The sequence below is a fragment of the Tachypleus tridentatus genome, chromosome 8, assembly GCF_004210375.1.
Source record: "Tachypleus tridentatus isolate NWPU-2018 chromosome 8, ASM421037v1, whole genome shotgun sequence".
Classification (NCBI taxonomy): Eukaryota; Metazoa; Arthropoda; class Merostomata; order Xiphosura; family Limulidae; genus Tachypleus; species Tachypleus tridentatus.
In genome coordinates this window covers 41745893-41890071 of record NC_134832.1, presented here as the reverse complement: position 1 = coordinate 41890071, position 144179 = coordinate 41745893, and the positions used below count along the sequence as shown (strand labels likewise).

The 144179-nt window shown below is 34.4% G+C and overlaps 3 protein-coding genes across 20 annotated transcripts; all 3 read right to left on the bottom strand.

Annotated features, from left to right (window-relative positions):
- Positions 1 to 16454: 16454 nt before the first annotated feature.
- On the bottom strand, positions 16455 to 48328 carry LOC143222266 (beta-hexosaminidase subunit alpha-like). Of its 5 annotated transcripts, none has more exons than XM_076448527.1 (14): positions 47768 to 48328; positions 44125 to 44237; positions 43046 to 43373; positions 41096 to 41220; positions 37936 to 38046; positions 36271 to 36372; positions 35286 to 35394; positions 28126 to 28330; positions 27788 to 27874; positions 25013 to 25085; positions 22749 to 22920; positions 21726 to 21816; positions 21189 to 21293; positions 16455 to 16872 (listed from the first exon to the last, which is right to left on the bottom strand). In XM_076448527.1, the coding sequence occupies exons 2-14, from the start codon at positions 44221 to 44223 to the stop codon at positions 16806 to 16808; spliced, it is 1674 nt and encodes a 557-aa protein (XP_076304642.1). In that variant the 5' UTR covers positions 44224 to 44237; positions 47768 to 48328; the 3' UTR covers positions 16455 to 16805. The 5 variants fall into 5 exon arrangements, with proteins under 5 accessions (XP_076304642.1, XP_076304641.1, XP_076304644.1 ...); XM_076448526.1 differs by lacking the exon at positions 47768 to 48328 and adding an exon at positions 47654 to 47702; XM_076448529.1 differs by lacking the exon at positions 47768 to 48328 and adding an exon at positions 47369 to 47439.
- Positions 48329 to 66725: 18397 nt separating this feature from the next.
- On the bottom strand, positions 66726 to 96092 carry LOC143222261 (protein trapped in endoderm-1-like). 14 transcript variants are annotated; one of them, XM_076448518.1, is made up of 7 exons: positions 95888 to 96040; positions 81541 to 81647; positions 79230 to 80031; positions 76498 to 76768; positions 75968 to 76161; positions 75100 to 75236; positions 66726 to 69063 (listed from the first exon to the last, which is right to left on the bottom strand). In XM_076448518.1, the coding sequence occupies exons 3-7, from the start codon at positions 79628 to 79630 to the stop codon at positions 69029 to 69031; spliced, it is 1038 nt and encodes a 345-aa protein (XP_076304633.1). In that variant the 5' UTR covers positions 79631 to 80031; positions 81541 to 81647; positions 95888 to 96040; the 3' UTR covers positions 66726 to 69028. The 14 variants fall into 14 exon arrangements, with proteins under 14 accessions (XP_076304633.1, XP_076304635.1, XP_076304634.1 ...); XM_076448520.1 differs by lacking the exon at positions 95888 to 96040 and adding an exon at positions 94253 to 95104; XM_076448519.1 differs by lacking the exon at positions 95888 to 96040 and adding an exon at positions 92825 to 92875.
- A 7905-nt stretch (positions 96093 to 103997) lies between these two features.
- On the bottom strand, positions 103998 to 142193 carry LOC143222260 (histidine ammonia-lyase-like). Its single transcript, XM_076448509.1, is given in 20 exon segments — positions 103998 to 106104; positions 107215 to 107458; positions 110023 to 110109; positions 111387 to 111465; positions 112700 to 112765; positions 115985 to 116124; positions 116558 to 116653; positions 118000 to 118095; positions 118419 to 118470; positions 119494 to 119541; positions 120840 to 120979; positions 123011 to 123136; positions 123836 to 123873; positions 126919 to 126985; positions 128460 to 128532; positions 128914 to 128925; positions 128927 to 128989; positions 130038 to 130065; positions 131001 to 131067; positions 141748 to 142193. Coding segments are annotated over 20 exon segments (1971 nt in total). The 5' UTR covers positions 141992 to 142193; the 3' UTR covers positions 103998 to 105899.
- Between the last annotated feature and the right edge of the window lie 1986 nt (positions 142194 to 144179).

Below are 144179 nucleotides of genomic sequence, written 5' to 3'. Positions count from 1 at the left end.
AGCCAGGTGATTACGGCGCTCAACTCGCAATCTGTGGGTTACGGGTTTGAATCCCCGTCACACCAAACATGCTCGCTCTTTCAGCCGTGGAAGTGTTATAATGTTACGATCAATCGCTTGTAAAAGAGTAGCCCAAGAGTTGCCGGTAGGTGGTGATGACTAGCTGCCTTCCCACTGGTCGTACACTACAAAATTAGGGACGACTATCGCAAATACCCCTTGTGCAGCTTTGCGCGATATTCAAAACAAACAACCAATACAAAAAATACTGCATTATTGTCCGCATGGTTTGTCATATTTTAAAAGAACGTATCGGTCAATTACACTATTTATTGGCAAAAGAGTAGCACAAGAGTTAGTGGTGGGTGGTATTAATTAGATGCCTATTATTACTAAGTTAGGGACGTCTAGTGCGAATAACTCTCGTGTAGTTTGTGCGAAATTCAAAATAAACCAAACATATTAACATTTACCAAGAGCCTTTGATACTCAAAAGGTCTTTGATGTATGAAGTAGTAATGTGTTGTGATAGGCTTATATATAAAAGTATTTAATGTAGCGAGAAAACATTACAATTTTCCCACAGTACGGAATAATCTCTCAAGTTGTTATAAGGAAGGCTGAAGACTTAGTTTACAATAGTCAACAGAAACATAGAAAATTAATATAAGATGATGATCCTTAAGACAAACGAGATTGTCCAATACACGTTATTACATAAACAATTATAAGATTAACATATAGAAAGCGTATGGGGAAAGGATAGTTTTCAAGACACTCTAATCACATTATTGTAACAATAAAAAAAATAAAATTTACAGTTTTTGGGGAACTAAGACTATCAGGTATATTTAGAATGCCGGGTATGTGTAGAATATTAGGTATACATAGAAGATAGGATATTAGGTACATGTAAAAAATCAGGCAGATGGTTTCTTGAGCATGTGGCTTGTTACTTGCACGAGCTGTGATTATACACTTACATTGTGAGTCACGCGAATTTTAGTTTTGTTGATAAACAAAAAGCTACGTAATGGAATCTTCGTGGTGTGAGAGTATCGAAACTCGAAACTGAACCACTGAACTACTCATGTGAGAAAGAGATACAAAATTAAAGTAATTGTTGCCTTCTTAATTAAGATCTGCGTGGTTTGTTTTCAGTTACTCGGATAGCATAAAAACTTCAGAACGGTTATTAATTTTGTATTTTATATATGTACTTCACAAAGGTTATTAATTTTGTATTTGTCATCGGCACCTCAGAATGGTTGTTAATCTTGTTCTTGATACTGGTGAGCTAAGAGTTACATTGTACACCGTAATCAATTTCTGAGAGTTGGAAATATAGGGTAGAAAGAAGAATAGAACACCCTTAGAAACTTTAGCTACAAGAATAAATTAAATAGATTTTTGTTGTTTTGTTTTTGAATTTCGCACAAAGCTACTCGAGGGCTATCTGTGCTAGCCGTCCCTAATTTTGCAGTGTAAGACTAGAGGGAAGGCAGCTAGTCATCACCACCCACCGCCAACTCCTGGGCCACTCTTTTACCAAGGAATAGTGGGATTGATCGTAACATTATAACGCCCCCACGGCGGAAAGGGCGAGCACGTTTGGCGCGACGGGGATGCGAACCCGTGACCCTCAGATTACGAGTCGCACGCCTTAACACGCTTGGCCATGCCGGGCCTAATGAAATAGAACACAGACTGATGCTTCTTTGGTAATCACATAAATTATATTTGAAACATTATGAATCATAATTACAAGAAGAAACAAAACAGAGAACATCTGAAGTAGATGCACATTTAAATATTAGAAGTTACGTAAGCCTGAGTTTGAATCTTATTTTGTTTGTAATTAAGTATAAAGCTACACAATGGGCTGTCTGTGCGCTGCCCACCACGGGTATCGAAACCTAGATTTTAGCGACATAAGTGTTCAGATTTAACATTGAACCACAAGGGGACAATAATTTCGAAACCATCTAAATACCCAAAATCGCAGTTGGAGTCAAAAGACAAAACATTTGACATTTTAATAAATGGCACCAATAATTGAAAGTCCAGTTTGTTAGGAAAACGCACATAATAATAAATAATTAAAATTAAGTCTTCCAGTAAAAGAGTCAGACAACTAATAGCTGTAGACCACGCTAAAATTTGTGTTAACACGTACTGTGAGAATTACCTTAAACTGAGTTGTCTGAATGTTAAAGCAATATGCATTTAAAGCTCAATTCAGAATCTTCAATATTTCAGTAGGCTTACCGCTGTAGTAGCGCGGGACACATCAGTCACAGAAAAACAATTAAAAAAATTAATAACTATAATACAGATCATTCAACTAGTTATTTTTGATATTTTGTCTTATCATAGCCGTTTTTAAACGTCATGTCAATTTTTTAAACATAAGAATCGGCCTGTAAAAAATCCGAAAGAATTACATGGTACCAAGTGAATGTAAAAAAACAAAAAAACAAAACTGACATTCTGTGAAAAAACGATTATTCTTTATATTAGTCTAAAGCCCGGCGTGGCCGGATGGTTAAGGCACTCGACTCCTAATCTGATGATCGCGGGTTCGAATCCCTCTTACACCAAATATGCTCGCCTTTTCAGCCGTGGGGGCGTTACAAATTTACGGTCAATCCCACTATTTGATGGTAAAAAAGTAGCCCAAGAGTTGGCGGTGAGTGGTGATGACTAGCTGCCTTGCCTCTAGTCTTACACTACTAAATTAGAGACGATTAGCGAAGATAGCCCTCAAGTAGTTTGCCTCGAATTTCAAAACAAACCAAACCATTTATCTTTACATACTTTTATATATAACGACATTTGAAAACTTTCCATCTGGAAGAAGCATGGCATGATCACGTGGATAGGACGATCGATTCATCATCTTCACCCGACCATACATGCTCGCCCTTTCTGCCGTAGAGGCGTTATTATGTGACGTTCGATCCCACTATTTGTTAGTGAAAGAGTAAACATAGAGTTGGCAGTGGATGATAATGATTACCTGACTTTCCTTTAGTCTTTCACTGATAAATTACGGACGACTAGCGCAGACAGCCTTCGTTTGGCTTTGAATGAAAATCAAATCAGACTAAACCGAACCGAGGAAAGTCATACAAATAACCGATGTTTAAGAAGATTACACTAATGCCGTGTTTCGAAAACTTGTGGTTAATCAAATTTGCGCACGTAACTCGACGAGACCGTACTTTTTCATTGATTGTGTGTGCGCGCGCGCGAGGAGTAAGGTACACTACCTATCAGATAAATTTCACATCTAATTGCTAGTATCTCATGTGAAATTAAAGTTGATCCTAAACAGTATTTAAAATTAAGCAGGTGTTTTTCTTATAGTAAAGCCACAAAGGGCTATCTGCTCAGCCCACCGAGGGGAATCGAACCCCTGAATTTAGCGTTGTAAATGCGGAGACATACCGCTATACTAGCGGGGGGCAAAATTAAGCGGGAATAAGGGTGCATGAATTCAAATCAAACTTATGGAGAGGAAGGGGGGGGCATTGAGGGCACTCGCTTCCTGAAAAATAATTAAAACATATTTCGCTATTTAATCAGATAATGTATGAATTTGATTTTTAAATTCACTTCACAATTCTAATTCTAATAAAAGTCACCAGGTTTGCCAAAAGCTTTACTTACTTACAATCTCTAGATGTTTACCTTGTAGCTAAGTGAATGCCCCCCCAGTGGCTCAGCGGTATGTCTGCGGACTTACAACGCTAAAAACGGGTTTCGATACCAGTGGTGAGCAGAGCACAGATAGCCCATTGAGTAGCTTTGTGCTTAATTCAAAACAACAACAACAGCTAAGTGAATAATGATGCCGCTACCACGATAGATTCTTGGCTATTGGACATGGCAATTCTCACTTACGTCATCAAAGGAACCAACGCGGTCTTACCAACACCCTCCTGAGCCCTGACACAGTATGATAAGGTCAACTTTTTGCCACCTGTTGGTAGTACCAACAGTAGTTTATCAAAGCGACTGACGCAGTCTTGAAAACATTCTATGAAACAGCATGGTCAGAGTCAACTAAAATTTACTATTATGGAGTATATATGACCGAAAGTCTTGCGTATGGCTTAAACCAGGGGTGTACAACAGGCGGCCCGCGGGCCACAACCCGGCCCGCCAAGCCATTTAGTGTGGCCCTAGTTGTTGTAATCTAACCATGTGGCCTGATCTGTAATCCAACGCAAATGGAATATTTTAAAAAAGTATCGATCCTACGGGATTCCCAGGCTTCGACTCGACAAACTTCTAAAATTATCTTTGCTAGAGAGGAGCAGGCCGAATTCGATTGGTCGGCCTCCTTAGGGCATGAATAGGTGACGTGCACTAGCACTATTGTCTACGACTCAACGTCATGTCCTGAACCTCGCCTTCGCCCGCTGGCGACAATTTTCCCTAACCTCTGCTGTCCGTCATTCATTATTGGTGAAAATTTTATTACCTTTTACAGTTACTACAAGAGATTGAAGGTAAATTGATTATTATTTAGCATATTGTTGTGACTTTACTGAATTTATTAAAATTTTTGCTTTCAGATGCATCTGATTCTATGTACAGTGTGACCTCGTTATTCGCGGGGTTACGTTCTTTACCCTCCCGCGAATAGCGAAAACCGCGAATATTGGACGCAGTTTTAAAACGTATATGTATGCGATTATATACTATATGAAATGCTTCCCAAACACTAATGATACTTATACTCATTGATGCAGTAATAATGTAGCAATATTGCATACTGTTATGTATTTCACTAAATTGTACCGTGCGTTACCGGGCTGTGCTTTGCCGTTTGCGTTGTTCGGGAAGCTGAGGCAGTCAGCCAATAGCAGTCCAATCTTGTTTGGTGAAGACGACAATTGATAAAACGGCTTGATTGAGTAAATACAACAGAAATCTCCTCGAAAAGCCCTTTCAGTCTCTGTGACCTACAAAACGCAGTTCGCGCATAACCCGCGAATATGCGGGGTCGCGAATGGCGAACCGCGAATAGGCGAGGTCACACTGTATTTTGCTATTCTCAATTAATTTAAGTACCGGAAGGCAATGATCGGATGCCAATTTAGAAACATGTGTTTCTGTCCATAAGAGGTTCCATGTGTAAATAAATTCTATGTTTTTTCTACTTTTATTTTCGAGAATAATTTTTGTTTTGATTTCAGGGCTAGTAAAATGTCAGCAGTTAAGAAACGAAAAATTGATGATGAGGGAAGGTTATTCAACAGTGAATGGTGCACAAAATATCTTGTTGTCCCACATAATCAAGGTGTTGTCTGCCTCGTCTGTCAAACTACAATTGCAGTCATGAAAGAGTACAATATTAAGCGACATTACGCAACTAAGAACTCCTCCCAGTTTGATGAAATTGTTGGTCAGGCACGAAAGGACAAAATTGAACATTTAAAAACATCCATTGAAAAGCAACAAGGTGTTTTTACCACTTTCAAGAAAAATTCAGAACTGGTGACAAAACTGAGTTTTAAGCTTTGTGAATGTATGGCAGAAAAGGGAAAGCCTTTCAGTGATGGAGAATTTATTAAAATTGTTTAACAATATTCACAGAATATGCATGTCCAGAGAAAAAATATTTGGTGGAGCAAACTAGCCTTTCCCGCTTTACTGTCTCACGCAGGACAAAAGATCTTTCAGAGGACATCAAAGAAACTTTGAAAGAGAGATTGAATTCGTGTGAAGCTTTCAGTCTGGCTTTGGATGAAAGCACTGATATCAATGACACATCCCAACTTGTCATTTTCATCAGAGCTGTTACTGCAGGCTTTGATGTTTTCGAAGATTTTTTAGATATGGCAAGCCTTTCCTCCACAACCACAGGACAGGATATTTGTGAACAAGTGCTTAAGGTTGTAGAAAAGTTTGAACTGAATCCTTATAAATTATGTGGTGTTACAACAGATGGTGCTCCTTCCATGACAGGTAGGACAAATGGATTCACCAAGAAATTTCTAACTGCAATTGGAGCACAAGACGTAGTTGTAAGCCATTGCATTATTCACCAAGAGAGCTTGTGCACCAAAGTTCTGGATTTTGCAGAAGTCATGAAAAATGTCGTCCAATGCGTAAATTATATTCGAACACGAGGATTAAATCACCGACAATTTAAAACTTTTTTAGATGAGCTGGACAGTGAGTATTCAGATGTTTTGTACTTCTCTGCTGTACGTTGGCTTAGTAGAGCTGCTACTTTGAAGAGATTCTGGAATCTGCGAGAGGAGATTAAGTTCTTCATGGAGAGCAAACGTCAGAATGTGGACTTCTTGAGCAATGAGAACTGGCTGAATGACTTAGCATTCCTCACAGACATTACACAGCATCTGTCTGATTTAAACTTAAAACTACAAGGGAAAAGTCAACTTGTGAATAAGTTGTTTGAGCATATTTGTGCTTTTGAGAAGAAATTGGAACTTTTCCAGGTTCAGTTGAGAAGAGCCATATTGACCCATTTTACATGTCTTGCAACCAGGAAACTGGAATTTCCTAATCTGGATTGCACCAAATATGGAACCAGTGTACAAAAGCTGCGTGATGAGTTTGCAAACAGATTTCCAGATTTCAGACAAACTGAAATTAGATTGAAATTGTTCGCTCAACCTTTTGATTTGGCAGTGGAAGACAGTCCTGATGATTGCCAAATGGAACTCATTGAACTGCAGGCTGACATGGACACTAAAAGGAAATTCTCTGAAAACAGTTTGCTAGACTTTTACAAACTCTGTGTACGTGAAAAGTTTCCCAATTTGTCCCGTCATGCACAAAGAATTGCCTCCCTTTTTGGTAGCACCTACTGCTCTGAGCAATTTTTCTCCAAAATGAAGCTCATCAAAACCAAATGTAGAAGTCAGCTGACTGATGAACATTTGACCAGTCAGTTAAGAGTGGCAACCACTTCTGTCAAAGCTGATATTGACAAGCTCTGCAAGGACTCTAAATTTCAAGTGTCGCACTAAAATGATCACTCATGCAAAAATATAAAATATTATTGCTTGCATTTTGAGATTTTTTTTTAATTTATTGTGCATGTACACGAATAAGCTTGTTTTTTAAGTGGCTCCACTTGATTGATGAAGTTGGTTATATGGCCCACCGACGAAAAATGTTGCACACCCCTGGCTTAAACTAATCGTACAAGTATTAAACCAATCAAATCTGACTGTGGAAGCTTGTGTATTCTTTTGGCTGCAATGGCAAAATTTGAAAGGCGGGTCCATTGTTCGTTGATTTTGACTTTGCCCTCTCCCTTGAAAAAATATTTCTGTGGACACACATGCTTTCTAAAACTAAAACTACCATTCAACTAGTTAACACCACCCATCGTCAACTCTTGGGCTACTCATTTACCAACAAAAATGGGATTGACTGTGATATTATAATGCCCCAAAGGCTAAAAGAGCACACATATACAAGGGATTTGAGCCCTTGACCTACATATTGCAAACTGAGTGCCCAAACCATCATATCATGCAAGGCCTTTATAGAGAGGTGTCATCTTCTAAAAAGCATAAAACCAAAGAAAAAAAAATAGAATAAAATTATATTATTATTTATTTAAAGCATATCTTTTAAGGCTATCTGCTGCTGTTTTGAAGTTTGAATTGCTGACCAGAGGGAAGGCAACTGGCTAGTAAAATCCACTCCCAACCTTTTTACTTTTCGTTTCCAACAAATAATTGGATTGATCATCATATATAATACTCCCATAGCTAAAAGACAAGCATGGTCGACTCTTAGTTTCGATCAGTGACTTGAAAATCAGAACATCAGTATCCCAACTATCAAGCCTAATGTCAGATTAACATAGAAGGTCCCCAGGGCTGTTGATTGATTGATTTAGTGTTTTATGGCACAAAGCAGCTAGGCTATCTGCGCCAAACGTCCAGTAGATAGGTAAAAATAAATTAAATGTAGTAAAATACATAAAAGGGAATGAAGGTAAAACAAAACATAATTGAAAAACAGAAAAAGTATAAAACCAACGTTCACACCTAGTCTACAATGTTAAGAGAGAAAGCAGAGCAAGAGAAGTTGTAAAGAACTTTCTCTAGCATAATGGTAATGATCATAACCCGCCAGGAAGACAAACAGGTAAGTACAAGAACCACCGTCAGTCACCTGAAGATGGCCTTTCCAGTCCTGGTTCCGGGTTATGTTGTCATAACAGCCATTATCAAAAGGTGAAATAAAAAAAGTGTTAAAAGACATATAGCAAAATCGTAATAAAAATTAGCCAAATGTCCTGTAAAAAGGTAAAAGTAAAATAAATGTAGTAAAATTCGTAAAAGGAAACAAAGGTAAAAACAAAACAGCAATTAAAAACAGAAAATGGCATAAAACCAATGTTGACATCCAGTCTACAAAGTTGCAAAGAACTTCCTGTAGCAAAATGGTAATGATCATAACCCGCCAGGAAGACTAACAGGTAAGTACAAGAACCACCGTTAGTCACCTGAAGTTGGTCTTTCCAGTCCTGGTTCCGGGTTATATGTCATTATGGCCAATACCAAGAGGTAAAGTAATAAAAGTGTTAAACGACATGCAGCAAAAGTGTAATAACAACTCGCCAGGACGACTAACGGGTAGTTCGAACGGTGTCGAGTTATTTAATGTTCTGGCCATTTTACAATGTCAAATTGAACTGGAAAGATTGAGACTCTGAAAAGGGAACCACAATTAAAAATGTGTAATGAATAAATATCAAACACTTAAATGAGGTTAAAAAAATTTATGGCCATTAAAAAACTAAAAACTTTATCAAGGTGGACAGTGTCACCATCACCAATAACACTGTCCAATGTTACAGACAAACCCTGGGACAGAACATGTTTAAAATAGTGTCGTCGTTGAGAGTCGTAACGATGGCAGGAAAGCAAAATTTGGATTACAGTTATTTGAGTGTTACACAAACTACACACTGGTGCATCAGTTCCATATAAAAGAAAATGATAAGTTAAAAAACTGTGACCAATGCGTAGTCTAGTTAGAACAACTTCCTCCTTCCGAACCTTACGGAAGCTAGACGGCCAAAGTCAAATATAGGGTTTTATTAAGAAAAGCAAGTGGACTGCCAGCTGGCACGGAGCCGAGCCTTGAATACAGGACCATAGTCCATGTACGGAGTAAGAACAGTGGTGATAGTGCCAGAGCAGATAGATTTAGCTGCCATGTCTGCAAGCGCATTCCCAAAAATACCAACGTGGCCTGGCATCCAGAAAAACTGGATAGAAGTAGATGTTAATGAGAAATGGGCCAGTCGGTTTTGAATATCAGCGAGAACAGGGTGTGAGCCAACGTGAAGAGAGTCAGTATAAATAGTGCAGTCGGAGTACTGCTCAGCTTCAATATAATCCAGGGCAAGAGGTATGGCGTACAGTTCAGCAGTGAACACAGAAGCTGTAGAGGGGATTCTGCACACAACCACCGAACCGCAACAAACCATGGCAGAGCCCACAGAGTCACCTGATTTTGAACCATTCGTATAAATTGGAATAGAAAGGTTGTTCGAAAGATGTTCAGTAAATAAAAGACGGTACTTATCATCAGGAGTATCTGCCTTTTTCAGATGACTTAAAGAAAGGTCACATTTCGGAGCTGTAATAAGCCATGGGGGGATGGGCTGACCAGTGGATTCTGCAATGCTTTCCAAGGACAGACCTAATTCATCCAATTGTGCCTGGATGTGAAGGCCAAAAGAAGCAATGGCAGATCGTCTGTTTTGAAAAAGTAAGGCCCACTAAGGAAGGAAAACACATCCCCAAGTGGGATGCTTTGGTAAGGAGCGAAGTTTCGAGAAATACAGTAAAGACAGTTGCAAACGGCGAAGGTGCAGAGAAGGTTCGTAAGATTCCACATATAATCTCTGAACTGGGGAGGTGTGGAATGCCCCAGTGCAGAGTCGAAGTCCTTGATGATGAATGGGGTCCAGCATCTTTAAGGCTGAGGGTCTAGCAGAGCCATAGACCATTGATCCATAGTCGAGTTTTGAACGAATAAGAGCATGATATATCTTTAACATATAACATCGATCCGCTCCCCAACTGGCAGTAGAGAGGACACGGATAGTGTTCAGTGCTCTTGTGCATTTGACCCGTAGCTGCTTTAAGTGTGGTATAAAGGTCAGCTTATTGTCAAAGATAAGCCCCAAGAACTTGGTGTCAGGGACCACTGGCAGCGAAACTTCACCGATACGAAGTTCAGGATCAGGGTGGATACCCCGTTGGCGGCAAAAGTGCATGCAAACGGTTTTAGAGAGAGAAAAATTAAAGCCATTCGCCTCAGTCCACTTCAGTACACGATTGAGAGCAGTTTGTAGTTGCCGCTCAATATATCTCATGTTCGACGACCGACACGAGATGTGAAAGTTGTCAACATAGAGCCCATTTGCAACAGTGAGAGTAAGTTGTTCAGTAATGGCATTTATCTTTATACTGAAAATGGTGTGACTCAAAACACAGTCCTGAGAGACCCCAAGTTCCTGTAGAAAAGAACGGGAAAGTGTCGAACCCACACGTTCTTGGAATCGCCTGTCCATTAATTTTTTTAAATAAACATGGGTAAATGGCCACGTAACCCATATATATGGAGGTCTCGCAAAATTCCATACCTCCATGTTGTGTCATAAGCCTTCTCAATGTCAAAGAATATTGATACAAGATGTTGGAGTTTGAGAAAGGCTTCCCTGGGAGCAAACCGAGAGATCAATAGCGGTAAAGGACTGACCAGGTGCATGATAATAAGTGAAAGAACCAGTACTGAAAAGATAAAGATTGTGATCAGAGAGCATACGCTCTACAGAGCCACCCCTCCTATCAATAACAGCACTTTTACAGAGGGAATGATGTCCATTAAAGTCCCCCAGGATTAGAATTGGAGACGGTAACTGTTCAACGACAGCATCAAGGTCTGATTGATCATATGTCTCTCCAGGAGACAGGTAGAGAGAGCAAACAGTGATGATATGACCCAAGGAAACACGGATGGCCACGGCCTCCAAGGGTGTGTTAAGTGACAAGGACAGGGTGGGCACATGCTGATCAACCAATAGTACCACCCCTCCATGTACTTGTCCATCACACAGCCTGCCATTTCTGTACAGAGAAAACTGCCGAATGGTAAATGTATCAGCAGGTTTTAGAAACGTTTCTTGTGAGGAAAGACATACAGGATGGTAGGAAGCAATTAGTATTTTGATATCATCCAGATTAGAACGTAAACCTCGACATTTCCATTGCATCAAGGTGTCCATTTTTAACGACGGGTAGGAAAAGTGGCTGGAGAACCCTTCTGTTTACGACCACGTCTTTTTTCTTTACTGTCCTTAGTCAGAGGAGGTCTATGACCTCCATGGGTCCTGCCCAGGATCGATTGGACAGGTCTTTGTTATTGAAAGGGGATTCCAGTGACTGAGGACGCGAACGAATGATTGTTTTGCATCTTGGGGTGGGAGAAAAAGATGTTTCAGAAAAAATGCTTGTATTTGAAACCGAAGGATGTGGATCTTGAGATTTGTTGGAGTGGCGGGCAGCAATTTCCGAGCCTCAGGATAACTAATGTTATGAGTCGTTTTCAAACGTTGCACCTCTTTTTCCTCCAACCAGTTTGGGCAAGAACGAAAGTAGGAAGGGTGGGAACCATTGCAGTTGACACAAGTGGGTCCGTGTGACACTCATAGGCATCGTGGTCCTTGCCACCACAACGAGCACATGTCAGGGAACCACGACAGGACGTCTTTGAGTGGCCGAACCTATGACATTGGAAACATCGAAGAGGGTTTGGAATGTACGACCGTACTCTGCAAATTAGATAACCTGCCTTGATGGTGGCAAGTGCACGTGGTGATGTAAATGTCAAAACGACGATATTTATCGGCAGTGTAACTCCGTCTTTGCAAGTGGAGATGCGCCTCACTGCAGAAACTCCTTGAGTGGAAAGACCAGCGAGAATCTCTGACTCGGGGACCTTCTTCAAATCACTCTCAACAATAACTCCTCGTGATGAATTCAAGGTAGCATGAGGGGTAACCTCAATAGGTACATCCTCAATTGCCTTTGAATTCAAGAGGTGTTCACTGTGTTAGGATGTTTCAACCAATATGTCTCCAGATCGAAGCTTCTTTACTGATTTTGGAGAGCCAACAAGTCCCTCTAGTCCCTTCTGAATAAAAAAGGGGGACATTTGCCCTAAAGGTTTTTTTGAAAGAGAATGTAATATAAGAAAATGGGGTACACGTGTTACAGATGTTGAAGATTGCTGCTCAGAGTGTTCAAGACGTGGTCATTTACCTATTGACTGTTTTTTCACTATTTTATTTAAATTTTTTGTTGGAGGATCCATAGGAAAAAAGAAAAATTTCGGTACCCACTGACCCCACCTACCATGGAGCCCTACGAGGGGACGCACTACAAAGTCATGCAAGGACATTGCAGCAACGCCAGGGTTTCGTGAGCACTATACCCAAACACCAGCATCAGACACAATGTCCACAACACCCGTTGAGAACTTCCAACACTGGTACTTAATTGACTCTAGCCCAAAGGCCACCCATCTACAGGAATTCAAGGCCAAAGTGGTGTGTTAGGGTTGGGCCCCTCAACCACCAGGATCCTCTCCCCTTCACGGGTCCCCACGCACGGCAAACACGTGGGTGGATGTTTAGATCCCAGAGGAGGTAAACTGAAAGTACAGAACCTTCCCTGGGAGGTCCCCTCACCACGTACAGGAATCCACACCGAGGGGCTCAGGGCTGTTAAATAAAACTTTCTGAAGTTGAAATTTGAACCTCTATAATTGTCAGGTACCTTTATAAACAGCAAAAAGCAATAAAAAGGGCTATCTGTGTTCAGCCCACCAAGGGTATCAAAACAAGGTTTGTTTTTTTTTGCATTTAAGTCTTAAACTTTACTGCTCAGCTACTGAGGACTTCTTGGCTGTTGAATAAACATTACCATTAAAAGAGAAATAATTAACTCTCCCAATTTCACCTAATTTAGTATAAAACATTAAGATACTGATTTTTATTACAAGCTGAAAGTGAAAATTTAGTTGTTTTAGCTCTGACCCTCATTTTGCCACTTTTTATAATTTTTTCAGTATTTAACATGGCATACATCTTTCATTAAAAAAAATCTATTACTGGATATGATTTAGGTGTTTTTAGACATTTTGCCATTTCAAAAAAGTGTAAACTGTAAATTACAATTTCATTATTTAATGTTACTTTTACCATATCTTTAGATAATTGTCAAATACATTTCTAAATATTAGACTGAAGTATGATTGCAGGTCCTGATTCTAAGTGTTACAAAAACTAAAGATATTAAGCCTTTTTTCTTTTTCTGGGAAAAGTGTTATATTCAGTGACTTTAAAGTTTTGTTTTTCTTTGTAAATTTATAGTATTCATTTTTGCATCCTTGCTTTGACATATAATTTGTCAACAACAAATAATCCAATAACAAAAAACTACAGCAAATTCATTAACAACAAATTGCCTAACTACAGCAAGGCAGCCACTTGCAAGATAGTGAATTTTCTCTCTGTATTTATTTTTTTGTTATGGTTTTATCATTCATTTATTATTCCTTCTTTTATTTAGTTTATCTATAAAATTTTAGTTACATTAAAATCCTAAGTCACCTGCTAGCTGATTGTGAAACTGATACCAGCTCTCATAGTGGTGACATACAGGTATTATTAATGTATCAAAAAATTATGTAAATTTATGATCATACAAGATGTACTCTCATGACCTAACAGAGTGAACAAATACCCTGTTATAAGCTTCCTAAACTAAGTTGTAAGATAGTAGCTAACGATATAGTTAATGAAACACTTCTGTTTGTCCCTTGATATTAGTATTAATACAGAAAAGTGATTTTATTTTTTAATTAGGGTTTTTTCCATACAATTCTTTTTTCCGATTCCATTACTTGAAGTAACTAATATTGATACTTGTTTTATTGTTCATTGCTATCAAGCCATGGCAAGGCACATGTTCATTAATTGTGTTTTTGGCAAATGCTCAATTTTATTTCAAGTATTATCATAGTTTAATAAACTGTTCTTTGTTGAATCCTGGTTGTAGAAGCCTGCTTATTTTAGTTGGTTGCATGTATTTATGAATATATGCTAACAAGCCACAACAGCAACAAGTAACTTAGCAACTAACTTCAGGAAACCTATCAACAACAAAGCATAGCCTAACAAATACAGCAAGTCCATCAACAACTAAAACAGGTACACCAACCACAACAAAAAAAAACAGGTATAGTTTTGTTTTGAGTTGACTCACTTGTTATCAGTATTATTATATCACAAGTTACTGTTTTTACAGTAAGGAGGAATATCTTAATAACAGGTGCAAGTTTTAATGGTGAAGAACTTCCTTTAGTATTAAAACTTCCATACTTGAAAATGATCCTACTAGTGATTAAAACATCACATTTTTAAAATATTCTTCCTTGCTGTAAATGGTGCAACTTGTAATAGAAAATAACTACATTGAAACAATTCTTTCAACCACAGACAACCCAACAACTAAAGCAAGTCTCTGAACCACAACAACTAACAGAAATAACAACTACACTGCAGAAAGTTCTTTGACAACCTATCAACAACTGATAATAACCAATGTAAACTCCTCAAAAACAAACAAGACATAAATTAACAAGTCTTAATACTATCTACTATACATGTTGAAAGTTCCACTTAGGAACTCTAATCAAACACAAGATCATGCTTTACAGTTCATCCATATCTTAGTAGTGTAATATTTACAGAATGATAGCTTAGTAGTTCAACTTTTTACAGAATATGAATCGTAAGACGTTTCAACAAGCTGCATACAAACAGTGAAATTATGTTTGACATACTCAGCCAGAACTCCAGGAATACGTGCAATGATTGGGAAAAGTGAAAGTACACTAACAGGCTCAGACATAATACGGGTAAAACAATCACATTTCCAAAAAGCCTTCACTACATGATCTAGTAACTGACAGTTCAATTCAAGATATCAGATTTTGTGGTAATGCCTCTCAACTTTGTCTGGTATTACAGTAAACTGGACTCATCAACACAGTTGAATGTTTAACACAAAATTTAGCTATAATTTGTAAATGGATCATACAATATTCTACAGCCCAATATAAAAAAATTCTCTCCAAAACTAAATGCTATGAAACAAGAAACAGATATAGAACTATACTTACAAGTTACAAATTTTACTTTTGTGGAAAAAATAACATTTTTTTATGGATACAAAATACAATAATAGGTTACTTAATTGCTACAAGCCTCTGACTGTTTATTCACCTTCTTTTAAAACTTGAAAACTGAACAACATTGGGTAAAGATAGAATAAAAAGTAGAAACAGTCTTTAATAACAATCTTTGATGGCATGCTTTTTCAACCATTTGTATTGTGCACAGTCATGGTAACTTCTGAAAGATTTCCAGACATATGTAGGTTAATTGATCTCAATGTCATCATAACACATGACAAAAAAAACCAACAGAATTTATCATGTTGATACTGAGGAAATGTGGTATTTTTCACTCCCTTGTAGGGGATATGCAACTACTAAACTTCAATAGCTGAGCATTCATTCTACAATCTTTGTAATGGTTAGTAACTACTGTATTACAATATCTGAAACTTGACTGTGAAAAACTTTGTAGTGGTCTGTAACTAGTGTATCAGAATATCCAAACATTTACTGTTACAACGTTTAGTGGTCTGTAACTAGTATATTAGAATATCTGAACATTCACTGTTACAATCTTTATCGTGGTCTGTAACTAATGTATCAGAATATCCAAACATTTACTGTTACGTTTAGTGGTCTGTAACTAGTATATTAGAATATCTGAACATTCACTGTTACAGTCTTTAAAATGCTCTGCAGCTACCACACTACAATATCTAAAGATTCAATACCTATAATCTTTCTATGCTTCTTTAATATACTTCATTGCTTTATAGTCTTCTATAGCTATCACAAAAGATACACACTGTCTGTAGTTGTTGTTATACCATTGTATCTAAAACATTGTAGAATACTGTACTTACAGTTTCTGTTACACCATTGTATCTAAAACATTGTAGAATACTGTGTCTATAGTTTTTGTAAAGAACAAATGATATTCAACATTGTGCCCATTGATATTGTAAAAGTTAGTAATAAGCTGTGATATTGAATAATTTGTCTATAGTGGTTGTAAATTAATAAAATGTTGAATACTGTGTCTATACCCCTTATACTATTACTCTGAATTTTGTATCCATTATGTACTATAATTTAAAATATATATATTGAAAGATTCATATTCTAACAACATTAAAATCAATTATAAAAATAATCAGTATCTAGTTTCACGTTATTTAAATGTCTCTACACCCTTCCTTTTAAAGTTTTATTTATCACTCACACATATAAATACACTTATATGTATTACTCATATATTTCACTGATAATTCAACATCAGATTTTAAAACACTATTATGCCCGAGTATTAAATTTACATAATTTCAATTTGTTTTATATACTATTACATATACATGAATGAAGACAAACAAAAACAAAGTTAACTAAAAGAGAGAAGTCCACATTAATCATGACAAACTGTTTTAAATCCTCATATGACATAATTCACTTATTGAAATTGGTTATACACATAGACCAGAATTACATAAATCTTTAATTTCATCATATGCAGCTCTTAGATCTCGTCACAGTAGATTATGACATTGTTACAACACAGCAAAGTCGCACTCACAGAAACTTGGGCCATTTCCAGGCTGTACACGAAGTCCACGCCTGTTAAAGTAACACACTTTTATGTATTTTAGTTTTTAAAAAAGTTTGTTATAATTGTATAACAACTTATATAACTGAAGATGAGTTATAATGATATAAGTTATGACTGAGGAAAGCTTTCAGGTCATGAACAAACTGTAAAAATTGCTGTGATGTTTTATTATACATAGCTTGACTTAATCTAAAAACCTTTTGATAGCAACAGATGACTTTTGATAGGATGTAACTCGTTAAACAGGTTTTTGGGAACTTTCACAGAGTTGAAACATTTATTTATTAGATAATATAATAATTAGTACAGCAGTCTCCATCAGTAACAAGATGAGCACAAACCTAAGAAAAATACTGTTTACTGATGTTTTTTTTTAAAAATATGCAAGAATAGGCTTCTGTTTCCATCAAAATTTAAGCATATACAGTTTTCATATCTATGATTCAAATAAGTTATAGAAAAGAACATAGTACTTTAATAAATAAACCCACATGAGACAATGGAACATGATACAAAAATGTATGAAAGGAAAGAGATATTACAGGAGAAGAAATAACTTGAATGATAAATGGATATATTATTCTGAGAAATTATTGAAATTAAAGGTTATGTGAAAATGTTTATAATTAATAGTAAACTATAAACTAATACATTTATTTTAATATTAGAAAATTTTCAAAATTATTAAACAGCTGTATAAAAAGGCAAAATAAACAGCAAACAGTTAAGGCTTCAATGTCAATTGTATCACTTATTAATTCTTACCATGAAGCATTATATATATTTGGAAATATATAAAAAAAAAATGTATCCTCAATCCAAAGAGCTTCTATATATATAATATTTCTTTTCTCATATTCCATTAAAAATTTCAAGTTTCATACGGTTATCTTGTTGCTAATGCATCAGGTTGAATAAAATGTTCAGATGTTGATTCAATCTGCATAATATTTTTAATTTATTGAATATGTTTGGAAAATCCTTCAGGTAAGGAATAGCTAGTTTCTCCAATATATGTACACAAAAAGGCACTGTACACATTCTATCACTTTTATTATGGAACAAACTTCATCAAACCAGTCACTTTTGTATAATATTTGTTCCGAGTACAAATCAAGTGAGGTTTAACAGTAGAGCAAACAAGGAGCCATTATAAATTTTTTTCAGGGTTTTTAACTAGTTTTAGGCTTGATTTTCTAATAGCATTACAGTTCCAAGCAGATAGTATCATCTTAGTACAGTATGACCCCTAGTGGTACACTGTTTTCTTTAAAACCTTTGAGCAGTTGTTAGTAGAATAATACTGATTAATAAACTTTAAAATAGTTAAAAAGGTAACAAGTTTTTTAACAAATGTTCTCTGATAGCTACTTTTCCTTGTGTAGTGTGACAAGCTTTATTCAAATTGTCCAACAATAATTTCACATTTAACAGAAGGCTAACAAGTCTCAGCATGTAGGATAACAGGTTTTGTATAGGAGTTTCAGAATACATAAGGGTAAGTACGGATTTAATAAACTTAATATAAGAGGTGAAACTATTTAAGAAAAAAACAAAGATGTCACCAATAGAAAAAAATTCATATGGGTGTCTGGCTGGTTTCAAATTTACATTGCGTAACTGTACCTATTACCTCTAACAAGTGCCTAAAAATTATAGCTATGTTGTTTCCCATAGCAACACCTTCATTTTGTTTATTAAGTTTTTGTTTTTGAACTGAAAATAACTGTTAATCAGAATATCATAAGAAATGTCTTGAGATACCCTCTTGTAGTTTAATACATCCTTTTGGAATCACCTACCATTCTAAAAGCAAGCCACAAGTGCTAAAGCATGAATGACAATTAAAAAATAAAATTCTTATCTGTTTAATCAGATGAGTATGATTGTGCTCATGGATTTAAAAACTTAACAGCACAGTTTTCAGAACAGTTCAGATTTCCAGTGCAGAAACTGTGAAAATAAGACTTTACAAAAAATTAATCATTGAGAAATAATCAGTATGATTTTGTATTTTTAATAAGTATAAATACAATAAAAATCATGTAATATTATCTGCACAGCATACTAAAAAAATATTTAATTTTACCTGAACTGCTATTATAAATTACAAACATTGATTCTCACCCATAACTTGATATTTAAAAACACCATATTTAAGACACTTAACTTCATTAAATAATGACAAAATATTATTTTTAAAATATTTGCGAGTAAAAAAAATGCTCTAATACAGTCAGAATTATTACTTTTTATTTAAGTTTGAAACTTATCATTTTCCAATAATAAAAATGTATTTATATTAGGTTCTTACATCCTCTTACATTCTTGTTCAGTGCTGCCTTCTAAATACAATACTTTTATTTACATGACACAAACATTGAACTCCTATGTACTCCACAATCAGCATGGTTTGAGTGATTCTTGCATATAAATCACCATGCTGCAGCTCTTCACCAATTAGTGTGACATCTTTCCGACACATGTGATCTCTCTATTTGATTCTACCAAACTAGCACTTCAAATTTCGGCAGAAAATGTAAGTACCAGTTTTCAGTGATAAAAGAAAGAAAGAAAAGAGTGAGAAGAGGTCAGTACCAATCACAAATACACTTTCAATAGAGAAAAATCATAACTTCTGACATGGTACATTACTTCTGTTCACATAAATGGCTAGAATACCACAGTGAATAGGTGTAGAGACCAGTGCTAGAGAAGAAAAGAAATATTCTTTGAATGAATCCAAAGAATACCCTAAAAGGGGAGATCCTTGTAGTAGAGAATTATATGTGCAGAACTGTACAACTTCTGTACCAGGCATAATCAATGCCCAGTGTGGAAAAAGGGAACACAGACATAGGATTTTAAGGGAGAATGCCCAACACTGGTATTTGGTTGACAATAGCTCAACTGAACCAGCCGAATGACCCTGGGGCAGGAGCACCCCAAGGCCAAAGTAGTGTGTTGGGGTTGGACCCTTCAACCACCAGGATCTTCTTCTCCCCTTTACAGGTTGTCATGCACTGCTAATATATTATGGATGTTCATATTCCAGAGGAGGTAACCTGAAAAGGCAGAACCTTTTAAGGGAGGTCCTCTCATCACATACAGGAATCCACACTAAGGGGAATCAAGTGGAGAAAAAGAGCCAGAACAGATATTATCCCAAATGAGTTTGACAGTTTGAGTAGGAAAATGAACCATATCGAGTTGATCCCAGATCCAGGAGTCGTCACAAATTAATTGTAACAAGTATAAAGTATAATTAATTGAGAAAATAAAAAGTTATTGCATTTTAAAGATAATAAGTGTGTATTTACAAAAAAAAAATTCAGTTGATAGTATTTGTTGAAGAAACAATGTATTTAACCTAAATCATGATTTACTAGTAATTTAAATGGCAGGTGAATCTAAAGTTACAAAGATTCATGTTAAGCCTAATCTAACATTGTAGCACAAAGAATATCACTAAACATTAATAACCAAATGCTCTCCTTACAAGTATTACGTACAAATCGAACTAAATGTACTTTATTGAAACTAAATAGCTGCAAATAATTCCAAATGTGTGGCATCCCAAACTCTATGACCAACAAAAGTCAAGTCATATGATGATCAATCTCCCAATGCATTAACGTGGGCAATTCGTCAGTTGAGTACTGCGATATGAAGCCTGAGTAATTGTGCTAGAAGTAGATGATGACATATTTGCAGTGAAAACCCCACAAAATATGAATAACAATAGAGTTATCATGTAAACCCAGAAACATGAAGCAGAAAGAAAATAGAAAATATCTCCATTTTGCATGAAATGAAAAAGAAAAAAGATGAAGAGATAAACAAAACCCATCTTGATGATAGCATTGCCACATGAGAAGTGATAGTTTGGTATAATCAAATAGAGGGAAATATATTTATTAGGTGTCTCACATTCCTATTGGTGGAGGATTGTCATAAGATGATTTGCATGCAAGATGAAGTTGAATTAATACAATCATGGGGTATGTGGGAACTCAAACTTGTGACAAGCAAGAAGTTTTGCACACAGAGAACAGAATTGAATGAGAATAGCTCTTTATGTGAGAGGAGGTGTAAGATTAATGCACGAGGTACTCACCAGTCTAAGAAAGGATTAATTAAAGCATAGGACAGTAATACAATTTAAAATATTAATAAAAATTACACATACTTTAGTCAAAAAGTATAAATTAAATGTTTTTGATAAATTATTTCCTTTTGTTTTAAACACTCTGTAAACATAAAGAACCTATTTACAATTATATACACTATGTTGTAAAATATGCAATGATATTTGAATTCTTACTTCAACATTCGGCAACGATGTTCTTCAAAACGTGGTGTTGCTTTGTTTACATCTTTAAGATCTGCCACACTCCAAAGACGTTCTGCAACTGCTGCAGCTCTGGGCCTTTAAAAAACAAAAATGATCACAGTTTTTTATCTCAACATGTTTTAAGTTCAGTTTCTTTCAACTGGTTCTAGAAAATACTTTTATATTATATACTTGGAGCTACGAAGTTTTCCACTCACTTTATTTTTAATTTTTAACACTACACAAACAAAAACTAGTAATTACTTGAAGGTCAGGCAAGTTTGTTTTGAGAGTTCTAATTTTCACATAGGCAGGGTTTAAACACCTTTACATCATAATTCATTACAAATATAAGAGAATCATGGAAATCCTGTATTCTACCACATGTAATTTTCTACTCACTAACGTATATAGTGTTAAGAAATTAATCCTCTTCGATTGTTTGGTGCTATATTTAACAAAAAAAAAACAAACATAGAATAATGTAATCTTTGACAAGAGTTTAAGAACATGAATTCAGTGACCTACCAGGTACGAGATATTAGATTTGTTCCATCTACAAACTCTCCCCACATGCAGACTTCTCCTCCCATGATCAAACTCTTCTGATATTCAGTACCTTAAGGAGAAATGTACAGATTAAAAAAATAACTTTCACTTAAACAAGTCTTTTATATGTTACATATAAATGTAAGCATGCATTTTATTAACCAGTATTACGTAATGGTGTATCAGCATATATGTTACTAATAAGTATCATGTAATGATGTGTGAGAATTCATTTCATTAACAAGTATCACGTGTGTAAGCATACATTTTACTAACAAGTATTATGACAATGTAAACCTTTAATTGAGATTTCCTCTGTTTTTGTTTCTTCATTTGAAAAAAAAACCTTAATTTATCGATTCTTGATTTCATGAACTTCTTCGTTTTGAATAATTATTAAATTAAATTATTATTTCAACCAACTATAATGGATTTATTACATAACTATAAAAAAAATATTATATCAACCAACTATAATGGATTTATTACATAACTATAAAAAAGTATCTTATATCAACCAACAACTATAATGGATTTATTACATAACTATAAAAAAAGTATCTTATATCAACCAACAACTATAATGGATTTATTACATAACTATAAAAAAAGTATCTTATATCAACCAACAACTATAATGGAGTTATTACATAATTATAAAAAAAAGTATCTTATATCCACCAACAACTATAATGGTGTTATTATATAATTATAAAAAAAAGTATCTTATACCCACCAACAACTATAATGGTGTTATTACATAACTATAAAAAAGTATCTTATGTCAACCAACAACTATAATGGAGTTATTATAATTATACAAAAAAAAGGTATCTTTGTATCAATCAACAACTATAATGGAATTATTACATAGTTTTAATATTTTGTACTTCAAAAAATTTGACAACAGCATCCCACAAAAACCAATTTGATTTCTGCTCTCAATGACTGTATGAGTGTGATGTAATCTGTTCAGAAGTCATAAAACAGTTTTTAAAGTACCATTGAATTCCTGAGGATCACAAGTATAGTATTTTGGCCAGTCTTTTCCATAGCTGATGTAATTCAGATACCAACAGGTGGACAGAAGTGTCTTATAACCCATGGATGTGACTTTCTGCAACTCCTGCACCTGTGGATCTTTCCAGACATGGACAACAGTATTGGGATCAACCTGAAAGAAAGTCCATTTCTCTGAAGAAGGCCTTAATTTGAGGTCACAAAAACATCATTATCAGTAAAGATAACAATCAGACAAATTTATCAAATGCAGTCACTAAACTGGTTTATCATGTAACTGGCATTCCATCCTTCCATACCACCCCTTAGTAACTAATACCTTAGACTTCCAGTAAAAATCCTAGTAAGTAACATGAATGGTAAGTGTTTTATTTGATTCTAACATTAGTTGGACTATACAGTTTACTTATATATAGAAGATATTCATAATAATAAATCAGTTAATTATGTTCCATTAACATATTCTGCATGGAAAACAACATCTCATAGTTAGAACTAATTACTAAGACTACATTAGTCTAAACTGACCTAACATTTATATAACTGTACAAGTGTCTTAGCCATAAATGAAAGCTATTCAGAAAGGAGATGCATTAATTTGAAAAGCTAAAAAAATATATGAAAAAAAATGTTTCAAAGCAATTGACAGAGTAAACACTTATCAGTAGCAGCCTTTTTGCAATATATAGCAATTCATAATTATTTGGAATTAAGCATATTTTCATTACAAGTCTTTCTTTTATTCTTTCTCCCAGTTTCCACTTAGACACAGAACCAAATTAGATGTGGTCTAAAGTATGTCTCCTCCCAGCAAGATAAAAAAAAAAAAAGCAAGGAATAGTAAGACCAGAAGCCATAAGTTGTTGTTTTCATTGCAAAATCATATCCCTAAATCCATCTGTTCTCTCCTTATGAAAGAAAGTTTATTCATGCTGTCAACAAAACACGTAACAAAAGTTTAGACCCACATCATTTTATCAGTAGATAAACTACTGCCATATGAAAATCATTAGAAGAAATCTGACTTGTGCAAACTTGCCATTATAACTATGATTGCTATTAGAGAAAGTGAGATGACATTCATATCTGTATATAAAAATCAATAAAACATGGCCAACGATAGAGAGTTCAGCCTATAAAAGTGTGTGTGGAAATGACCAATTTGACTAAAACAGCAAAATTACAAATGCAATGACTAACTCTTAAGTGATCTATCCAGAAGATTTTGTTTAGTAATCTGAACTTTTAAATATAGAAACAGGACAAAATACAAAAATAACTTAAATTTCTTTGTTAATTTAACCATCCATCTAAGAATGTCTTACACTTTTAAGAACAATGACATGCATGATCCAGGAGCTATCACTGAAACAGGTGTTGCAGTAAACAAGTTCTTCCGTGTAACATTGGGCTATAATGTCACAACTCTCCCATAATAATCTAAAACAGTGGTTCCTAACCAGGGGTGCGAGATAACATTTTTCCTTTTTCAAATGATTTGTTTTTGTTTATATATCATTAAAAAATAATTATAAAAATTTGTTTTGGCCACCTTCACCTTTATTCTTAAATAAATAATTACTGTGAGGGGTGCAAGAACATTAACATTTTTTCAGGGTGCGGGGCATAAAAAAGGTTGGGAACCACTGAATTCTAAAACGTTAAAGTTCACATCCTCATAAATTTACTGTTATAGACATAGACAAACTGGCAGCTTCTTCTCTTATTATTATTATATCTTTTACTTAGAAAAAATCCCTAAAATGGTGAAGGTTTTTAGCAAACTGTAGAACATAACTACAAATGACCACCTTCCAAGAAATGTCTAAGTTCAAAAGTAGCACCTCTAAAAATCTGTCCAATTAAGTTTCACTATGAGATAAATTTTATTCATGTAGGTATCTATCCTTAATGAGATTGTTTTAAAAATGCTGTTGAAAGAACAGACTGTATAATGTCTATTTTTTCAACATTTTGGAATGACAAAAAAGCAAATGAAATATATGCAGTCTGACAAGTACAGCCCAATCACATCTGTCCATAACAGTTCTTACATATGGTATCACTACTATAAACTTAAAATAAAAAGAGCAAACATTTCTTTTTAAACTGATTTAATTAAGTTTAATCTTCATAAGGTAATGTTTCCAATTTTAATTTTCTTGTGGAGACACCTTATGCATTAAAAAGGTTAGTTTGAAAACAGATAATGTTTAGTACAGAAGACATAATGTTTGCTAACTTACCTTAACACCATTGTCTAAAACTTCCTGCCAAATAGTGTAGCTCTTTTTTAGAGACTGAAGAATATTAACCAGTCTGTTGCAAAAAATCAAGTAAAAAATTACTTAGTTTGTTACTTTCACTTTAGTTCACCATAATGCAAAGTGCATTTATTACAAATTATTTCAGTTTAATCCAAACAGTTGTAGTTCCTTGTCTCTTATGCAATGGTACAAATATGTTATCTCAAATTTATCTGAAATTAATAATATTAATTAAGTCCACTTATTGGCCCTCAAAAACTTAATTGTAGGATAAAGTGAAAGTACCATCAATACTTCAAATTCAATTTTTAACAAATTATCTATAAATATTTTTATCACATTATCAACCTCAATGTTACTCTTGATACTGTTGTCAAAAAAAACTTGTATTTCATTATAATCCAGGCTAACATCAAAATTTCAAATTATGAAATAGACAATACTTTGAAAAATTCAACAACTAAACAACTCACTCTTTAATGTTGTCCTTTATTAAAGAATTATAGTTTTGTATAGTATTTGATAGCAAGATCAAACTCTGACATTGACATTCTGATCAATATCACAAACAGCAAAAACTGATCACTATAATTTGGAATGTAAAAAAAACGTTTAACCTCTATCAGGAAAAGAAATATGTCAGGATATAAATAATCTATTCTAGCAAAAAAAAAAAACTCCAAACCATTGATTTGAGCATTGCAGGTCTTGAAAAAGAAGGTATGGCCTGTATAATATAATAGGTGGTTCTCCTGCTAAACCAAACATGGGCATCTAGAGGAACTTTTCTACAACGGGGGTGGGACAAAGTTGGAATCAAGGAACCATCAATGAACCCATCTTCAAACCTTTACCATTACAGTCAAGACAAACTCCTGTCGTCAGATTTGGTGAATTTAATATTTGTAAGGTTAGTTTATGCCATATTGAAGACTTTCAGCTATATATACTTCAAAATAGTAAATCTTGGTTTCTTCTATTAAGTTTTTACCATATATGGTAATTTCACCTTATACATAACAACTGCTCATATGAACATAGTAACTTGAGTTTGCATAAAGAACAATATTTCAATAAAATTTATTGTGTTCACATAGCTTAACACAAAAAATGCACCAGTAGTTTTGATAACCTATTGCTGGTACTATTGGCAGATGGCAACAGCTTGAGCAAGATCATGCCACATCAGGGCTCAGAGGATGCTGGTAAGACCACATTGGTTCCTTTGATGACTTGAGTGAGAATTGCCATGTCTAAAATCTAAAAATCTATTATGGTAGAGACATTATTATACATTTACCTTCAGAGTAGACATCTAAAGATTTCAAGTAAAACTTCTGACAAACCTGGTGATTTATTGGAGCTGAAAAATTAATTGCAATAAGTAGTGTGAAATTGAAAACTTTTCAATTCATATACATATGATAAATTAATAAAGAAATAATTATGTTTCTGATGATCAAGGAGAGACAGATGATCAGTTATTAAAGACATAATGAACAATTTCTGTCAGATTACAATGAATTAAAACCACTGAAAGATGCTCAAGAACTATGTGCAACAAGCCACCTGAAAAAGACTTGATTAATTATCACAGTATGGTTTTTTACCATAAATTTTGTGATTGGAGACAGCTTTTGTAATGTTATTTTTGACCATCATTCACAGCTGGTGTAAATATTCATAACTTTTTCTAGATTATCAACTAGTGAAAACTGCCAGTGATCTTTTTCAGCTACTAGCTGGCTAAACAGTAAAATACACTGGCTTCATGCCATTTAGCTATTGTTAATTTCAAACCCAAACCTTGCTCACTACTGAAAGAATATCACTGATCAGAATTAGGTGGGCATGATGAAAGAGCTGCATGATCCTAATAAATTGGTTTTTGAGGTCATTGTCATTGTCTGATCTGCTGATGACAGTTGAAGTGCCTCATAAATAACCCACACACTTCCTTTAATTAATGATCTTTAGAAAACTTGAATCCAATTTCTATTTTATATCAATTTCTTCCTGAACTAAGCTCACTCTGATGGACTCCTTAAATGACACTCTTGTATCATCATGAATCAAACAGCATCACTGATTCCATGAGTGTATAGCATTAGTATTTATTCTTGATGAGAAGTGAACTCATAACTCATGGAAATATTAACATATTCTACATATAACTTGATTAACCAGGTTTTACTGTCACAAAAAGGTGACATAATAGAGACTAAGATAATGAACAGAATCAGTAAAATCAATATTGCCTAAAACGTTTCAGTGAATTCATCTACAACATTTAAATTCTAGTATATGCACCTTAAACTAGACAAGTGAGCAAGCTAGGTTTACTAAGATTGATGATATCTAAAGCTAAAGAAATATTTTTATAGCAACTGACAACTATTTTACATAAATATGACAAGTCTTTAGTATGACATGTGATGTATTGGACATTCACAGCATTAACACTCTACCTGTACAAAATCAAACAACTAAAACATTGACAAATTTGGCTTGAAACTTTAGGCTTACCTCACGAACTGTTACTTTGACTAGACAACAAAAGCAAACCGTGTGTGTGTGTTTATGTGTGTGTGTGTGTGTGTGTGTGTGTGTGTGTGTGTGTGTGTGAGATAGGGTTTTATGTAACAGCAAATGATATATTAAGCATGTGTTCACAATGGGTGAAAATATACACATATTTTCAGGAAATTAAGCATCACGGTGAGAAAAAATTTTAGTTGCAAAACACATTCTTACTTTTGCTCATAGTATCCTTCCAACTTGGAATAATCACTACCAAATGCATGCTTCTTCATGAAGTCGGTTATATTGGGATTACTTTTCCTGAAAGTTATTCAAGTTTGCATTAGTCGTCACATGTACAACAACAACACAGCCACACTGTGGGCACAGTAAATATTTACCGACTGCATATGATATTTTCCTCATCCTAATCAATGAATCTAATGTAGTGGCTTAAAAGTAAATTCTGAACTAAAAACACACTTGTTATTTTGAAAAAAATCAATTTGTTCATATAAAGATCTGGGTTTGATACTTCAGAAAGGTTTTGTGAATATCAACGATATTCTTACCAACAGCTGAAATCAACCTCATCTCCCCCCAAGTGAACATAGTTGTCAGGAAATACTTTAGTTATTTCACCAAAAAATTCAGTCAAGAAGTCATAAGAGCTCTGCAAAATAGGGTTAATGGGTCCAAAATTTCCATTAGGCTTTCCTTCACTATAGCATGGTGTTAAGAGGCCAGGCTGTCCTTTACCCCAAGACTGGGTATGTCCTGTTAATGGAAGAAAAATGGAAAATATATTTTTTTCATCATCTAAAGTTGGTCTTATATACTTCTGTATCCATAACAGTTTCAGTTATTACAATAAAACTTTAAAAATGTTTAGGAGTTTCGGTGGATCTAGTAACCATAGCTTATAAAAATACAAACATATTGTTTGTATCCCTATGAATATTCTCCCAATTTTTTACTACCTTCCCTTTGAACCTTTATGAAAAATTCATCTCATTTAAATACTTCCATTGTAACTTCTGATAGTTACTAATGTAATGAATTTAATAAAAAGAATGTTAATAAATGGAAGTTGGAAATATCACAATTTATAATATTTACATATGCATTACTATGACACAAAATAAGACACGATTTAATTGAAATATTTTTGGTAAATGTCAGTACTTTTCTATCAAAATGTATGTACTTCCTTCAACTAACAGTAACATTCCTTCACCTTCATATAAAAGCTAGGAGAGTAACCAGTGTTACTCAGATGAAAATGGCTCCAACTGATTTAGTTCTTTATTTACATGTTAATATATTTATTTGCCTTAGGTCTTCTTTGTATACTATTTTTTATCAAAAGTGAAGAAAGAGAGATTGTTTTCATTTATAACAGCCCTCTTGATCACACATTACAAAAAAAAAAAAGCCAGTCTTTTCAAGTTCAGACCAATTTTTCATCTAATTTGCCAAAAATTACTAAATTGGTGTCTTTGGCCTGAATGTACAGCAGGAAAATAGTTGGTTGGTTGATTTAGTGTTTTATGACACAAGGCAGCTAGGCTATCTGCGACAAATGTCCGGAAAAAGGTAAAAATAAAGTAAATGTAGTAAAATTCATAAAAGGAAATGAAGGTAAAACAAAACAGCATTGAAAAACAGAAAAAGCATAAAACCAATGCTGACACCAAGTCTACAATGTTAAGAGAGAAAGCAGAGTAAGAGAAGTTGTAAAGGACTTTCTGTATCACAATGGTAATGATCAGAAACCACCAGGAAGACTAACAGGTAAGTACAAGAACCACTGTCAGTCACCTGAAGTTGGAAATTCCAGTCCTGGTTCCGGGTTATGTATCATCACAGCCATTATCAAAAGGAAAAGTAATAAAAGTTTTAACAGACATGCAGCAAAATTGTAATAATAACTCGCCAGGATGACTAACGGGTAGTTCAAACAGCAGCGTTAGTCACCTGAAGTTGGTCTTTTCAGTCCTGGTGTCGAGTTAATTAATGTCATGGCCGTTTTCCAATTTCAAATCGAAGAAGAGATTGAGACCCTTAAAAGGGAACCACAATTAAAAATGTGTAATGAATAAATATCAAACACTTAAATGACATTAAAAAGATTAATGGCCATTAAAAAACTAAAAACTTTATCAAGATGAACAGTGTCACCATCACCAATAACACTGTCCAATGTTACAGACAAACCCTGGGACAAAACATGTTTAAAATAGTGCCGTCATTGAGAGTTGTAACGATGGCAAGAAAGTAAAATGTGACTTAGTGATTTGAGTGTTACACAAACTACACACTAGTGCATCATTACCAGATAAAATAAAACAATGAGTTAAAAAACTGTGATCAATGCGTAGTCTAGTTAAAACAACTTCCTCCTTCCAAACCTTACGGAAGCTAGATGGCCAAAGTTCAATATAGGGTTTTGGAGTACTGCTTAGCTCAATATGATCCAGAGCAAGAGAAATGGCATACAGTTCAGCAGTGAACACAGAAGCTGTAGACGGGATTCTGCATGCAACCACCGAACCACTACAAACCATGGCAGAGCCCACAGAGTTACCTGATTTGGAACCATCCGTATAAATTGGAATGGAAAGATTGTTTGAAAGATATTCAGTAAAGAAAAGACGGTACTTCCCATCAGGAGTATCTGCCTTTCTCAAATGACTTAAAGAAAGGTCACTTTTGGAGACTGTAACAAGCCATGGGGGGGATGGGCTGACCAGTGGGTTCTACAATGTTATCCAAGGACAGACCCAATTCATTCAATTGCATCTGTACATGAATGCCAAAGGAGCAATGACAGATCGTTTCTTCTGAAAAAGTATGGCTCACTGAGGAAGGAAAGCACATCTCCAGGTTGGATGCTATGGTAAGGAACGAAGTTTCGAAGAATATAGTACAGACATTTGCAAACGGCGAAGGTGCAGAGAAGGTTCATGAGATTCTACATATAACCTCTGAACTGGGGAGGTGTGGAAAGCCCCAGTGCATAGTTGAAGTCCTTGATGATGAATGGGGTTCAGCATCTTTATGGCTGAGGGTCTGGCAGAGCCATAAACCATTGATCCATAGTTGAGTTTCAACTGAATAAGAGCACAATATATCTTTAACATAAAACATCAATCCGCTCCCCAACTGGTGGTAGAGATGTTCAGTGCTCTTGTGCATTTGACCCATAGCTGCTTTAAGTGTAGTATAAAGGTCAAAAAGATAAGCCCCAAGAACTTGGTCTCAGGGACCACTGGCAGTGAAACTTCATCAATACGAAGTTCAGGATCAGGGTGAATACCCCATTAGTGACAAAAGTGCATGCAAATGGTTTTAGAGACAGAAATTAAAGCCATTCACCATGGTCCACTTCAGTACACGATTGAGAGCAGTTTGTAGTTGCTACTCAATACATCTCATGTTCGATGATTGACACGAGATGTAAAAGTCATCAACATAAAGCCCGTTTGCAACAGTGAGAGGGAGTTGTTCAGTGATGGCATTAATCTTTATACTGAAAAGTGTGACACTCAAAACACAGCCCTAAGGGACCCCAAGTTCCTGTACAAAAGAACGGGAAAGTGTCAAACTCACACAAACTTGGAATCTCCTGTCCATTAAAAATTTTTATTAAAAATGGGTAAATGGCAACGTAACCTATATATATGGAGGTCTCACAAAATGCCATACTTCGATGTTGTGTCATAAGCCTTCTCAATGTCAAAAAATATTGATACAAGATGTTGTCGTTTGAGAAAGGCTTCTCTGATTGACATTTCAAGTCGAATTAGGTAGTGGACTGGTGGAGTGCTGTCGTCAGAACTCACGCTGGGTGGGTAAGAGGAGGTTGTTTAATTCGAGGAACCAAACAAGACGAGCATTAACCATCCTCTCTAAGGTCCTACAGATACAGCTCGTCAAAGCAACTGGATGGTAGTTTGAAGGAATCTTGGGATCTTTCCCAAGCTTAAAGAAATGTAAGATAATAGCCTGGCACCAGGCATTGGGAAAAACATTCTCCTGCCAGATCCGATTTAAAACAATGTGAAGAATATCAAGAGAAGCAGAAAACAGATGGCACAGCATGTCATAATGTAAACATCTGGTCCAGAAGATGTACTGCCAGACTGATGAAGGAACATTTTCAGTTCCACCAGAATAAAGAGACAATTATAGTCAAAGAGATAGTCAGTTCGAAAGGAAAGAGGTGTACGCTCTGCCCAAGTCTTAATGGCCAAGAAGGTGGAGGAACAAGTAGAAGTGCTAGATACCTGGTAAACGCTTTCACCTAGAGTATCAGTGATGCTCCGGCCTTCAGCTACCTCTTGGCCATCAGAGAGTAAGATTGAGAGGGAGACAAAATTGTAGTGCCCACTGACTTTTCAAATCCTGTCCCATATGACCTTGGAACTGGTGGTAGAAGATATGCTAGTTGTGAACTTAATCCAAGATTCTTTCTGGCTTTGACGTCTTACCCACCTAGCATGTGCACGGGCTCATTAGAAAGCGAAGCAGTTTGAAAGTGTGGAATATATACGAAAAGTATCCCAGGCTCGTTTTTGAGCCTTCCTTGCCAAGTGGCAAGCAGGATTCCACCATGGATGAGGATATCGTGAAAAACATATCGAGGTTTTAGGAATACACTGAGCAGCTGCTTGTATAATACAGTCAGTTACCGCTGCCACACAGTCGTCTATTGATGGCTGACTGAAGATAGCAGGATTAAATTCTGCGAGAGCAGTGAAAGTGGACCAGCCTGCCTGATGCAGCTTCCACTAGGTCACGTGGGTGGGGTGGCATCAACCACGGCCAGTCTCTTACAAAAGTATAGGAAAATGATCACTGCCTACTGGATTATTTTCAACCCTCCATGAAAAATGGGAGAATAATGAAGGGGAGCAAACTGAGAGATCAATAGCAGTAAAGGACTGACTAGGCAAGTGAAAATAAGTGGAAGAACCAGTATTGAAAAGAGAAAGGTTGTGATCAGAGCACATATGCTCTACAGAGCGACCCCTCCTATTAATAACAATACTTCCCCAGAGGGGTTGATGTCTATTAAAGTCCCACAGGATTAGAAAAAGGGATATGGCAACTGTTCAACGAGAGCATCAAGGTCTGATTGATCATATGTCTCTCCAGGTGACAGGTAGAGAAAACAAACAGTGATGGTATGACCCAACGAAACATGGATGGCTACAGCCTCCAAGTGTGTGTCGAGTGGCAAAGACAAGGGAGGCACATGCTAATCAACCAACAGTACAACCCCTCCATGTAATTGTCCATTAAACAGCCTGTCATTTCTGTACAGAGAAAACTGCCGAAAGGTGACTGTATCGGCAGGTTTCAGAAATGTTTCTTGTAAAGAAAGACATACAGGATGATAGGAAGCAATCAATGTTTTGATGTCATCCAGATTAGAACATAAACCTCAACAGTTCCATTGTTTTAAGGTGGCCATTTTTAGTGATGAGTAGGCCAAGTGGCTGGAGAACCCTTTTGTTTACAGCCATGTCTTTTTTTTCCTTACTGTCCTTATTTGAAGGAGGTCTATTGACCTCCATGGATCCTACCCTGGTCTTGATTGGGCAGGTCTTTGTTGTTGGAAGGAGATTCCAGTGACTGAGGATGCAAATGAATGATTGTTTTGCAACTTGGGATGGGAGAAAAAGATGTATCTAAAGAAATGCCTGTATTTGAAACCAAAGGATGTGGATCTTTGAGTTTGTTGGAATGTATTGGAGAAACAGAGATGGGTGTAGAAGTTGATTCATCAACCTTTTTAACTATGGAGGTCAAAAGGCTTTTCACTTGTTTTGAAAATGATTCTCTTGGAGGCACAGAGAGATCAGTCTGCACTTCCACTATAGTTGTGGAACGAAGTGCAGCAGCATGTCCGAGATGAAGTCGTGGACAGCAATTTCCGAGCCTCAGGATAACTGATGTTTTCAAATGCTGCACCTCTTTTTCCTCCAACCATTTAGGGCAAGAATGAAAGTAAGAAGAGTGAGAACCATTGCAGTTGATACAATGTGGGTCTGTGTCACACTCATAGCCATCATGATCCTTGCCACCACAATGAGCACATGTCAGGGAACCACGACATGACATCTTTGAGTGGCCAAACCTCTGACATTGGAAACATCGGAGAGGTTTTGGAAAGTACAGCCATACCATGTAATTTAGATAGCCTGTCTTGATGGTGGCAAGTGAACGTGGTGATGTAAATGACAAAACGAGGATATTTGTCGGCAGTGTAACTCCATTTTTTCGAGTGGAAATGCACCTCACTGCAGAAACTCCTTGAGTGGAGAAACCAGCAAGAATCTCTGACTCAAGGACCTTCTCCAAATCCCTCTCAACAATAACTCCTTGTGATGAATTTAAGGTAGCATGAGGGGTAACCTCAATAGGTACATCCTCAATTGCCTTTGAATTCAAGAGAAGTTCACTGTGTTGGGATGTGGATGTTTCAACCAATATGTCTCCAGATCGAAGCTTCTTTACTGACTTTGGAGAGCCAACAAGTCCCTCTAGTCCCTTCTGAATAAAAAAGGGGGACATTTGCCCTAAAGGTTTTTCTTAAATAAAATGTAATATAAGAAAATGAGGTACATGTGTTACAGATGTTGAAGATTACCGCACAGAGTCTTCAAAACGTGGTTGCTTACCTATTGACTGTTTTTTCACTATTTTACTTAAATTTTTCATAGGAGGATCCATAGGGAAAAAGAAAATTTTGATACCCACTGACCCCACCCACCATAGAGCCCTACGAGGGGATGCACTACAATGTCATGCAAGGACATTGCAGCAATGCCAGGGTTTTGTGAGCACTATACCCAAACACCAGCATCAGACACAATGTCCACAACACCCATTGAGAACTTCCAACACTGGTACTTGGTTTATTCTAGCCCAAGTGGACCAGCTGATTGACCTAAGGGGGGCCACCCAAAGGTCGCCCATCTACAGGAATTCAAGGCCAAAGTGGTGTGTTAGGGTTGGACCCCTCAACCACTAGGATCTTCTCCTCCCTTCATGGGTCACCACGCAGGCAAACACATGGGTGGATGTTTAGATCCCAGAGTAGGTAATCAGAAAGAACAGAACCTTCCCTGGGAGGTACCCTCACCATGTACAGGAATCCACACAGAGGGGCATGAAAATAGTCTCTGAGGCCACCACCACATAGTTTGTGTTACATCCCACACAGGGCTGTAGCTTTATCTTGCTTGGAAAAGTAATAATTTCATTTAGAACTTTTGTCCAGTTTTAGTTGAAAACAATTATGATATTTAAATAAGTTACATTATGAATTAATTATAAAAGAAATAAATGGAATTATTTCATTAACACATATCACTAAAATTTGTTTTTGATAAATCCAGAAGGTTATTTGCTATTAACAGAATGTTTTTCTTTTGAAAGTTATTTCTTGGCTACCATCAGTTCAGTAGTAGCCAAAGAGTACTCGTCTTCCCGGCAGAGGGATGTTCTTCTACACACATTTTCCATTAATTCCTGTTTTTTATTTAATCTTACTTATAAGTAAATAAAACATTAAAAGTCATCTTTTCAAAATAATAATAATTAAAAAAAAGTCTTTAGCTTCCAGTTAATCTATAGGTTGATTATGAATTAACATTACAAGATCTTACCCAGTATATAACCACCTGTAAGATTACCATGATTTAAGTTCCAAACAATTTACCTGGTGTGTCAAACTCAGCCATTACTCTGATTCCTCGATCTCTTGCATAATTAATAATATCAGCTACTATTTCCTGGGAATATGTGTGTGTTTTTGGGATAAATGCTCCCTATAGAAAAAGTAAAACTATTACATGTGCATATACTCTACCAATATAGCTTTTCTTTAATAACTATATAGAAAATTTTGGTGTTTGAACAGGCAAACCATTTAATTCATTTTTTCGTAGTTTATATTTTAGTCAATAGCTCGTTGAACAATGTGCTAAAGCCATATTCCATTTACATTTTTCACCAATTTATTTTAACAACAGGTTCTCCCATACAATCTATTTTATGAGGAAGACTGGGTTCCTTGTTACTGAAAAGTACTGATGGACTTGGAAAACATAAAAGATGAAGTTAATATCATCATAAAAATTAAATATCATATCAGTATAGTGGAATTGATATTGAAACATGCTATAAATTTGGGAAATGTATTTAAGCTGGAACTCCATTACACAGCACATACAGCAAAACCAGAAGTTAATTATCACTACAATAGTAAACCATAATAGACCTATAATTTCTTTACTACCTACAACTTCTTAAGTTCAAGTTAAAGAAGGCAGTGAATGTCCTCTTGGACCATATGTTTTTGCAACTATCCAATTCAGGACAAGATGTGTTTAAAACATTATTAACCTTTATATTAAGTGGATGATAAAAATTAAGCTATAGAATTAAGTGTAATGAAGTATGTTATCTTTTCCTTATTAAAAAACAAAACAAAACAATTTTCATTGGTGAATTTTAAAAATTAACTCTTTAATTTAATCATGTATGTAAGTTATAATTCCTGATTGCTCAGATAACAGGCTAATTTGACTGTCGTGCATGAAAAAAATATAAAACAGAATTTTTAATATGTACAAACACACAAAAAATAAGCCAGAGTTTATAACATACACAAAGAAGTAAATCACAGCTACAAATATCCTTACCATTCGACTGAGATTAGGAAATTTGAAGCTTTCATAAGGAAAAGATTGATCATCTACTATATGCCAGTGGAAAACATTCAGTTTGCTATACGCCATTGCATCCTGTTGAAAAATACCTATAAGTTAGGTGTGTATTAATCTCAGTCTAGGTAAGTAAAACTGATTTCAAGCTATTAAAATGAAAAGCTAATATATAAAGGTGCTTACATTCATTCCTCTAAAATGTGCACTTCAACTTTGTCATTTTAGTCTATGCATTACCAGAAATTTGTATTGTTGTTTAGCCAGAAGGGAGTTTAACATAATGTTATAAGTGTGGTCTTAATGACTGAAACCTACATGAAGGTTTAGAAAACAATTTGAATTAAATATAAAAAGTGAGTTAAGCTGGATTGGAAAGTTGAGTTTCTAAATAAATCAATAAATAACCAGTGGATGATTTAGTTTGTTTGTTACTGCTAGCCAGCAAAGTAGTACAGTTCTTTAAACAATGTGTTCACAAAGAAACAGATACAAATTTAGCAAGTGGTTATAATTAAGGTGAATATTTGAATTTCTATTGCTACTTCTTTAAAAACTGAAAGGAAAATACCATTTCCCTTTGTTTAATAGTTATAATTTAAAACTTTTGATATCTTCGATTTTATTATATTGTTCATACAGATATATATAACGATTATGTGGGCTGAACTGCTAACTTCAAGGGAAAGAGGGTTATTTACAATCATCAATGGACCAACCCAGTTCATTATTATAATTCTGTTTCAGTAATAATAACTACACTACAACAACAGGCTGCAAACAGTAAATGTGTTTTAGATGTAGAGTATTATGGATTTTAGCACCCATGTCTATGTATAGAATAACCTACTAAAATTTAGGCTTCAGCCATATGACAGAATTTGTCTAGGGGTGGAAGAAAGTGACGGGATTAATCCAAATATATCTTTTGTTATCGGAAAACTGAGGCGAAAGGTAATGCTTATAATTTTTAATTTCATTTTTTTTATTTTATTCCCTAGTATTTCAATACTCTGGAGTAATATGATGTTGCAAGTATCTCCAAGTTGGTTCTGGAAGAAGTATGTTTTGAAAGACTGTCTCAATAATGTTTTAAATTCTATTAGATTAGCATGATCATAAGTCAGAAACAACAGCATTATTGATCATAAGTCAGAAACAACAGCATTATGCACATGCAGCCATGTCAGCAATGTGTTCCAGCACTGTGGTATAGGAGTGTCTGAAGTGTATTGTGATGAAATGCTATTAGTTATCACAAGTGTACCTCATTGTGGTGACACAATCATGCTCTTGTAGTATCTTCCAATGTGTTGGTGCATTTAGAACTTTGAACATTTTGATATTACTGTATTGTGTTCTGCTTGACATTTCATACTGTATATGTCTGTACACAAAACAAACTTTAACTGTAAGTATATTGAATGTTACTCAAACTAAAAATAATAATGTAAATACAAATCATTGCAAGCTTTTAAGAGAATCATCTATTAAAAATATCTTAATGTTGTTTGCAAGCTTTTAAAGAGAATCATCTACTAAAAATATCTTAATGTTGTTTAGTTCTTAAGTGATAAATATGATATATCACACTGGTATTTATACATATATATAAGGTATGTTATAGTCCAATACAGTACTTGCCAAGTTTTGTTTCAGTACTGATACAGGAACAAAGTGGCGAGATGTGTCCAGAAGCAAACCACGATGAGAAAACCTTGGTGAGTCCAATATCATGGTGGAATTTACTGCAAACTACACATAGAGAAAATTGAAGTTAGATCTTCAAAATGGAATAATATGCTTGCCTGAAACATTCACTCACCCTGAAATTAGAGATACTTTACACTCACTGACCAAAATATTAGAGCCCTCAACCAATAGAGTAAACCATCCCTCACGTTGTGTTTTTACCAAGTATTTGCATGTTAGACAGAGTATACATTAGGGTTTTATAAATAGACACCATACATTGTAAGAACATCAGCAGTTGTTGTAATGGGAAAGACAACAGATTTATCAACTTAGACTAAAGAGTTATTGTTGGTTACATTTCTTAAGTGCCTTAACTGTGAAAATGGTTAAGCTGACTGCAAAGTTAAAGGCTTTTATATCTCATGTTTACACTGCATGGCCAACAAATCAAAAACCTGCATCTCGTAAGAGACAAAGTGGTCATAAGAGAGCTGTTAAACAGGGATAGGAGACAAATACTGAGGACTGTTTGGGATAACATACATTAAACTATGCATGAACAGTTTTAATAATGATCAATAAACATCCATTTTTACTAGAATAATAGGAAACTGCAAGAAAATAACTTTGATAAGCATGCTCCTTCATATAAACCATTTTCTTTCTGTCTCCAAATAACTGAAACAAGTGGCCCTAGATCACTGGAATTAAACAGTTGTCCAGTGAAAGTGTGTAACATGGTCGGCTGAATCAGCTTCACTTGGTTCTGCAACAGTGGTAGGGCAAGAACCCAATAAAGACGCAGACTCTTCCAGAATAGTCTTGATTGTACAAGGTTCTGTAGGCAGTTTAATGTTGTGGGGCTCACTTACAGTGCATGGGCTTGATTTCTGGTTCCTCTGAATGGTCATATGTTTGCTCATGAAAATTTGAACACCATGGTCAAGCATATGCAGCTGGTAATGTTCAACATCTGCCCAGATGGAGACAGTTACTTTCATGATGATAAAGCCATCAACCAGAAAACTAAAATCACTTGTGATGGGTTCACAGAGCATGATACAGATTTCCAACAACTTTCCTAGCTTGCATACTCTCCCTTCATATTAAGACCAATGAAAGTATATGAAAACATTTTGAAATGAACTTAGTTGTGATATAGTAAGTTCACTGCTATTAACATCACCTATATCGAAGACAATACTAACAAATTGTCAAAAATTGATTCAAATATCTTCAAAGTACTAATGGGGTTAATGTTAATCATATTCATGTTGTAATCAAGGCACATGGTAGCCTGACACATTATTAGATTGGGGTTTCTACTTTGGCAAGAAAGTGTACACTGAAGAAATAGCAATATATTTTTCTACTATATTAATAAAAATAAAGCAGAAAGAAAACAATCTGAAAACAATGTAAGAATATATAAAATTGAGCACTTAATTTAATATACCGTATTTGGAAAACATACAGGCATAAACAAGTAGATGAATTAAAATTAAGACAGTCTGACAATTCACTTAAATCACATTGAATTTTAATACATACCTCCAAGTTAGGTTAAACAGGAGTAGTTTAATGTACTGATTACATACCTTTTTTGTTTATAAATCACAATTTTATTTTATCAAGGAGTACAAAACATTGTAATGCATTTATTATACATGGACAATATCTGAATCACACCTAATTAATAACACTATTACAAAATCTTATATTGCAAAACGTGATGTCTGTCTCACATTTATGACAGCTGCTTTCTGCACAAGCAAGCAGAGCTCAGTATTCACTTTTGAAATGACAGGAAAACAGGTATGAATAATGTTGATGCCAAATTTTATTTCATGAGCAGAATATTCTACACAAAATGTAATGTAACTTAAAAAATAAAATTGTATATTTACTGTATGTTTTGTTTAGCAACTCTTAGCATGACTGAAATTACTTTTTACAGTAAGCAGTATAAGTTGCTTAAAGCTTTGGCTCCAAGTGAAACCAAGAGTGCAACATAAACTTCTTAAAAACCATACAATAATTTAAACTTTCCTGTCACTGAAGACAGGTACATTTCTTTGCTACAGATAAATAAAAAATTATAAAATAAAGATTAAAACTCCTACTGTTAGACTATTTCTTTTCACAGTTCTTTATTGTAAACTTGTAGGATATAAGTCAGGAATGAGAACAGTAATAAAGGTTGTACTCTGAGGGATCATTACATCTAGACCATTTTGAGGCACTAAAAATTTACATTATTTACTGAAAGGATGATTAGTAAACATTCAACTTTTTACCACTTTAACTCTTGCTCCAATTATCAAAAATAAACCAGCTATGAAATACAAGTGTTTATAACTGCAGTGATAAGTATAAATTGGCCACTTTGTGAAAAACTGAATCAGTATTTAAAGAAATCAGTTTCCATAAGAACAAATTATTAACCAATCATTTAAAAACTGAGTCTTTTAAGATGCAGGTATGGATACTATGTTCATTTTCCTGACAAAAAACTGTAGAAACATTTACACATGGGTGACTGATTTCTTGTGCATCTTAAATTTACTGTTCCTGTAATTTTGTTCTCCTGGATATAACATAAGATTGAAAATAATTTTGGAACCTGTGACACACAATTTGTTTGTAATACTTTTCAGCTGTATAGCCCTCAACTACTGAAAGCAATTTAGAAAATTTTGTTTTGTATTTACTACCTTTAAATTCCATCAGATGCACTTTTAAAAAGTCTGTGTATTTCAACCAACTAAGCAGAACCTCACATCTCGATTATGATTTAACATAAACATCAAAGCAGACAAAGCAATCAGAAGACTACCAGTTCTAGGATTTAATTTTTGAAACTAGCACACTTCCCAACATTTTGTTCCTAGATTTGAACAAAATATTTGGTTGGTGAAATTGATAATAGAAATCTATTAAATGATAACAGATTCTCATTACTAACAAATGGATTTATACATAACTCATTCTAAATAATTTTCAAAACAAACATTTTCCAAATGTTATACAATGATCACCAGTGCCTTTAACTATTCCTTTACCATTTATATTAAGATAAATGTTAAGACAATCTTCTATAAGTGTTTACCTTTCCACCACCAAGGGAATATACGATCTGACTAAAAGTCTCGAGACCACGCAGTGCACCCCACACTGTGGAACTGACCAGATTTGCTTTACCAGGGAGGTCTGGGCTGTCAATTTTTAACAAATCTGTAAAACAAGGAACATTTCATTTAAGTTACTTTAAATTAAGCTTTCATATAAATATTCTAAAAAAAAAAAAAAAAAAAAAGTAAAATTCAATCATCTTCCCATTTGACAAAAAGTTAAATGATACAAAAATTGTGGAAATTTACTTGTAGGTTCCAGTTTTGAGAAAATAAAACTTTAAACACACTTAAAAATGCTTTAAACCTTTTCTTATTGATATAATTCATATTTTTTGGTTTTACATATTACAGTCAGATATTAAATCCTTAAAAGGTCCATTTCTTTTTAGAATTCTGCTAAAATTTTGTCTATGCTACAAGCTTTTTTAATCCATGAATGGTTTCTGCAGCCTCATATTCCAGAATTGCTTAACCATTGCTAATTGTTTCTACTACTTCCTCTCATCAGTCACTTTAAAAAGATAAATTAATGCTTGTCTTAACTACAAATATGATGATACTTCTCCAATTTGATGGCTGCTTCCTGCCTCCACTATATTTCTCAGATTTCTAAAATAAATATATATATATTTGAACTATTTGCAATCTGCAGCAGACTGCCACTTATTAGCTTCTCATGATTATCCCTGTAAAAAAGCTTCATACAAGTCTATGAGGTATATATATTTATTTACACTCTCTGACACTTTCACCAAATATCCTAGGGCAGAGCATGTCCTCTCACCCATCCAAACCTACTCTAAAACCATTTACATCATTCTTATTTTATGTCTAACTGTAAAGAGAATTATTAGCAATACCCTTAAAGTGTCTATAATCCAGCTGATGGTACTGCATTAGACACACTTTGGCTTCTTGAAGGATCAGCACAAGAATATTTTTTCAAAATTTTGGTATTTTCCTTTTACATAAATTATGTTTGAAATTATAGTCAGATATTAAATCCTTAAAACGTTCCCTTCCTTTTAAATTTCTGCTAGCACTTTGTACATACCAGAATTTTTTAGCCTCCTATTTCAGAATTCATGAACAATTGTCAATTGTTTCTACTGCTTTCTTCTATTTTTTATAATTTCATAATTCTCTTGTATACAATGTCCACCTTTCTTTAACATCATCCATTTCAGAAAGTATCAGGTAATCATTACTTTTAATGCTGCCATACATAGACTTATGGCTTGCAATTCTTTCTAAGAATATTCACGTAAAGAGATTGTTAAAATGGTGTAGAGCCAAGATGTACAACATTCCAAATATAGTGATCCCAAAACTGTTTTACATTAAAAAATAAAAAAACTCACAGCAGAGTTTAGAACAACAGTATCCAAACCTCAAAACAATCTTAAGGGCTACCCTTATGCATAAGAAAGGTTACATTATTCCAGATGTTTCTCCAGTGAAACTGGGGATAACTTCTGATCCATTAACAAGCATCTGATATTGACATAAGCTCACAAGCTTCAAGTCACACCATAAACTAAATAGTCATCTTCATGATAAAAATGGCTAAAGAAACTAAAATTGTAGTAATTCCATTTAAGCAAACTAAATGTGGTCTTGGAATTTGAGGTTCATATGCAATGGAGAGTTGAAGGAAAATCTGTCAAGATGCAAGATCTAATGTACATTGATCTTACTGTTTTGTGTAGAAGCTTGTGAAAGATGTAGTGGCAGGCAACACTGCATAATAATCAAAGATGGAAGAAGAGGTTCCCAGGATAGCATAAAATCCTGAACATCATAATTTTACAAAATGATATCAACTTTAGAATAGTATTTTAAGTAAAACCACAAAGGTCCAAACAAAGAACTGATTTGTGACTGTACACTTTGTAACTGTAACAAAACATTATATTTCCACTTACACTGTTCATCCATATTTAGGTAAGGCCATTTTTCACATTTCCCTAGCACAGTAATAGAAATGTTGTAGAGCATCCCATTTTTTTTAATCATTTTATCTTTTCCACTCTTTTTCTTTGAATTAAAAAGAGAATTTCTTGAAGAATCTATTGGCAAGCATTTTTCTAAAAATGTCAGTTTCATATACCTCTGAACTGCCCGATTCATAATATCACAATCTTTCATATTCACTACCATCTTAAAGTTTGTTGGATCAATTGTCATCATGGTTCCAAACTCTGAAATACTCTTTGGCATAGGCCATGGTGTTCCTGAACTTGCAGCAACAACCTAGAAAGTATAGTTTGTATCAGTTAAAGTACTCAAGATCACTTCATATAAAAAATTATCAACAGCTAATCCTACTTATAACAGGTAAGTCTTGTCAGTTACAAAAGGTGGGAAAAAACTTCTTGACAATGTAATACAGATTGGCAAACAATTTTTTTTGTAGCTTTGAATTATAGCTTTAATATTAACATTTACTTTTACTAGAAAACGTTTTTTTTACATCATTTACAAGCTAGTGGAAATTAAAGATAAGATATAAACATTGTATTTGATCATATATCAAAAGAAAAATTATGATTAAATAATTTCTTACTACTGAGTTTAACCAACTCGTGAAACTTATCACAGGACATTGGTTTCAGTAAATAATACTCCTCATCAACTGCAGTCAATTCTGAATATAATTACAAGTTAAAACTTGAGTTACATATATGTTAATGTTACACTATGACTAACATAATAGATGAGAGCTCAAAACACGAGTTTGCTTTAGTGTTAAACAGTGACAAGATTATAACAGACAATACAGTAGTTTACACCTAAGTAATTAAAATTGTAAAAAACAAAAGCTAACCATTCATTTAGCTATGATTTGCCAGAACAAGAGTTCTTTGTATTATAGATAATCATTCTCAAAACTTCTAAATTTAAGCTTTGAACAAAGTATGACATATCAAAAATATTTATATGCATAAAAAGCAAACAAATGCAGATGCAAACATATGCTAAACTTTTATAGAGTTATTCTTACATTCTGTGGATCATTTACGACCATAGTGCCATCAGGAAGGTGGTTGTGGGCTAACGCTACCCACAAAATACTTGTAACACACAAAAGTGTTGACTTCATATTTTTTCTTTTCCCTACAAGAAAATAAACTGCCTTACTATTTATATTCCACAAGAGGTAATAACTTTTTACTGTATACAAGTTTAAGTCCCAAAAGTGAAAACTTTCTCAAAATATTCATGTACAGTATCACAGCTCAGTATCTTGAGTACCTTTACACAGAGGTTTGTCTGTATTCCATGCCAGTAATTTTAAAGGTCTCCTTTTAAACACTAATATCATGGTATCTCTATGATACTATTTCTTTAAAAAATAATAAGTTTATTAGCAATAAAGATATGTAATCAAACAAAGTTATGCTAAACTAAATTAAACCACTTTTAAACTGTCAAAATAAATGCAAGAATTTAATGACAAGTTTTTTTTAAAAAAAGAGAATTACTAATTTGAATTTCAACAGTATAAAAGTATTTTTTACTCTTGGAAATTTAGTAACAAACTACTTAACTGACTGTAAAACTTAAGTAAAGAGAAAGAGTACAAATAAAAATTAAAAACATACATATATATCCATATACTTACAAGAACAATTTATGTTACAAGCATATACCACAAAATGTAAGTCTAATGTCAGAGTAAAACCACTAAAAAATAGATCCTGATCCAAGATCATAATTTTTGTACCTTAGAATAATATCAAGGTACTTTTTCATTATTTTATGAAATTATGTATCCCTGTTAAGATACCAAAATGAAATTCAGTACCACAAATGATGTTTGAATATCTTTTAAACATTTGTTTATCTTTGAAAAATGTAATATCAATTATATTCACAAGTTTTGACTTGTGTACCACTACAAAGAATGTGCCAATTTCATGTCAGTCATGAAATATTTAAACACAAATCTTTTTCTTTCTGCTCATTGTGTACACAAAAATAGTTTTGGCACTGAAAAACTTGTTTCTCTATGAACATAGCCAAGTAAAACCTAACTGCAAAACTAATTTCTCTCTTCTCACACTGTCTAATAGTCACACTTACAAATATGAAACTAAGCTCAATATGGTGAATCTATATCACCTTTAATTCACCACAAAAGTGAATAAAATTTCATTGTTACTTTCAAAGTAATCTTGACAAGAAAGAAGCCACCAATGAACACCACATCAAACCATAATATTGTATTAATTTACAAGAAATTCTTGTATTTTACATATATTATGCAGTATAAATGTTGATGGTGTGACTGCTTTAATAACAGATGCCTTAAAATTGTTCTTCTCACATTTACACCTTCATCATACTACTATAGTACCTCTTACACAATAAATTTACATTCAACAAATTCATGATACACCCTAACTGAAGTTTAATACTTTAATCACTAAAGCAACTGCTTTAGCCATAGTGATTAAAGGATTTTTACGGCAAGAGTGAGAAAGGTTTATACATTGTACTACATTTAACAGCTAATACTCGAGTGCTGTAACAATGGATACACACGTTGAAATGAAAAACAAACATTTTTTACCGAATAAGGGTTGTAGCCAATCTCCTTTGCTTAAAATCAAACGCAATTCAATTTTCCGTATTGGCATAAAACACGTAATGACAAAAGACGGTCGTAAACACCTCACTAAGTAGTCATATGGCATATGATTTTTCGAACTAGCTCCGCGAAGCCCTGGGGCTCCGCGAGGGAATTTTATAATGTTAATATTTTTTTCTAAAAACTATAAAATTGAATCATAATTGGCTGTACAAAAAAGTAAAACATATCTTTAATATAACACGTTTATCATGTATTAGGCCTTTTAATATTTTATTCTGCCTAACGCTAGACGATTTTATTTAGCTTAGAGGAAGTTCTCGTGGTGAAAGTGTTAAAACAGCAGCAGGCCCAGCATGGCCTAGCGCGTTAAGGCGTGCGCTTCGTAATCTGAGGGTCGCGGTTCGCGCCCGAGTCGCGTCAAACATGCTCGCCCTCCCAGCCGTGGGGGCGTTATAATGTGCGGTCAATCCCACTATTCGTTGGTAAAAGAGTAGCCTAAGAGTTGGCGGTGGGTGGTGATGACTAGCTGCCTTCCCTCTAGTCTTACACTGCAAAATTAGGGGCGGCTAGCACAGATAGCCCTCGAGTAGCTTTCTGCGAAATTCAAAACAAACAAAAAAAAAACAAGCTTTGTGCGAAATTCAAAAACACAATTCTTTCTGATGGGAAGCTCCGCAGATCTAAAAAGTTTGGGAATCCCTGGCATATACGCTCTGATACAAGGAACTGAATTGATTTCGCATTTGTTACTTATTTATCTTTTTTTTACAGCAAAATTACAAATGAATTGAAATACTGTCATCTGCCAGCATTTAATAATTGTATTTAAGTCATTTAAGTCAATCAGATTTAGAATAAGGTTTATAACATGATATTATTTATTTACATTACTTACCAGGTCCCCCGCTGGCACAGCGATATATATACGGATTTACAACGCTCAAATGAGAGATTCGCTTCCTCTTGGTGATTGTTTGTTTTTGTTTTTGAATTTCGCGCAAAGCTACTCGAGAGCTATCTGCGCTAGCCGTCCCTAATTTAGCACTGTAAGACTAGAGGGAAGGCAACTAGTCATTACCACCTACCACCAACTATTGTGCTACTCTTTTACCAACGAATAGTGGGATTGATCGTAACATTATAACACCTCCACGGCTGAAAGGGCGAGCATGTTTGGTGCGACCGGGATTCGAGCTCGCGACCCTCGGGTTAAAAGTCGAACGCCTTAACACACTTAGTCATGCCGAGCCTTCCTCTCGGTGGGCTCAGCAGATAGCCCGATGTGGCTTTGCTATGAGAAAACACACACACACACGCATTACTTAATTATTTATTAATTCATTTACTTAATTTAATTATTTGTTATTATTATTCAATACAATTTTTTCACACTAAATTCTAAAGTAACGAACGCCTTAACCACCTGGCCATGCCGGGCAGATAAAGCAAATTAATCTATGAGACTTAGAGCGTGAAGAAATCAATCGAACAGGTTTGACCACCTGAGCCTAAAACTGTAATTTCCTCTCAAATTGGTCAAGAGATGAGAAAATTATGAATTAAAAGTTTGAACCTAAAAAATTCAGAGCCATTCTATGAGACACTATGTTGCGACTAAAAAGAATGAAATAGCCTATGACATTGTGTTTACAATTGTTGCTGTGGTGCTTCTGATTTCGGTTATAACCACCTAGTTTTGCAGTGCTTCTCTGAAAACCTGAATGATTCCTGAAATAGGGTTAATTTATATACATGTTTAACACAATAATATTTTTATGCTCTTTCAGTTAGTTAGATGTTTCAAATCACAAGGTCATAAAAACGTTTCTTAAGTCGTTTATCGAGTAACAGTAATGAATCAAATGTAATAAACTGTGTTAGTTAATATGACTGATAAATACAAAGTAAACAATACGTTTCGAATACAAACACGCACTGGCTGACAAAAGAACGTCATATGACATTGCCATCCACTCAATTCGAAGAAAATAGATGTAAAAGTTTATCTAAACAAAAGCGTCAGTAAATATAAGCTTCTCTTTACACTTACCTTGGAACAAATCGACTCGAGAGGTAACAACTTAATTCACATCTAGCTCGATGTCTTCAAGGGTTGTTAAAGTCGAGACCGTTTTATCAACACCTAAACACGTAGCATGTGATACAAATTTTGCTTTGTCTTAAAACTCCAGTTGAGCAAAGGTCGTTACTGCACATGACACTAGCGTACACTGTATGTTTTTTTTTTACTTCAATCTAACCTGATAAACACACGTACATACACTGTTGCGTGTATACACTGATAACAAGTGTACACACATGAAATGCGAACTTGTTATACATGTTTAAATTCTTAGAGTTTGTCAGCCTTATGGTTTCATTAAATGTTATCTATTGTTATCTGATTTGAACTTGTAAACTGTAATTATAGTATATTATCTGCTTTGTGTAACTTATTTATTAACGAACAATAAGTTATGGTTGTGGTCTTGAATCGTTTCTGGGACGGGGGGCGTCAGCCCTCGAGGGCAGGCATTGACTGTTTGATGTCTCTGCTTGTGACCTGTTGATCTCGCACGTCAGATTCGAAGCTTTGCTTCCATCTCACTACAACAACAAGATAGCAAGCGCACATCATTTCTTCTCCTTGGCCTTTTCCCTCGCTTGACCAATGGCAAGTCATTAAAGCTTAATCAAAATTTCCTGTACTTCAACTACCACAATCTTTAAATTATCTACAAGTCAAGAAAGGGGCGAAGAGAAATGACTTTAATTTATGACCATCCGTGAGTTATTAAATTAAAATACCACGACTGGATTGGTCTACATGATCACGGGCAGTACCAAGTTATTAGGGCGAGGGAAGGGATCAAGCAGGAAAAGTTTTGGCTGCCTTCCTAAAAACTACTGAACGCACCAATCGCATTATATCCCAAAGTAAAAATATAACAGCATAAGATATACCAATATAGTTGTTTAGAAAATACTTTGTACTCTCACACTAATATCGCTGTGCCGGTGGGTTTTTTTTCAAATCATGTACACTTTGCGTGCACTTCGCTTAGCAACCAGTCAGAGCATGCGCATTGAATGTATGTTTAACAGAAAAATGTCTTGCTGCTGTAAGACCTGGAGGATATAGCAATCGACGCGCGATCAGCAGGTTGCGAGTTTGAATCCCATTACCGATCATACTCGTCCTTTCACCCGTATGAGCACTATAAAGTTATGGTCAGTCCCACTATTCGTTGTGAAAATAGTGTCCCAAGAATTTGCGGTGGATGGTGTTCCCTTCCCTCTAATCTATCAGTTCTAAATTAGAGACGACTAGCAGAAATAGTGTGTGTTTTTTTATAGCAAAGCCACATTAGGCTATCTACCGAGGAGAATTGAACCACTAGCAGAAATAGTCCTCAAGTAGTTTTACAGGAAACTCAACAAACAATCAAAAACTTCTAAAAACTTTAAACAGAGTGATATTTTATATTTTGGATGTATTGACTGAAAAGCATTTTGTTGATGTTTTTTAGTCTCAAGTGAGTAGAATGCCAAAACATACAAAGACCAAAGTCCATATGAGAATAATAATAAAAATCCCCGTGAATAGGGTACCCTTTGGTCTACATAGAGCCCTAACCTATTGCTTAACCTACTTATGTCTGGAGTCGTTATTGGTTTTGATCAAAAGTCTCTATGAGAAACTGGTTGAACCAATTTCGATAGAATTCGGTTGAAAACCAGGTAGATTGCTCTAGAGAACTTAATTGCATAATAAATCAGTTAATGGATCCGGTTAGTTTTAATTTTACCTTTTACTATGTGAAGACAGCACCAAACAAAATTGTCATTTAATGCTGTGAAAAGCAAGGATATTTTTACTGTTCGCTTGTAATTAGAAGACCTGCATGACTTACTAAGCACGCAGGCAAACACATGTTGTTCTGCCATTATTGTGTTAGAAACATACGAAATTAATGCTGGTTGAAGCATAGGTACATTTTCTGTAATAAATAAATACATATTTGAAAATAACATTTAGCTTAGATGCAGTCAGTGGATTATGATATTCACCACAAAAATCTTATAAAATTCATGAGTGCAAGATATGACTGTACAGTTATCCAAGTCGACCAAATAAATGATCAAAACTAATTTTTAAGTTGACAAACTTATTACTAAATTGAATTTAAAAGCTAGTTTTAACTGTTTATGGATAATATGCAAAAGTACAGTTTTTGGATAATTTGTCCTGTTGCGAAAACCTGGACATAACCAACTGCAGATAATTTGTTTGTTTGTTTTGGAATTTCGCACAAAGCTACTCGAGGGCTATCTGTGCTTGCCGTCCCTAATTTAGCAGTGTAAGACTAGAGGGAAGACAGCTAGTCATCACCACCCACCGCCAACTCTTGGGCTACTCTTTTACCAACGAATAGTGGGATTCAATATCACATTATACACCCCCACGGCTGGGAGGGCGAGCATGTTCAGCGCGACGCGGGAGCGAACCCGCGACCCTCGGATTACGAGTCGCACGCCTTACGCGCTTGGCCATGCCAGGCCGACTGCAGAGAAAGCAGTTTCAAATTATTACTATGATTATACTTTTTGGCTCAGGTTTTAGAGACATGGTATGTTGTAAGAGAAAGAAACTAAAGTAGTGAAATTTGTCAATTTAATAACTTCTAATGTTAAGCACGTGATGGAACTATTAAACCGTAAATTTAAAGTATCATACCTGCACATAGAAATAGTTTTTCATAAAGTTTTTGCCTTTCATCATCCAGCCGACTGATGAGTTCTGGTACTGAATGAAAAGCTTATTTGACATTGAGTTATGAGAGATAGAAGATAGATCTGAAATGCTATTTTTAAACCACAATGGTCACTTATTTGACATTGAGTTATGAGAGATAGAAGATAGATCTGAAATGCTATTTTTAAACCACAATGGTCAAATTAAGGTAACTTTTAACAAAATTCTCTGCATTGGACTTTTTTTAAACAACATTGCTACGCTAATTAAAATATGAAAAGTTGGATGTATTTAAAAGAAAAATAATATATTAAATATAATACAACTTTTACTGACCTCTGCCACATTGCAATGCGCTTAAAGTATTGGAAAGCAGAATGTTACAAATAAAGTTAAAACAAAGAAGCAAGACAAACAACAAGACAAGAAATTGATAGAATTGGGATAACGTTTTCTTGTTTTGTTTTAGTTAAGAATGAGAGTACTTTGTTAACAAGAGTGAATAGTAATAAAAAGTTAGAGCTATAGAAAGTGGTTCTGTTGCATTCAGGTGCCAGTCTCTAATAGGTTTGAATCTTTCACTGTAAACTGGATGGCTTAACATAATTCAAGAGGTTTATATAGTATGGGATTTTCTAATTTAGTATAATGGTAATGATGTTTGTAGGGGAGCACAGAAAGGTTAGGACTAGAATTTGTTCCCTACATTCTAAACTACAGAAGCATTCTTTTCGCAGAGCAGTGGGAGCAGATGATATTAAAAACTGTAAATCAGAAAAGCTGCTTAAAAAAATTAGAGACCTCCTTCCAAGGTTTAGGCTGGGGATGGGGTACAGGCTAGTATCTTCGTGTGACATTGTAAAATATTTCCTGCAATTTAAGCTGCGAGTGCTTTACAAGACTGAGAGTTAATTCCTTACTGTGCACAGTGGGTGGTAGCATGCTGTTAACTAGCTGCCTTCCATCCAATCAGTAGATCAAAACTAGAGACAGCAGTACATAGCTTTCGTAGCTTCGCAATAAATATAAAAACACAAATACGTAGATTTAGGTATATAAATAGGTGTGTGACCCTTCCAGGTGTACCCATTGGGCTGGATGTGGGAACGAATTCTCAGCAAGACACAAGGATTATTAGGCCTGGTTAGACCTGTACAATAGTCTTCAGGGTAACTAATTTGTAGTGCTTGTGATCAAAACAAGCAATCTACATATATCATAATTATAAATCAACCCGATAATAAGCTAACTAATTAAAAATGCTGTTTTTATGTTTTAATTTATAATGCATTTTTCATCACTTGGGTATTAATTTTAGGAAGAATCAGTTGCATTTTCATCGAAGAATTATCTCACGGCATTACTCAGACATGATACCACTTCTATGTGCGTCACACATAATAGGTATTGCATTATTTAGTCTAACTGCATTTTCTACGGCCTGGCATGGCCAAGCGCGTAAGGCGTGCGACTCGTAATCCGCGGGTTCGCGCCCGCGTCGCGCTAAACATGCTCGCCCTCCCAGCCGTGGGGGTGTATAATGTGACGGCCAATCTCACTAACAAACAAACAAACAAACAAGCATTTTCTACTGTTTTTCTAAACATGGCAGCATCCTCATCAGTACCAAAGAATGGCAGCATCGGTAGTTGTAATACTCATAATACAGACAGACAGTCGTTATATAATTAAAATAAACATCACATCCACCCATTGTATTACTACTATATACACGCCACAGATGATCACCCCCAGCTGGAGGGGGGGATATAAAACACTGTCTCATGTCGCATTTCTTTAAATAGTCTGCAATGGTCACTCACTTATGCTGAAATATGCATCTGTCATAATATAAAGAATAGTTTAGTGTAGATACTGTTAATTTATTTACAAATACATAATGAGTGAATATTTTATTATTTTTTCAGTTTTGTTCATAATAAGAGGGTTATAATAAATTATTTTAAAGTAAATGTTATGATTTATTTAAATGTCAACATTCTAGAACGTCGAGTGAAATTTATTGATGTCAACGATATATAGCGAGCAGACGACTTAGTAATAAGTATATATCTGTATGAGATGAGAGTAAAACGAACAAAAAGAGCATACGAGAAAAAAGCAAAGTCACGTAAAACAGACATTCAGATAAAGAAGAAATGGTTAACAGTTAACACTGGTTCAACGGATGACATGTATTAGAGTGATTGGTTTGGTTTGTTTTGAATTTCGCGAAAAACTACATGAGGGCTATCTGCGCTAGCCGTTCCTAACTTAGCAGTGTAAGACTAGAGAGAACGCAGCTAGTCATCACCACCCACCCAACTCTCGGGCTACTCTTTTACCAACAAAGAATGGAATTGATCGTCACATTATAACGCCTCCACGGTTGAAAGGGCGAGCATGTTTGGTGTGACGGGGATTCGAATCCGCGACCCTCGGCATTAGAGTGAGCCTAACGGTTTTAAAAGAGATCAGAAAAGTAGTTTATTTCATCAAAGAGAGTTCTAAAGTAATTGAACCTACCTGTGTGGAACAAAAGATAGACTCTTATTTATAACTAGAACTATATGTGAAAATAAGACGTTTATTGGAATTAAGCCTAAATACGAAAAAGGAGCAGACAATTTTAGAAATATAAGATACAACAGAGGTAATTCGATAAAACGTAGGTGAATTACTCTTGGATGGTTTGGCAATAGAGAAAAAATAGCTCTATTTATCAACTAAAATTCTAAAGCAATTGAATAGGCCTAAATGTACTTTTGACAAGTAAAATAACTATTGTTATTTATTATAACTTATCTCGGACAAGTCTCCGATTTATCATGTAACGTACATTACATATTAAAATGTGAAATAGCCGGAAATTTTACCCTGAGTTCAGAAGTTAATTGAATGTTAGTATTGATACACACAGTTTCCTTTTTTAACAGAAATATATTTTAATATACAAATAATAATACAATTGATCATAACGGTTTTTACGAATAATTATTACAAATGGTGATTTATATACAAAAGTTTTATAAATTTACAAACAATACTCAGTCTTCTATGGCCCGGCATGGCCAAGCGTGTTAAGGCGTTCAACTCGTAATCCGAGGGTCGCGGGTTCGCATCCCCGTCGCGCCAAACATGCTCGCCCTTTCAGCCCTGGGGCGTCATAATGTGACGGTCAATCCCACTATTCGTTGGTAAAAGAGTAGCCCAAGAGTTGGCGGTGGGTGGTGATGACTAGCTGCCTTCCCTCTAGTCTTACACTGCTATGAAACTGTATGAAACTGAATGTGTTGTCGACACTGCACGGAAAACGAATTAATTCAATGTCTTACACGTACAATTCACTTAACGGCGAAACTAGCTAACTTAGCCTAACTACCTGCTTCACAAGCACGCGTAAGCATTTCGCCGTTGAGGTTATACAATGTCTTCGTAGAATTAATAACGTCCGAAGTTAATTATCTGAATAATTAATTATTTGAAGTTTATCAGTTTATAATGTTTGAAATTTATAAATGTTCCTGGTCAAATTCTGTAATTTTCTGACTAATAAGTGTTTATCACAATTATAGCTTCTAAGGCTTATAGTATACAGACTATAGCGACCAAACAATATTCCTTTTTAAACTATCTCTTAGCGCGTTGTTTTATAAATACGCCAGTGCTTTCGTAAAATATGTATTGTGATTCTTACTCCGAGAATCGTCTGAAGATTTACAGAACAGGAAGGAACTTGTGCGATAGGCATTTAACAGTATACGTTACATGCATTAAACTGAAACGAACTTAAATATTAACATAAATATAAAACAGTAAATCCGTTATACTGTGGAGTGTTCATGATACGCCTATATGATAATTTATATTGTAGAGAAATGGTGTACATACGTTTAACTAGTTCCGAATATAGATATATATATTATTTGAAAATAAATTAAATAAGTGCTGTTTGATTATTTGAAATTTCGAATTTATCGCCAACAAGTCACAGACACCTACTGTAGAAGAACTCTAAGCCCAGCAACAACATACTTATACGTATTATTCAACTTATGCTTATTAATTACTACTACTATATATAATATTAAGAAGAATAAGCCTTATTGTTTTTACAATTGGCAAGATATAGCCTTGATTATACAGTAGTAAATGGCGATAGAAAGAAAAAAACGTGAACGACAGCGAAAATTAGTAAGCCAATATACGCACAATAGTAGTAGAAACGTATATAATGTAGAGCTTATTTGGTTTGATCTGTTTTGAATTTCGCGCAAAACTACACCAGGGCTATCTGCGCTAGCCATCCCTAATTTAGCATTTAAGAATAGACGGAAGGCAGTTTGTCATTACCACCCACCACCACTTGGGCTATTCTTTTACCAACGAATAGTGGAATTTACCGTCACATTATAACACTCCTATGGCTGAAATGGCAAACATGTTTGGTGTGACGGGAATTCAAACCCGCGAATTACGGGTCGAGTGCCTTAGCCACCTGGCTATACCGGGGCTATAGAGATTATTCTTGTGTTATACAACCATGTCAGGTGATTTTCATACATGGTTAGAAAGGGGATCTCATCTTGGGTAAAAGACAGTAAACTACGAGAATTTGTTAAACAACAACAAGAAATAGAGAGAGAGAGAAGAGCATAGATATAAGAGAGGAAGAAAGAGTAAAAGTAGAAAAGGAAAGAGAAAGACTGAAATAAGAAAATGAGAGAAAGAAGGGAGTGGAAATAGAAGGAATGAGAATACAAACTGAGAGAGAAGAAAATAAGAAAAAGGATAAACTGGAAATAGAGAGAGAGAAAAGATAAGAACAAAAATAGATAAAGAGAGAGAGGAGATATTGCAAATTGAGAGATTAGAGCACAACTTGAGAAAGATGAAAAGAGAGATAGAAAAGAAACTAAAAATAGAGAGATAAGAGCACAACTTGAGATAGCAAAATTCACCTTACCGTAGAAAGAAGGCCCCAAGAATAGCAGTGGAGGCAAGGTCAGCCGACGAAATCTGCCCAAATTTAGTGAACATAAAGATTACATGAATGCTTTTCTGGAGGAATAAGATAGTTTCGTCCAAAATCAGGGCTGGGACAACGGCGACTGGGCAGTTTGTCTCAGCCCACTTCTTACAAGAAAAGGCATATAAGTATATGCAGGTATAACACCAGGAGAAAGATGAAAAGGGAGATAGAAAAGAAACTAAAAATAGAGAGATAAGAGCACAACTTGAAATAGCAAAATTCACCTTACCGTAGAAAGAAGACCCCAAGAATAGCAGTGGAGGCAAGATCAGCCGACGAAATCTGCCCAAATTTAGTGAACATAAAGATAACATGAATTCTTTTCTGGAGGAATAAGATAGTTTCGTCCAAAGTCAGGGCTGGGACAATGGCGACTGAGCAGTTTGTTTCAGCCCACTTCTTACAAGAAAAGGCATATAAGTATATGCAGGTATAACACCAGGAGATGCCACGGATTATAACAAATTAAGAGTGGCTTTACTGAAAGGATATGAGCTCACTGTAGAATGTTTTCATCGGAAGTCCAGAGGAGTCAAACCCGACACTGAAGAAACTGTACTTCAGTTTGTGGCACGTCTTTGGCGATACTTCCTCACTTCGACTGACAGACCCAGATGTGACAGTAGGTTTGAGGAACTGACAGATTAATTAATACATGAACCGTTCATGATCACTTGTTTGACTGAAATGTCACTGTTCCTAAAGGCGAGAGCACCAAAACGTGAAGGAGATGACCAAGTTGACCGAACATTATGTGGAAGCCCATGAAGAGGGTATAACAAGAAAGTCCAACAATATCCAATTACATTTCAAACTAGTGATGGCTGACCTGAAGAAAGGGTCTATCATAGATGATAGGAAGGAAAAAAGATTCTAAGTTTGTTATAAAATGTGACACACTGTGAAGGAAAAAGCCAACTTTCACTAGTTGGGACCGAATAAAACATGAACAATGCCCAGGTTAGTGAAGGCTAAGACTTAAAAGCCTGAAAGATACTAACATAGACTTATATATATATATATATAAAAACTTAAGATGTGTTTAATGAGGTTATGGTGGAGAGTTGTTGTCATTAATAAAGTTATATGGAAGTAGGTATTTACGCCAGGATTGAGGGGAGGTGACAGCAATTATATAGAAGTTAGATGTAAGTCACATTTAGTTGATTTTATTTTTGTTAGTATTTCGTGGCGAGTTTTATTATGCGTTCTCGTATTGCTGGTAGTGTCATAGGTATTCAACATAGCATGATGGTGTACAGTGTGCAAGGCGATGACCTGAGCGTCTGTCTAGATTTTGTAGGTTTTATGTAATGAAGTGGGATGGTTTCATGTTACATATTATCAAGGAGTCATATTCTATTGTAAGTCTGAGGAATGTTTTACAGATAGATGTTGTTGTTTGTGGTCCATACCAGTTAATGTGATGGCTTATTCTTTGAAGGTAAGCTATTCTGGTTTTAAGTTTTTAATTATTTCTATGATATGTGTGTGTGCCAAGTTAGTTTGGGGTTAATTGTGATACCAAGGAGTTTTGTTGTTTTGGAAAATGTGATGGGAAACTGTGGACTTTAGTTTGGCGTGTTTGATTTTTTTTGTCTGTTGTTACAATATAAGATAATTGATTCAAGAATATGCTCTTAATATAAAACTTTCACTTCATATAAGTTTATTTATAGCTACATATAAATAAATATTGGATGGAGCAACTAAAATATAATGGAATTAATAGATTGAGACTTGTTGGAGTGGAAAATTATTCTCCATTTCTTGTACCATTTTGTAAGGCCAGGCATGACCAGGTAGTTAAGGCACTCAACTCGTAATCCGAGGGTCGCGGGTTCAATTCCCCGTCATACCAAACGTACTCGCCCTTTTCAGCCGTTGAGGCGTTATAATGTTACGGTCAATCTCACTATTAGTTGATAAAAAATAGTCCAATAGTTAATTGTGGGTGGTGGTGACTACCTGCTTTCCCTCTAGTCTTACACTGCTAAATTAGGGATAGCTAGCGCGGATAGCCCTCCTGAAGCTTTGCGCAAAATTCAAAAACAAACAAATTATTTTGTGATTTTGAACTTTGGTGGCAGCTAAGGGTAGGCTCCATGAGATGCTCTATACCACTGTGTCATATGCCTATTACGATGCATGTGTGAAACTCATGATTAGCAGTGGTATATCTTTAACGAAAGTGGTAGCTAAGAACAGATCCCTTAGTTAGAGTTTTGTCGAAAGTGAAGGGTTGGGGCATGTTGCTGTTGATTTTTACTTTCACAGATTTGTTTCCAAGTTAGATATCCATTGGGTAAAAGTTATTGGTATATTCTATTTGATTAGCTTATATTTGAGGCTGTTATGGTATACATTGTTAAAGGCTTTTTGTATATCAAGGAAGGCGACAATTTGAATGTTTGAAAATGTTTTGTTGCTTTAAAAAGTCAGAGTAGTGTGGTTGTGATGATTCTTTTTCGGTATTTGCGATGAAGTTATTTAAGCTTATGGAACTGAAGTCATAAGCGTTTTTAGAGTTTTGCCCATTCTGTGTAATTAGAGGGAGATATTCAGAAAAGACGGATAGATTGTATAAATTAGTGAAGTGATTTAGAAATTTAGGGAATGAGTATCTGCGTACAGCGTTAAGGATATTTGTCTTCACCTGATGTTCTATATTTTAAGATTTCTGAGGTCGATTTTGATTCTTGCTGTAGTGATTGGGTTCGGTATGTCAGTTAATGGGCTATATGACTTACGTGTAGATATGTCGACTGGAAACGAAGTTGAAAAGAACTTTTGTCTATCACCAACGAATGATTTGGTTTTGTTTTTGTGTCTATTGTCGAACATATTGTTCCGAGAAGTAATAAATGCCATTGTTTTTTTGTAATATCTTGCGAATAGTTTCGACTTTTGAGCCTAAGTGGAAGCAGTTGTATTTTCACATGTAATGTTGCCGGAATCCGAGCTCTTGTGACATGTGCTCTTAAATGTTTTCCAAAAACGTGGATGGATTCACATAATTCTTTTGTTCATTTTTTTACTTTATTTACTTGTGTTTTTAATGATTGGTTTCTTGTGGTTATGAACTCTCTGCCTAATTTCCTTCTGGTTAAAATGAGTAGGTAAATTTCTGGTGTTAAAGTCGAATGATTTGACGTGGTATTTATACTTTTTTAAGGGATTGTTTATTTGTTTGTTTGTAATTAAGCACAAAGCTACACAATGGGTTATCTATGCTCTGCCCACCACGAGTATTGAAACCAAGTTTCTAGCTTTGTAAGTCCGCAGACATACCGCTAATCCACTTTTTTGGGGGGTGGACTCTATTGTTGACGATTTTGATTATTACTTATGTTACATTCTTGTAATATAACTCCAAGTTTTCTTTTGATGTTGTCGTAGTTTTTAGTTCAGGTTATTTTGTTGTAGAGGTAGCTGTTAAAGGTTAACTAGTTAACTTTATTGTAGTTAAGTCTGTTGTATGGAGGTTGATTGTGGTTATTTGGGTTGGTCCAATAGAAGGTATTAATTTAGAATGATAACGGGTTTTAATCTTCCCAAATGTTTTAGTGTACTTTAAAGTTATTAGTTCGATGGACTGTTGTGGGCGGTATCAAAGCAATATCAATAACACTTTCTGTTGCGTTGTGGTGGGTGTGAGTTGGAGAGTTATCGATACTAACTGTCATGTTGTGTCAGCGAGTGAAGTTAACCATTATTCTGCTGATAGAGTTAGTAGTATAGCCTTGAACTGTGGGGGATTGAGCCCTTAAAGTATAATGTTATTTTGATATTTTTGTGTTACTGAGTGTAGGAAGGTTGCATCCGGAGCTATCTGAGGTGACAAATATATAGCTAGTAGAGCGACGTTGGGTAAGGATGGATTTTTAATTTAATATAGAATATGATCAATAAGAGCTAGGTCTAAATTAATTTCGTAGTAGGCTATGATGTTGTTGTGTATGATTTTTGGTTTAGATATTATTTTGTAGTTGGGAAGGCAGGATTTAGAGGTATTATTTAAGAGAGTTTCATTGATAGTTATAACTTAGGCGTATACTTTCTGAAAATGTTCTAATAGTTCGTGTATTTTATAGTTAAGTCCGTCTTGGATATTCATATGCAAAAGGATGAGAGTGTGTTTTGTTATAGAAAAACCAAGTCGGGCTATCTGCTGTGTTCACCGAGGGAGATTGAACCTTTCATTTTAGTATTGAAAATCCGAAGACTTGCCTCTGTCTCGGAGAGTGACAAAAGTGACAGAATTGTTTGATTTACCTACGAAGTTCATCCATGTTTTTTTACGTTTGATTTGGTCGTGTAGAGTTTCGGGTGCTAGTCGACGGACCTAGATGTGGTGACAGGCAGTGTTACAGACGTTTATTAGAAACGTTTGTGTGTCATGTTGGGTTACGGCGGTAGCAAACATGACCTCTACGATAAAAGCTACGAAGTTGGTGGAATGAGCATAGGACGTCTCAGTTAGACAATGGTTGATGGACTGGTTGAGAGTGGGTTTGAGATTTTGCAGATGATGTTGATTGCTTCAGTGTTTCGTGATGACTTGGTTCTGCTGATGTTTTTTTGTTGAATTATGCTTTCTGTGGTAAAACAGGGAAGTTCTGGTTTGGAGGAAGTGTGGTAATTCCTGGCGATATCAGCGTTTGTGCTTTAATTTTAGCATAATTGGAGCTTTGGACATCCTTAACAGCATGCTATATGTTGGCCACCGCAACTGCTGCATGTCATGTCGGGTTTCTTCTTGGGATACTTGCTGACTCGGCACAATGGACCTTGGAAGTACAGGTGGGCTTGATGTTCCGAATCACTAGCAGCTGAAACATTGTAGAACTGTGGTTGGATTCTTTAATAGTTAGGTGGTGGAGCCCTAGAGTGATGCCGTCTTGTAAAAGATGTGAGGCTTGCTTGTTGTCGGTCAACTAGTGGTGCTAACTCATGTCTGCGTGTGACTTCATCCTGAAGATATTTATGTAGCTAGATTTTTCTGAAGCGTAATTCTTCGTTGACTTCCTGGTCTGTGGTGTGAAGAGGGATGTCTCGTGTGACAACTGTTTTCCTCGGCTCTTGTCAATTGAAACATGTGGTTTTGTGAGAAAGCCGTTGAAGGTTTCTGCATACCAAGGTTTGAGTAAACTTAAGTAGTCCTTGGGGTGAGCAAAACTGATGAGAGGGGTGCAGGTGCCCCGGATTCTGTTGAGGAGTCTGACAGCTGGATATTTAAAAGCTTACTAGGAATGCATATTACTTAATGAGCTAAAATGGTTACTACTTTTTCGGGGATTCATGAATAAACTTGTCACCTAAATTTCTTTTATGAAAAATCAACTAAAGTTAGTAAACAGAATAAAAAGGGGGGCCCAACAATATTACTGACCATGGGGACTTAGCTGGCTCTTGACGTCCCTGGGGGTAAGTGCACTTAATAATTATCCCACTTTGTGGCAGTCGACGGACATTGGTAAAGTCGATGTCGGGGAAGTCATGGAGCTCTGTTGTTACTTCTAGCTGTCTCAGGTTAGCTGGTACACCTTCAATGACAATTGCACGTAAGTGTTGAGTGATTGGTGCTGCATCAGTAATGGTAAATGCAGAGCTATTAGAGTAGTGGTCTTAAAGGTTGTTCGTGGCCGTTGTGTTTCTAGGAGAAACTGTTCTTCCCATTTGATTTGGAAGCGTTTTGCGAGGTAGCCATGACAGTTGATATTGATGAAAGAGATGTGGTGTCTAATTCATCGTCTGGAATATTATCTGACATCATTGAGGCTTAGCAGCAGCAAGCATATCAAGAATCTCGGAAGACGATGAAAACTGATTCTGAGAACATGTGGCTGGACATGTCTTCTTTCTTTTGCTGTGACTCGGCTCAGAGTCATAGTGTAACTGCAGTCAGAAGAATGTGCTTTAGATCTAACAGTCCTAAGAAGTACTGTTTTATTTACTGGGTAATTGTACTCAGTAGGAATGGGTATTGACTTTAATGATTAAGAGAAGTTATGATTACAGCAACTGAGTGTAAGCCAGGACACTTTCTTCATCAGTAAGGAAGGAACATTAAAAACTACATCCTGATGAAATAGAGGAAGGTCTTCGGACTATGTTGTTACCGATGAAGAGCACAACACATAGCTCGTTCTGTAGTTTTGTGCATTAACGTCAAATAAACAAGTAATAGAAAAGAATGGACTTACGAAAATGAGCATTAGTTAACATAAATTATTAAAATTAATAATCTTTAAATGAATACGTGATAATTTCTTTTCTAGCACATTATACTGCTGTGTCAATGGTAAAAATAACAACCTTTGATTTTAGTCATGTTTACACTAATTTTCTATTTATGCAATTGGAAAGTCTTCCATCAATATTTTAAAGATATTAACATTAAAAACCAAAAATTGTTATTGTTTTAGTCTTTAGTATTCTCTTTACATTAATGAGAGTATAAACACATTTTAGGACAACAAAGGGAATGAAAAAAAATTTAGAGCAAAAAAATTCAACAATAATTTTTAAGATGACTGTTTTAGATTTGAAGATACACATAGTAACAATAATAAGCTTATTCGCTATAATTCTAATATCACGAATTTTAGAAACGAAGCAGATAAGTTCAAGGCTCTAGCTGACATGGAAGACGACGATAAAATGAAAATTACCGAAATTTACTGAGAACTAAAGCACCATTAATAGTAGGAATAGTTCGAAATTGTAGGTTATAAATCATTCAATAGTCACAAACTTTTCAAGAAAAAATGATAGGGGTCGCTCTTTAAATTAGTGGCGAAGCACAGCTTGAGTTATATTAAGGGGCTCGTTTCAAGGGAAGAAAGTTTTTAATTGGTAGTTGTTGTAAGTCACCTGCTTAAGAGAATAATACCAATGAGGTACTATACAATTAAATCAGAAATATTATTAAAAAGAAAAATTATACAGTAATTGTTTGGTGTTTTAATTCTGGGAGAATTGATTAGTGTTGTATGGAGTCAAACTGTGAGAAAGAGAGGCTGTCTGAAGTGAATTATTTAGCATTTTATATCAAATGATCAGAGAGTCACCTGGTGGGGATAACACTTTGAGGGTATGTTTACAAGAAAACTTTGATCATTGATAATTATAATTTTCAGAAAGTGAATTTTGATGCCATAAGACGAGATTTATCCATAGAAAATTAGGGATAATGAGTTAAAAACTATGTAGGACACATCTGGAAAATATGTAAGGATAATTTGCTTTTTAGAGGTATTTCTCTAACAAAGAAAAAAGAATGACTGGTAAAAACCAAACCTGATTGACTAAAGGTATAAGGGAGAATACCAGGAATAAAGAACACACGTTTAAGAAACTCAGACTGGAAAATAGAATGAAATATATCCAGAACTTTAGAAAAACTAGGGATTAACTTAAAAACTTAATAAAATGAAATTAGGAAATCACAAGTGATAAACAGTTGACCGAGAATGTTTGAATCTACAAGTAGAACGTTTTAAGTATATTAAAAATGATTAAGATGTTTAAATAAGACCCTGAGTTGATTTCGACGACAAGATGTTTGTTGAAAAGTATCAAATTCCTGAGGTAAAAATGTTATTTTTTTATTTTGTTTTTATTTGTTCACGAGTAGGCCTGGCATGGCCAGGTGAGTTAAGGCGTTCGACTCGTAATTTGAGGGTCGCGGGTTCGAATCCCCGTCACACCAAACATGCTTGCCCTTTCAGCCGTGGGGGGCGTTATAATGTGACGCTCAATCCCACTATTCAAGAGTTGGCGGTAGGTGGTGATGACTAGCTGCCTTCCCTCTAATCTTACACTGCTAAATTATGGACTGCTAGCGCAGATAGCCCTTGAGTAGCTTTGCGCAAAATTCAAAACAAACCAAACCAAAGTCATTTAATGTAATATAATATAAGAATGTCAACGTGGTTTCAGTAATGGGAAATCTTGCGTTATTAATCTATTCATTTTTTGTCAATGTTATTTATTAACTGGACAATGAAAAGTACATAGATTTTTAAATAAACGTTTGATAGAGTGCCACACAAAAGCTTAGCTACGGAGATTTCACAGGGAAGAGCCGGGGAAAGTCCTGTTAATTGGATTGTAGGGTGTCGAATAAGAGATAAAATCTTTATATTAATGAGATCAAGTGAAACTGAACAGTCATTTCTAGTGAAGTGTATCAGGAATCAGTTGTTGGACCTTTGTATTTTATTATGTGTATTCAATATATTATTAAGGGCATGATTAGAGAATTATATAGTTTGATGATTGCTAAGCTCTGAATGATGTTGAGATACTGCAAAATGACTTTAGATTAATGGATAAGTTGTATTAATATTTGACAAATGACCTTTAATTGTAGCAAGTGTGAGATAATGCATTTTTACTTCATGACTTCTATTTATACGAGAAAGGCTTCTGATTTCTCTATGCTGTATTCTGAAGATAATAAGGCAAGAATGCTCAATAATAGGATTTAGAAACGACAGGTTATTCTCTAGTTAAGACAGTTTTATTTTTCTAGCAGCGTGATTGGCTGTTGGAGTTGCTGTTGTTCATTACAAGAGTTTAAGAGAATAATCTATGATTTGTTGAAGAAAATTAAGGATTAATTTAAATTCTTACTTCGTTCAATTGCAAGAACAGCCTTAAAATACTTTATGTTATGTGTTCTCTAATAGTGACGCTGTCGTTCTTCACAAAAACTTCACCAATGGAAGTTGCAGTATCATACGACACTATTTTGTCATGGCTGAGCAGAAAGTAGTGCCAAGGGCAACATCTTATCTGGAAAATCATTTCTATAAGTATTAGTAAATAGTAGTTTTATACATATATATACTCGCGTCATCTTATATTCTAGTCGAGTACTTTATATTTGTAAATAACGCTGGGAAAACAGAGTGAAATACAGTTGTATACCCATGAAGCAGACTGGGAAGGTGCTTCCCAATAGGGGATCTATCCGCAATTAACTTTTGTTCCCATTGGTGCCCCTTGTTTGCTATACTTCAGAGTTACGACTGGAAAAATGGTTTGAAACCCACTAGTGTAGTAACATGTCGTTTACTCTAGGTTAAAATATGTGGGTAAATAGTAGTGAATCTACTGCGTCACACTCTGAGAAATTATCTTATTACACTCGAATAGACAGTAGTGACTCTACTGTGTCACACTCTGAGAATTATCTTATTACACTCGAGTTGATAAAGACACTAACATCCTAAAGAAACAGTTGAACGATAGTTTAATAAACATGCTTCTCCAACATCGAGTGAATCTTGCCCTTTCAGCATCAAAATTCGAGCAAACAGAAAATACTTAAGATAAAGAAAATATTGCCGAAGCACCCTCATTAAGAAAAGAATATAGTGTGTGTGTGTGTATTTGTGTTTCCTTATAGGAAAGCCACACTGGGCTCTGCGCTGTGTCTAAGGGGAAACGAACCGTCGATTTTAGTGTTGTAAATCGGAAGACTTACCGCTGTTCTAGCGGGGGACGAAACAAGGGAGACAAAGAATCGAACATAAAATATCCAGCCTGTTTATACCAATGTATATTATGATATATTTAACTTGTAACTTTTATAACAGTACTTTCTTTATTATACAATAAAAAACAAAAAAACGAGCTCGTATTTTTAATCATACGCAGGTTAATACTCAGTAAATAATCATTTACAACAAACATGCTTGTTTAATTAATTCTTTTGTTATTAAGTACAAAGGTACAAAATGGCTGTGCTCTATCCAGCGCGGACATTGAAACCCCAATGATAATGTTGTAAATCGTAAGACTTATTGCTGAACCATCGGACGAGGCACAGGTACCTCACATCAGAACTAGAACACGAGTTATAAGTTCAAAATCCTTTGTGTTTGTTTCTGTCTTGCAGTCCCTCGATAAAGGTGTGCAATCTAAACTTTGAGGAATAAAGGTTTATTGTATCTGAAGTCGAATGTTGTCCAATTAACTAATCTATCGCACCTGTTTGATAAGATATCCATATCAGAACGCACAAGTGGTACTACCAGGATTCTGCATCATCATAGCATGTGACAGTGTTAAGACACAGTATTTCAAGACTTTAAAGTTAATTTTGTGTGTGTGTGTATGGAACATTTTAACCAAGAATTATTAATAAATTCTTTCTACAACCTATAAAGTTATTGCTTGTTTTAGTAACTACAGGTATGAAAACAAAATACCACATAACCAAATAGTTGGACAAAACAACCCATTTATAACACGTTCATTGAGCTAAAAGTGAACACCGTAAAGAAACATTTTAAGAGCAAAGTAGCAGGAAATAACATAAAATATTAAAACTGTTTGGTTTGTTAATTTAAATGTATCTTTTACTTTCACTACTGTAAAGGTTGCTGTTACTGTATTTCCGAATTAATTATTCAGTTTTGTAGGTTTTTCACTAAACATTAATATATAGTTTAATTGTTATAAAATTAGATATAGTGCATTTCGATCTTTTACTCACCATAATGAGCCTATATTTTAGGATTTCAACATATGTAGCGTTGATGCTACCAACATTAAATGACTATCTGGCTTCATTTGTTATTTGCATGCTACTTTATATTGTCCAGTTACGGTCTTTCGGTAATAATTTGATTCCACTTACAAATATGTGAAGTCCTTAAGTTTACATGAAGTTCTCAACTGAACATGAAAATAAATATTCATTCTTAATATGCAAACTGATCTCATTTTGAACAAAATTTCTGATAACAATAAACTTATTACAGAGCAAGAGTTAGTAGAAAAATAATTTAAAGTTGTAAACCTATAATTATTTTACCGGTTATTTAGGTCTATAGAGTACATCAAAACTATGTCATGTTATGGCTTTTCTTTTACAAGTATAAGGAGTTGTTTTCACAAAATTGTCTTCAGACAATAACTAGTAGTTCTATGTGTCAGAAGGATAATTTTGTTTTATTTTCCTGTTTAATGTAATTGTATACCAGTTATTCATAAGTAGTAGTTCTATGTCTTAGAATATTTTATTTTGTTTAATGTAACTGTATATCAATTACTCATACCTCCTCTAATGTTGCAGCACAGTGGTATGTCTGCGGACTTACACACTAAAAACCGAGTTTCGATAACCGTGGTGGGCAGAGCACAGATAGCCCATTGTGTAGCTTTGTGCTTAATTCTAAAACAAATGAAACAAATCCTCTAATGTTGAAATACTTATTGGCTTCACGTGTCTTTTTTGAAAGACCAAGTTTTCCTAGTTACAAAGAAAACTGATTCGTGAAGGATTTATTGACATGTTTTTCAATACTGAAAATAAAGACAAGACACACCACACTAATATTTTCTATTAAATTCTAAATTTAACATTACATATGTTATTGTTTCTAAGACACTTTTTTAAACATACTCTATGCTTGCTTTATCATAATTAACAAATACATTTTCATAAAAAACAAGTAAACTAACGTCTAAGATTAAAAAATAGAATGAAACACTACTTCGAAACAAGAATCTCGATTGACCTCAATATTATTTCTGAGATACGGACTTGTAAAAAATGACGAGGATTATATTACTTTTAATTTTCATTTCGTTTTTCATCCTACACTATAGGCAACTGGTTTTGTTTCGGGCATACTAGAAGTTCACCAAACAATCCTGTCCTCAGAAGATTCTAAAACGTCCAGAACACTACCTAAACTTATGCTGAAACAAGATAAAGAGTATACTATGATGAATGTCCAATACACTGGGCTCAACCATTTAACTGACTACTTCAGAGCATAATCTTTTGGAAAGCAGACGTGATTGGTCCATACTTTTATTTGACGACCCATGGTTTGCGTCCCTTTGCCTCAAATACCATCTTCTCTCGGGAGGGGGAGCGAGAGTGAGACTGAGAGACGACTTTATTTTTTTCAGTCAGACTCAAGAGTAATGCAGTCAGTGACGTTGGGTGCTTATGACACGTTGCCTTACCTCTTGTCTATTGGTTGTTTGTTTTTTGAATTTCGCACAAAGCTACTCGAGGGCTATCTGTGCTAGCCGTCCCTAATTTAGCAGTGAAAGACTAGAGGGAAGGCAGCTAGTCATCACCACCCACCGCAAACTCTTGGGCTACTCTTTTACCAACGAAGAGTGGGATTAACCGTCACATTATAACGCTCCCACGGCTGAAAGGGCGAGAATGTTTGGCGCGACGGGGATGCGAACCCGCGACCCTCAGATTACGCGTCGGGCCTCTTGTCTATTAGTTCAAAATTAGAGACAGACTTTGTATGAGCAAAAATGGTAAAACAAACATTTGTTTGCATTATCACTATAAACTTTCAGATGTGCCATGCATTAAACGATTCTAGTTTATGTCTTGCGTGACAGGTATAACTATTTTGTTTTGTAATTCCCGAAACAAACGAGAACGTAATCGCAGGCGTAAATTTATAAAATATAATTTAACTTGTTTATAAAGCTTTATACCTGTTTGTTTTTTTTAATTACCCTTATAAATCTTCAAAAATCTCACGCAGGAGATATCTCCTTGTTTATGATGGTAATTAACAACAGTAATTATGTTTCTGAGAAGTTCTACATCAGGTAACAAGTTAGACTACAGCAAACTTCATGGCGTAAATGAATAATGGAGAGGTTTACATTAGTAGCATTTGTTAATTTCAAATTGAAGGGCACTTTAAGGGTCGTATTGTTTAAGTTGTGAGTAAAGAGGCGTCAAGGTTTATGAATAGAAATGTTGACCACGGGAAAGATGAACAACCACAAGTGGTCGTTGTCTATACACCTATTTATTCGAATAGAGGGATTTATTATTATTTTTATAACGCACCCACCTAAAAATACGGATCATGTTCAGCGACATATCGCAGACTCGAAACTTAGACCTTCTGATCTACACAGCCAGCACGCTAACTACTGGGTTATGCCCCTTGTATTGCTGTTTTTATACCAAGGTTTTGTCAGAAAGGAATACATCTGACTGTTACCTTTCTTATGCAACTTGAATGTATTGTAAAAAGAGTTACATTGTTCTTATTTGTGTGTTTCTGATATAGTCTCAAAAAGTGGTGCACTTCATCTCAACAGAATATGTCCCCACCCCTACCTCCCCCGATAAAAAAGATAACATAAAACTCTAACGTTAACATTTCAAACATTACTTGGTTGGAACAATTATATTCTACTTCATTTCGGTTTAATTTTCAACATTATTTTTATTTGCGTACGTGCATCAGATACTTGAGAAACATCAGATACACCCGAGGACATGTCAGAATATCTTTAAACTTGGTCATCTTCATCTTTGTATTTTATTTTTGGGAAAGTAAATGCTTCTGTAATTACAGTATGTGATCCGTTCGATCCCGAGTGATAGGTTTTGGAATTTGGTGTCGGACGTTTCCAGGAGCAACAGCGGAAGAGTTGATAGTAAGCTTTGCGGTAGGTTCGGTTCATTAAGGCATATATTACCGGATTGATGCAAGAAGACATCCACGCTAAAGTCGAGGCGAGCACGTGGATTGTCGGGAAGCTATAAAAAAAAAATTTGTTAAAGATATTTCTTTAAAAAACAACAACATAAATCAATAGTTTCTAAAGCACAATGTAAACTAAAGTTTTAGTTCTTAGTTGTTTACGTAATTTTATAAGACTAAGATTTTATTAAGGCATTACTTATAATCATATATTTAAAGCTCACATAATCTCTGAAGTTTTTATTTATTTATTTTTGAATTTCGCACAAAGCTAGCCGTTCCTAATTTAGCAGTGTAAGACTAGATGGAAGGCAGCTAGTCATCACCACCCACCGCCAACTCTTGGGCTACTCTCTTACCAACGAATAGTGGGATTGATTGTCACATTATTACACACCTACAGCTGAAAGGACGAGAATGTTTGGTGCGACCGGAATTTGAACCCGCGACCCTCAGATTACGAGTCGAACGCCTTAACCCACCTGACCATGCCGGGCCAAGTTTTTATTTAATGAGACTGCTTGATGATCTTGACAACTGGAATCATATTATTAGTTAATCAGGTTATTTTTAACATAATACAAGAAATCATTACACAGTGTTCGTGGATGTCCAACTGGGTAGAGGGAGTTATTTTCTTTCAAGAAGTTTAGACAATGATGTACTGATTCGAGTGTTGGTGGTGATCATTTACGCAGCAAATTCTGAAGTATAATAAGGTAGAAATATATAACCATACAGCTTCGATCTTCGTCTATGTCCGTTTTGTAAATATAATACTGTTGTCTTTCCATGAATCAAGGCCCTAGATATAGATAGCTAGACAATTGTTTATGCTGTGTTTCACATAAAGCTACTCGAAGTGTGTCTGTATTAGCTATGCCTAGTATTGAAGTAATAAACTATAAAGAAGACTAGTGAACATCAGCTACCGTCAGCTTTGAGATTCCTCTTTACCAAGGAATAGTGGGATTGACTTTTGTTGAATATAGGAGACTGTTCAGTGCAAGTGTTGTTATTTAGTGATTTAATATTTAATGAATATATTGAGTTGTCATATTAAAAGTGTTATAAAGCGATAGTTGTAAAAATGTCGTTACGTAATTCAATAAGAGTCGTACGTTCTGTGCAGTTCAGTTGTTGTAATCTGACATCTAACCCTCTGTGTTTTTCTCGTTGCCTTAAGGGAGTGCTGTTACATCATAGTGTCTCGTAGTTTATAGAAAATTCTAGGCCTCAGCTGGGTAATTTATATATATAAGCTAAGTCAGCAAACGTTAAGTTAGTGAAAGTGAAGTTACACTGCGTGATGGTTAGTTTAGCCCTAATGGACAATATTTAAAGTTTTGTAGCGATGTGTAATAACAGAGATAAAAGGAGAAAAATTTGTCTTGTTAAAGGTTGTTCTAAAGTAACTGAACCTTTCTGTGTGGACTTTGACAAAAAAACGAAACAATTATTTGAAGTTATGAATACAACTGTAATAACCCACGGAGTAACGTAAGTGAATGAATCTATTGCAGATTGTGTAGTAAGAAATAAAGAAAAATAATTACTGTCAATTGAATAGTAAAGGAATTGAACGAGCTGTGTGGATTTGTAACAAAAATATAATTATTTAAAGCTTTAGATACAACATTGGAAATCAATAGCAAAACATGCATCTGACTTGTTTTGAGAATAAATATTATTTTAAAGCACGTTAATCTTGTGACTACGTTTTTTGCTGACAGTTATCACCAACAAGTGAGAAACCCTACTGTAAAAGAAACCCAGCCTGTAGTATTAACCATACAAACATTACATTAACTTATGTTAAAATTATTCCTTATTTTTAAGAAGTAACTTTAACTTATTTGTAATTTATTTGTTCATTATCTCTCAACAAATAAATTACAATTTAGTTAATGATAGTTCGTAAAAATAAGGAATAGTTACTATTTTACTCTTGATTGGAGGGGCACTACAGAAAGTCTGAAGACTTATAAAGCTAAAAGCTTGGATTCAGCACCTGTTCTGATAGTTCTTTGTGTAGCTTTTTTGCTTAACAATAAATAAACAAACACCAACATTTAGAATGAAAGCCTTGACTATTTTTTGCTACTAAAGTATTTAGTAGTTCTTTCAAAGTCGTTCAGTGTTTCCTTTCTGCACATCCATTGCCTTGCATGTTCTTTCCCATGTTATAATATGATTCTTAGTGCAAAGCTACTGACACTTGCATGTGTTATGAAAGGACCATCAAGAGTTCAGTATGTCAATACAACAATAATGGTGAGTTATTTCTCCATTTTTTTACTGCTTGTTCACAAACAAGATTTGCTTGGTTTTTCAAGTAATCTGTGTAGAGTATGAACTGTGTCTGAGAATGATTTTAACTATTGGTGATAATGTTGTTGACCAATTCTGGACAAATCCAATCATGGCTGGTCAGTAAACTCTCACCTTCCACTAACATTGTGTTCTAATTCTAAGAAACTCACTTGTTGACAGAACGATTCAAACATCTCAAGTTTGGGCTGAAGGTTCTCTTTTCTCAAGTGCCCTTTGTTGACTTAGCAGTAAATCGATGGTTTTATAATGCTAAAAATCGGGTTCCGCTGCAGTCAGAGAAAAAATAGCCCTCTATGTAGTTTTGTGCTTTAGAATAAACAAACAAAACGTTTCTCAAACAATTTATTACGTTTCATAGCTTATCATAAACGTCACTGAAAGTCTTACCATATGCTATTTATGTTACATAAATAGATGTGTACGACATTTTAGAACATAACAGATACATTCCATAGTCAATATGGTAACAATTTACCACAACCCATTTTCTCTAGTAAAGGCTATATTTTCCCCATTTGCTTCATTGACTTGAACTTGCCAGTATCCACTCTTTATATCAAACACGGACCATTATTTGGCCTGAAAAAATCATCCAAAGTAGAAAGAATCATTGCCAATGGGTAGGGATCCTTCTGTATAACTTCATTCACAATCGATAGTTCACACAATATCTTGTGAACCAATAATTCTTCTTAAGAAGTACAATTGGCGATGCCAATTAATTAGTTCTCGGTCCATGTACTACTTGTTCTTTCGGTGTTTTTCATCTCTTTTAGAACCTATACCTATTTGGCAAGTTGCAATCATTTGGAAAAACTGGTGTATTTATGCTACATCTCCAGTATCAGTGTGTGTGTGTGTATGTGTGTGTGTTTTCTCATAGCAAAGTCACAATGGGCTATCTGCTGAGTCCACCGAGTGGAATCGAACCCATGATTTTAGCGTTATAAATCCGAAGACTTACAGCTGTACCAGTATCAATCTTACAAGTTTTTTTTAATCACACCTAAGTTATTAGGCCATCTCGTATTCTATAAATAAGTCATGTAATCTGTGGCATTAGTCAGTTGTACAGTTTCATAGCTTAGGTCATACAAGTCTGACAAATAAAGGTGGTAAACTCCTCCAATGTTAAGTTGTGACATCAAACTTCCTGCATCTTATTTCTAAAGGTATATATCTACTTCGGGATTTTCTGGTGTGGAATTATTAGTTGTACAACTTCATGTATCGCAATTCGACTTGGATTTAATGGTTTGTTGTGTTTATGGCCCTAATGATAACATTTTAAGTTCTCTTGATCTACGAGAGTTCCATCAACCAATAATCCATTAGAGAAAGTTAAAGTATTTGGTTTTACTCCACTCCAGTCAATATACTTAATCAGTTCTGGTACGATATTTTATCTTTTATTGTTGAAATTATTGTGTAGTGTAAGTGGAATTTCCTGTCATAAATTGTGAAACTATTTAAAGCTAGTCTAACTTCACATTCAAGTTGGCCCGGCATGGCCAGATAGTTAAGGCGCACGACTTGTAATCCAAAAGACGCGGGTTTGAATCCCCATCACACCTAACATGCTCGCCCTTTCAGCCGTGGAGGCGTGTTGAAATGTGACGGTCAATCCCACCATTTTTTGGTAAAATAGCAGCCCAAGGGTTGACGGTGGGTGGTGATGAGTAGCTGCCTTCTCTCTAGCCTTACACTGCAAAATTAGAAACGGAAAGCACAGATAGCCCTCGAGTAGCTTTGCGCGAAATTCAAAACCAAAAACTTATTCAAGATTATGAGGACTATTTCTAATATCCACCCTTTAATGTTCTGAAGAAGGACAGTGAACTATTCCAAAGTGCTCTAGTTTTGGATATCATTTGAAAATCATACATTCTTTCTTGACATCATTTATTATCCCCGTCGCACCAAACATGCTCGCCCTTTTATCCGTGGGAGCGTTATAATGTGACGATCAATCCCACTATTCGTTGGTAAAAGAGTAGCCCAAGAGCTGGCGGTGTGTGGTGATAACTAACTGCCTTCCCTCTAGTCTTACACTGCTCAATTAGGGACGGCTAGCGCAGATAGCCCTCGAGTAGCTTTGCGCGAAATTAAAAAACAAAACAGACATCAATTATCCACACATCATGTTGTGTAGAGAAGTTTTCTACAGTGAGAGTGATTTTCAGTTTTCTTCTTGATGAAATTTTAGGACCACTTGCTTGAAGTATCTGTTTCTGTTCTTAGTTCTTTTCCTAAGTATGGTCTAGTGAGTAGAGTACTCAACTCGCAATCTGCACGTTGTACAATTGAGCTTTGTCACCGAAAATGTAATAAAAATATAATGTAATAATCAATCTCATTTTTTGTTGGAAAAGGGTAGCTTAAGGGGCAGTGGTGGACGGAGTTGAATAGTCAATTATTTAAGAATTAGGTCAGTATAAATAGCTCGAGTACTTTTGCACAAAATTTAACAAAGTTTTAAACTTCTATATTATTTTTCTAGTAATTTCTGGCACTTTTCCTCTCTCTTCAAGCTCGTGTGATGATTTTGAAAACTTGTTTATTTGTTTGTTTTACTTCTACCCAAATAATGTGTCCCCTGACATTACATAGCTTTTCAAATTTTATCTCTTATGTATTTTTACAAACAAAATCACGATTCACAGTAACTGTCTGACAGACACAAGCTGACTAAATCATACACTAATTACTTATTAAGTGATTACTATAATCACGAATAAGTCATATCTAATGTTGCCCAAATCGCGTTTTATATTGCTCTAATTATTTCCTAAATTTAAGAAAATTCCAGACGTTAAGCCACACTCTCGTCATATAACGTTAAATCTCCGTTTGTAAAAACAACAGTATAGATGTCTCAGTTAAAGATCTTTGGTTTGGTTTGTTTTGAATTTCGCGCAAAGCTACACGAGGACTAAATGTAGTAGCCATCCCTAATTTAGCAGGGTAAGGCAGCTAGTCATCGCCACTCACCGCCAACTATTGGGCTACTCTTTTACCAACGAAGAATGAGATTGACCGCACATTATAACGTCCTTACGGCTGAAAGGGTGAGCATGTTTGGTGTGACGGGGATTCGAACCCGTGACGCTCAGTTAAAGAAACAACAACCCACAACTGTGTGTGTGTGTTATATTAAGCTACGATGAACAGCTTTCCCGATATTCTTTTGAGAGATTTGTTCAAAAAGCTTTTCGCGTCAATTCAACAACTTTTAAGAAATTATTATTTCCTGTCGTTTGTTTGTTATTACGTTTACTGTGCCTAATCATTTTTGAAAAATAACAAGAGAAAGATTAGTGACATATAACGCCAACAATCGGTTTTTGATACCCTCGTTGGTGGAATACAAATAACTCGTGTTACTTTGAGCTTAAAACAGCCTAATGACATTCTTTCACTTCCTACGTTTCTGTGAGAACAGTAGAAGCAAGGTTAGAAATTGGCTACCACAGCTGTTCTGGAAAACTCTTTCACCACTACATATAAAGAGATTAATCAGAGAACTTTAGATAATTGTTTAAGCCTTATAAGTTTTCGTTATGTTAGACTATGTTTCTCATTCATGTCAAGCTGTTCGTCTCAGAAAAACAAATTACTCCCGCTGTTTTTTATTAATATTCCAAACAATTAATTGGCATTTTGTTTCTAAACTAAGCATTATCTTCAACTAACATCATTAGTTATTAAATGAATTTGTTTCTAACTAAAGCATATTCTAGAAAGGATCAGCTTTGTACCTTGGCGTGGGATGAACAACTTAAAGAAGAGGATATAAGATTTGCGATAATGACGATTCATAACTGCGTAGATCACAGGATTAACACACGATGACATCCATGCTAAGATAGCCGCTAAGACATGCAAAGAAGGATACCTGGAACAATACATTAAAGCACAAAAACAAGAGACTTAAACACAAGCTATTAATAAATCAACGTTACACTTAGCTGGTTTGTTTTTAGCATAGCTAGACACGTTAGAGGGAGGGTCATATTTAGGGTACAAATTTTTGGTCAGTATGCTGAAAATGATTTGACGTTGTTATCTTTACATCAAAAACAACAAAAGATAGCACGAAACATTTGTTATCTGTCGGAAATAAACATAAATTATACAATCTTAGTAGTCAAACAGTAAGATGAATACTTTTGCCCATCACCAAAAATATGTGATAATTTTGGGAATGATAACTACAGCATCCATTCATGAACCATTATGTTGAGTGTGGTCAGTTGTTTTTCATGTCATTTATCAGAGCGTATTAAATTGTGTTATTTTGTTAATAACAGTATCTGATGGACTGGAATTTTACAGTGATACAGAAAGGCTTACACAGACAAGACAGCGTATAAAACTAAAACTTCAATATTTCTCAACCGGGATGTCATGGACTTTCTGTAGGGATGCCTCAAAATTTTAGTAAAATATTGTAAAAAAAGTTGCTACGTCACATGCGTAAACCGTTTGTATGGAAATGGTAAACTAGGTGTGTGTGTGTGTGGGGGGTGTCTCGAGTAAAATGGGCTGAGAACACTGAACTAACAAACCCTTAAATTACTACTATGGGTGTGTATATAATATAGTATTTGGACAGCTGTGTATTACCTGACTTTATTGTCGAAAACGTTCACGATCATGAGAGGAAGAAAACAGATGAGAAAAGATATGAATATGGTTAGCATCATGCACGTTATCCGAAGTTCGTCCTTTTTCTGCACGGAATGTTTCATTAAAGGTGTGGGTGAGGTGGGACTTACTGGAGGACTGTGGGCAGCTACATTCTCTCTTGTCCGACGTACCTTGAGCATTAATAAATAAAGTGAACGTCTGTGGTACAGCAAATAATAAACATGCACCATTCAATGTGTTGCTCGTCTAGCCGAACCTTACACAGAAAATCACAGCATGTACCCGTATGATATCATGTCTTAAAGTCTTAAGAATTACTTTAACTTTACCAAGTTTGTTTTAAAACTTATCTTGAGAATTATTGTAGTTCTACATGTTTGTTTGGAAGCTATCTTGAGAATTAATCTAGCGTAAATAACTTTGTTATAAAAGCTGTCTTCAGAACTACTCGAAGTTTACTACGTATTTCAAGGCAAAAAAAAACAAAACAGTTGATGAAAACGTACCTTGAAGAATATACACGAGTAAGAAATGATTATCACAACGCACGGTATCAGAAACCCCAAGACGAACAGAAACTTCTTGGGAGATTTTCCATGGAGCTTGAGAATGGTGCAAGAGAAGGTCTCAGGATCCAGACCAAACGTGCCCCACGAGGAGGTGAGAGTGGGGACCAGCAAAACGAAACTGAAGATCCAGCTAAAAGCTATCATCAAAGCGATGTATCTTTTTTTATAGATTTGCTCATACTTATTAGGATGGTTGATAAGGATGAACCTATTTATAAAAAAACGTTTTATTTATGACATTTCACCCACAGTTTCCTTACTTTATTTTTTTGTTACGAAAATAAGCAGTTCTCTCATAAGAATTTGAAAAAAAGTATATATTTATGTCGAATTAATAAAAACAAGTGATTGAAAATATCGACAAAACCCATTAGTCTGTGTGTTTTATTACGGCAAAGCCACATCGAGCTATCTGCTGTGTCCATCGAGGGGAATCGAACCCCTGATTTTAGTTTTGTAAATCCAAAGACTTACCGCTTTCCCAGCGGAGGACAAACCGATTAGCTTCAAAGAAAAAACATGTGAACAACATTTACAAATGACAATAAAATAGAAACTGCTAATTGTACACAAGAACTAATGAACTTGGAATGATAGCACAAGACTAAACATTTAATAACGATGTAGTCTATTAAAAATATTACTGATTTATGAAATTGCTAATTCATAATAAAGTAAAATGCGTTGTTAATTTCAGTTGGAATAATTTTACTTTCTTTGTTATAAGCAATGTTGTTCAGATGTTATTACAGTATTTTGCTGTTATCTGGACATAGACTTGAAATATAAAGTTGATTACAGCCTTTCAATGTGTCAATCCGAATATTTTATGTATGTTATGCCCTAAAGCAAGACATAGCAAAGTGGATACATACACATAACTTTCAAAAATACATGCTTTAAATAATCAGTTATATCCAATGATAGACACGAACATTTCGTTTTTTTATTGCACTCCAAGTAAATTACTACTTATTACTGGAAATAGCATAAATAGTATAATTTGTTTGCTTTTGAATTTCATGCAAGCATATTCAAACGCTATCTGTACTAATCGTCCCTAATTTAGAAGTGATAGACTAGAAAGAAGGTAGTAAATCAGTACCGCCCACCGCCAACTCTTGGGCTACTCTTTTCCCAACGAATAGTGGGATTGACCGTCACATTATAATGCCCTTACAGCTGAAAGAGGCGAGCATGTTTGGTGCGACCGGGACTCGAACCTGTGACCCTCGGATTACGAGTCGAACGCCTTATCACGCTTGGCCATGCCGGGCCCTTTACTTTTTTTTTTTAATAGATTCAAAGGATACGTTTTATACTAGCTGGTGAACCTGTCCCCTGGAAGGAAGTTATGTAAATTCATGATTAATGAAAGATTATCTTAGGACGCGGAAAGTTGTTTCTCTTATATGCAACTGTGAAAATACATTTATAAAAACTGCAAAGCACAAAGTGCAAAATTGCACATTTTCATGTATCTCAGCAGAGACCTAGCAAACCTTTATGTCAAACGTGGTGCAAATCCATCATAAGGGGGGCGAAGTAGTAGTAAAAATCGCAAAACCTTTAAAAACCGTAAAATACAAAACCGAATATTTGTATAAGCCCCCGCATGAATTTAATGAACTTCCAAACGAATTTTGGTGAAATAGTTACATAGACAGACAACACACAGTATTATTGTGTTTATATCTTAAATTGTTCAGTATTTACAGTAGAATACAAGGTAAAAATATATTCACTTTATATCACCAGTAATTTAACTTTACTATGTGTTATTTTAATGCCTTTTAATTTTCTTGTGATATGCTAGCATTTTATATTATGTAAAATATTATATTTTATATTAGGGCACAATGTTGGTTTTAGTTATCTTGTAACTTTTCAATTAATATACTGATATATAGGGGCATTAGTTTTACTGAAGAGACGATAGCTTGTAAATGTTTGTAGTCATACATTCTGATACTCTGATACTGAGTTGGACAGTTGATATTTATTGTATGTCAGCTATTTCTGGGATATAAATTTTAAAACATTATATACTATTTTAGTTCGTTTTTTTTTTATTTCACACAAAACATGGGGACTAACTGCACTAGCCGTCTCTAATTTAGCAGTGAAAGACCATCCGCAGTCAACTCTTAAGCTACTCTTTTATCAACGAATAGTGGGATTGAACGTCACATTATAACGCCTACAAGGCTGAAAAGGGCGAGCATGTCGGTGGGCCAGGGATTTGAATCCGCGACCCTCAGGTTACGAGTAAGGTCCCCTAACCACCTGGCCATGCTGGGCCTTCACTATTTTTAGAGACCTTCATACAAACTTGATAAGAAATTGAACCCTATACCAGAAAATCTTTAATGTAGAAACAAACATTATTTTTTATCAGTTTGACAGATTCACAATTTACAATAAGTTTCCGATGTTTGATTTTTTAAAACCATGTAAGACTACAAGAATAAATAATGGTCAGTTTAATAAGCCTAATAAATTAATCGTGTTGAGTCAACATAAAGATCAACAACATATTTAAAAACATCCAACGCTAAAAATGTTTATGACATACCTAAGAAATTACAAAATTTATTTTTGAAGACTTTAAATACGAAAACTTATTTTAATATGTCATTTAATAACAATAAATAACAATATTTTGTTACCTGTTGATAGTGATGGCTGTCATCGACATGAGAGATGCTGCAACGTTACCATAAAAAAAGAAAGGGAACAGAAAGCACAGAGTGTCTCCTAAAACCCACTTTTCATGAATATACCTAGATGCCGTCAGGGGAAGGTTAAAAGCACAAAACAAGAAATCAGCCATACATAGACTAAAGACAAATGCAGTCGTGGCATTTCTCAGCTTCGCAGAGCGGGATAATGCCAGTATTGTCACCAAGTTTCCCAGACAACCAACGATGATGAAAATGATACAACATACAGAAGCAAATATTGTTGCTTCTCTTGGGTACTTGATTACTCGGTCTTGTAGATCTCCATTTTCCTGGTCTTCAGTTTCCAGAGTCTTGTTGTTATACTGATACATCAACCCTATAACCATTCTTTTTTATTTCGTTCGTTCGTCTTCTGAGCAATATTATTATTTTATTTTTTGAATAAGTTTAATAATATTAACAACGAATGATATCTACTATAAAGTGCACGATAATTCGAGTTATTCACGTTTAAATGATTGTGGGGCAACTCGGGCAGTACAATAATTGTAAATCTGCTTCGTTGTTGTTGTGTTTCTTAAATATTAACTGTTTTCAAACGTTAGTAGTCACAAGGTTTATACAATTCTTTCAACTTCTAGCGATTGCTTTATTTTTTGGTGGAAAAACGGTTTACTATTGTTTGTTATTTAGAGAGGTATGACGGTTCCAAAAGAACTCCTTAGTCCAGAGTCCAGACTTCTTGATACATACATTCTTCCGAATCTAGAGTTCCTCGTTTATTTACCTGAACAAAAAGAAACAAAATAAAATTATTTGAAGTCCACTGGTTATTATATATAGAACTGTATCCTACCAAGGCTATCGAAATTCGGTTTATATCGGTGTGAGCCTGTAAACATACAGCTGTGCCATTGGTGGGCAAAGCACAGGTAACTTATTGTGTAGCTCTGTGCTTAATCCCAAACAAACAATGAAAACAATTTATGGGAACAAAAGATATATCAGTACCAATTTATAGCTTCACACATAAAAGCAAAATTACTTAAGTATAATTAAATGATCGCTTAATTTTTAAAATTAAGCAGAAAATATAGTAAGATTTTGTTTTGGAAGTTTTAATAAAGACAGAAAAATAGCCACGAGGAACAGTTAAAAGTTTCTGCTAAAGATATGGTTATTCATGCACTAAAACAAACAATGAATTTAAAATTATACTATCTAATGTCCATATAAAATTAAGAGATACCTTGTTTTTGTTGTTTAAAGCCACTTTAAATACCATTATGAAAAAAAAATTACCGTTTTGTCGAATTACCCATCTGTCCTCCGAAACTGTGTGGCAAACTATATTATTAAGGGCCAGAATTCACATGAAGTTTATATTAAAACACCTTATTCTCGAGTTGACAAAAATCCACATTCAATAACGGTTACAACCTCAAACACTTCCTTGTTATGAAAAGTGACCAAGAAGACGTATAACACTAGTGAAGTACTAATACAAGTCACGGGGTATTCTTTAAGTGTACTTCAAGTACTTTTCCCCTCTATTAATAGATATTTTAGATATTTTTAAAAGGAACTAGGCTAATTTTCCATTTGTATTAACAAAGACAAGTTTTATAAGTTACCTTGACAGCAATACTTTACAGAGCTACGTGTCACACGAGCTGCTTTGATAGGAAAACGTAGGTTATAATTGGTTATACTGATAACAGTGTAGAGATTCTAAAATATAAATTATTTTAAGTAGATTGGAAGACGTAGTGTATCTAGTAATGTGGGTTACAATGGCTATATTAATATCAGTAAGGTATCTAGAAACATGGATTACGTTGACAGCAACAGTGTATCTAGAAATATGGGTTGAGTTGACACTAGTTGTGTATTTACAAACATGAACTATGTTAAACAACAGCATAGTATCTACGAACATGGGTTGCGTTGACAATTGTTCTTTATCAACAAACATGGGTTGTGTTGTCAGTAGTAGGACATTCAGAAGCATGGGCTACATTCACAACAGCAGTAGGGTGCTCAGAAACACTTTTTGTTTCTTACAGTTTTCGTTTATTTCTTAATATGGAAACTGTACAATTTTATTTTTAATGGAGAGAGAAAAAAACTAATTGCTTTTAAAGTATTCTAAACATGTAAGACGTCTATGAGCTAAGCGCTATTTGAGAAAACTCATACTTTGAGGTGAAATTTAATTCTGACCGCAAAGTGGTGTAGTATTACTGTTGACTACATACATTACATACGTTATAAACATAAATACCATTACACTCACCAAATGTCCCCTAGTGATACAGAGGTAAATCTACGGATTTACAACGCTAAAATCAGGAGGTAGATTCCCCTCAGTGGGCTCAATAGATAGTCCAAAATGGTTTTGCTCTAAAGAAAAACAACACACACACATTCACCAAACACTAAAACCTAGTCGATATATTTGTTTTGAATTTCGCGCAAAGCTACTCGAGGGAAATCTACGTTATACATCCCTAATTTATATTTGCTTTGTCCTTCGAGGGGAATCGAACCCCTGATTTGTACATCCGAAGACTTACCGTTGTCCCAGCGGGTAACAATTTAAATGTGATAGATACTCGTGTTCGTAAAACACAGTTTATTTCTATACGATTAAGTTGCACGAGGAGTTTAATGCAAGTACTGAACAAATACCACTCATGCTACTACAAAAATAGAATTTTCAGAAGAAAGTAGTTTTGACAGTTTTTGCTAGTAGCGATAGTTCAAAAACGAAGTTGCGAGTTTTAAATTATTTTTATGCTATGGTTATTAAATACAGAGGACTAATAACGTTATATTAAGACGATTTTCAACATGCAGATCCCTTGCCAACAACAGCCCATATAAAGTCACTGTGAACCTGAATGTACAAGAACTACATTTCAACTTAGTTGTGCATATATAGATTATAGGGTATGTAGGCTGAATTAATTTTTAAATCAAACAGAAAATCGTTTCTTTATTGATGTAAAGTGATTCTACACACAATAAACAAAAAGTGTCATATTAAATCTTTCCGAGAAAGAAATTTTGTTTGTTTGCAGTTAAGCACAAAGCTACACAGTGGGATTGTAAATCAGCAAACGTACCACTGTACCACTGACAGGCAGGGAACGAAAGACAAAGTAAATATTGTATATATACACACACACACATATAATGTACTTAAACATGTGGAAGAAAATAGTACAGAAGTGTTAATACAAGAAAATGGATTCCAGTATAAAAGACTTAATTAAAAGCTGAATTTTAAAGTTTACTGGAAGTGGTGTAGATTCGAAAATATCGAATCGGAACCCTAGTTAATGAAACAAATTTCGAAACTTCTCAAGTCCCGACTACCAGTTCAACAGCAGATGAAGAATGAGAAAGGTATTAATGTTATTCTACAGTGATAAATGTCACTGACTCAGCTCCCATGGGTTTCGATGCAATAGTACTGTTAAAATGGGCGCTAGTAAATTATCATCCTCTTACACTAAATGGAAACCAGCAGGGAAGAAATGTGAACATATCAGCCTTACAACGAAACTTTTGTAATGGAAAGTACGTTGCAAGGCTATTGTCAAGATGCACAGTCGTCAGGTAGAACATAAACGTTCATAACGTTGTAAATTATAACTAGTTGGAGCGTTTTGTAGCACTATTTATTTCACGTATGACGTAAACAGGCTGAGTTAAAACATTATGTAAGACTTATGACTGGAGAAATAGGGTGCGCAATATTCATCAATAATTTTTTTGCTTTTCTTATTTTTTAACGTTTGTTTTATAACATGGTGGACAGAACTTCTTAAGAGGTATTACATTTACGAGTTAAGTTCGCCACACTCTATTTTGTCGATAATAAAATAAAGACTCAAAGTCACCAATAGCAGACTTAGATAAACACATAAATAACGTAATTTATTTAAAACGCATTAACGTTAAATTAAATCAAACATCAATACACTTAAATAAGAGAAGTTTCACCCAAAATAAAAAAAATGTATCAAAAGCCTTAAGACAAAACTCCAGTCTTAAAAATGACGTCGTGTTACCATACTAAGTTAATAACGATGTCATGTTGAAATATGACATATCGATCCAATAAAGGGCAACTGTTTGTCTTTAATCATTAAAGCTTTAATTTCATAAGTGAGTGGTTGATTGATTATCTTTGTACTTCAAACTCAAGGTTGCTGTTAGCTTTCTCTTCAAAACGTTGTAGTTCCAATAATTTGATAATTTTCAAGGTTAACTTACGCGATTGGTTTGTTTTGAATTTCGCGCAAAGCTACACGAGAGCTATCTGCGCTAGTCGTTCCTAATTTAGTAGTGTAAGACTAGAAGGAAGGCAGCTAGTCTTCACCACTCACCGCCAACTCTTGAACTACTCTTTTACCAACGAATAGTGGGATTGACGGTACATTATAACGCCCCCACAGCTGAAAGATGAGCATGTTTGATGCGACGAGGATTCGGACCCGCAACCCTCGGATTGCGAGTCGAGTGCCTAAACCACCTGGCCATGCCTGGTCTACGCGATTGGTTTCGACCGGAGATACTTGTAAAAGGAAATTAATTCCATACATTTAAAATATCACGTGGAATGGCCAGTATATTCTCAATGAAAACGTGTACGAAACTGCCTGTTACTCTGTAATACAAAGTTCTTTTTTAAAAACGGTTTCTGTCAGATATGACCAATAACGTTTGAAATGTTAAAAAAACAATTCTTATAATATTAAAGATAAAAATTTTCAACGACGCTAACTAATGTTCAACACAAACAGACTTTAATTATATACCTTTCAAATTTAGTCAAATTTGAAATACGTTAAAGTTAGATCACTAGATTTCATTTCTCATAAGATATTTTATGCCAGTTTGAGCCTGGCTTAGTAGTTATTGTATGCGGACTGTAAATCCAAGAGATTCGAGTAGTTCGCGAGTTGACGATGGGTGCTGTTAACTATTTGAATTACATATAGTCTATTAGTTCAAAATTAGTGGCGGGTTATAATCCTTTGTGTAGGTGTGCTTGAAAATTCCAAAAAACATAGACATACTAGTTTCATCAGAAGTATATTACTCTTTATTAAATTTTAAGAAACAATTTTATTTTATTAAAAATACGGTACATTAAAAACCACAATGTTAACTGCTTTACATTTTAATGATTCTTCTCTAGAGACACAGGAGCATTACATTTATTTTCTATCTGGTACATTTTGAGTAAGTATTTTTAAAAATAAAATTTGACACGCAGTTTAAGGCTACTCCACTGGTTAAAATCCGATTTTTAAAGACATGGCCAATACATAACAAAAGTTTGAAATGCATTTCGATAATTCTACGTTTCTACTATCTTCTTTTAAAATAGAAATCATACGTACGATAAATCTATTCTAACGCCATTTTCATGTTGTTTAAAACTAGAAACCCACAATGATTATTGTATCGTGTTTTAAGTGATGTTTTGGGTACTTGTGCGTTACAGTTGACAAGTTAGAAATGTCAAGGTTATAATAGTAGATATAAGAGGCGATATAAAATGTTGGAGTTTTATTAAGAGGAAGTTTCAAACCATTCAAACTCCCCCTCCTTTTGGCTAAGATGTCAGTTGACACTGTTTTTCTGTCCATTGATGCAAAGAATAACAATAAGTTTTGTGTTTTGAGATTAAGCCTTAACATAAGTGTTGTTCTTAATAAGATATATTCTCCAAGATATCAAAGACCACATTCATTCATGACCAAGTAAACAACTTGTATCGTTTTGTTTGTTTTATTTATCTTTTAATAATATACGAAGTGGAGATACATCGCAGCGCTACCTGATGTTTATCTACATGACTATAAATAAATATTAAGTGATTTAGCAAAAGTCTTGTACGGTCTGCCTTATTATTTTGGGATAAAAATCATTCTAACCCTACTGCCAGAAATATATTTTAAGTTTTCTTTTCATATTAAAATGGTATAAAGAACGAACTTACGCAAAATAAATTATCCTATAAGAACGATTGTTATTTAGTCGCTAGTTTGGAGTTAAGAATAGTTTCTATTTTTCCAAAAATGTCTTTCACTTAGTTTCAGATGAGCATTGCTAGTCTGGACATTGAATAATTATGTACAAATATATCTTTAAATGAAGTACTTGAATTCAGTAGTAATTGAAATTTTCAAACTTCGGAGATTAAGAACATGACAAGCTAGTTTTTATTAAAATACTGAAAGTTGTTACTATATAATTTATTTGTTTATTTCTGATGTTTCGCGCAAAGCTACTAGAGGTATATCTGTCCTAGCGATCCCTAATTTAGAAATGACATATAAGACAGAAAGCAGCTAGTCAACACAATCACCGCCAACTCTTAGGCTATTGTTTGAAAATGAATGGTGAGGATCACTGTCATTTTATAACGCACCGACGAGCATTTCTGGGGACGACACTCGAACCCATGACCTGCAAGCTCGAATACCCTATATAAACATCAGACCATATCAGGCTCACTGAAGAATTTAGGATAATGTTTTGAAAGCAAATGTTACCATAAATCAACATATACTGGGTAACGTTTTTTTACTTTGAGAGTTTCTTACCCCTTGAGTTCAAGAATAAGTTAATTCATTTTTTTTATACATCGAGATTAATATACAATAGTTAACGCCTCTTCTGAATGTAACGATGAAGTACTTAATATAAATAATTTTTGTTGCATAAAAGTTTTGTTCCTCATGGGATTAATAATACTATTCAGAAGTACTTAGATGTTTATATACCATCAAATTCAACAAACGTTGCACAACTAAAAATATATTTGTTGCTTTATAATTAGAAAATAGGCTTAAAATTGTTTCGAATCTAAGTTTTATCCTCATATTCATCTCAGAAATGCCCTCAAGCCGATAATTCGTGTAAGCAATTACCTTACATGTTCCAAGAAAGTAGTATTTTTACGCCATCTATAACGTATCACGCCCAAGAAGAAGCCATGGCTATATGTGCTTTACAATTCGTTGTTTGAGTTTGTGGATTAAAGAGCATGTGCAAAAGTCTTCAGATTAATAATTAGTTAGCTATTCTTCAACATGGCCTAGAACACCAAAACTTTCTTCTTACTTTAAAAGATTTTGGCATTCTGAGAAGCGCATTAGATTAAAAAATGCTAAGAACCAATCAAAGAAACTTTATGGATTCGTAAGTTACGCCCAGAATTAAGCAAACGTAAGTATAATTAAAGAGATAATACAGAGAGCTGGTGTGCAGAAAAATAACTCTAGGAAAGAAGGTGTACAGAGACAACTAGATTTTGAAAGTATCAATATATTGAAGTTAAACATTTTAAAACATGCTTTGAATACACAAGCACACGTAGTATATACACAGTAGAAAACAGTATTTGATGAAAAGGAACAACTTACATGACTGATTGCTGGAAGACCTGAAAGTAGCAGGAATCAGAGCAGTGACTCTGTAATGTCGTTATCTAGAGAATTCTGATAAAACTATTTACTTTATATTGCAATATCCTTTTGTGCAATAGGTTTTCCATATTGCTAGTTATATGTTATGAAAAATTAATAGTCATACCTTAGGCTTAGAGCTTACGTTTAATTACAAATAGTTTCTCTTAAACATTTTATTCAAAGTTACTTACTATCATTAACTTAGTTGATAATTTTAGTGGTGGTTGTATTAAAGATGTTTTTTTCTCATAATTTCATCCAAAGCTACAAAAAAAAAACCGATTAATGAGAATAGCGATATTTGATTTTAAGCTGAGAGAAGACAGTTAACTGGTTAACAGCATTCAGCGATAATTATTGAGCTACTCTTATCAGACAAAGTAGATTATACCCGTCTACATTCCTTGAATAGGAAAGTCTTGTTTCTCTATCTGTTTTTGACACTTAGAATTATAGTATAGTACTCGGGTAAGACTCTCACTGAGCTTATTTTAATAAACTAACATCTAGAAAAAAAACATCATTTCAGATTTGTATTAATTTTTATTGATAGCTCGAAAATCGTTTGAAAAGAGCACATCAAAAACACTCCACTTTTTTCCCAAAAAATTCGCTTCTCGTAATTAAAAAACAAACAAACTTTCCTTCGTTTTGAATAAATCTTAAGATCCCACACTCCAAAGCTAAACCTGTTCACAGGCACGGCATAGATAGGTGGCTAAGACGCTCAACTCGTAATCTCAGGGTCACGGGTTCACATCCCCATCACACCAAACATACTCGCCCTTTCAGCCGTGGGGGCGTTATAATGTGAGAGTCAATCCCACTATTCGTTGGTAAAAGAGTAGCCCAACAGTTGGCGGTGGGTGGTGATGACTAGCTGCCTTCCCTCTAGTCTTACACTGCAAGATTAGGGACGACTAGCACAGATAGTTCTGGTGTGCCTTTGCACAAAATTCAAAACAAACCAAACCAATTATGCATCATGCGCATATCTGAAATTGGTGTTTAATAACTTTTCTACACAGATCTAAAATCGCAATAAAACATTTGAACCAAAAAATTAAGAAATATTAGTTTTTGTTGTTGTTTTTCTCTCAAAGAAAATGACATTGAACATGCAGATAACAAAGAGAAAACATCTGAAACAAAAAACAATGAAACTACCAACCGTAAAAGTTAGTTTCTTGAACTAATGCATTTACTATTAACTCGATTTATTTTTTTATGTAAAATGTTTCATAATTAAAGGGTTAGCGCAAAATAAAACAGAAAGTAAAGTAAGTTAACATATGGTAAAACCAAATACGGGGGAGAAAGTATACAGTAAAAAAAGAGACGGGGAGAAACTAGAGAGTTAGTACATACTAAGAGAAATAAAGGAGAGAAACACTGGGGTGCAGGTGAATCAGCTCTTTAAAACAATCCACGCTCATCAACTGCAGACGATTACAGTTATTAGTACATGTATTTAAATTTTTCTCGTGTTAACAACTATGTAGTAAAAATAATATAGTAAATAGTGGACTTGTATTGGTATTGACTACTATACAATTTAAATGCTAGAATTGAAAAATACTTGTCTTAATTAAACAAATTGTGTTCGTGTTTCAGTGGACAAAACGTATCATACGAAGCATTTCATTTGACCATGAATACCAGGTTTTATTTGATTGATTGAATATTTCTTGATTGGCATAATACTTCATAATGGGCTCGCTGCACTTTGCCTACTACGGGTAAAGGCAAGTGTTAACTGAAAGACAGAACTTTTAGCCAAATCAGAATCGAAAAACGAATTAGATTTCATCATAGCTTTAGGGCCTCGGTTTGCGAATTCCTTGAAAATCATGGTAGAGCTTTAACATATACTTTGCTTAACAGAACGTTAATATAAACATAATACATCATCCCACGACATGTTAACATTGTTCCCAACTGTTTCATGCCTTATAAAATGTACAAAGACAGTGCCTGAATATTAAGAACGGAAAGAAAAACACAAAACACGACAAATTCAAGCTTTATTGGATAACCAAACCAATAACAAAAAATATAATTATTTAGTGATTTGTCTCACACCTATATTCAAAGTGTCTTACTGGATTTTTGAAGTATTAAAAACAATGTGCCATATGTACAAATTATATACTAATTAGTGTCACAGCTACTTTTTAACGCTAGATTACTGGGAAAAATTATAGGAAATTAATAATCATAAAAACAATAATACAGTGGACCATACAGAGATAACACACAGTAACAAATACAGGACGACCATAGGGAGATGACATACAGTAAACAAATATAGGGAGGGATGGTCACAGAAAAATAATGTGCAGTAGAATATGTGGGGAGGTGGAACTATAGAGAGAGACTACAGTGAAAATAAATACTACAGAGAGATAATATACAATGAAAAACAACTACAGATGTAGGCGTAGAGAGATAACATAATTAAATGATACAGGAGAACATATAGTACGAATATACAGTAAGATGAAAATAGGGGAGAAGTATGAATGGGTAATGTAAAGTAAAACAAATACAAGGGCAAGTATAAATGGTTGACCGATATATCCCGCACCCTTCACTGATACACAATGACCACTAGAAATCCTACAGCTGCAATAAACAGATTTCACTCGAATCAAAACTTCCTCTTAATTTCGATTTCTTTATTATGTTTCCTTTGGAGGAAGTGGGGAAAAGATATTCTTTTTATTTCCTTTTTATACCTAAAAACTACATAGCTGCCTATCTGTCTGTCATGGAGACACATGCAGTTTCTTTATATTTTTGTTTGTTTGTTTTTGAATTTCGCACAAAGCTTCTCGAGAGCTATCTTCACTAGCCGTGTAAGAGTTTAGCGGTATAAGAGTAGAGGGAAGGCATCTAGTTATCACCACCCACCGCCAAATCTTGGGATACTCTTTTACCAACGAATAGTGGGATTGGCCGGAACATTATAACGCCCCCATGGCTGAAACGGCGAGCATGTTTTGTGCGACGGGAATTCGAATCCGCGACCCTAAGATTACAAGACTTAACCCACCTCGCCAATTTTTTTTTTCCTTGGATACATATACCCGCTTTTTGTAGTTTAGATGTTTTATTTTCACAATAATTTTGCTGTCCAGTCCATTTTTAACAGGTTGATGTATAGACAAATAATACATTACCTATGCAAGATATTCATTCATTCAGACCTTGGTAGGTATATTCATATGGAATGACAGATAACCCCTGACCCTTAACCTAGATTTTTAATATCTTATCAATTAATATTTAGTTTGTACCTAATCTTGTCATAAGAATAAATCTGAAGTGACTAAACAAATAAAATAAGCGTGTGTGAAAGATTATATATCACAGATACATGACCATGCGAATATTCATGACCTTTTAAATAAATTCAGCTTAGCATAAAAAAAAGCTACATGCGAGTTAAAATTACCAAAACCTTCATATAAGGGTAAAACACTGTTCTGTTCCTCTTATTAATATCCTGCATTAATTAAACAAGATAGCGTTTCTGACGTTGTGTTGCCTAAAACAATGATTTAGAACTTAAATTAACAAATTTCTCTTCCCGCATTTTTTTTTTTAGAAGTTTACTTAAAAGGTAAACAAGGGCTATTTTTGCATAGCTGAAAGACCATTTATAAGTCAAAGGCACCTAGCTAGCTAGTCAACAACACCCACCAGCAACTCTTGGGCTACTTTTTATCTAACCGAATAATGAGATGGCTTCAAGATTCGGAGCACGTGTTTGCGGCAAAAGGTCGCGAACTATGAAGTCTTTAAACAATCATTTTTACCTAGTAACTCATTCGGAGACTTTTCTTTATTAAAAGATGAACTAACAATAACTGTTAAAACATATGGCGTAAAATGAGGATAGAATTCCCATAAGTTTGAATCAATAAACTGAATAAATATTATTAAATAAATGAATAAAATTATAAGTAGCATTAGATTATTTTTTTAAAGTATAGTAAACACCGTAGTTTTGTTTGATATTTCTTAACTCTATTGAATTAGTGTTTGACGAATTATCGATACTGACAAAAATAAAGGATGGCTAGGTAGTTAAGGCACTCGACTCGTAATCCGATAGTCGCGGGTTCGAATTCCCGTCACACCAAACATGCTCACTCTTTCAGCCGTGGGGGCGTTACAATGTTACGGTCAATCCCACTTTTCGTTGGTAAAAGAGTAGCCCAAGAGTTAGCGGTGGGTGGTGATGACTAGCTGCCTTCCCTCTAGTCTTACACTGCTAAATTAGGGACGGCTAGCACAGATAGCCCTCGAGTAGCTTTGTGCGAAATTCCAAAACAAACAAGCTTTGCGCGAAATTCAAAACACACCAAAACAAACAAAAATGAAAGAATAGAAAACTGAAACATTATTAATGAAATAGGGAGATAAGTACTCCTCGGTGTCTGAGTAGCGCAGTAATCACACGTGAAAAGTATATTTAAGTAGTCATTAGTTCTTCAGTTTAACTTAATTGCGTACACACATTTAGTTTGATAGCATTCGATGAGTTATATCAGTAAACAAAGTTGTATACACTCTTTCATCTTGGTTGTTTTTTTATATTTATTTTTAACGTGATTATTAAATAATGATAATTTTGTCTTCAAATTGTTTTTACTTCTCTACTAGTTACACGAGTGCGTGGTAGGTACTTGTATGGAGAGTGCAAAACATGCTACACCTGCTTAGCAGTACGTGACAAGAAGTTATTAGTTTGGAGAACTGTACAAAGTCGAATACTTCTCGTGGCTCTACAAATCAATAAAACGTAATAAAACACTACCAGAACTAAATTTGATGAAGTGTCGTATGTCAAGTGTGTGCTAGGCTAAACAGTTTCCTTTCTATAGTTCTTTTTCTTTATCGTACAGCTAAGACGTTGGACTTAGAAATCCCTAACTTTCGCACTTTAAAAGTGTGACACGTCTAGAAGAGATCTAACAGATTAATCATGGACGATGTGGATGTAATATTAAGAAAAATATCTTTTAAACTTATACGGTTTTGTATCTTCCAAACAAACGAAGCAATGCAGAAAGGATACGTAACCTAAAACGCACTTATTTTTTATTGGAACTAAAACTCGATAATCAAAATTTGTATCTCAGGACGGCTGGTATGTGTATTAAAACTTTTACTAACAAAGCAGAAAACAACGTTTCGACCTTCCTTGGTCATCTTCAGGTTAACAAGACACTTCCTCCTCCACTAAACGAAGATGTGGTAAAATTCTGTAAGTTGTGAAACCTTCTATTATCTTATCACCTAATACTCTCCCATATTACAATCACTATTCTGTTGATGCTTGAGGAAACGTTCGTTTGATATTTGCATTATTCAAATTCAATAGCATATGTGCTGTAAGGGTTACTTCATCTTATCACTTTCCAACACTGCAGGGCCCGGCATGTGTTAAAGCGTGCGACTCGTAATCAGAGGGTCACATCCCGGTCGCGCCAAACATGCTCGCCCTTTAAGCCGTGGGGGCGTTATAATGTGACGGCCAATCCCACTATTCGTTGGTAAAAGAGTAGCCCAAGAGTTGGCGGTGGGTGGTGATAACTAGCTGCCTTCCCTCTAGTCTTACACTGCTAAATTAAGGACGGCTAGCACAGATAGCCCTCGAGTAGCTTTGTACGAAATTCAAAAACAAACAAACCAACACTGCAAAATAATAGAAAATAAGCCCTAAAAATTTAAGATAATATTACTGTGATAATTACATAAACCGGCAGGTTGGGAAATTATTAGAAAATTTATTTTGCAGTATCAAACAGTGACTGGAGTTTTCAATGTAGTGAAAAGTCTGTGTCGCAGTATGCACGCAGTGAAGAATGCCTTATGTGTAGTGGGAAGTCTGCGTCACGTATGCATATAATAAATGACGTTCTGTGTGTAAGTCTGTATCGTAGTAGGCATGCAGTGAAAGGCGTTCTGTATGTACTGGGACATACGCATCACAATATTAAATACCATTTGTACATATACATTTCGATAAATAAAATAGATAAAAATAAATAGCAATTGATTTTTTAAATAACATACCTTTTACACTCTCAGTGTTCTGGGTCGAAAATGAAAAAAAAAATACAAATACGAAATTTATTAAAAGTGAAGAAAACGGATGTTAAGAAATTCCTCAGGATTTCCTCTTCAAGAGGCCTAGAGGAAGCCAATCCTTATATCATGGAAATAATTTTCGCTGTACCTATGTTACATTTCATCCAGGAGGAGTGTGCGTGTGATAGCTTCACCACAAAGTTGCGCTAGTTAACATTGTTAGTATTTATGATAAAATACAAACAAAAAAACAGTAAATTTCACTATTTTATAATAAAATATACGTTACAGTCACAGGGATTAGGTAAATCATGGTTTCTTATATGTACAGTAATTTGGTGGCTCAGTGGTAAGCGTCATGGCTTATGACAGAAAATAAAGATTCTTTCTCCACGATAGATAAAGACATAGTCCGTTGTGTAGTTTTGCGCTAAAGTAAAACATAAACGCAGAAAGTATACGTATAACGAAAGAGAGAGAGAGAGGCCCTGCTACTTCAAGTGATTATGAAATAGGAATATCAAAATAAGCATTAATTATCTTCTTAAAAAAGTTAATGAAGCTTTAAATGTAGATGTTGACGTTGTAATAATAATTATGAATACAAAAGAATAAGCCAGTTTTGGCGATAGAGAAACAAATTCTTTTAAATGTCTCTCTTTATCGTTTACACTTTTTTGGCATGACTTCTGTTGTGACATAAATGTAAACATTCTCTAAAAGGATTGACTGATTTTGAAGAACTGCGTCAGTATGGGATGGATTAAGATGCAACATTCATAGTAAACAATAACGATAATGATGCGCATGCGCAATGGAAAATAAAAAGGAGGAGAAATTTCGAAGAGTTCAGTGGTGAAGGATACATTAAGTTTCAAAAGTTTTAAACCTCATAATTGCTAATGAAATGTACTAAGTATGACACCACCATTATTCCTCTTTTTAGGGTAATGTTGAAATACAGTTAAAATCAGCCGAGATCGAATCAGCGACATAAATGTCGATTGCAAATAAGATCTTTGAGTAGTTTTAAGTTTGCAAGTTTTTGTTTGTTTATATATATATATATATATATATATATATAAATTTCATACCTCCTTCCCCTCTTAGTAGCTCAGCGGAAACTCTGAGCGCTCATAAAATACTAAAAATTGGGTTTAGATACACACAGTGGAAAAAGTGTGTAGATAACATATTGTACAGCTACTAATCAACTAACAAACAAAAAATTAGCTCACAACATTACTGGTTTTAAAATGGTCTGATAAAATTAGATTTACTTCATGCTAAACCGAAGCTACTTTTAAGTGTAAAATGTTCTAGACATTTAAGTTATTTTGTAAAAACTTTACCATCTGAATGTTTGGCTGCAGACTTATAAGCGCTACACAATTTTTCTTCTTAATATCTTACCACTTAAATAGCCCGAGATGGCCAGGTAACCACCACTTGACTCGTAACCCGAAGATCGCGGGTTCGAATCCCCATCACACCAAACATGCTCGCCCAAACGATCAATCCCACTTCTTCTTCTTCTTCATGTGTCAAATCTGCGGCAGACATCGACGACCATGGCATGCCAGACTTCTCTGTTGTCAATCCTCCTTATCAACTCGATGTTGCTCATTGAGTTCTTGGTGACATGGTTATTGAGGCTGTCGATATATTTAGTTCTTTGACACCCTCTGCTTTTCCTCCCTTCTATTATTCCACATAGCATCTGTTTCTCTATCCCTTTCTTCCTACAGATGTGTCCTAGAAATTCCATTTGTCTCTTTCTTATAGTTTTCATGAGGGACCTTTTGTATCCTGCCAGTTCCATGACTTCCACATTTGTTTTTCTTTCAGTTCATGATATTTTTAGCATCCTTCTAAGGAACCACATTTCAGCAGCTTCTAATCTCTTCTCTGTATCTTTGTTCAATGTCCAGCTCTCACAGCCTGTTATCTGACATATTTTTAGTTTGGCTTGCCATAGGTTTTTCTTTGCAAATGGTCCCTATAGTAGGTTGCAATTACTTGCTATAGGAGCAGTGTCCATACAGGACCGTTCTGCCCAGCCATTGTTCCTTAGATTGGAGTCATCTGCATGGCCAGATTGAGTGTTGCGCCATTAATGACACTATGTCAGTTATTAAAATCCCACTATTCGTTGGTAAAAAGAGTTGCTCGAGAGTTGGTGGTGATGATTAGCTGCTTTCCTTCTAGTTTAACACTGCAAAATTAGGGACGACTAGCGCAGATAGCCCTTGTGTAGCTTTGCGCGAAATTCAAAACAAACCAAACCCCTTAAATATCTTGAGTGAAAACTGTAAGCATGTGTTATTTCCTGTATTACAACTTATTTCTCAACATTGAAACGCTGTACTGAGAAACTCTAAGCATTATATTTGTTATGGAGTTAATTTCTTCCCCTCTAGGACAATAGTAAGTACACTGATTTCTAATGTAAAATACGGGTTAGATTTTCTGCGCTAAACACATTTACGCTACATTGCTCCGAAAGCAAATCGTCCAACGATTAACTGGATGATATTCCACTAATTTGTTTTAATATTATTTGTATTCTTCACATGTTGCCGAAAACATTTTATGGTATCGTTAGTAATTAAAGTATTTCTTTCTTGTGCATTTTAATATTTTGATCAATATTTAAGTTGCTTTCTTTGTTTGAATATCAGTTAGTTTAACAGTTTCAAAATTTTTATGCGATTACTTTTGTATATCCTATCTCTTTTTCTTGGCTTTTAGAGAGATAACTTCTTTAGAACTTCATATTAAGTTATTCTGACTTCAGTTCGTAGGTAATTCTTACCAGATGATCAGATCTAACAATAACTAATATCAAACTGTCTTACAAGGTCCAAAAAAACAAACTTAGTTCAGGTGCTATGACAAATCTTACGTGTTTACTTTCCAACCAGTAACCAAGGCCACACTTTCCGAACAAGCGTGCAATGTAGAGTTCGAAACAGAACCTGTAAAGGTATACAAAGGAGATGGAAACTTAGCAACCTAATCGATTTCCTGAACTTAATGAACACTTACCTGCTTTTGACAGACTTCAAGGTATAGTTACAAAGCTTACATTCTTTGTTACTAAGACTGGCACGGAACCCACAACGGTTTCTTATCCAAACACAGGAAACTTATACTTCCGTAAAACCTGGGCCTTTTACACGTGACAAAATGCGTTTCCCATCCTGTTCGTGTCTCAAGGGTATTTACGCTTTACGTAACCGATATACCGGTGCTCCCCTCTGTCCCCCCTTTCATTCCAGTCAAGTGCTGTCGCTCCGGGGTTGTAATTAATTAATCCAGTTAAGAAACATCTGACCTCGCTGAAAAACTTTGAGAGCAAAAGATGTTACACATACAAATCAGTCATGGTGAAAATGTTATGATAATTATCTTGGACTGGTGTATTAAAATAAACAAAACAAAAACTCAAACTTCGTACATATCAGATTGTTGGGCAGTAATAAACATAAGTTAATTAAGACCCTAATACTCCTCATGAACCTAATCTCAATAATGTAACAAGCTTTTATGTTAATTATGTAGACAACTCGAACCAAACCTCAACAAGTAGTTAGTTCCGGAAATTTAAAAGTTAGCAAAAATATTTAGGGTCAAAATGTTTTCATAGCCAAGAGTAGTGTAACTGATGACTAGATGATAGAGATGGTTTAATACAGCATTTGCCGTTTAACACTAAAAAGTTAGTTGATCATAAGGAGTTGATTTTATCGTACATGCTAGAACAATGTTACTCTTTCTCTTTGTTTGAAATTCGCGCAAAGCTACATGAGGGCTATTTGCACTAGTCGTCTCTAATTTAGCAGTGTAAAACTAGAGGGAAGGCAGCTAGTCATCACCACCCACCGCCCACTCTTGGGCTACTCTTTCACCAACGAATGGTGGGATTCACCGTCACTTTATAACGCTTCCACGGCTGAAAAGCGTGAGTATGTTGGTTGTGACGGGGATTCGAACCTGCGACTCTACGATTGTGAGTCGAGCGTCTTAACTACCTGGCCATGCTGGATCGTCACTCTTTCTGGGGAGAGAAAAAATAGATTCCGCAGCAAAACAACAACAAAAACAACATAAACTTATAATGAAGTATAGAATTGAACGTTATGTATTCACTTCCATGACGTCTTTAATAGCTTTGACTCGTGTCGACATTTTTATTTGTGTAAATACACGCATTTCGTCATTGTATTTATTTTCTGTTATGTTACCACAACCATTATAGGTGTTTACTCACAAAGCCTTCTGTTCTCTGAACTAAGAAGTGACACACTTTTTCATCAATGTCACAGTCGCTTCAACATGTGTGTTTGTTGGACTTGAACATAATCATATATCTAGAACAAAGAAATATCAATATTTTTTAACAATTTCTAATGACATAACAATGCAGTTTAACTGGATGCACTCTTCTTTCTGATGCTATATATTGTTCCTATAAATACGTTAACATTGTCCACAGATCCCACCATGACCAGGTGATTAGGGCTCTTCACTCTCAATCTAAGGGTCGTGGTAAAAGAGTAGTCTGAGAATTCCCTGTGGGTTGTGATGACTGGCTGCTTTCTCTCTAGTCTTTCACTTCTAATTTAAGAATGGCTAGCGCAGATAGCCCTCGTGTAGCTTTGCACGAAATTCAGAACGAGTACGAGCCAATGCGTACATAAAATATTACAGAAATGATTGCACTGTTATTTTTCTCTGATAATTTGATGGTTAGGGCACTCGACTCGCAATATGCGGGACGGGTTCGAATTTCCTGACCGAATATATTAACCCTTTTAGCAAGGACGGTTATAATGTGAGGGACATTCCCACTATTTGTTGACAAAAGAGTAGACCAAGAGTTGGCGGTGGGCGATACTGAGTTACTACCTTCTCTCTAGTCTATCACTTCTAAATTAGGGACGATTAGTACAGATAGCCTTTGAGTCAGCTTGTGTGAAATTCAAAACAAACGAATATTTGATAATCAGGACTGCGCGAAGCCATGTGGTTAGCTGAGGATCCAACGATTATATCCTTCCTAATGTCAGATGTTCAGAATTAAAGACGGTTATACTTTAGTCCTGGGTTGCTTTAACCTAGCAGTTTAATCTGTGTGCACATAAGAATCCGTTTGGACTGAAAATTCTATTCCCGTTTTTTACAATCAGAAATACAGAAAAAATTCTAATAAGGATCATAAAAAAATGGAAAGTTTGATTTTTGAATTTCCTGCAGAGCTACAAGAGGGCTGTCCGCGCTAGCCAACCCTAATTTAGCAGTGTAAGAATAGACGGAAGGCAGCTAGTCTGGCACTGCTAAATTAGTGACTGTTAGCGCAGATAGCACTCGTGTAGCTATGCGAGAAATTCAAAACAAACAAACCAATACTTGCCTCTGTTCCACGACCAAGGGATTCACGACTTAATATTTTTTATCGCTAAGTGTTTCCATGTTTCAGAAACCATGCTTTCATCGTTAAACATGCTAGTTATTTCACCTATGAACACTTGATGAGTTTTTATTGTAATAAGTATTTTATTTTTTAACCATTGATTAGCCTATGACTAGTAACGTTTAGATATGGCCTGAATGGTTAACGAAGCTTTGTATGTTTGTTATTGTGTTTAACTTCTCTTAAAGATTCTCTCGTTAACCGTTCAAGCCGTCCCTAAATTGTATTAGCCTCAAAGTGAGTTCCACATTACATTTTTATTATTTGTGTTTAGTTCTGCCACAATATTTTCTTCACGTGGTTAGTTTCTTACTAATGTGGTAACGGCTTATAAGTTTATTAATCATCTCAAGCAAGAATTTCAACTTAAATTGTGTTAAACTCTCTCTCTCTCTCTGGTGTTTGGGTATATATATTTTGTATATCCAGGAGGGTCAGGCACACCAGACCTCTTCCTTCTTCCATTACATTGTTGGAATGGACTGATTAGTACGTAATAATATCAACTTTAAACTGGTCCTTTTCAGGGCAATGTCCATTTATATTTTTCTTTCATTTTATTAACTCTAGTACGTAGATGGCTATTTTATTTTATCACTATTTTATTAAGTATTATCTTAAAGATCAGATGTACAAATTTACTGGACAGAGGTGTTGGAAGCAATAGCACCCTGGATATTGATATGTAATACTGTGAATTTATCCATGTTTAACAGAGTTCGTGATGTATGTTAACATTTGTGGCAGATATTTTTCGATGTTTTTCATAATTATTTTAATGATTATGTCTGTTAGACTGTTTTTATTATTTGGATTTGTGTATTTTGTCAATATTTCAGAAAAGGTGGAAGTAATGGTATTGGTTGGTGTGTTATTCATAGGTGTGGTTTTGTGTGTGTCTTCAGTTGTTTTAGGTAAATCTTCATTACTTGTTGATGGTTTTTCCTGCATGAATGATGTTTTCTTGACGACTACAGCATATGAGTTTGTTTGTATGTTTATGTTTTCTGGTGTTTGAGTAGTAGTTGATTTTGATTGTTCTTGGATTTTGTTTGTTTGTGGCTTGTTCATGTTTGAATTTTTGAGGTCGTATTAGTGTGCCTTAATAGATTTGTATTTTTGGCATCCTTTATAGTTTGCCGTGTGTTCTTCCCCACAATTACAGCATTTAGAATTGGGGTTTTGTTTGGTACATTGTGATATATGTTAAACTTGTTGTAATTTTTGTTTGTTTTTGAATTTCGCGCTAAACTATACGAGAACTATCTGTGCGAGCCGTCCCTAATTTAACAGTTTAAGACTAGAGGGAAGGCAGCTGGTCAGCGATTAGGATATAAATTTAAAAATTAATGGTTAGAAGGTTAGAAAATTAAAGTCTTAATATTATTTAGAAATAAATCATTAGCACACAAATATTTTACAAATAAGATGTGTTTTGCAATCCTAAAAAGTCGCTAGTATTTCAAACACATCTAAATTATATAAAAACAAGCTTTTAATTTTATTTCATTAATTGAAAGATTATATGTTTGGTGTATCGGGTTGGAAATGCTACCTTCAGACAGCTGGGCTTGTCTCGGCTTACCTGGTTTGTACTAACGAGGTTGATACAAAATGAGGGTGGATATTTTTTTATAATGAATGATTTAGGTAAAGTTTTATAGGTCTTCTTAATAACCGTCTTAATGGTGGAGGTTTGGTACCTGCCACTGGCAAAAATTAAGAATGATTGTTGTAATAATTTTCACCATGATTCTCTTAAAATTTTAGACCATTTAGAGGTAACAACCATGTCCATAACTGACTGTTGACGGTGAGTGGTAATAGGTGTTCGAGCCGTTGTGGTTCACAGAACCCAAAACATAATACTTATCTGATCTGGGGCCTAGCATGGCCAGGTGGTTGGGACGCTCGTTGAAGCCAAGATATGATTCGTGAATTGTTAATACTATAAAGAAAAATTGTAAAACTTGTATATATAATTTTTTATACTACCATATTTCGAAAAAAAAATATTTTTTTTGTTAAATCCAGTCTTGGAGCCCAAAACAAAACTTAAGGTAGCATATGCTCTGTAAGTGTCAAATCACAATTTATTTAGAGTTAACTTTCATTTTTTCTTAATTATTGGGTTGAGGAATAATTCGTGAGCGTTTTTAAATAATTTCATTCAAGCATTACATGCAAGACTATACAATACTTCAATGCATGGACACATTACACCCAAAACATTTATTATGATACTTTATTTCATGTAATACCTAGGTATATAGTATGCATTGTTTTAAACGAAATTGCAAGACATTAAATGCGAAAAGCAGATGGTGTCGAAAATGCTCGATTTTGTCCACTTGACATTCCATTTAATGAGCTAAAAATGAAAGCAAACATTAAAAACATATGAAAATCAAACACACCATCTATTAGAGCAAAAAATTATCTACCAAATGACATGAAATATTTTGCGAAAGCGTTTCATTTATGAATATATTTTGTTAACTTGAAAAAATGCTCACGAATTATTCCTCAACCTAATACAAGTACTTCTCACATTCCATCGAAGTTTGGAACTATTTTCTGGGGCTTTCAGCCATTTTTATAGAAGATATTGGAAACATAAGACTTTTTTATTTCCTTTTTAATAATATGCAAATTAGCGACAGTGGTAATGTTATACAACATGTGCCAGGACATGTCTTTGCAGCTATTTCAATCTATTTTCATACAAAGAAATATGATATGAAGATATGTTTTTCTGAAAAAAAGGCCAAAGCCTAGGCAACACCATGCAACTAATACATGCTACCTTAACCACTCCTTGCTTACACGTATAGGTTGGTAATAGAGCTTTACACATATCGTTAGAGAAAACTATATAATATAAATAAAACTAAATCCCCACTTTTTCCCACATGTTCCCATGTATGAGGGAGTGAAGGCACATCGGTACAGATTTAATAATATCGGTACCCTACTTACAAAAGAACAAACAAACTCCATCTGGTTTGAAAACATTTTTACACATATATATTACACATATACGTGTATAAATTTTAGTCATTTATAAAGATAGAAATCTGTCTTTTTTACGACATCATATATACCAGCTCCTCATTGGACACAGCACTTAGCCCGATGTGGCTTTGCTTTTAGAAAAACAACACATACATATCACTGAAAACCTAAAGCTTTTTTTCTATTCATTAGTGCTTTTATTCTTTTCTAAAACTTTATTTCAACTATTTCAGACCCTTACAATTAATGATAAAAAATCGAAGTTGCACATCATTTTTTTTTGCATGAATTCAAACTTGGTCATACTGCTTCGCAAACAGCTTGTAATATCAACCAAACATGGAGCGACGGATCTACCTCCGAACGTATAGTACAGCGTTAATTCCAAAAGTTTTGTAATGGAGATGTGAGTCTTGAAGATAAACAGGGCAGAGGACGTCCTTCTGCGGTTGAAAACGACCAACTGAAAGCATTAGTGGAAAGAAACCCACCCCAAACTGTCCTAGAAATGGCACAAGAATCGGGCGTTGGCATTCCATAATTTCAGGGTACCTTGAGCAAATTGGAAAAATGAAAAGATTCGACAAGTGAGTTCCATACGAACTCAGTGAAAATCAGAAAAATCGCTGTTTTGAACTGAGCTCTACGCTGAATTTGCGCAAATGAAATGACTTTTTTCTTGATTGAACTGTTACCTGCGACGAAAAATGGATCCTTTACGACAACAGAAAACGATCTGCACAATGGCTCAACCGTGACGAGGCTTCAATACACATCACAAAGTTGCACTAACAGAATATTATAGTCACTGTATAGTGGTCTGCGGCGGGTATTATCTGTTACAGCTTCCTCAGCCAGGGCAAGAATATCACTGCGAATGTTTACTGTTAAGAACTGAAGAAAATGCGCAGAAAGTTGCGTGAAAAAATACCACCACTAGCCAATCGAAGAGGACCAATCTTGCTTCATGATAATGCTCGGTCACACGTTGCTCAAATGACGTTCCAGAAGCTTAATAAATTTAGCTACAAAACATCCTCCTTACTTCCCAGACCTGTTGTCCACTGACTCACTTTTTCAAGCATTTGACCAACTTTTTACAGGACAAAACATTCAACAACAGAGCATCAGCAGAGAATGGTTTTAAATTTATATATTTTTTTAATTCTAGGATTTCAGAGAGTTATCATCATGCCATAAATAATCTTGTTTTTCATTGGCTCCTATTTTCATTAGTAAAGTTGCTTTTGATTTTCTTATTTCTTATTAAAATGTAAATTTAAAATCCGCCTTTATTGTTCGAACAACCTGATGTTTACACTAGATTAGTTTTCCAAATGCATGTCGAGATTCATCTTCTTTCCTTTCTGAAATGGTAAACTTAGGAAAGCTGTTAATAATCAAAAATAGGATACTAGATGAGAAACTCTTCAAACTTGTTTTGGAATAACTTTTTGGACAAGAAACTTCCATTGAGAAGTGCCTGATATATTTATAAAATTAAATAAAGTCGAATGTAAAGAAAGAACAGAATAAATTAATGGAACATTTAATTATTTAGACGCTGGAAACCAGCGAAGCATTGAGAACTAATAGGCCTAAATTTAGTTCTTTAATAGCATAAAATTCATGTTCCCTAACACACTCCTCTTAATTTGTCCATTTTGAATTTCAACTGAACACTCATTGAGATGTGTTTTTATGGTACCTTCTTTGATTTGTCTCTGGCGTTTTATTTCTTCTTAATGAGCTTCGTGTAATCATTTACTCAAACATTGGCTTGTTTTAGATACGTTTCTTGCATGTACTACTTTGCACACTCATAATGTGCATTGTACATATCTTTCGTGATATGTTTGGAGACTTTATATTTTATTCTTGTAATCGTATATTGTATGGAAAAACCTTTAAAAACTGCATACCGTGTGTGACTTATCCATAGTATTTAGCTTAGCATAATATACTGTTGTCTGTTTGAGATAACCTTTGTTCTTAAACACTTTCAAGACGTCTTAAGTGCGTCTTCGAAATAAAATTCATACGTACGAACATCTAAATTTTTGTCCATGCCATCCTCTTCCTCTTAAAACTGAAATTAACGGAAGATAATACTCCACTATCTATTTATTTGTTGTATTTTTAAATACATTTATTATTATCATAACCAGTATTTATGTAAAATTACTTGCTACTCGTTTTAAACAGTTGCTTGGAATGGAATTAGTGATAGAGGCATCACAAGGTTATTTTAATACAGTATGTTGAAACAATGTTTCACACTTCAAAATATAAAAGTAACAATTTAATCTTGAACCAATAATTATCTCGTGAAACTGATCAGTAGTGCTTGCGGTTGTTTATCATTATTCTTGTTCGAGTTTTGCGTTTTGTTAACGTTTCAAAGCAAGCATTTTGTAGAACAAGGTAGCAAGGGCGAATGTTCCGACTCTTCCCTTTCTAAATAAACTAAAAAAAAGGGTTTAATCCGAGCAAAGAAAAGAACATTGTAGAAAGACAACTAAAATGCATGTAATAGCACTGTTTTGCCTTTTATGAAAGTTTCTTGTGGAAGGGAAGAGCATTTCTGGATACTCTATAAACATTTTCTAACTAATTTAGATGCCTGAAGTTGAATATTGCAATAATAATAACTAATCATAACACCGCTGAAAAGCTACATATTTTATTTTAAACAACTTTACATTTTTCAATAAACAATAACAGCACAGAACGTCACTTTGAAACTGGTATATTACTATCAATTGTAAGAGTCGTCCTAGAAACTTTGACACATTTACGAAAAACCACATAAACCGAAAAACCACAACTCGTACAGAGCATTTATAATGCACATTAAGTTTCCATAAGCAAACTAATGTTAAGTCACTTTCGCTGCTAATTTGCAAACTTAAACTGGACCTGGAAAGTTCTAAACAAGCTTCTTTTGACTTAAGAACATTTGTCTTCACACAAACAAACACACACACCACACTGTAAAAGATAAGTGTTTGTCTTCTTAACAAAAACATCCAACTTTGTACCGCCATATCAGCGACTTTCAGCAGGTGATCTATGATTAAATTTTCGTTGTTCGTTTGTTTGTTTGTTTGTTTTTTGGCAGTGGTTAATTTAGAATAGAACAAGAGCAATGTAATAAAGTAATCTTGCCAAAACGAATACAGCAACTCAAAAATATGGGCGTATAATAACTGCAACGATTTTGACCACTTTAAACGTTACAACTAAGTTATTTCGTTGGTTTTGTTTCTTATTACTACTCAGTGTACTAGTTTCATAATTAAGTAAGAGAACCATAGAGGACACTAGTGGTGGCAAGGGGGAACCCTCTCTCTTCATCATTGTGACTATCCTTGCGGAGAGCCTAGCCTGACTTCGAAATAAAAGTACAAATGATAAGTTTCCATCTCATACTTATGGTAATATCTCTCATGCTCATAGCTGTATTTAGATGAATATCATATTTTGGTGTTGGATAAGTAAACTTCTTTAAAAGGACATGTAATGTAAATACATTTCAAAATAACTTGTATTTAATGGATTAGTTTCGGATTTATCAAGTTATTTATCCTGTATTTACTTCACACTTAATCGTATTCATATGTTTAATATTTCGTATATTTACCAGGAAGACCTGTTGACTTTAAGATAACTTGTAATATCTGTACAAATTGGTAATAAGTTGATTATACCAACAGTACCTGTGGAACAATGAGCGTTGCAAATATAGAAATTAAGCAAAATGGAGGCAACAGACGATAACAAAGATCTAAGTTAGTTGTTTCTTTTAATAAGTGCTCTTGATGGATTCATATAATCTATGATGCATATAAAAAAATTCGATATACAATTCTTAGTTGGGAGAAGTGTTAACAAAGAAGATGGCGTCAATTTTGGAAAGCCTCTTTACATTAGATCTAAATATTGGAAAACTAACGATATACATGATGTGCTATAAACAATACGATAGAGATAACTGGTTGGGCTTATATTTGATTGTTCTGTTTATGTTTTGTTCTTTTTTATTTGGTTGTGAATTTATGAATATGCTTACATAATAAATTTGGGCCTTCTGTTTAATTTAAGAGATTTTTCTTTTATAAAATTTAGTGTAATGCCTTGATGTCATGTTATAGTGTACTATGACATTTGGATGTTATATTGTACTCAATAGAGTGTGTGATAACACAGGTATTATTGTACTTAATTGTAATAGCTGGATAATAACTTGTAAATGTTTCCTATTAAAGATATAGCATACAACAAGCAAGTATGAATATTCAGTGGTGATCGAAGGTGATTAATAGTTCCTGAAAAGCGAGTGTCATATTAAACGAAGCATGTAGACGAGTTATTTCTTATTAGTTGAAAGAAAGTCTGGCGGTATACTCATCGAAAATAAAGTATGAATAATTTACAATATGTAATTACATTACGAGTAGGACAAATCGACACTTATTTACTAATATTACTTTAGCTAATGGTAATTATACACACATCAAGCTGTATCGGTAAGTCGGATACAGGCCCACAGTTGGGGGCCTCAAATAACTAAAAGTTGTTATTAGGGTCTATCCGTCGCTTCTTATGAGAGGTGGAACAGCTTGTTGTAGGAGAGGAAGGCCTGGAGTCCGTAGTGGTTTCCATGTGGTACTGCTCAATAAAACATTTTATTTCATCCCACACTTTACTCTGGCGAAGTAAACCGGTGATTGCATCGATATCTGGGGCCATGAAACGATCTTTATCCCAAGGTCTAAAAAATCCGAAAATAAGATGTTTGTAGAACAAATTAATCTTGTTGGAGAACTTAAAACATAGATAGTCATTGCAATGGACTTAAGAAAGGAAGGCTTATATTTATAACACGTAAGTGTTTAATCGCCCAGTGAAATCAAACCAGACAGACTTTCCGAAATTTAATTTTAGTGACAAACGCAAGGAAAGTTATTTTTAAACCATGCTTCGTACAATGCGTATACTGTACAAATAATTGTCATTACCAGTTTAAGAAAAGGCACTCGAATGAGATCCTCATACCTGCCTTGTACTCTGAATACACATAATAACATCAAGCATCCTACTAAGTAAAACTAAGCACCAAAACTATACTCAAATGATCATGTCTCTTTACCAGTGGTTTCTTCTAAATTTCCCAACTAATTAAAGCTTTTGGCAACAAAAACTATACTTATAGCCATTGTTTTCTATTATCTCATAATAAACTTTAAAACTATAAAGCTCATTGAAAGTTACAAGCAAAATCGAAAACTAATTAGAACATTACAGAAGAATAGATATTTTAACAGTGTTTCTAATTAAATGTAAACAGCAATAACTGAAAATCAACAAATATTAAAGTAACAAGGGTCTTGTGAATTAATTAAAAAATATGTAATTTTAAATATAATGCAACACAAAATTCGTACCAATATTAAACATGCGCCAATATTATCGATATCAGAAACAATCACATCACACTTCATTAGAAACACAACTAGAACAAGCATTCCAAATTCGATGAGGAACGTACACCAATAGCTGTATTAAGACCGATTAAAATTATAAGCAAAGACAAATGCCCTAAAGTATAATTTTAAATAAGTGTTATATCAGTTGTGATTAAAAGAAATTACTGCAAAAGAATTCTAATGTAAATTACAAGCTCATTCTTTAGCCCTCATCTTTTAAATTAGAAATTTCCAGTAAGATATCCAAAACAAAATATTCCTGAAGACCAACACAATACCTAAGCGTACAAAAACTGCCAGACCAATCACGTAAGATATTTCAACTGATAACAGCTGAAAAATGTAGGACTGGAAGGATATTAGCTAAAAAGAATAAAAAAAAGCATTTCACTTACTTGACCAATGATCTTACTAGATGGTATATGGCTTCCAAAGGTTTTGTTGTCTTCAATGGCCGTAGGAATTCGATGGCTTGACAAGCTGCCAGAAGTTCAATGGCAATTACTCGTTCCACATTTTCAACTACTTGTAGAGCCTTTCTTGCGGCAAATCCGCCCATAGACACGTGATCTTCAGTGCCGGCACTGGTCGAGAGAGAGTCAACGGAGGCTGGATGACAGAGTACCTTGTTCTCGGATACTGTCATTGTAGAGTAATGAATCATCGTGACATGAATGCCCACTACTCAGACAGTTGCATTGTTATTAAGTTACTTTACACATTGCCCATTTGTAAATATCCAAACTGTTTCAAACGCCATTGTTGTTCTGTGAGAACTTAGCTCCTTAGTTTACATTTGATAATGGATAATATTAACTTACCATCATTTGAAAGAGCAGAGCGCGTTTGTTCACATGTTACGCCAGTGTATCAACTTAAACCTTTACAAATATAGTTTTTAATGAAGATTATTTTGGCCTTCTAACAGCCCATTTACGAGTCTAACAAATGTTTTTTTTTTCCGTCACTGAATCTCCAGGTGTAGTTCTACGCAGAAAACCCTGGTGTAGCTTTGCGTGCAATTAAAAAAAAAAAAAAAAAACAACAACAACCACAACAAATAGTGAAAACCTGCAACCGGTACGAACGTGTTTAAATTGTGTTCCGACCAATAACCAAGTAGCGATATTACGTTGTTAAAGCTTTCAAACCCATCACATAACATGGAACCATATCACTGAGCTGAGAAATTAAGGTTGTTATTGGGTTACTCTTAACGTATTTGTTTGTTTTTAAATTTCGTGCAAAACTACTCGAGAGCTATCTGCGCTAGTCGTCCCTAATTTAGCAGTGTAAGACTAGAACGAGGGTAGCTAGTCATCACCACCAACTCTTGGGCTACTCTTTTACCAACGAATAATGGGATTGACCGTCACATTATAACAGCAGTTGGGGCATTATAATGTTACGGTCAATCCCACTATTCGTTGGCAAAAGAGTTGCCCGAGAGTTGGTAGTGGGTGGTGATGATTAGCTGCCTTCCCTCTAGTTTAATACTGCTAAATTTGGAACGAATAGCGCAGATAGCCCTCGTGTAGCTTTGCGCGAAATTCAAATAAACCAAACCACTTAAATATCTTGAGTAAAAACTGTAAACAACATGTATTATTACTGTATTACAAGTTATTTCTCAGCATTGAAACGCTGTACTGAGAAACTCTAAGCATTATATTTGTTATGGCGTTAATTTATGGGTATTAAAACGTTTAGTAAAATAAAGCAAAGAACAACGTTTCGACCTTCCTAGGTCATTTTCAGGTTAACAACTGACCGTTGCTGGGCACATGTCTTAGGGACGAGAATGTGAACGGGTACAAGATTGTAGGGGGCGTTGCAGTTAGATGTTAACCTTTTTTAACCTGAAGATGACCTAAGAAGGTCGAAACGTTGTTCTATAGTTAATTTTAATTTAAGTTTTAATACTCATACCAGCTCTAATGAGAGGGTAGTTCCCACCCTACAAAAATAGTGTGGTACATTCAGTTCAAACTAAATTAACTAGAGCAATGGGATAGGCCCATTTAAGTGGAGGTTAGACTAGATATTACAAAGTGGTTGCGAACATCTGAAAAGCCGAATCCGAGAAGGACTGATCATTTTGTATATCACTCTGTCTTCAATTTTTATCAAATCACAAACAAGGTGTGTATGTTTATAGTTGCCGTTATTAATTAAACACAGGACAATTCCTTCTACAGGATGTTTTAACTAATCAGGTTAAAACCGTTTACCACACCGTTTACACTTGCCATTTCTTATTTCACAGGTAACGTCAAATTTACCTACAACTTTCCATTCTTATTAGAGCATGGGGGTGGGGTGTATCCTGGATATCCCACATGAACGTACATTAAAGCTGTCAATTCTCTTGCATAACGTGGAGCACTATCATCCTAATTCCATTGGCTGAAAGAAATGTGCCCTCGGTAGAATGACAAGGAATAAAAGTAACTATATGACATCAAGTGAATGTCGTTATTGACTATACGATATGTGGAAACTGCAAATATACAGAATAAGTTCTCTCCGCTAGTACAGCGGTATGTCTTCGGATTTACAACGCTAAAATCAGGAGTTTGATTCCCCTCGGTGGGCTCAGCACTCAGCAGATAGCTCGATGTAGCTTTGCTATAATAAAACACCCACCCACCTACAGAATAAGTGATAAATTCAGAATAACACCATATCAGTACAAGATATACATGTGGTATATTTATATAGCGCACCAGGAAAGATATATATTTTTTATTTCTTTGAATATCGCACAAAAGGTACTCGAGATCTATCTGCATTAGTTGTCCCTAATTTTAAAATAATAGACTGGAGGAAGGCAGCGAGTTAACATCGTCTACTGCCAATTCCAAGGTTATTCTCTACAAACGAATAGCGGGATTGACCGTTACGTTATAACACTGGTGCCTGAAAGCGTCGAGCATTCTTGGCGACAGTTTCCGATTGCTAGTCGAGCACCCTTAGGAAAAATGGATCTGTAAGCACACTCTCTTAGTGTTTAGCTTTGAAAATGTAAATCCTTGTATTTTCGAATACTTTATTAATAGAAACCTACTATATGTGCTGGTTTTAAAATATTAACATGTATTTTAATATGTAGAACAATAATAACAATGTAAATCCTTCCGCAAAGTTTTCTAAGTGTTAAGAACAGTTTATGGGTATATTTGAAATACCGAACCCGAACTTACCAAGAGCTGCAGCTGTGCAATGGGCTATCATGAAACCAGAGTTTAAACCTCCGTCCTTCACAAGAAATGAGGGGAGTTCACTGAGAGCTAAAGAAAAGTTAAAATACGAGTTAATAATAAACTGCTTATATTTACTATTGATTCTAAGCTACAGTTTTCTGGCGGTGTGGAGAAGACTGTAATCGCTAATCGTGTCTGATATGCATCATTCACTATGCTGAACTCCATACGTTAAGAATAATTATCGATTTCTAATTGTGAAAAGGTGAGAAAGCACGGCCATTCCAACAAAGCATTAAATGACTAATTACATTTTCAATTATATATATATATATATATATATATAAAGGTAGTCCCAGAAACTCCTATTAAATTCAGTCGAAATCCTCGTACAGGAGTTGATGAAACAACATTGGTGAGATGAAACTTAACATTGGTAGAAAATAGGGCTTGTAAAAAGTTTTGATTTCACGATGCTGTAATAGCAGTATGTGAATGGGTTTTTTCTAGGAAACTAGTCAACGAGTTTCGTAATTCATGGAATTGTAATATTAGCGTTTAAACATTTTATAGTGATCAGTGAGTGCACTAACTAGTAATAACTTCGGAAAGTAAACTTAACAGTGTGAACATTAAAATATTAAATGCATTTCCTAACTAGTAGAAAATGTATTCCTATCTGGAAACTCTCAATCCCATATCTTAATATGTTTATGATCTACATTTATGAACATTTTGTGTCGGGAAATTCTTTTGCATGCTATTCCAAAAAACTATCTGATATTCGGTGCCATCTAAGAAACGCCAAATAATCAGGGATGAATTAACGTCTGGACCCATGGGTCCTGTGCTCAGAGGCCCTATCTAAAAAAAAGGGTCCTCTGGTAAAACCCACCACTAAATCAAAGTATTAACATTTACAAATATTATATATCTGAGTTTTCACAAAATTATTATAATTTGAAGGAATTTTTTAACCTGGTCCAGAACCGCAAAGTTCTACTTGATGTTAATTGTTACTTAAAACACAATTTCTCTGACGCATATATGTGCAATATGTGTTTTTATAGTCGTTTGTATTTTTACTAAAGAATTGTTGTTTTACTTGCATTTATCGAATGTGATAAAATTAAACAGTTTCGTTTAAGATTAGTATATTGTGATATGGTTTGCAATCGAGTTCAGGCAGTGTAAAAACACTATACCGGCTACTTTTCGTGTTCAAGTAGTTAATTAGTAATTTGTAAAACCGTAAAATAATCACTTCTACTCTGACTTCTACACATCAGTTTATGGATTTACAACTGACTTGAATACAATTGGAAATGACAATATTAGCACCAGAATTAAAAAGAAAAGCTGACCTGGATTGACCAAACGTTCCAACCTTCTCTCACTCATACTTGCCAGTTCATGAACAGCGATAGCCAAGTAGTCAAGGGCCTGAAGAACATAAAAAAGGATATATAGTGATACACTTTTCTCCGCCCAGACATCATTCGATGTTATCACGTAATTTTTCTTTCCGCATCATGGACATGTTTATCTATACTTGGCTCGGCATGGCTAGGTTGTTAAGGCACTCGACTCGTAATCCGAGGGTCGTGGGTCCGAATCCTTGCCACACCAAGCATGCTCGCCCTTTCAGCCGTGGGGGCGCTATAAAGTTACGGTCAATCCCACTATTCGTTGGTGAAAGAGTAGCTTGCGAAATCTAACAATTTCCATAAAGGTTCGTGTATAATTATTTTTTCATTAACTTAGTTAATCTAACCTAATACGCTTATGATTTTTACGTTTTAGGAACTTTTATAACGATACATTTAAATAATACGTTTTTAAAAACAAATTTCGGACTTGCGTTTGCGTTTATTTAAGCACAAAGCTACGCAATGAGCTATCTGTGTTCTACCCAACATGGTTATCGAAACCTAGTTCCTAGCGTTGTAAGTCCGCAGACATAGGCTGTGCCACTGGGGGATGGCCGCCAATGAAGCGTGGGCCTATATTTTGCACTGTTATTACTCCCACGAAGAAATTAATGCCCAAAGAGAGTGTATTAGTATATATACTCATTACAAAATAAAAAGCGAAAACTCCGAAAAACAGCTAAAAATAAACATAGAAATAATAATGGTTTCTTTTGAATTTCGCGCAAAGCTATACGAGGGTTATCTTCGCTAGCCGTCCCTAATTTAGCAGTGTAAGATTAGAGGGAACGCAGCTAGTCATCACCACCCACCCAACTCTCGGGCTACTCTTTTACCAACAAAGAGTGGGATTGATCGAAACTTGTAACGCCCCTACGGCTGAAAGGGCGATGATGCTTAGTGTGACGGGAATTCGAACCCGTGACTGTCAGATTACGAGTCGAGTGCCTTAACCACCTAGCTATGTCTGGCCTCCCCGAGTGTGTGTATTTATAAAGCACTAATTTTATAATTAATAGCATTGGTACTACACATTCATAGGATCACTATGAGAGTAAGACATTTCAAAACACCACATAATAATAATAATATATGAAGCTCAGTCTTACTCTTTCAATTTGGCCTTGTCCAGGGCAAGGGTTACGGACGAAGCCTAACTGTGACAAGTGGAAGGTCGAATAATAGAATGGTCTTCATATTTATTTTTCAGTTTAATTCATACCTGTAGTGAAAAAAATACTACTCACCTTAGCGGGATATTCTCCATGGAAGTTGCCGCCTGAAATAATTTCGCCCCTGTCAGAAAATACCAACTGAATTAAGTTAAAGACAGTAATATTAATTGACCAATATACTCTTGTTCTCATATTCTCATTTTTCCTTTATGGTGAGATGTTTAGGTTTGGAAAACTACAGATTTTACTCTCTCCAAGAATCATATGTCTATTATATATACAAGACTGTTTTGTTTAAGAGTTATTATTTAGTATATTCGATATTAATGATTATTATCTTTCAATACAAGTGTTAAAAGTTAATTGTGTAAAAACGATAGTCGTGACAAGTTTCGTTACGTAAGTCGGTTCGAGTCGTACACTGTGTATGTAATTGAATTGTTGTACTACGTTTTACTAATATTGTTGACGTCATTTTTCTCGAAGCTTCCAAGCTAGTTTTTTTTTATTATGTGTAATACTGTTGCTACTAGGAGGCTAGAGATTTCTAGATTATTCTACCGCATGTTATAAATACATGCAGATACAGAAAGTTAAAATAAATTAGAAAGAGTTAAATTAGACTGCGTGATTGTTAGTTTAGTCGTAAGGCGCTATATTTAAAGCATGTTTCACAAAGGTATTGTAATAAGAGAAAAAACAAAACAAAAACGTCTGCTTGAAGAGTATTCTAAAATAACCGAATCCGCCTGTGTGAACTATGACGAAAATAAGACAATTATTTAAAGTTCTGGATACAACTGTGATAACCAATAACATAACGAGTTTTTGTACATACATTTCACTTCTTATTCTAAGACAATTTGATTGTGTGCTGTCAGTTTATTGTTCGAATTTATCGCCAACAATTCACAGAAAGAACACGCTTTCATATACAAGCCTTACAATGTCTCTAATTTCCGCAGGCAGACATAGATTGATAATTTTGTCTCTCCTCGAAGAAAACGTAACCTTTTCAAAACAATACCCCCGAAATTCCATTAAACTTCAGTTGTTATATGCATTAAATATACAGTAGAAATGCAATAGAAACAAACGTTCAGCCAGTATAGTGTCGTCAGGTGGAGACACTGGCGCAATCAGTTTCCATAGATTGAGCCTTGACAACTGTTATAGAACATGTCTCTGTAATTTAATTCTATTTTTATAGCACTAAAATTAGAAAACAGATTCGCCTATCAGAGAAATACAGCTGTCTGTTATACACCAAGTTTCTCCAATACTGCCTTCATGTGGAATTATGGTGATTAGAGGTATAATTTGTTTCTATTTTTTATAAGATAGTTCCTGGTTACCTTATCCTACAAATAGTTAGTGAATATTGTGCTTGCATTCTTGAAGAACAAAACACCTAAACCTTACACAAGTGATACGATGAAACTCGTACTCTGTTGAGTTTGGGCAACAAGGTTGAAATATAATCCAATTTTTTTTATAAGTGCCCCATTTTCGATTTGGAGCACCTTATTTGCTATGTTAATCGTGACCAATGATTTCGAAACAGAAACTTTCCATGATAGTTATACACAAGTCTCCTTTCCTTATTTAAAGAGGCGTTTCGTTACTGGGTCAAAATTTGGTGCTCATATGCCCCCCGGTTATTCCAGCTATGTATATGTAAGTCTTGAAGTGCGAAAAGGTTGAGAAACCCTGTTCTAGTGTAGATATCCATTCGTAACAGAACTAAAAACTTATGAATATACCATTTTCTCACACCATTATTGAGTAGGTAAATATCTTAACCCTTAGTTTAACAGACATAAATATTGCTGTGTTCTGTCTGTGCTGTTTCTTCCATCATAGTTGTAATCAAACACTATTTCACAAAATCAAACCACTTTTCCAACTTCATCGGCTGTTTGGCACAGACAGCCACGTTGATTTTCGCGCCAATAAACCTACCAACCGACACAAATTCATCACTTCCTTTCATTTCACATCATAGAACACTTTTGAGACTTTTTAAAATATCTATCTCCTGGCAGTGATAGGAATTTAATCCGTATTAGGTTTTCTGATGGAAACGCCAATGCTATGCTTTTTATATTAGAGGAAATATGAACATGCTGGCATAAAAAATTAATATTCGTTTGAAAACTCAGTTCCAAATGTGTGCGTATCATTTTAGAATCGAGTACCTAAAAAAAACAAAAACATATCAAATATGAAATGACTATTGTTTAGTAATCCAGTTGGTTTGTTTTGTTTGTTTGAAATTTCGCGCAAAACTACTCGAGGGCTATCTGCGCTAGCCGTCCCTAATTTAGCAGTGTAAGACTAGAGGGAAGGCAACTAGTCATCACCACCCACCGCCAACTCTTGGGCTACTCTTTTACCAACGAATAGTGGGATTGACCGTCACATTATAATGCCCCCACGCCTGAAAGGGCGAGCATGTTTGTTGCGACCGGGCTTCGAATTCGCGACCCTCGGATTACGAGTCGAACTCCTTGGCTATGCCGAGCCTAATCCAGTTGGATACACTTTCCATTCAACAAAATCTCGTAGATGCATACATTATTAATCATACAGGTATCACCGTATTGCCACTGGTATATTGTACCTTTTATTCTATCATTGTGCTGTCATTGTTGTATTTTCTTTTCTTTATTCTCGTTTTGACTGGAGAGGGGTAAAAGAGCCTGAAAGACTTAAGAATTGCTGACAAGGGTAGTAACACACAATTAAATTTGGATGAACTAGAGAACAGTTACACTATTCAATCGGCCAGAAATGTACATATAATTCTGGGAAAATAAATGTAGGAATCGGCCCTAACTCCTTATTATGCGGAGGTAGGAGTCATCTTTTGCTGTTAGGCTATTGAAATTTGCCTCAGAAGTTCTAGAACCTTCAGAGAAAGTTCACTGCAAAAATTTTTATGTAGGATAAACGATGGTGATTTCAAATAAACACAGTGAACGTGTTAATCCTGTGTCGTCATACTTCTAGTAATAACAGTTGTAACCACTTTGAACATTTGAGGTATTACACTGATCTAGTGTTTATGGAGATTGATATGGCACATACTCTGTATTTAAATACATATGTAAAAACGGCTCGTTTGGGTTGAGAAAAGTTTTTATGTAAAGGAGCGAACAACGTTTCGACCTTCTTTTTACATATATATTTTTCTCTACAAGTAGGTTTTCTCGTCATCACTGATACTCTGTATCTGTGAAACGTATTTTCATTTGCCAGAATGAACAAAAATAAATATTAATTTAGCTTTTCAAACTGTTGTCATTTAATATATCAAAAGTAATCTTAATTAATTGTACCGAAACCAAAAGATACAGGATTATCTGTTGCACTATTCATTTCCGTGGTGATGATGTGACGCACAAATTCAACGGTGTCGTTGACAATACCGTGCACTTGGGGGCAGCACCGTAACGTGTACGCATCTTGTACCCGATTACAGAATCTGTGGCTCTCTAAATAGAATTAATAGCGTTTCAAAATGTGTACAACAGTATGAATTTTCAAGATCAGAATATTTAAAATTTGTATCTATTAAACATCAAAATGAAATAAAAAAACGTTAAAGTTTAATATCTAGGAAAACTAGGTCTTGATATATTTATTTATCTATTTATAGACGGATTCTTGACGTTACACTAAGTTATATCCATTCATCCAAATAATTTACACAAGGTATTTTCATGTTAACACTTCTGGAGTAAAATGATGCATCAAAGATATCACATACAATTCTTAAAGATTATGTCACATTTTTAGTTTTGGAAATATATGTAACTAATTATTTAGTAAATCCGAAACGTATATTATTATCAAAACTTATTTAGTATATTTTTCTTACTTTTCCACGAATAAGATGTTGAAATAGTTAAAGCTCTATCTAAATACCTGCTATTTCTGAAGGATGAGTATTGGAATGCAATAGCGCCCTCAAACGTCGAGCTACAATGATTTGACCGCGGTGAGGTCGAATCTTTTGTATTTCTGAAGAGAAGAAAAGAATAAAAAATTATAGCTTTCAATTTCATAAACATTTATATAATATATATAATATATGACACAGAACATCAGATGGTCGACATTTCGTGGTAATCGTTATTAAGACAATGTTATGATCATGACGCGAGTATCCTAGTAAACTTACGTATTAAGTAAAAACACGTTAGAACCATAAAAAACCGTTCAATGTTTTGAATAATAGTCTTGGAAAGTCTGTAGAACGAAAATAATATTAATTTGTTTCTTACAAGTATGCTCTTCTGTAACTTTATTACACTTCTTTTTAACAAAACAAACCTGATAGTTACTTGTGTCCATGAATAATTTGATACAGTAGAAAATTTTCACAGAGTAATAAGTTTGTAAAGTTCATATAAATCCAACAAAACATGTAGCTAATGCTAGCAATTAATTCCTGCTTGTTCATGTTCAGTTTTTAAACTAACACTATTTGCTAGTACTTTATCTGCATTAAATTACAATGTACTGAATTATATAGCGTTTTGTTCATAACCTCGTAAATATTACTACAAGTTTTAGACACTTAAAAAGCCAAAACTTATTATTCTAAATATGTAATAATATTTGTCAATTAGTTTTTCTTGTTTAAGCGACAGTTGTGTTGTTTTTTTGTCGTCTGTTTTTTCCGTTGTTGATAATTGTTTCACTACCTGAGTTAACTTAAATCATAAATAATCATCTGTTTATCGTCTGGTAAAGTCACCTAAGGACCATACCGATACTAAACTTAGTAATGTGAGAGTTTATATTATTAAATTTAAAACGTCCTTAGTCCCCTCACATATCAATTTTATTAACATATTTATCAGTATGTACCTTACAAATACCAAACAATGTACTTCTCATCTAATGTTACCAACAAAAAACACGAACGACATCTTAGCAGATTCATCCATTTTTAATCAAAATCTTCAGTGTTTAAGCACGTTTAACTTTCTACTTATAGTTTCTCTTTTCAACATGAAACATCCTTTAAATATATTTACACAATAGGTGAGGCTTAACAGGTAAATCTGAATGTTAGTTCTTCTCGTATGTAAATAGTAAAAATAAGATAAAAATAAATAATTTAAAGATACATTTTATTCATGATATTATTTTGGATAATAATTCGTGGAATAAGCAACTTTAAATCTACAACTTAAAAAGCGATCGTGAAACAATTTCGTTAACATTTCATAGAAGTACACGGTATAAAGAAGCCTCTATTCCAGATATACTGGATTGAAACATGTTTCACAATTTAAATATTAAGACTAAATAATTGAACGATTGAACTATATAAACATATGTGCTTAAAATAATACTACCTCTGTCGAAAGCTCTTGTGGTTCCCTTCAACACTTCCAATGACAAAGCTGCAACCACATCAGCTTGACGTGCAATAATGATCGCTCTTTCTACAGCTGAAACGTGTTGTTTAAATGGAATTATAACAACTACTTATGAACAGAATTGAAAATTGTAGCTTTTGTTGCCTTGGGCAAACTTATTTACTATTAAATTCCTATTATTTTATTTCATATCAAAATTGTACAAAAAAAGTTAAATTAATGTAGGGGCCTCTACTAAAATAAACACTAGTATTCCTGGCAGTGACGGTATTTTATTGTACACAGTAGCTTGTAATTGTCGTTCAGTTAAATGAAGTTAGATATACGAACGTCAAATTAAAATTTTAAAAATCTATTGAAGTGAGTTGATTAGTTTTACTAGGTTGATGACTTACCCTCTGCTCCAATTGATGTAATCAACTGTGTACCATTTAGCAAAGCTATACCCTGCAATAGTTTGAAATAACATGAGTAACTTCGTTATAAACTAGAGTTAAATAACAGATACACTTTCTTAAAATACTAAGTTGATTGTCTCAGGATCAACTCCGTGATTACAACATCAATTATGTATTAACGTATCAAGTGTACGTTTAGAGCTTCATATCAATTATTAGAGAGCCATGTTCCTAATAAGAGCACCAATCCCGTTTTTAGAGTATCAATTTCATAATTAAATTAAGTCTATGGTTAGAGCATTGCTGAATAAACACAACCCTAAGTTGTCTAACAGTTAAATTTTAGAAATAAGTTACATAGGTGATGGTTTAATATCTACTTTGGCCCAGTTCCTGGAATGACTGACCAGGGATGAAAAAGACGTTTCTCGAGAATCACAAAATAATTTATATAAATTTATTTCCAACACAGTAGCTGACCAGTTACTTTTTTAAATACCATCAAACAAGTCCGACCTCTAAAGCAGTTACTTTTACTATATATCCCCAAATAAGCACGGCATGTAAAGTAGTTCGTGTATGTGTGATTTTTCTCATAGCAAAGTCACATTGAGCTATCTGCTGTGCCCACCGAAGGAAATCGAACCCCTGATTTTAGCGTTGTAAATCCGTTGTCCCAGCGGGGGACATAAAATAGTTACATTTACTAAATAGCCTCAAACAAGCACGTGAATGTGTTTTGTTATAGAAAAGCCACATCGGGCTATCTGCTGTGTCCACTGAAGGGAATCGAACATCTGATTTTAGCGTTGTAAATCCTCATACTTTCCGCTGTACCAGCGGGGCACCATACAAACACCACCTATAAAGTAGTTACTTTTACTAAAGTTTATAACGTCTTACAGCTCACCTTACGAAATGAAGGAACGTTTGAGTATATACTATACATCTTAATACACATAATTACAACGAGTACATATATATGTGATATCTGTTCTGTAATATTATAGATGATTTTGTGTGACTAATGAACTTAGTTTAATTTCGTAATTAAACATCTTTTGTCTTTTACCTCTTTCGGCTTCAGAGCTATTGGCTTCAAGTTATGTGACTCCAAGACCTAAAACAAAATAACGATTGTATTAAGAATAATAAAAAATATATATTGACTATATTCAAATATATAGACACCAGAAAAGAACATTTTGAGTATAGAAAAGAACGTTTGTATATCTATTACGACGAGATTTCATGTTGATAGCTCGAATCTAAGTAACGTTTTACTTAGATTCTTTTTTGCCACAAAAAATGACTTTCTGAAGTTTTCTGTTTGTTAATATACCATTTGCATATGTGATTTATAAAGATAACTACAATAAAATTCATGTATAAAAACAACTGTGAAAATTTATTAATTATTGAAATTTCTTACACTAGTATAATTTGACGATCAAATAATTTCCTTGTTCTATGTTTTGTAAATATTTATAAAAGTGATAGCATGGAATGTATGTTGATTATATTAGTGATCGTGGTAATAGGTATAATTTTTATAGAATAGAAACAGAAATGTCTTGTTTGCTTAAATATAGATTAATATAATATGATCTAGACATCTACCGGGAAAAAAAGAAAAAGTGAAATTGAGATTTTTTTTTTAAATCAATTTTGATCCGAAGAATAAACGAAACTACAAAGTCAGCAACAGTACTGTTAGGTCTAAGCTAAAAAAACTGTAATATGGACGGCTTGGAAACTTCTTTTCATACAGAAACAATTGTACAAAATGTAATTTTGTTGTTGTTGAGCTTAAAGCGACAAATATCGAAATCTGTTTTTTTTATGTGTTCTAAGCTTTTAGACTTACCCCTAAACCACTATGGGCGTATAATATGTAATCAAATAAGAAATTACTGACACCAGTTAAAGGTTTCAGTGATACAATAGTGGTTTAAGAGAGAAAACAGACGATTTGACACAACAGAAATGTGGAAGGTACGTAAGCAAGATTCCAAAAGACGGTAAAGATGTAAGGAAAGTGTCGTATTCAGAAAAGGAAAATTAATATTCGCCCAATGAATTAACTCCGGTTTGTTCTATAATTCATTTTTTTTAAAAGAACTCATAACTAAACACTTAACCTTCTAAAATAATCTGAGTAAAAATTGTTCACACAATCAAGTAGTCAAGAGCTTTTTAGAAGAAAGCTTGACTAACGAAGTTGTTATTTTAAAATAACGTTTCATTTATGTGTCTTCTCACACGAGTGGTGTTTGGTAGATAAGAACGTAATGTACTACAAGGTCTGTGCGCAAAAAACATCGAAAATGCTGGCACTGTTTGTCTTGTAAAGTTGAAAATTTGTTGTTTTCGCACAGTAACAAATAAGTAACTGCAGTAAAAAGCAACTGTACGAACATATTTAGCTTCTCCCCAGCCACTTTCTGGACTCCACATCTTCCCTTCTCCTATCAATCCTAGGGCCAGATGGGCCAGAGGAGCTAGGTCACCGCTGGCTCCAACGGTCCCTTTCTCTGGTACCCACGACAAGCAGGATGCTGAAAAGTAAAAACTTAGTTTTAGGTATGTGCAACAATTAACACGATATTCTATGAATTTTCGTTAAAATAAAGTTCTTAATACCTTTTATCACATTAGCAGTATTAATACGGTGTTAAAGTGGAAAGTATCCTAACTGTATTGTTAACATTACAAACAAATAGCGTTGCAGGTTACTTTGACTGTTGCAGGTAAAGCTTACTCAATGAGCTTAGGTTTTGGACTACGGTACTTTTGTATATAAGTTTTTCCGTTATTTCTATTGTATATTTTGAGCTTGAATAACACCTTGTATGATACATGTTTTAAATATTCAGGTCAGATTCGGGTATAACCATCCCCAATTTAAAATTACTAATTAGAAGAAAGACAACCAGTAAACAGCGCTAACCTGGCACCATGCACGAATACGCTCAACAAACACGCTTATAACAGTGTGATAAAAGATGCTTTGCAAAGTTACTTAAAAAGTTTAATTTTTTTAATAGTTTGTTTCTCTTAAGTTATGCACAAAGCTATACAATGGGCTGGCTGTTTATGTTCTCCCCATCCTGGTATCGAAACTCGGTTTCTAGTGTTTTAATTCCGCAGATGTGCCACGCTGTAGCTTTATTGGATAGTTTTGTTTTGAATTTTGCGCAAAGCTACTCAAAGGCTATCTGTGTTAGTTGTCCCTAATTTAGCAGTGTAAGACTAGAAGGAAGGCAGCTAGTCATCACCACCCACCGCCAACTCTTGGGCTACTCTTTTACCAACGGTTGAATTTACCGTGACATTATAACGCCCCCACGGCTGGAAGGGCGAGCATGTTTGGTGTTTAAGGTTATTAAGTGAATTAATAATTTTGATGGATCATTTTTTTTCTTATTTAACGGCGAGAGTGATAAAAAAAATTGGCCGGGAAGAAGTCCTCTTCAGCTAAGACAGCTTTTTTATTCTAACAAAACTGTTGGCTTCTGGAACAGGTTACCTTTGAATATGGTAGATTTAGTTAGTTTAAACGAATGTTTGATAAATATTTATTTTATGAGAACAAATTCTGTGTTGCTGTTTTTTTTTGGGGGGAGGTAGGGAGTAATTTAGTGGAGAGAGTTTATACGAACCAAAAGGTCCCTTATTAGTATTATTATTAAATATCATGTAATTTGTTGTTGTATCAAGTATTTAATAGTTTTAACCTAAACCACTTATGAAGTGGCATTTAGGCTGAACGGTAAAGTCAGGTATCTATAAGTTTCAGGCGTAGCTATCCTTAGATTATAACAGCTTACCAGTGAGATAAAAACCATTTAACACTATCCCCTGCATATGTGACTACTATTAATCGAACGAAGACTTAATTGTTAGAATTGTTGCAACGCCTTTCCTTTGCACAGCTGAAAGTGCAGGAGCCTTCAGCACTAACGTGTCTTGAACATTGAATCTTTCACTTCACAGCACAGAATTCTAACCGTAAGGACAACACTTTCATCCTCTGTTGTATCAACCAGAGATTTGGCAGATACAACAAGACAAAGGAAATGTGGATTATTCAAGGAAACAAATACTTTGTTGACTTCATACGTTTTCCTGAAAGAGTTTTGAGATCTTGTTGCAAATTAGTTTGTGTTTTATAGCAAAGCTACATCGGGCTATCTGCTGTGTCTACTGACAGGACTCGATCCTCTGATATTAGCCATGTAACTCTAAAGACTTACCGCTGTCCCAGCGGGTGACTTGTTGCAAGTGAACACCATTCTTCTGTGTTTATTGGGTGTACTATATTGTTGCAAGTGAAAACCATTCTTTTGTGTTTATTGGGTGTACTATATTGATGCAAGTGAACACCATTTTTCTGTGTTTATTGGGTGCATTACCTTGTGTTTATATCTATCAAATGCATTTGTGTGAGTTATCACTGACTCAAACTTGTTAATGATGTCGTATGCCATACAGTAACAGTACCAATTTACATGTGTAACGAAAATAATTGTGGTTTATATTGAGAGAAGTAGATTCATGTATTGTGCATACAAGATATAGATACGTACCATTAAATGCTTCTACTAATTGCTGTAACGTTTCAAGAGAAATTCCACTGTAACCTTTAGCCAGGACATTGATTCTAAGAGCGAGCAGCATCCGAGTTCTTTCTGGAGTAAGAGGATGTCCAACTCCTAAGAAAATAAAGATCGCTTACATTGTTTATTATTGTTGTTGGTATAAGTCTTTCGCATCCCTTGTTCACTTCATTACATTAATAAAGTTATTAGCATATATTTATAAATGTATTCTGTCTATTGGTGGGTCCTTGATGAGCCTTCATGATACTTCGTGCCTGCTGAAGGAACCGTTTGTTGGTCAAATGCAATCAATGTTTAAAAATCACTTCAGTTTCAAAGAAAGGAGCTTGAACGGATCCGTCTCGAACATAAAACTCAAATAAATCTGGTAGAAAAAAACAAAAGTAAAACAAACACGAGAAATTTGTCAAACAACAGATGTTTAGTCTTCTGAATAGTCAAGTGCATATGTTGCAGTCAAACGTTATGTGTCATCAAACACAAACACGAAAAATTTGTCACACAAAAGATGTTCAATCTTCTGAACAATCAAGTCCACATGTTGAAATTAAACGTTATATGTCATCAAACACATTGCCTTATCAAAATTTTTCATAATAAGAAATTTTTTATCGGTGTTTTTCAACTGGTCAATTTCAACACTATAAAAATATCCAATTTCTCTTGAAGCTGTTATTCGTTTTATTATTACTCACAAATAACTAATTTATTATTCGCAGAGACTAAAACTATGGAAGAAAACTTCAATCAGAAAAACGTAAATGAGTTGAATAAATTTATTAATACAATTACCTGCAGCATGTGAACGAACAAGGTTTTCTTGAAGCTCCCTGAAAAAATAAAATATCCGTCAGAATTTCAGTCGCATGAAAATATACAGTTGTTGTTTTTTTTCTTCCTCTCGAAAGTGAATAGAATTATCTGCTTACTTGTGTTAATATTGCTTTGAACAGTTGTAACGAATATATAACCTCATGCGCACTCTCCTATAGCATAACACATAACATAATAAATAGGTTTGGTTACAGTGGAATTAATCAGCTAGTATAACATGAATTTATTTGCTGTTCTTGATTTATGCCTGGCAATAATATATGACTTTTGTTGAGGTTGTTCAATTCGTAAAGCATCTTACATATTTGGTTTTGATTATCTATGTCATCTGCTAGGCCTGGCATGGCCAAGCGCGTAAGGCGTGCGACTCGTAATCCGAGGGTTCGCGCCCGCGTCGCACTAAACATGCTCGCCCTCCCAGCCGTGGGGGCGTATAATGTGACGGTCAATCCCACTATTCGTTGGTAAAAGAGTTGGCGGTGGGTGGTGATGACTAGCTGCCTTCCCTCTAGTCTTACACTGCTAAATTAGGGACGGCTAGCAGAGATAGCCCTCGAGTAGCTTTGTGCGAAATTCCAATACAAACAAACAAAACAAATGTCATCTGCCAATACAAGAAATAGACTTGGTGTTATGATTTGACAGGAACTGGTAAAACACATAATAATTGAGTGTGTCAATGATTAAATTCAGCTAGTAAAACATGACATAAACTCAGTTTTTGTATGTCAATCAGCTGTTAATAGAATAACCTTTTCGCTGCAGGCAGGTCAGGCGCGCGTGTTACATTTAGAAAGTGACATTCAGAATTATATCATGCTCTACTAAAACTTTGCATCAGGAAGTAGCTAACAAAGCAAGTTTTGACATTTTATAAGTTTTAAATTGTTAATTTTATGAGAAAATACTTAAATTTTCGATCTTCTGTTTCTAAAACTTGTGATGTTTGCTTTCTATGTCTCTTTTTTTCTAATTTATTTACTACCCTACTATGAAGTACGGAATTCAATGTAAATTACAAATTATAATATAGGTATTACTCAGCCCAAACAAATGTTTTATAGCCTTGAATCACAATATTGACTATGCATGCATTCACCAGTGGATAACCAAAAACAATTAGGCAAAGGTAGAATGACGTATCTACACTGGAAAGATAAAGTCGTCCTTAAGGTGATACCAGCCAATATCCAAAGGCAGTCTTGCCTCCTAGGCAAACTGGGCAATTGCCCGGAATTCCACACATGGAAGGCCCCCCGATGCTATGCCTTTTAATCTACATCTGAGTTTTCTTATCATTAAGGGACCCCATTTACCGAATTCTGCCTGGTGCTCCAGAATGGCTAAGACTGCTTCTGCCAACACTGTAGTGTTTAAGAAACAATGAACATGAAACTCCTATTTATAAAATTAAGTATAAAATATGTTGTATAGCTGGTTACGAATTAATCTTTTTCTTCACATAAACATGCTAAAAACAATATAATTTGTCTCATCAAATCTCAATAACGAGGACCACATTAATAGATACGATAAAGTATTAGATAATGAGTGTTACTAATTAATTGTCAGGTTCACTAGGCGTTAGAGTTTTGAATTATAATATTTAAAAAACGTGTAATTATTACATTTTTATAAAAAGTTAAGACAGGCTTAACTAGCAAAATACATTAAGCCGTTTTGGCTACAGAAGGGAATTAAATTAATAAGACATGTGGTTATGGTATTCCTTATATACTGAATTATATCGCTAACACTAATCTTAGACATTTTGATGAGAGCTAAGATAAAACGGCCTTTACACTCCAGATAAATATATAAAATATATATTTTTATTCAAACCAGCGTTTCGCCTTTGCGGCTTCTCCAAGGTTAATATGCATAAGAAGACATATTCTAATACCTAATTTAAAGCAAAGATACTATGTTTATTTAACATACCACAATGATTTTGTATTTGAGACAAAAGAAAATGGTTCATTGTAGAAAATTCATAAATGGACTTTCAATATACTTAGATCTGACCCATCAGTTATTACTGCATAAACACAGAAGCCAAACTCAGATAAATCTGTAAGTTTGTTATAATCATTTACAGAATAGTGCATGTAAGTGATTCTACTTGATAAACACAAAAGATAAGTGTTAGAAAGTAGTTGAAATACCTCACCATTTGCAATGGTATTTACTACTTAATTACAGGCAGTAATGGTGATATTGTCGTGTGCACAGCGAGCGGGGCAACTTAAAAAAGTCATCTTTTTTAAATAAAAAATATGATATTTAAAAACTAATAACATTCATAACATGTCACTAACTCTTTTTTTTTTTGAGAAATCACACTGCTTTAAATGTTTGATATATTTCTAATGACGAAAACTGCAAACATTTGTCAACAAGAAGCATATATTTTTGGGCATGCAGCATGTCACTGAGATAAAACAGCTGTAGAGAAGTATTCAAATACATTGATTTTACCTATCGTGTTGAATAAAGGGCACTGCATATAACACCAACTGTAGTTCACCACAGTTGTATGTCTCGTTTCGTTCCTGATCAGGGATATAATTATTTAAAACTGTTTTGAATCGGTGACACATAGTAAACCCAAAAACTGACTGGGACATTTCATTTCGGTTATTATGAAAAACTACAACTCACTGCATGATACAGCTGTTAAGGTTCTAATTTCCATGTTACCCGAGGGCTTGATAAAAGTAACTTTTATTGTAAAATCACTCTAAAGGACACATGAGAAGAGCCATTTGGGGATGGGAGTGAAACTTTGATTTTAGAAAAGTTTAACAATTAAACATATTTATTTTGTAGGTGTTGCGACAAGTCAAACGATATAAAAAGAACCTTGAAAAGGTTGGGGCAATAAGCTTCTGCAACTAGTTTATTTTCAATTCACGAAAGGCAAGCTGAATTTGTCAGTTTTATTCAACTAAGCCTATTTCTAAGTGTTCCAATCAAATGTTCTGAACATCTTGAATACGAATTGAATTTTTTAATAGTTTTAAAGTAATATAAACACTTACACAAGGTTTTCGTCACTAATGATCTTACTGGCAAATTTTCCGAATCCTGTGTTTACACCATACGCCACTGAAAATAGAGAACTTTAGATTTACTTATAAATCCACAAAACTAGTCCAACAACGACAGTAAAAACGAAAACTAAACACTAGAAGAATGGAAGCCACCGTTGTCAAACCATTAAGGATGTCTCTTTCCGTCAGTGTCAATTAAAAACAATTATAACTTTAATAAACGTTATCACAATGATTATAGAAATTAGCTGTAAAACGTCAGTTAAATAGGTTTGATTTATTATCTTTATATATATATATAGTTATAAATTAATTTTTTTTTCACAGTTGCTTTAATTCAGCAAAACTATTTTGCTACTTAACCCACAGGTTGTTCAACGATAAGTTTAAGGACTTATACTTCTGGGTTCCATCCCTGTGGTGGGCACAACACAAAGATTCCATTGTGCAGCATTTTGTTTAAAAAATAAATCTAGTTAATTTTAAAGAATTATCCACATTATCAATTTTTAGAACTTTTCCGCAAAGTTACCCAAGAGCTGTTCGTTTCTATGTTTGAATTGCTAATCAATAGCATACAGGTCTTGAGCTACTCCTATCTGGTCAATTTATGAAATTTGACCACCACTCTTATAACACAACCATGACCCTCAAGTGTGTAACACGTCTTTTACAGTAACGCATCATAAGCCATGAATCTTAAAATTCACGGTTCGGGCATGCTAAACACAAGGTCATGCCTAGCCATTACGACTTTTGTATTCTAGTGAACTTAACCACTTAACTTTTACCAGTAATGTATACTTCAAGTGACTATGATATTCACATTAAGTTCAAATATTTGCAATTTCAAACACGATGACCATTAAGTTAAACAAGTTCAAATTTTGCATTGTGTAACACTCTATATCAATGATAAAACACTGTGTGTTTAATTTTAATTATTCCTTCAATATTTGTTAGAACCAATCACAAATAAACCATTATTAATTCTGACAAACTTCTTTATCATATATTATTTTGTATAAAAAGTTAATCATTTAACCAACACGAAGTGATATTCAAAGTATTATTTCATTAGTTCTTAACTAGACACTCTAAACTTAGAGAATTTTTAACAACAATGTCCAAGAAAGGTTTGTTGTATAGGCGTTGAAAGGTACTTAAAAGATTCAGGGCTCGAGCCCATAGGCTCGGGAATTTTCAACGTTTGCGTATGATATCGATTAGGATTTCCTATTCTGGTTTCTCAAGACACCAACTGGGGTTTGGGAGCATAGGCCTTGTATGCCAGCACCTAGCAACGTCTCTGGTCTGTTCATAGTTACGATAACAAAATTACCAGCTAACACTCAAATTAGTGATCCTAGCTGATAAAGTCCCACAAGTAATATAATTACTACAGAATTCAAGTTCCTACCTTAAACAAAATTATCATTAACACCCCTCTGCTAATATAATCACTAGAGAACCAAATTTCCTGCCCTTAGTTAAATGTAGACATTATTTAGCGTTACTAATAACCTTACCTTTATTTTCTTTCAAAACTGTGTCTACAAGCTGGCGTGAACGGATTACCCTGTCTTCGGCCTCCTTTGTAAGCTGGGGGAAGTAAAAAATAATATTTAAAGTGAAGTCACGCTAAACTAAAAGAAATAATTTGACCCATGACCTATCGTTCTTCTTCTACTGTCATCAGTTAATTTTTTTCAACTTCTAAGTGAAAATAAATGAATATTTTATTTCAAAATACAACTAACTGGAACTAAAAAGTGTTGAAAACTATTAAAAGAAGATGAAAATTAATCGTACTGTGATCAGTTGGAACATCTGACAAGAAACGAAGCTTTCCAAAGTTGATAAAAGATATAAAAAGTAATATAGATTGGAAACATTGGAAATAAATATATAATATCTCATCTGTTTTACACACTGATTAAACGGTTAGCAGTAGTGATGACGCAAGATAATCAATCACAATACCTTAATCTTGTAAAATCCCTTTTCCAAGACATAGTAGGTCATCAGGTACTAGGTTATAACCATTCACAAGAAGGACCTTGTAACAAAAACATGTTCAATTAGTATTTTAATAAGGTGTTATTTATCTCTAATGAATATTTTTGTGAGGTGTGATAAACGGCCATTGCATTTGGGATTTTATTCCAATTGTGTCATAATCTCTAGTTTAAAATATTTGATTTGCATTACCATAGATTCGTGAATAGTTAAAACAAAAATTAATGTTTCATTTATTGGTAAGTTGTATAAAATTAAAATGATTTTTGTATGTTTTTTTTCAGATAATTTGGTAATTTTGTTATTTTTGCTCATTAATTTTTAATGTTGACTAAGTGTATACATCCAGGACTATCCACTATTTCAAAAGTGGGTTAAGCCTCGTGAAGTATTATTGAGTATTATTGTCGAAATTACTTATAATAATGAGCTCACTGAAATAACGATTCAAACCACTTCTAGTCTTCTAAGAGGCTTATATTGCACCTGTATATAGCACAAAAAACATTTTATAGAGGTAAGCCTTTTGCTTTAATTAGGGTAAACTACAGGGTGGCCCGTAAGACCCTACCCATCCATATATTATTATGTTATATTCAATTACGCATGTATTATAAATTTGTTTCTTTTTTTTCAGAGAAATATGGCCGATGTTGAGGAAAATCTCTCACAGAACATGACGTTGCATAATATTGTGCAGCGAGAATGAGGGACAGCACACAGATACACTGGATACATAAGATATATGGATGGGTAGGGACTTACGGGCCATCCTGTATGTATATACACTTTTGTTTTATGATGAGTCCTCGGAATTATTCTGTAATAACTTGTGTACACTAAATTTCATATATTTAATGAATTAATTCTACTTTTCCTTTTGACTAATGTATGTTTTATTTTAAATTGTTAGTTTTTACTTGAATATTACCTTAAAATGTATATCAATGGTTCAGTAGTGCTAGTAGATGCAAAAAAAATCACAAAATTATTGTTACTACAATAATTATAATGAAATGTAAATATGCAACAAAGTTTTACTAAAATTTAAAACAGAAACGGAAAACTGACAAACAGAAACGACTTACTTCATTTAGCGTCCCAAATTTTCCGGGACTTAAGTGACGTCAAGGTTTTTTATGACAAAATTAATTAATTAAATTGATAAAAATGAAATTATATTACAAACAATAATAAAATAACTAAATAAATAATAAATAAATAAAGAATAAAAAATAATATGAAACATACGTTTCTGAAATTTGATAATTCATTAAATAATTACAATCTTGAATTGTATATATAAATAAATTCAGCCTGTAACTGCATATATACAGTTTTATTACGATATAATTACACAAAGATAAATAAATTTACCAATTTCTTAAGAAGTCAAATTAAATGCGATTTATATTTTGAAGAGAAAGATACAAATAAAGACTCGTTTCTTAAAGGCTAGTTAAAAAGAACCTATTTTTCTTATAATGAATTTTGAATACAACATATTACAATCCTAAGACAATAACGTGTGTGTTTTCTTAAAGCAAAGCCGCATCGGGCTACGTGCTGAGTCCACCGAGGAGAATCGAACCCTTGATCTTAGCTTTGTAAGTCCGTAAACTTACCGCTGTACCAACGAGGGATCTTAAGATAACTAATCAGATCAGGTCAGCAAGTTAGGGTTAATCAATCTAATATTTTTCATTCATACAAACTAAATTTCTTCAAAAACCCCTTAATTATTTATAATAAAATTAATTTTTACAGTTATGGAAGCGTAACATCATTTTTAAGTTATAACAAACTTATATAACTAGTAAGAGGTTTGGATTCACGGTTTCTAACGCAGTTCTTCCTTATGATTTTGCTTATTTAACTTCATTACAATGTATTCAGTTTCACTAAAATATATATATTATCTTAAGTCTCATATTTCAATTTTCAACTAAGTTTACGTTTTACAATTTCACCAACAAGTATAAACGTGATAAAGCTTTCTCGTAGTCATAAATCAATAAATTTTATTTTAAGTAACAGAAGGAAAAGGATACATTTGTTCTGGAACATAGGATATTTCTTGTGGTCTTATTTCTGGATTGGCTCTGTCCGTCTTTAGAACTGATATAATCAAGACAAAAAGATTGAAACATCACATAAATTGAAGAAAATATAGCATTGTACTAGTTTAGGTATTGTATACTTCGTCACAAAGCATTTAACACTACAGTAAAGAAAAAATTACTGAACACTCGGGAAGTATCCTTTTAATGATTGCCTGGAAATAGTTATATTAAAAAAGCATTTTAAACATTCAGTTTTCTATTCGTTTAGACCATTTCGTTTTACATTTGCTACTTCAATCTGAAAATAATGATGTCCTTTCTTTGTGAATGAGTTCAAGTACTTATCGTTATAAGAATATTAAAACCACGAGTGTGGTGCTGCCAAAACCCTGTTTATATACATAAATATGTATATAAAAATACTACTCATTTTACAACCTAACTTAAATTTCTTTTATAAACAGACTCTCCAAGTATCAGAGAAAATTCAGGCTGTTTCTGATCCCCCGTATCCTTTGGTAGACCTCTTTCAGCCTGCTTAGTACACACACTATCACTTTCCCTCAGAATTTGGCTTCAGGCACCGTGCGACCGCTCCTGCCCAAGAACATGTGTCAAAGCATTAAAATGGTAAGCACTTAACGTGCAACAAAGACATTCTTATATGGTATTAAAACAGTAAAATCAGTTTTACAATTGTACTGCTTATTTAAAAAGTAAACATTTTAGAAAGCTTATTATTTACTTACAATACAACAAAGGCTATTTTACCATTTTAGTTATTCGAGCTTGGTGACAGGAGGTACGCAAACAACTATAAAAGTCAAAGTTTTTAATGCTGTAGTACAGTTAGAAATATAGTCAATTATCAAAATATGTGTTTCTAAAACTTCTTCAATATTAGTGTTATTTATACAGTACACAGCTGTTGTTTTCTCTTGCTGCTTAATTTAAAGGAAGTTTAGTTGTTTGTTTTATCTCGGTAATATACCCGTATTGAATTTAGTATTATTATAAGTAGTCTCAAATAATTATTATTGCATATATTTTCTTTATTTAAAAATGAAATCAAAATATAAGCTTTAAATATTAAATCTTTACCTTGATGGTGATTTCAACACGTCTGACAAATTTTGTCAGGCCTCCGGCACTATAAACTTTATCCCTACACCATCACTTAAAACATTTAAGAAATGACAATGATTCAATTAAAATTACATTAAAATTTTTACTAGAACAAAAAAAATGTATTTACTATTATTTAAGATAACAGTTAAGGTTTCTATTAAGCAGATGAAGAGTGTGCTATAAATTAAAATAACAACTGAAACTTCCATAGCCACTTCCCTGTTAGTTAAGATATTTAAATTCTATCGCTTCACTAAAAACAGAAGGTAATCAGGGAAACAATCTAATGATCACCAGTGGTGTTGAAGGTGCACCCTCGCGAGCAGTGACTTGTGGTGGACAAAAAATTATATAATGTTATATTCACATACCTCTAGATTGAAATTCAAAATAACGAAGTGTTTGAAAAGAATAATTGGAAACACTGTGTTGCCTATGGTAAATTTATTATTCATATTTGTCTTCCTCAATTCTTTATCTTTCCACCTCCAACACTGAATTTCGCGTGTTGTAGTTTGTTTTTTATCTTTAACTTTAACTTTGAATTTACAACACTAAAATCGGGGGATCGATTCCATTCGGCACATATTGAGATTACATCTTTAACACCCATTGTGCCTGAAAGATTCCCAATACTTCTTAACTGTAAGAACAAAGCCCAAGATTCGCACAAATCTCCCGCTAAATTAAGTACGGCTAGTGCAGATAGCCCACGAGTCGCTTTGCACGAAATTGAACAAACAAACTCATTGTGCAGTTACGTTAAGGCCAGTGTATATATTTTCTTATGACTTATGAAGGTTACATTTTCAAGACTTGTTTATTAAAATCGCATCTAGGTCACCGTTCCTTACCCTTCCATCTTTTATCACTATGGAAGCGTAACATCTTTTTTTTTTTTTTCATTACGATTTTATCAAGAGTGTGTAATGTTGTTTGTTTTGTCATACTATTTTAACAAAAAATGTTCTAACTCTTTATTTCCTGCTTTCTAATGTTATATCTTGAAACAGTATTTTATGGCATGTTTGGTTGTTTTGTTAGATTTTTACCATGGATAAGCCTAAAACCTCAAAATTTGAAACAATTCTGTACTTTCTTTATAGAAAATCTGCAACGAACATCAACATTCTTGACATTTTAAACTCAAACACGAGGTACAAACAAGGTTGTCGCCTTGATCTAGTTTAATCAACTGACAGCTTTCCGTACATTTGCTGGGATGGCCTAGCGCGTTAGGCGTGCGACTCGTAATCCAAGGGTCGTGGGTTCGTGCCCGCGTCGCGCCAAAACATGCTCGCCCTCCCAGCCGTGGGAGCGTTATAATGTTACGGACTATTCGTTGGTAAAAGAGTAGCCCAAGAGTTGGCGGTGGGTGGTGATGACTAGCTGCCTTCCCTCTAGTCTTACACTGCTAAATTAGGGACGGCTAATTGTGCGAAATTCAAACAAACAAAATTCTGTACATTTTAATTAAGTAAATTTAAGAATATTACTAAATTATGAATTTTCTATTACTTCACATAAATTATTTCTGGCTTTTCAAGTAATACTTCCTATTTTTATTATCCAGTGCTGTTTTTGTGACCAAAAAAAAACAAACAGGAATTAAAAATTATAGCATTTTTTATATTTCTGTAAACTCCAGCAAATAATCATAGGAAGCGCTGTAAGCAATAAAAAGAAAATTATGCAGGAACAAATTTGTTGTGATGTTTGGTTTCTTTTGAATTTTGCGCTAACCTACACGAGAATTATTTGCGTTAGCCGTCCTTAATTTAGCATTGTAAGACTAGAGGGAAGTAGCTAGTCATCACCACCCACCGTCAACACTTGGGCTATTCATCTAATAATGAATAGTGGGATTAACCAACACATTATAACACCCCCACGGCTGAAAGGGCAAACATGTTGGATGTGACAAGTATTCGAATCCTCGACTCTCGGATTACGAGACGAGTGTCTTAACCACCTAGCCATGCCGCCTCAGTTGTGATGTTATTTTTAACATCAATATTCCTGTTGAAAGAGAAAAGAAACAGCTTCACCAGAAAAATAAGCCCTATTATTTAATTAATACAATAGTGACACAATTGTGATAATATGAATGTATACTATGTGGTTGTCTTTATACTATTCAATGGTAAATTGTCCGAAACACAACTGAGGCTTTTACACTAAAACGTATGTTTAGATCGTCATTTTTTTTAAGTATCAAATACTAATTTTTGAGATTTCATCATTGAGAAAAGAAGGTAATAAATTGTTAAAACATATGAAATCGAAGCTTTGATCAATTTTGAACTTTCTTTGTTCTCCCATTTATTTCCTTTCGCTTCAAATTTTTTATTTTTATTTAATTTTGGAACCTGAGTGTCATATGTTTTAAAAAGCTCTTTTGTCTAAACATTCAGAAAACTTTACCTTAAAAGATTTGTTTCTCCGGCATGGCCAAGTGGGTTAAGGCGTTCAACTCGTAATCTGAGGGGCGCGGGTTCGAATCCCGGACGCACCAAACATGCTCGCCCTTTCAGCTGTGGGGCGTTATAATGTAACGGTCAATCCCACTATTCGTTGGTAAAAGAGTAGCCCAAGACTTGGCGGTGGGTGGTGACGAGTAGCTGCCTTCCCTCTAGTCTTACACTACTAAATTAGGGACGGCTAGTGCAGTAGCCTTCGATTAGCTTTGCGCGAAATTCAAAACAAACAAACCTTCATTTTAAAGTGTTAGGCTATAAGAATGGAATCTAGTCAATACTACACACCACTGTCTGTTCCTCTGCTCTTGTGAGACCGAATAGTGGGATATAACCACCAATTTTATCATGCACTCATAACCCCAATGTGTGCTATGAAATATTTTCTTTTCAGTAGCAGAGAGACATGAACATCAAAATGTCAGATCTTTAGTCCTGTACAGTAACTATAAAACTACGTTTGCCTCGCTCTGTTTAATAACATCAAAGAACATGTTTGCGAAACATCAACATTTTGCCTTTGCTTCAACGATAGTTTATTTACAAAAAGTATGTAAAAAACCTAAATCTAAAAATTCACTTCAAGTGCTTTCTTTGTTTGTAATAGACAAATAACGAAGAGAGAAACAAAAACATTCTCTCATGATCGGGCTTGTGTACAATACATACTAAGTGTTATGCTTTGTACGTTTATTGCATGTTTTGTCAAAGCAGACAAAACCAAGTTTAGGCTTAATCAGTGATGTCGAGAAACCCACTTGTTGAGAAATTTATATGCAAAAACGGCTCGTTTGGGTTGAGAAAATATTTTACATAGAAGAGCGAACAACGTTTCGACCTTCTTCGGTCATCGTCAGGTTCACAAAGAAAGAGGTTACCTCAATTATTCAAACAACTAACAAAAACGTAGCTTTTTTATTGAGCCTGTTCCAAATGAATTGTTGTTATTTGACCGTAAAACTTCGTTTAAAATAATTTGTCATAAATTACACTATGTAACAAAATTGTTACTTTTTCTTGTTCCTGAGAAGAAAGTGTTATTTCCCAATTGCTTATGTCTGAAGTAAATGTAAAAGGCCTGTTTTTTCTCTTAAAACTTTACTTTTGTGACCTGGAAGCGCATAACGAAAACTTGATGGGAGGCTATATTTGGGAGCTGATACGTGAAAGTGATTTACATTACAGTCGCAAATCTCGAAAACTACTCACTTCTAAACATTTTTGTTCATTTTTGTATAACTTTAGTACAAATACATGTAAATCTTGATTCATATGTTGTTTTATTCAGACCTTATGTAAATTAAAATGTGCAAATTTGACCGTTTTTACATAGAAAATAGGTTAATTTCTAAATTTCATTATCTAGGTCACAAAAGCAAAGTTTGAAGAGAATAATGGCCATTTTCTGTACTTTTACAACATAAGCAATTAAGAAATAACACATACTATCCAGGAACAAACTTTGTGTTGCAAAGTGTTATGAGCCATAATGATTTAAAATAATATTTATTGTTTTTAGCTTTACTGGTATTTTCTTTCGGTTTTTTATTCCCCAATTTTTTAAAAAATCATATTTTAATGGCATCTGAAAAAGATAAGTTGTGAAGATATACACTTTTATTTTTATTGGTAATTGTTACAGAAGTTGATAAAATCTGAATGCTTTCTTTATACCTTTATTGGACAAGATGTTATCGTGCTCAGCTTTAGATGACAAAATAATTTAATATGTAAGGGAGATGACAAATGAAATAATAAACATATACAATAAGTCAGATAAATGTGCAAAATTAGCTGATAAAACCAAATTAATCGTGAACAGTCATACACGTAATTTTTCTCATTAGAACTATCAAATGACACGAAATTTACGAAATGTCCAGATGTTACATACCTTCACTTTAGCCAAATCTCGCAATAATTAAAACCTTTAATTGCAAATTTACCCATGGAATAACTCATCAAAAACATGTTTTTATTGTATTCCTATTAAACATATTATAAATATTAGTTTCCAGAGGTGGCTAATGTTCAGTAAATGCTTTAAGTTAACCTGGAATTATCGATGAGATCTATCTACACCTGTCGGATTTTTTCTGCAACAAATTACGTAAGGATATATGACTTTATTCGTTTCTAAAACATACAAATATATTAACGAAAATATAGCCATCAACAGTCTCACTTATTATTAATTTGGTTTCCTATGTATTTTACGTAGAAAATAAAACATTGCACACTTTTTGGTCATTTCTTTAAACTGGATGCTATAACAGCCAAAACATTCAATTACTTAATAATATGATATATATGGATCCATTAGTAGTGAATAGTAACTTGAGAGTTAAAAATGTATTTTCTTTTACATAGTATTAGTTTAAGTTTCTCTCTTGTATAGAAAAAATACCACCTTGATTGCCTAATTTTCGAAGACAAATTATTGAAGCATAAGTGGACTTACAAAGCTAAAATACGAGGTTCTGTTCCTTTTGGTTGGTAGAGTGCAGTATATATATTTCTACTAAAAAGAAAAGGTCAACAACAGTAATTTGGTATCTGTAGGTATGGACGGAAATAATGAAATATTGTATTGCGTCGTAATTACCCGATGCAAAAACAGTTACTAACTGAAATTTAAATAAACATAAAAATATATCAGTGAAGACAGTAATTAATAAAGTTTTGTATAAATGTAATACATAGTCATTACCATAACGGCAACAAAAAAATTATATTTCTTCTTTCGAGTTTATTTTTATATGGATCAATTAGTTTTTATCAATGCAAACGATATTGCAAAAACAGCTCCTAAACGAAACGTGTCGGCAAAAAAAAGCCTTGGAATTATGACGAATTCAGCAAAAAATTAAGCCAAAAATCTATAAATTGACCACATATTTTAAATTTTATTTAAATAGTTTTACATTTGCTTAACACGTAATATTAAATTTTAACGGCTTTTTACCTTTAACAGTTAAGAGCAAACAAAGTTTAGCAAATGCTCCATTAACATAAACTGCTAATCATCAGCAGAATAACTTGAAATCAGAAACTAGATCAATGACAATGAAAACTGGAATAGTTATAATACTGAAAACTGAATAAAATATATATTCACTAGTATAGGCGTAACAAAGAAAAGGTTTTAAGATTTTGTAGCTAAACTAAAAAAGAACACTGAAATGATAATACCAGCAGATATTCTTGTTAAAGTAACGTGTAAATGTGTGCATCTCATCTGTGTTTAATGTTTTAAAACATGAAAACGTGATGACGAAACATTGGAAACTAATAAACCTAAGATTTTTTATAAAGTCAAGTAAACTGCATATGTTTTTTGTTTGTTTGTTTTTTTACATGAGACGAACTTTTGTCTCAAGTTCCAACTTGAGTTTACTAAATGAAAGATAGAAAAAATATATATCTGAAACGTTATTTTTATCCACTCTTGTTTGTAATCTGGAACGTGAATAAAAATGGAGTTTACGTGATTTTTATCATAAATGTCAGTTTTATTGGTTTCAAATGCTTCGCCAGCTTTAAATCGTAAATGGAATGCAGTTTTCGTAATTTTGTCGCAAATGTAAGGCCTGTTTTATGTTTAATTGTTGTTGTTTTTTTTTTATTTTGTTTACGATAACTTATCCAGCGTATGAGCTAGAACTTAATTAATTGACCAATCCCGAGGGCACCTCAAAGTTCAAAGTTCTCAAAAACTACCCAAGGCTAAGTAATCAAATGTTCCATGTGAGAAATAAAACTAGATATCAATATATGTTGACAGAAGCAGTTTCATATGGCTTTAAATGAACTTGGACAAGTAAGCACTAAAAACGGTTCTGAGAGAAAAGATATTATCGATTTATGAGACCAGTATTAATTTATGTCACTGTTAATTTTCACGACGTTGCAAGTATCTTTCCTCCACCAGATCAACGTCAGATTAAATTTCAAGATATTTCTATAGATAAACTTCAGTCCATCTTTAGGTTATTTTTTATTTGATCTAACAAGAGAAGACAGAAAACGTGAAACTCTGTGAAATTGTTTTCTAAAATCTTGAAACTAATATAGTTAAAATAGCTTAGCTTATCAATTTAATACTTATTTGGATCTTTTTTTTTTCAGTTAAAAGTGTTTTTGAACGGAAACTGTGATACAATTTTAGTCTATAATAATAATTATGTCTTAAGTTGGCTTCCTAAGAAGAAATCATATTGAAGTATCTTAATTAACCTAAACACATATTTAAAAAGGAGATTCGGATCATATGATCTATTTTAATATCCTTTTTATATGTTGTCTATAATCAGGCGTAATTGTAACTGGATACTTCATTGGAATTATGATAGTACTTTAAATAACTAATGTAAAAAATATCGTAAAATGGTTAAAATATGCAAACATGTGATAAATAATACCTTGTATTTCTTTTCTTAATGTACATCATGCATATCTCTAAACTATCATTGTGAAACCTGTGAACTTAATCACCATTCCATCTTTTTCTACCTCGTTCGTGAAAGAGAATATACATTTTATATTATATTTGAATCTGTAAGTATTAGGTCAATGAAAAACTTCATCAAAGTTATATACGATTAATAAAAAGTTTGTTTTACTGTTCACTAATTAAGCAATCGATTAAATATTTATAAAACTCCCGACAAAAGCATTCTAGCATTTATTAGTGTAAGACTGATGGGTAAAACATATCTTTCCATTAAATTTGAAAAGGTGCAAATAACACACATTTTTATACCTAGCTAATTTAATACTCTAGTTTACTATATTACCGTTGCGTGCTACAAAACCAGCAATTTTATGTTACTACTGCCACTTTGAACTGTATGACCTCTTTAGTACCCCTTATAGTGAGCTACGCTATATAACTAAGAACATTCCTTATCCACCCCATTCTAAGGCTAAGTTTGGTCTTGCTAGCTCCAAAACTATACTAAATTAGAGTTTGATTTGGTTTGGTTTGGTTTGTTTTGAACTTCGCGCAAAGCTACACGAGGGTTCTCTGCGCTGGCCGTTCTTAATTTACCAGTGTAAGACTAGAGGGAAGGCAGATAGTTATCACCACCACCGCCAACTCTTGGGCTACTATTTTACCAACGAATAGTGGGATTGACCGTCACATTATAACGCCCCCGCTGCTGAAAGGGCGAGTATGTTTGGTGTAACGGGGATTCGAACCCCCGACATTCTCGAATTACAAGTCGAATGTCTTCACCACTTGGCCATGCCGGGCCTGCAAAATTAGGGACGCTAGCGTGGGGTTTACATTTAGCATTGGACAGTCTCATTGGCGATGCTGGCACTATTCAGTTTGATCGTGTTTTTAGTTGGGTTTTTTTACGGGCCATAAGCCTCTTTCGTTTTATTTGATTTTTAATCTGCTTTATGGACACAATTTAGGTTTTAACTTGTTTCCATTTACTTTTATAAGATTTTACTCATTTTTGCTTTTTTTTGACGGTTGTTTGGCGTAGACAGCCAAGGTGTTTTGCATAATAAACTCCAAACGTACAGTCAACTGAGAAACATGCAGCTTTTCTATGACGTAGAAACAAATCAATCAATCAACTGAGAAACATACAGCTTTTCTATAACGTAGAATGTTGCTACTACGAAATATTTTTAAAGTTTAATGAATTTTTATTTTATTTTTAAATCCAAAGTATTTGGTTTTTAACTTTATCTCCACTTTTCAATCAATAAATCTCTTTTCTATGTTCAGTAAAAGAACTATCATGACATTTCCAAGACAAGAAATATCGGACTTATTGATGAAACCGTAATAACTTCAGACAATGCTTTCACAATATTACAATTTTTTACACGAATTATCAGTATTACGTAACGGAAATTTCTTTAATCGTAACAGCTACAATATTGTAACACTAAATTATAGAATAAAATTATCTTTAATCTGGTGCAAATATTTAACATGAAATGAAAAAGCTTACAAAAATGAACAAACAAAAATTCAATCTGCTCTTCAGTTGTATTCATTCTTTAACAACGGTGAACACGTTACAAGCAGAATCAATTTTTGCATAACTTCTGTATTTCACTCAATTTTTAAGTATTAGATGATTCTGAATATATGAAACTTCTAAACAGAACGACTTTTAAACACGTTACGCAATCCTAAATGGATTAGATTACAACCTTATATAGAATTCAGTGTTTCATAACTCTCAATTAGAGTAGTTTCTACTTTGAACCAAATGTAATATATCCATGTATATATGTGTGTGAGTTCAAAGTGTACATTTCTTACTATAAAGACGATAAAGTGAACAGCTTGTGCAAAACCAATATTTTTGATAATTATAAGACACCACGTTATATACCAGCCACATTTTAACAAGAATAATTATAAGTATTCTTTGTCTCAAGATGAATGATTTTTTCTTCTTTAGTGAATTATAAAGTTTTGCTATACGTTATATTTAATCTTATTAAAATGTCTGAAAATTTACGAAGTAGTTTCTTTGTTAAATTTTGCGTGAAGCTACTCGAGGGCTATCTGCGCTAGCTGTACTTTATTCAGAAATTTGTTTATTTTTTTTAATTTCGTGCAAAGCTGCTCGATGGCTATCTGCCCTAGCCGTCCCTAATTTAACACTGTAAGACAAGAAAGAAAGTAGCTAGTCATCACCACCCACCGCCAACTCTTGGGCTACTCTTTCATCAACGAATAGTCGGATTAACCGTAACATTATAACACCACCACGACTGAAAGGGCGAGCATGTTTGGTGTGACGGGGATTCGAACCCGCAACACTCTCGAATTACAAGTCGAATGCCTTAACCACCTGACCATGCCAGGCCTTATTAAGATATGATAGGAAAGTCGTCTAATTGAGAATATTCATCGCCAACTCTTGAGCTACTCTAATCGAATAAAGGGACTCATAGCCACATTATAATAGACTGAAATGACAAACATATTCGATGATGGGATTCGAATCCACGGTCTATAAATTGCGAGTGGAGCATCCTAACCATCAGACATCGATAATGAATAGTAATATTTTGACGAATAAACAACTTCGTTTATGTCAGTAGTTTAGTTCACTGAAATAATTTGCGTTTGTCAAAAGTATTCTACTTACCAACAGAAACGAAGTCATTGTCATCCAAAACGTTACAAATCTTGTCGTCCTGATCCAAAATAGCGCCTCCTTTTGTCTTGCGAATTTCATATATTTCTTCTTGCCTTCCTTTCACAAGAGCGCTTGCTTGTTTCAACTTTAGGTAGCGCCTTAAGGATTCCTCTCCTAGCCACTGTATAGTGCTCTTCCCATCTCTGCAAGGCACAGCAAACCATTCTCCTCTAACTCTAACCGAAAGTTTCATCTCTTCTTTGTCTTCCAAACTTCCTCTTTTCCGATAACCAATTCAGAAAAATTAATGTTATTCAAAAAATTTTGGCAAACTAGCTGTGAAAATTTGTTTGCAGTTGCAAGTGACGTGAATTACAACTTCTTGCTTGGAACTCTTGACTTCTTTAATGGTAACACATTACCTTATTTACATTCATTGATATTCCTTCCATCACTTCACCAGTTCCGTTGGATAACCAATCACGTTCGAAAACCTTCAGACACGCCTTATGAAGGACAAATCAAAGGAAAAAATAGGATTTCATAACTTCGTACTAAATATGTTGCCCAAGTGTTGGTTCTCATCTAATCTTTAAATCTTTCGTGTCCATATCTTGAAAAAGATACTCATAAGCCTGTTGCAACATCCTGGTTTCTGTTGAACCTTGCCCAACAAAACTGACACCGATTTACAGAAATAAAAAATACTGACAAGTTATTTACGGCTGGAAAAAAAAACGTTGTTCCAATCAGCTTAAAATGAAAGAATGATTATGTTTCATTGATCTTGTTTTCAAATGGGTTTGTGGGTCCTAAGCATATAAAATTAATAAAGGCAATAATTCATCTGCTTTATCTTTTTTTTTACACCTTTCTATGGGTTGTGGACAAAAACCATTATTCTGTTATTTAAATCTATCTAAGAGAGTTTTGATTTCTTTTGAATTTCGGGTAAAGCCACACGAGGACTATCTTCGCTAGCCGTCCCAATTTCATCAGTGATAGACTAAAGAGAAGGCAGCTAGTCAACAGCAGCTACTGCTAACTACACGGGTACTTTTTTGGCAACGAATAAGGGATTTGACCATCCCATTATAACGCTTCAACAGCTGAAAGAGCAAGCATATTCAGTGACGGGGATTCAAACCTGTGACCTTCAGATTGCCATGTCACGCCACGTTTAATACGGACTATAGCATATAAAGAAAATATTAACAAGGTTTTATCATGTTGTGCTAAATTAGAAACGACTCGTGAACTATCTTGAAAAAGAATAAAGTGCAGCTTGTGATATCCATATCATCATATACTGCACGAAAGTTTTTATTTCAATCCTGGATTACATCCTATTTGATGATGGGGGAAAAGGTTGACCTTTCACCTGATTCTCCGTTCATCCAAACATTGAACAAAACTATGGCATATGAAGTATTTTCCAATAATGAAAGCATAATTTCTTTATTTTATTTTATTTTATTTTATTTTATTTTATTTTATTTATAATATATTTTTGTTCGTGTACGTCCATACCATTATTTAAATTGGTTGTTGTATTTGTGATGATTAGCGAGACCACTTTATTTTGAATATTCTAATAGGTATTCAGTAATTTTTAAACTCAATAACACAATAGTAGGAGTAAGCGGAAATCAGAAAACCTCACAATAAGATATCCTGTGATTATACTAACAAAATGTCCTTCTTCCTATCTATCGTGTGGGACCCATTTTACTTAGTGATAACGATGTTCAGCTGAATAACGAGAAATTTAAAATGCTCACCGCAAAATAGTCCTGCGTTTCTCTGAAACCGGTTGAGCTCATGAGTTTCAAATAAAGAAGCTGGGCAGGAGGTAAGGCATAACAAACAATCTTCATTATATAGCACAACCACGGAATACTGGACAGTTACTTTTGTTGGATTGTAGACTGTTTTCTTTCCAAACTATATTGGTCGAGGTCATATATCAGACTGCGTATACCTGCTATTACGTACATAACTGTGTAACATCAGACATACCCAAAGTAACTAGAGCCAACAGCAGTTTTAAACAGGTGCAACCACCATACCAAGCCCTGTACTTTAGTTCTACTCCTATATTGCTTAAGTGTAATTTTCAAAAGTTTAACATAAATGTTTTAACTAAGTAGTTTACCATTCCTATTCTTTGCTTTTTAATTTTACATTCGTTTCCTGAAATATCTGTAGGACAGATGTCTCTTTTTCTTCACTCAGAAAGGATTAGAGGGGTTTGCTGGTTCACCAGAATTGGTCAAGACGATAAGTTCTGAGAACATCTTGGTCAAACCATCTATGCCACAACATAGTTACCTCTTTCTGAAATCAAAGTTCATCAGGGATATTCCTATTGAAGTTACTTCCTATGCTACTTTAAATTCCTCAAGAAAAATGATAGTTGCTATCGTTTGTTTGTAGTTCAG

What these genes read in the sequence shown, in the direction of transcription:
- LOC143222266 (XM_076448525.1), bottom strand. Translation starts at nt 45,820, where the DNA reads ATGCCATATGACTACTTAGTGAGGTGTTTACGACCGTCTTTTGTCATT. An exon ending in CCTAAATATGGATGAACAGT is followed by an intron (nt 41,221 to 43,045) that starts GTAAGTGGAAAT and finishes CTTGTTTTACAG; the next exon opens with ATTTGTTAAAAATTGACAGC. An exon ending in GAGGTTGATTTCAGCTGTTG is followed by an intron (nt 27,875 to 28,125) that starts GTAAGAATATCG and finishes AATAACTTTCAG; the next exon opens with GAAAAGTAATCCCAATATAA.
- LOC143222261 (XM_076448515.1), bottom strand. Translation starts at nt 79,630, where the DNA reads ATGGTTATAGGGTTGATGTATCAGTATAACAACAAGACTCTGGAAACT. An exon ending in ACTCGTGTATATTCTTCAAG is followed by an intron (nt 76,162 to 76,497) that starts GTACGTTTTCAT and finishes TTAATGCTCAAG; the next exon opens with GTACGTCGGACAAGAGAGAA. An exon ending in GTTTTCGACAATAAAGTCAG is followed by an intron (nt 69,064 to 75,967) that starts GTAATACACAGC and finishes TTTTTTTTATAG; the next exon opens with CTTCCCGACAATCCACGTGC.